At 40.8% G+C, this 144,179-nt stretch overlaps 1 protein-coding gene across 4 annotated transcripts; it reads left to right on the top strand.

Annotated features, from left to right (window-relative positions):
- The first annotated feature begins 48,661 nt into the window (after positions 1-48,661).
- Positions 48,662-143,427, top strand: sgms1b (sphingomyelin synthase 1b). 4 transcript variants are annotated; one of them, XM_072239242.1, is made up of 8 exons: positions 48,662-48,762; positions 62,233-62,289; positions 83,764-83,845; positions 123,534-124,437; positions 125,992-126,109; positions 138,224-138,377; positions 140,549-140,715; positions 141,862-143,427. In XM_072239242.1, exons 4-8 carry the CDS (start codon positions 123,812-123,814, stop codon positions 142,045-142,047), a joined length of 1,251 nt encoding a protein of 416 aa, XP_072095343.1. In that variant the 5' UTR covers positions 48,662-48,762; positions 62,233-62,289; positions 83,764-83,845; positions 123,534-123,811; the 3' UTR covers positions 142,048-143,427. The 4 variants fall into 4 exon arrangements, with proteins under 4 accessions (XP_072095343.1, XP_072095345.1, XP_072095342.1 ...); XM_072239244.1 differs by lacking the exon at positions 48,662-48,762 and adding an exon at positions 48,823-48,851; XM_072239241.1 differs by lacking the exon at positions 48,662-48,762 and adding an exon at positions 49,026-49,117.
- Positions 143,428-144,179: the final 752 nt, after the last annotated feature.

Below are 144,179 nucleotides of genomic sequence, written 5' to 3'. Positions count from 1 at the left end.
AGGTCTGTAAGGAGTTTGTACATTCTCCCCATGACCACACAGGTTTCCTCCTACATTACAAAGACGTATGTTTAGGGTTACTGAATAATGGGCATGTAATGTTGGTGCCAGAAGTGGGGTGACACTTGCGGGCTGTTTAGCAGAAACCTTGCTGATTTGATTTGATTTGACACAAACAATGCATTTCACTGTTTATTTTGATGTACATGTGGCAAATAAAGTTCAAAGTTCAAAGTAAATTTATTATCAAAGTACATACGTCACCATATGCTGTACAACCCTAAGATTCATTTTCTTGTGGGCATACTGTAGAGTAATAACCACAACAACCACAACCAACTTGGGTGTTCAATCAGAGTGCAAAAGACAACAAAGTGCACAAATAGAAAAAGAAAGAAAGAATAATAAATAAATAAGCAATAAATATTGAGTCCTTGAAATTCAGTCCTTTTGTTGTGGGAACATTTCAATGATGAGGCAATGAACTTAAGTGAAGTTATCAACAATTGGGCTCTTGAACCAAAGTGGAAGGGTAGAAACTGTTTCTGAACCTGGTGGTGTGAATCCTGAGGCTCCTGTACCTTCTTCCTGATGGCAGCAGTGAGAAGAGAGCATGGCCTGGGTGGTGGGGGTTACTGATGATGGATGCTGCTTTCTTGCAACAGTGTTTCACGTCGATGTGCACAACTTATAGGAGGAGGATTGAAAATCTAGCTGAATGGTGCCATAACAACTAATCTTTAAAGCTAATCTTTACAAAGGTAGTCTTTTAATACTTTGATCCCCAATATTTTTCAAGCATATTCTGAAACGATTTTCTGTAGCAGAGTATACCAGGTTGTTTAACACAAGTATCGACCTCACACACTTGACAGGCAAGTCAATGTCAATAGATTCACCTTTCGCCTTAATGCCCTGATTCTAGTTTACTGCTATTTCTCCAGACTCTGTTTTCAAATTCAGTCTGTATCCGGCCTTCTGTCCTGAAACATCATAAAAGATAGGAATTCTGATTCTAATGGCATCTTTGAACATTGTTTAGAGACCACTCTGCATTAACCTGTTTGGAACATTCATGACAAGCAATTTTCCATTATCCCATTTGTGCTCTGATTAAGTTATGTGGTCCAAACCTACAGAGACATTTCCAGATGAATTTTGACTTTTCTAGCTCTGGAAATGTTTCAGCATTGCTTTTACCTGTTGCCACCTATAATATTGTTTACAAAGAAGAAGATTCATATCTTTCTAGTCAGGACCAAATGATTCCCACGTACTCTCAGAGCCTGGTGTTCGCCATGACATTTTACACGAGCTTCTCTGTGCGGGCCTCGCCACACTGACTTACAATGTATCAAACTCGCCCATTACCACATTATACAGTCCAACCTCCCACATACTTCCACCCTTGTTGCTAGCGTCGGAGTAGTTGTATAGTCTTGCAGGTAAACACAGCTCTTAGTACTGCTTGATGGTTTATTCAAAAAATTCTCCAGAGTGGTTCAGCAAGAAACCACAGACCAGAAAAATATATAACCAGAAAAAAGTTCTTCTTAGGTGGAGAGATGTTGCCCCACCTACTCATGCTGAATGGCTCAGAGACATTATGTCGTGCTTAGACCTTGAAAAGATTCGTTATTCACTTCTTAATTCGGACATAAAGTTCCAAAAGGTGTGGGGACCCTTTCTTGAATATTTTCATAATTCCCGTTTAGATTAAGGGTTCATCCCTTTTTTCTTCTTTTGCATTTTAATCCCTTACTTCCAGCTTCTTTCGGTTAAGACTTACAGGTTTTTTTTTAATGTGTAAACATATTATAGATCAGGTAGTAGGCAATATACCCTCTTTTTATAAATACAGCTCTGTGGTGATAAAAGTTCTGATTAACTTTTCTATATATCGTAATGGTTGGCTTGGAATTGGGTAGTGGGAGGGTGGGGTGGTTAACTAACTTTATATTATTCTACTATGGGTGCTTTTCCTTAACTGTTATGAATTGTACATTTGATATGTTTGTTTTGCACTGTATAAACCGTTTTTTACCTTTTTTTGTTGTTGCATTGTAGAAACTTATAAAAAATTAATTTTAAAAAATTAGTCATGTAACCGCATAAATGAGTTAGTTAAAATGACAGCTACATTTTTGGTAGCCAGTACCAAATGCAGTACAAAGGGCGATGTCGGCTTATTGCCTTCATTGAGTTTAATGTTGGTGAGCGTCTAACTGTGAATTTGACATGTGGCCGTCAGTGTGAAGAAGGATGTGAGCTGATCTGTGAGCGTGGAAAGGAGGAGTCAAGTCACATCTATTGTTTAACTATACACCTGTACATATATAATATATATAATCATTTAATGTATATAGAAACGAGACATTTCTTCAAACAAGGATGTAAAGCACAGCAATATATATAACACACATAGTCGTCGTCGTCGTCTGAACCCTGAGTGCCTAGGTGGCACATGGGGCCTCCACAAGGGTACACACATAGTACACATCAACTTATGAAGGTTAGGATAAAATCTACAGGTGAATCACATATAAATAACAAACCAAAGTGCATTAATGTTAAATATTGTAAGGTACGGAACAGATTAACCAGTGACACTTGGAATACAATACGGCAGGGAGTTCAGAAGCCTAATGGCCTGGGGAAAGAAACTGATCTCCCCCTCCCCCTCCAACTTTCAAATCCCTTACTCACTCTTCCTTCAGTTAGTCCTGACGAAGGGTCTCGGCCTGAAACGTCGACTGCACCTCTTCCTAGAGATGCTGCCTGGCCTGCTGCGTTCACCAGCAACTTTTATGTGTGTTGTTTCTCATCCTGACTGTTCTTGTTTTCACACATCATAGTCTCCTGGCTGATTGTAGAAAGTCAAAGAGGATGCTGGATGGATGGGATCTTTAATAATACTGAGGGCCCTCCGTACTCAACGCTTCTGAGAAATGTCGCAGATTGATGGTAGGGAGACCCCTATGAACCTCTCAGCTATTCTCAGCGTCCTTTGTAGGATCCACTGGTCTGATACTCGACTGCTGCCGATGGAAATGCAACTTCTCAGGACGCTCCCAACGGTGCTCCTGTAAAACGCAGTTAAGATGGGGGGAGCCTTGCATGCTTCAATCTTCTTAAGAAGTGGAAGCACTGTTGTGCCTTCTTGTTCAGAGAAGTAATATTAAGGGACCAGGTGAGATCATCCGTGATGTGAATTCCCAAGAAATTGCTGCACTTCATTCTCTCTACACAGGAACCATGTATTCTCAGAAGGGGATGGTTTGTCTGCACCTTCCTGAAGTCCACAATGATCTCCTTGGTCTTCGCCATGTTCAGGCTTAGTCTGTTCTTCTCACACCAATCCACCAGCCACTCCACTTCCTCTCTATACTCCATCTCGTCGTCACTTTTGATAAGGCCAATCACTGTTGTGTCATCCGCAAATTTGCTGACATGGTTTGAGCTGGATCCTGCAACACAATCATCCGTCAGCAGTGTGGGCAGCAGTGGGCTGAGCACACAGCCTTGTGTAAGGGATAGCTGATCACTTGACAGAATAATTGACATATCATCTTGTTATATCTTGTGAGGGCAAGATATACTCATTTCATTATTGGTTAAAGTTCCAAGTAAAAGCATGTCTATAGTCTGAAACATGCTCTGCTCACTCTTTCATTCATTTGATGTTTAACACTCTCAGACCACTGGAGCACAAGACTTCCTTACAGTGGTGAGACTTTGCGGTTAGGATCTCCATATCCCCTGTGGTGAACCTGCGCTGTTCTCCCTGGCTTCACCACCCCATCCTCAGCCATATCAGGGCAGAGCAACTACCAGAAGTTCAAGAAATCGATGTCAATGCCATCAGTTTGGAAGCTACCCAGACAGAATATAAGGTGTTGCTCCTCCGACCTGAGTGTGGCCTCATTACGGCAGTAGAGGAGGCCATGGACTGACATGTCGGAATGGGAATGGGAAGTAGAATCAAAATGGGTGGCTATCAGAAGATCCCACTTTTCCTGGCAGACAGAGCACAGGTGCTCTGCGAAGCTGTCTCCCAATCTACGTTGAGTCCAACCTGATGGCATGAATGGGTCGCCTTCAACATGAACATTAATTTCCTGAGCTTCCAGTAATCGCCTCCCACTTTCCTTTGCCATTCCCCATTCCCATTTCCCTCTCTCACCTTGTCTCCTTAACTGCTCGTCACCTCCCTCTGGTTCTCCTCCCCCTTCCCTTTCTTCCATGGTCTTCTACCCTCTCCTATCAGACTCCCCCTTCTCCAGCCCTTCATCTCTTTCACCAATCGACCTCCCAGTTCTTTGCTCCACCCCGCCCCCCTATCCCAGCTTCGCCCATCACCTGCCACCTTGTACTTCTTCGTCCCCTCCCCCCACCTTAATTATTACTGGTTGCAACAATGTGATTAAAGTGCAATTATATTAATTTAGCAACTTAGTAATTATAAAACTAATCAAGGTATAAACAATCCCTATTCCTGAGCTAAGATCAAGTTGGGCAGAACAGAATATAATATTTGTTGGGTTTGTAATAAATTGTAAGTGTTCCATTTCTAGTTCTTTGTGTAAACCAGTATTTTCCCATTACACCATCGATGGCTTTGGCAGGCAGTCTAACAATGATGCCCATTAGTTTGATTACCCTCTGTACCTTTCTTTATTTTAAATGGATGTCAGTTTACTGCAGGTGTGAACTGATGGTGAGTGTGGAAAATGGGCACTGAGTGAAAAGTTTGCAAAATGAACAATGCCAGGAGTAAGAAGGGAATATAAGTTACGGAGGGTGAATCCACCACCAAACTATAGTCAGAGAAATAAATAGAGGGAAAGCATGTTCAGAACTTTAAAAATTGAAACTTTTTAAACATCCAAAAACAAACTGAAATTAAAAGAAATGGTTGGTTAGCAGTAATTATTATCACTTTGTTCTAAGGATGCTTAGGAGGCTCTTTGGGAGAACAGGATGGTGATTGAGAGATAGGGGGTATGAAATGGAATCAGATAAACTTCCATATCTCAAGTGCTTATATCTCCACATTCTATTATGAACACTTACCTTACACTGAGGTGCAATGAGATTGACAAAGAATCAAATCTGTTAAAAGTGATAAGATCAGCTAGTGTATTGAATTACTATGTATTCATTCGTATGGTGAGTCTGTGAAGCTTGTGGTTAACTGAGGCAAGTCTGATTTACAAAAATGAGCATGAAGCAAGAAGAAAACGCAATAGATGCAAAACTGAGTGCTGATGAAAAGTCTAGTACTTGTTGAAATGGTCTTTTTCTCAGGATTGGGAAATCAAGAACTGGAGGGTTTAGGTGTAAAATGAGGAAAGAGATTTTATAGGAAAATAAGGGACAATGTTTACACACGGGGTGGTCCAAATATGGAAATGAGCTCCAGGAGGAAGTGGAGGCAATTTTATTTAGAAATACAGCATAGTAACAGGACCTTCCAATCCAATGAGCACACGATGTCTAGTTACACCCCTGAGAACAATTAACCTACTAACCAGTGTGTCTTGCTAAGAACTGGTCTTAGGAACAACATACAAACTCCTTACAGAGGGTGGTGGCATTGAACCCGGGTCATGAACACTGTAATAGCATTACACTAACCGCCGTGCTACAGTGCCACCCCTTTTAATGCAATGTACGTTAAAATAATTTAAAAAGGACTTGGACAGGCGCATGAATAAGAATGGTTAGTGCAGGGTCCTTCAGTTAGTGGTAGGGGTCTATGGCATAAAAAAGGTTGGGAATCCCTGGGTTGGAGTGATATGGGCCAAACGTGGGCAAATGAGACCAGCTCAGATGGGCATCTTGGTTGGCATTGACCGGATGGGCCGAATTGCTTGATTCCATGCTATATGACTCTATGACTCTTGTTGACAAATAATAAGTTAGATTCAGACCAGTTTTATTGGAAACCTTGACTTCTTACAAACATGTAAAACTCTAAGTGAGTTAATAGGTGTGTTAACAGTTGTGATGTTATCCCTAGGGGGTGAGTCTCGATCAAGGGGATATATTGGATCCCACCACCTCCTCTGGGTGCATATTCCAGAAATCAACAATTCTCTGTGTTTGAAAACATACACCTCAACTTCAGATAATTGCCAAAAATTAAGATGATGTCAGACCAATTACTTCAAGACAATCAGTATTCATCAATGGTAAGGTAGTCTGTGAAATGCCTACTTAATGCAGCTAACAATGAAACAACACAACTCAGATAGGGCTATTAGACTTCGAGCTTAATGATAAATATGCCCCCTCACCTATACTTCACTACCAGTTAATCATAAATTTCAGCTATACCATGTTAAACATTCTGAATGTTTTGCAATTATGCAGAAGTTACTTTACCAGAAGTTACTATTCATTGAGGATCTCCCACAGGCTATATGTTTCAATTCTACTTCTCATTCCCATTCTGACATATCTGTCCGTGGTTTTTTTCTAATGTCATGATGAGGTCAAACTCAGGTTAGAGTAGCAACACTTCACTTTCCATTAGGGTAGCCACCAAACTGATGTCATGAACGTTGATTTCTCTAACTTCTGGAAATTTCTCCCCCTCCTTCCTTCTCTCGTTTTCTACTCCTATTTCTGGTCACCCCCTTACCCCTTCTCTTCTCCTCACCTGATGCCCCTTGTCTTTCCCTCTCTTCCGTGGTCCACTCTCCTCTCCTATCAGATTCCTTCTTCTTTAGCCCTTCCACCTATCACCTCCTTGCTTCTTACTTTATCCCCCCCTCACCGATGTTTCTCCTCACCTGGTCTCACTTATCACCTGCCAGCTTGTACTCCTTCTTATTCTGACTTCCTTCTTTCCAGTCCTGATGTCTTAGCCCAAAACACTGACTCTTTATTCCCATCCATAGACGCCGCCTGACTTGCTGAATTCCTCCAGCATTGTGTGTGTGTTATTCTGGACCATATTTGCTTTACTGTTACTGTTACCATTTTGACAGCAAATATTGGCCCAATGTGCAGATTTGCACGAGGTAGACAAACAAATATAGATAAAGTGGACCAAAAAGCATGGTTTTGCTAAGCTGATGACTGATTCAATATTAGAAACATGAAATAAGAGCAATAGGGATTACATTAACTATTTAAAATACTCTCTCCTTTTTGTTATCAGTTATCAACTGCACTTCAGATAATTTCAAATAGCACTAAGTGATTTATCGTAGAATACCAGGGTCACTGATTCTGGAGGAAAATTATATATTCACAAGCATCTGGCACATGCCTTTTGTTTTCTTGTGTCTTTTATCTTTCAAGAACATGTCTTTAGGGCATTAATTTATCAAAGGTGACTATGACCAGGTTTGTAACATAATGAACTGATTGTTGATGATCTTTGCATTTACATGGTTGAGGACCATGTATGGAGTGGCAGTGTAGCATAGTGGTTATACAATGTTTTAAAGTGCTAGCAACCTGGATTCAATTCCCACCACTGCCTGTAAGGAGCTTATATATTCTCCCCATGACCTTGTGGGTTTCTTCCAGGTGCTCCAATTTCCTCCCACAGTCCAAAGACCTACAGGCTAACATGGTGCAGTGCCGATAAAAAGTATTTACCCCCTCCCCCCCGGAAGTTTTCATATTTTATTGTTTTACAACATTGAATCACAGTGGATTTAATCTGGCTTTTTTGACACTGATCAACAGAAAGACTCTTTCGCATCAAAGTGAAAACAGATCTCTACAAAGTGATCTACATTAATTACAATTATAAAACACAAAATAATTGATTGCGTAAGTATTCACCCTCTTTAATAGGACAGACCAAATCACCACTGGTTGGGAAGTCACATAATTAGCTAAATGGACATCACCTGTGTGCAGTCAAGGTGTTTCACTTGATTGTGGTAAAAATACACCTGGAAGGTCCAACTGCAGGTGAGTCAATATCCTGTAATAATTTTAGACCAATTTGTAGAAATTTGTTTTCACTTTGACACAAAAGAGTCTTTTCCATTGATCAGTGTCAAAAAGGCCAAATTAAATCCACTGTGATTCAATGTTGTAAAACTATAAACATGAAAACTTCTGGGGGAGGGTTGAATACTTTCTATCGGCACTGTACGTTGGATCCGGAGACGTGGCACCATTTGTGGGCAACTAGCACAAAAGTTCGTGATTTGACGTGAAGCAAACTACACTGTATTGCTTCAAAGTTTCATTGTACACGTGACGAAAGAAGTTAATATTTAAAATCTTTCTTTAAATCTTTAGGCTTTCCAACAGCAAACAGCGAACTGAAATCAAAACCTGCAGTTGAATGTTAACTTCCTGAAAAATAACATCTGCATGATTACAAAACTCTCTGCACCTTAAAGTAGCAAAACACCAGAAAAAAAATGCCTGCGTTCCAACCTGATCCAAAAAACGACTAGGACCTCAACAGAACTTTGAGCAGTATAATGAAAACATGTGAAGTAAATTAGAAGGCAGTGAACATGAAGAAATGTGACAGCGAAACAAAATTGCACAACTAACGACAACTGTCGTAGTATTATGATGGTGAATCATTGGGTATATTTAAAGTGGACATTGACATGTTCTTGATTAGGAAGGGCATCAAAGGTTACAGGGAGAAGGCTGGAGAATGTGGCTGAGAAGGGATAATAAAACAACCGTGATGGAATGGTGGAGCAGACTGGATGGACTGAATGGCCTAATTATGGTACTTTGTCTTATGGTCTTATAGTCTAATTATATACACAGAAACAGGCCCTTCACCCCATATCAAATACCCATTTATACTGAGCCTATTTTAATCTCCTAGCGTTCTATTAATTCTTCCCAGATTCCACCACTCACCTTACATGCTAGGGGCAATTGACATTTCAGGGATGTTGCAGCTGGCAGAAACCCATGTATCCATGGGGAAGACATGCAAACTCCACACGGACAGCACTAGTTGTTAGGATAGAATCGGGGTCAGTGAATTGTGTCTTCTTCAAATCATGTCATTGCTGGTAGAAGGTGAATTAACAAGGCATTGTAGTTACTGTTGTCTTAGAGAGATTTCCTCTGTTTGCTGTGAAATTGCAACAATAGCACAACTGGGAGACTTGGTGAGTATCGTTCCTGAAATTATGTTTTAAAAGTTAGAAATGGCGATCAACATAAAGGGGTCTCATTCTGCTAAAGCAAAGACCATTAAAATTAACACATATGGATACCAATAGTCATCAATGTGCCAATCCATTTTAATATTTTTCAAGCTGGCATCAAGATGGTAGAGTAGCAGTTAGCGCAATGCTATTACAGGCCGGGATGTTTCAGAGTTTGGAGTTCCAGTGCCATCTGAAGGGGGTTTGTATGTTCTACCAATAACATGTACAAGTTTCCTCTGGGTGCTCCAGTTTCCTCCCACGGTCCAAAGACGTACCAGCTAGTAGGTCAACTGGTCAATGTAAATTGTCTTGTGATTAGGCTAGTGTTGAATCAATGGGTTGCTGGGCAGTGTGGCTCGCTGGGCTGTAAGGGTCTGATCCGTGCAATATCTCTAAATAAAATAAAATACATGGACGTGTTCAGGGTGAAAACAGCAGCAAGTACTACAGTGACATGTGAAGTTACAATGAAATATTGATTGAATTATAGCAAGTACAAAACAAATGATTATAGAATTTCAAACATTAGTTCAACTAATTTTCATCTCTGAATTTTAGGTTGATAATTAAGACCTAAGCTCAAGAGATTCTGCAGATCCTAGAAATCCAGAGTAGTACCCACAACATACTGGAGGAACTCAGCAGGTCAGGCAGCATCTATGGAGAGAAATAAACTGTTGACATTTTGGGCCAAAACCCTTTTTAGGACTAATATTTATGAAGCTGGAGGTACTCAGTGGTTTAAACTGCATGATGGCAATGAAAAGAAAAGTTTCCTCACCAGCATTTCCACTTTGGAGCTGACCCCAAATCTGGTTAACACTGCTCTTTCCATTCTGTCCTTTGTTGACTTAAATAGAAAACAAAATTAAGAATTACCAGCTCATGATGAACCAGTTCTGCTAATGGGGATGATTTTACCACAAACTCACAGGCAAATTAAACTACATATGCACCTATCTCATCCTGGAATCTGATGCTTACTGAACAGTACTAGAGATAGTTATCTATGGTGAAAACATAGCAGAGAACAGTTTCCAAATTGGGTGCAATTGGTAATTCTAGTGCAAATTTCAACCAAGTTTAATCTCACTCTGTTGCACATTGCCACAGAAAAAAATCTGGTATGGAGCAGCACAATGCCACAGTTTTTATGGGCTCCCTCAAGAAATATATTCTTTTAAAAATAATATTTAAGATATATCCAAGATTTGAAATTTCCTAAATTTTGATTAATACATTGGAGGTAGATTCATCATAATAAAATTGGAAGATCTCCATCAAATGTTATTAACCACTAAGTAACAATTCATTGTCACTTTCTTTGAAAATGGGTTTTCAAGGGAACTCAAAGAAACTTGAGTTAAATTGAATACAGATCTCAGCAACTTATGATGTTTCAAAGACTTTTAGAATGTATAAACACTAAACATTCAGTTTAATATCTAGGCCTAGCCCAAAGTTTTGGAAGTAAAAAGATTCAGCCAAAATCTCACCAGACATTGCTTTTAAAAGTCAGCACAAATTAATAACAAGCTTGATTTGTGGCAAATGGAATTTCCTCCGAAAAAGAACATGAATTTTTGCGGCTATTATCAGTTAATTGTACAGCACCAAAATCGGCTATTACTTTTTGACCCAGTTATTTATTTTACTTATATTTTGGTCATTATTGTGTGTACTTTCTTCCCTTGTTGCTGGTTACTAGTGTCTTAATACAAATGACAACATTATTATGGGAAACCAAGCAAAATTGTAGAGAATTAAATGTTGAAGATGGTAAATTCTATCAGTCTCAGCAACCTCTTCAGGTTAAGAGGGTAGACAAGCCATTCGTGGATGGGTCTAAAAAAGGATAAGAGAAAATGCAAGCAGCTACTTGGAAGGATACTACAGCTGAATTAGTCTGTCTTTTGGTGTGAATCAACATTCATGAAGTCAAAGAGTTATTCTGTGCGGAACCCAACTGCTGAAAAATGTATTCAAATTTCCATCTGCACCTAATGCATTCAATACAATTCCTCATTTAAATAACGCAATGGTAATTTGCCTAAACAAACGGTATCTGTATGAAAGCATGCATCTTTTATTCTCTTCCGCACTAAATTTAAAATTTAATTTCAATTGTTTAAATTGCTTTTTTCAGTAACAGATAGGATGCCCATAAAATCGCTAGCTGTTTAGGCTATGGAAAATATCATGTTAGTGTAATTTATAATCCATGGTTCAGCATTTCTATGAATAAACTAACTCTCAGAAGTTATTGATTATTCAGAATGCTGCACCATTTATCTGGTGATGTACATTGTGTGTGAATTTATGTATACATTTGCATTTCTTCAGGTATAGCCAGGCTGCTTTATTGAATGTCATAAGGCAGGGTTTCTCAACCCGGGTTCTGCGAGAGATTGTGATTTAAAAAAAAATAAACATTGTTTTTTGAACTTGGCACAACGCGCAATGCTTGCGCTCGCAGTGATGGGCAGTGACCAAACAGACCCAATAGCAATCTTTTTAGAGGTCCCTCAGCCATAAGACATAGGAGCAGAATTAGGCCATTCAGCCCATCAAGTCTGCTCTGCCATTCCATCACGTCTGATCCCAGATCCCACTCAACCCTATACACCTACCATCTCGCCATCTCCTTTGATGCCCTGACCGATCAGGAAACTATCAACTTCCACCTTAAATATACCCATGGACTTGACATCCACTGCAGTCTGTGGCAGAACTTTCCACAGATTCACTACTCTCTGGTGAAAAAATTCCTCCTTACCTCTGTTCTAAAAGTTCACCCCTCAACTTTGAGGCTGTGCCCTCTAGTTCTGGATACCTTCATCATGGGAAACATCCTCTCCACATCCCCCCTATCTAGTCCTTTCAAACTTCGGTAGGTTTTAATGAGATCTCCCCGCATTCTTCAAAATTCCAGTGAGTACAGGGCCAAAGCTGCCAAACAGTCTTCATATGTTAACCGCTTCATTCGTGGAATCATCTTCGTGAACCTCCTCTGACTCTCTCCAATGACAACACATCCTTGCTGAGATATGGGGCCCAAAACTGGTGACAATACTCCAAGTCTGGTCTGACTAGTGTTTTATAAAGGCTCAGCATTATCTCTGCTTTTATATTCTATTCCCCTTGAAATAAATGCTAACATTGCATTTGCCTTCTTTACCACAGACTCAACCTGTAAATTAACCTTCTGGGAGTCTTGCATGAGGACTCTCAAGTCCTTCTGTACCCCTAATGTTTGAAGCTTCTCCACATTTAGATAATAGTCCACATTATTGTTCCTTTTACCAAAATGCATTATCGTACATTTCCCAACACTGTATTCTATCTGCCACTTTTTTGCTCTTTCTTCCAATTTGTCAAAGTCCTGCTGCAATTTCATTACTTCCTCAGCACTACCTACCTTTCCACCTATCTTTGTATCATCCACAAACTTTGCCACACAGCCATCAATTCCATTATCTAAATCATCGACAAACAATGTGAAAAGTAGTGGTCCCAATACTGACCCCTGAGGAACACTACTAGTCACTGGCAGCCAACCAGAAAAGGCCCCCTTTATTCTCACTCACTGCCTCCTGCCTGTCAGCCATTCCTCTATCCATGCAAGTATCTTTCCAGTAACACCATAGGATGTTATCTTGTTAAGCAGCTCATGTGTGGTACCTTATCAAATGCCTTCTGAAAATCCAAGTAGTGACATCCACTGCCTCTCCTTTCTCCATCCTGCTTGCTACTTCCTCGAAGTACTCTAACAGGTTTGTCAAGCAATATTTCCCTTTACCGAAACCATGCTGACTTTGACCTATTCTATCATTAGTCTCCTAGCACCTCATCCTTAATAATAGACTCCAACACATTCCCAACCACTGAGGTTAGGCTAACTGGCCTATAATTTCCTTTCTTTTGCCTTCCTCTCTTCTTAAAGAGTGTAGTGACACTTGTAATCTTCCATTCCTCCAGGACCATGCTAGACTCAAGTGGTTCTTGAAAAATCATGACCAATGCATCCGTTATCTCTTCAGCAACCTCTCTCAGGACTCTGGGATGTAGTTCACCTTGTTGAGGTGACTTATCCACCTTAAGACCTTTGAGATGGTCTAGCACTTTTTCCTTTGTAATAGCAATGGCACTCACTCCTGCTCCCTGACACTCACGGACCTCTGGCACACAGATGCAAAGTACCCATTAAGTTCATCTGCCATTTCTTTGCCCCCATTACTACCTCACCAGCATCATTTTCCAGTGGTTCAATATCAACTCTCATCTCGCTTTTACTCTTTACATACCTGAAAAAACTTGTAGTATCCTGCTTTATATTATTGACTAGTTTTCCCTCATTTTTAATCTTCTTATAGCTTTTTAGTTGCCTTTTGTTGACTTTAAAAGCTTCCCAATCATCCTACTTGTGTGACCTTATATGCCTTTTCCTTGGCTTTTATGCCGTCCTTAACTTCCCTTGTCAGCCACGGTTGCCCTAGCTGTGCCATTTGAGGACTACTCCTTCTGTAGGATATATCTATCCTGTGCCTTGTGAACTAATCCTAGAAACTTCAGCCATCTCTTTTCTGCCATCATCCCCACTCATATCCTCCCCCAATCCACCTGGACAAGTTCCTCTCTCATGCCTCCGTAATTCTCTTTATTCCATTGTGATGCTGATACATGTGACTTGTGCTTCTGCCTCTCAAATTGCAGTATGAATTCAATCATATCATGACCACTACCTCCTCAAGGTTTCTGTACATTAAGCTCCCTCATAAGATCTGGGTTATTACACAGCATCTAATCTATGATAGCCTTTCTCCGAGTAGGCTCAAGTACAAGGTGCTCTAAAACATAATTTCATAGGCGTTCAACAAATTCCCTCTCTTGCGATTCAATATCAACCTGATTTTCCCAAACCCCTTGCATATTGAAGTCCCCATTACAATTGTGACTTGACCTTTATTACATGCCTTTTCCAACTCCCTTTGCAATCTCAACCCTACTATTTGGAGGCCTACATACGTATGTCTCCCATACTGGTTTTTTAACCCTTGCAGTTTCTTAACTCCACCCACAAAGATTCAACAGTCTCTGGCCCTGTGTCAGCTCCTTCTAAAGACGTAATTTCATCTCTTACCAATAGACCCACACCACCACCTATGGCTTCCTGCCTGTCCCTTTGATACAAAATTTATCCTTTGATGTTAAGCTCCCAACTATGGCCTTCTTTCAGCCACAACTCAGTGATGCCCGCACTGTCATACTGACCAAAGTCTAATTGCGCCATGGGTGTATCCACCTTATTCTAAATGCTACACCCATTTAAATGCAACACTTTCAGTCCTGCATTCTTCATCCTTTTGAATTTTGCCTCTGTGGTACAATTTCACTCTTTGTTCTGTCTGTATTTGTACCCAATCATTGGCTTATCCTTCCTACGTTCATGTTACATCCATCATCTATGTGTAAACCTACTGCTCATCCGCAGCTCTATCATACTGGTTCTCATTCCCCTGCCATATTAATTTAAACCACTCCCAACAGCTCAAGTAATCCTGCCTAAAAGAATATTCGTCCCCTTTGGATTCAAGTGCAACCCTTCCCTTTTGTTCAGATCACACCTGCCCCAGAAGAAGTCCCAGTTATCCAGAAATCTGAATCCCTGTCCTCTGCTCCAATTCTTCAGCCAAGCATTTATCTGTCACCTCATTCTATTCCTATGCTCACTGTCGCATGGCACAAGAGGCAATCCCGAGATTACTACCCTTGAGGTCCTGCTGCTCAGCTTCCTTCCTAACTCCCTGTATTTTGTTTTCAGGATCTCCTCCCTTTTTCTACCTGTGTCTTTGGTACCAATATATACCATGACTTCTGTTTGCTCATCCTCCCTTTTCAGGATATTGTGGACGTGTTCAGAATCATTGCAGACCCTGGCACCAGGGAGGCAAACTACCATCTATATCTCTTTTTCGCATCCACAGAATTGCCTATCTGTCCCCCTGACTATAGAGTTCCCTATTACTGCTGCCAACCTCTTCAGTTCCCTACCCTTCTGAGCCACAGGGCCAGAGGCACAGCCAATGTTGCTTCCCACAGGTAGGTCATCCATCCCAACAATACTCAAAATGGAGTACTTATTGTTGAGTGATCAGTCACGGGGTGCTCTCCACTGTTGGACGTTCTCCCTTCCCTCTCCTGACAGTCACCCATTTATCTGCCTCCTGTAGCTTTGGAGTGACTATCTCCCTGTAGCTCCTGTCTATCACTTTTCATTTTCCCTAGCAATCTGAAGGTCATCGGGCTGCAGCTCTAGTTTCTTAACACGATGTCTAAGGAGCTGCATCTCAATGCATCTGATGCAGATGTGGCCATTGGGAAAGCTGGTAGTCTCCCGGAAATCCCACATCTGACACCCAGAGCAGAATACTGGCTCTGTAGAAATACCCCCTATACTCTCAAGAGTTAAATAAGAAAAAAGAAATAATAAATAAGGAGTAAACTTACCTACTTACCCCGTCTATGCCTGTTTTCATCGAAACCCTGTTGATCCAAATCCTTACCACTCTGACACAGACCACTCCCACAATGACTGCTCTGCTAGATGGTACCCCTCTTTTATGGAGACTGGGTTTTTAAAGCTCTGTGCCGGACCTGTGCAGGAACTCTTCTGCACTGTCTATGTAGTGCTCCAATCAGCCCTGTATGGCAATGTGCAGTAGGATCATGCTTATTTGGTTGAGTCCATTCTCAGTTTTTGACGCGAGTTAGGGGAGGCCATTGATAATCGCTGAGCGCTGTATTGCATGGAGGGGAGGATGGTAGGCTGATTAGGAATGTGAAGTGTGTTTTCCAAGCATTGAATAGACTTGCCCATTCTTATATTTTATTAACCCTGTGTTTTACAGACACATCTGAAGGTCCAATGTGGCAATTTTTGAATTACAATCTTCTGAGTCATTTCACTGCACTAGTGCAACAACAGAAACAAAAAAGTTCGTCTTTACAATGAAAGGTACTTATCAATGGGTTTTACATGGACTGGTGATCCAAGTTGTCCGATTCCATTGTGCCTAGTTTGTGGCAAACAACATACAAATGCAACAATGGCTCCATCAAAATTGAAAAGACACTTAAATCACAGCCATATGACTCATAAAAGTGCTGATTACTTTAAACAGTTAGTGGAATCTCAAAACAGAGTATAAAGCTTTTGTTAATAAAGTCACAGTCAGTAAAAGGCTACAGGAAGCAAGTTATTTAGTAGCAGAACTTATTACCCAGAAAAGAAAAGTCATACAGTTGGTGAGAACCCAATAATGCCAGCATGTAAAATTATGGTGGGTAAGATGCTTGGACAAGATGTAGTACGAGAAATTGAAAAGGTTTCATGCTCAATGATGATGATAACTGGTTTTCCACTTGCAAAGATCAGGAGCGACAGCACAATCATTGGTAACCGTAGAGTCCAATTCTGGATCTGGAGACTCTGGAGTGGTAGGGACACGGGAATAGCTGGGATGTGGGCACTTGGGTAGTAGGATCCTTCCTGCATCTCTTCTTCTGTTTAGTCACTCTTCTGGATGCCTCAAAATTCTTGTTTGCTCCATGGATCAGCGTTCTCCAATGGTCTCTGTCACAGGTCTGCTAATGCCACTCGTTGACCTTGATATTTGCCTGAGGAAGTTGCTGCTTAAGTTGGTCTTTGTACCTCTTGCGCAGGGCACCATGATCTCTCTTTCCCTGAGAGAATTCTCCGTAGAGCACTGCTTTCGGTAACCTGGAGTTGTCCATGCCAACCACATGGCTTGACCAGCGAAGCTGCCTGAGCAGCAAAGTGGCTTCAATGCTTGGAAGTTTGGCCTTCTCCAGGACCTTGTAGATGGAGCCACAATCCTGCCAGCTGATACCCATGACGGAGCAGAGGCAGCGCTGATGGAATCACTCAAGCAACTGGGTTTGCGTGTAAGACCTAGGCTTCAGAGCTGTATAGCAGTGCTATGACAACAACAGCTCTGTACACCTGGATTTTTGTTCACAGATGCAGTCAGTGGTTCTTCCGCACGCGTTTCTAGAGGGAACCAAAGTCCCTACGAGTCGATTGTCCATGTCCCTTACTATCAGAGTGCCATTGCCCAGGTAGGTGAACTGCTCAACTGTGGTGAGAGAGTGATCATCAATGGTGATCTGAGGTGGGTTGTAAATACCATGAGGGGGCTTCTGAGGGAGGATCATTGTTTTTTTTCAGACTGACCGTTGACCTAAAAGCCCTTGCAGCTTTGGCAAACTGTGACTACAGCCGGTAGTGCATCCCCTGTGTGCTTGAGAAGAGCACAGTCGTCCGTATATAGTAACTTGAGAATGGGCTCTTGCATGGATTTTGTTCAGGCGAGAAAGTGGCCACTCTCAAACAGTACAGTAAGTCAATGTATTGATGAGATGTCACATGATGCTGAAGAGGCTTTGTGTGATAAACTAAAAAGCAACAGCTTCTCTATCCAGGTTGATGAGTCAATGCATTTCACCAATAAATATCACGTTGTAGCATTTATAAGATTTGTAAATGATGGTGAAATTCAAGGAAACCTTTTCTGTTGTGAAGAGCTGTCAATAACAAGCAAAGACCAGGATATATTTAATGTTTTGTCTTCATACCTGGAAACAAAGGTCTGTCTTGAAGGAACTGTGTTGGTATCTGTACTGTTGGTGGGTTGGCTCCATGACAGGTTTTGTTTCTCTTGTAAAAAACAAAAATCCTGCTGTTGTCACAACACACTGCTTTCTTCACAGAGAGGTGCTGATGTCAAAAACTCTTGGAAATGAAATGAAAAAAGTTCAGGATGATGCTCCAAAAATGGTTCACTTGAGAATGTTTAAAAAACTCTGTAAGAACCTGGACAAAGAGCACACCAATCTCCTGCTACACAAAGCAATCCAGTGGCTTAGCAGACGAAGAGTTCTCAACAAGGTGTTTCAGCTGAAAGGGGAATTGCAGGGGTACTTTCAACAAAATATAAGCCCAGATTTTGCTAAGTGCTTTGAAGATGAAGAATGGCTGCAGAAACTAGTCTACTTAGCAGAGATTTTTCATCATACGAACCAGTTGAACAAGTCTCTGCAAGGCCCTGGAGAAAATGTTTTGACTTCAAGTGACAAAATCTTGGATTTAAAAGGGAAAGTCATTAAGCAAAAGGAAATCTTGAAATGTTTCCACTGCTGCTTGGGCTTGAGAGTGAAAAAGGGTCAGAAAGTCTCCAGTCTTATTGAAAGCCACCTGGAAGAACTGCAGAACAAAATGAAACAGTACTTTTTTCTCCCTTTCAACACAAGTGTATGACTGGGTGAGGGACCCTTTCTCTGAATCTTCTATCCAGCCTGCGAACTTGACTTTGAGACAAGAGGAAGAACTTTGTGAGCTGCAGACTGATTGTGCATGCAAGATGAGATATACTTGCCCGTGGACAAGTTCTGGATTTCTGTGAAAGAAGAGTATCCTACCACTCATAGGAAAACAATGAATATTTTGCTGCAGTTTTCAACTTCTTACATGTGTGAGCAAGCTTTTTCTTGTTCAACAAGCATCAAGAGCAAGAATAGAGATCATCTCATTTCAGTTGATGGTGAAATCCGTGTGTGCTTATCTCCAGTTTGACCCAGAATTGAGTATTTGTGCAGCAAAAAACAAGCACAGGTTTCACATGCTAGGCCTATATTTGAGCCTGATCATGTCATTTAATAAGAAAATGTTTTTTTTTCAAAGTCTTGTTTAAAATTGTGTCTTAGGCTATATTTTCATTCATATTGCTTTGGCTTATGGTTTTTAGTAATTTTACTATTCAACATTGTCAATACATTTTCATGTTGTAAATAGCATTAATTAAAATCAATTTACATTTATTTAAATTAAATCTACAAAGCCTACATTTAGAACAATTAAATCCCATTTTGGCTTAAACCAGTTATTTAACAGAAATTTATTATGTTTGCCTTATGAGTTTTTAAAATTTATGAAAGGGAAAGAAAGAGATCTTAACTACTGGCAACACACATCAAAGTTGCTGGTGAATGCAGCAGGCCAGGTAGCATCTCTAGGCAGAGGTATAATCAACGTTTCAGGCCGAGACCCTTCGTCCTGATGAATCAGGTTAACATGCATTAAGTTGACCATCTGGTGGTAATGTACAGAACAATCAGATCATTACTAAAGATCTTAGATATCTATTCTCTGGAATTTAGGACAACAAAGGGTGATTTGATTGAAACATATGAGATTTTGTGGGGTAGATTAGATTATGCGAACACTCAGTCCTCTTTTATTGTCATTTAGAAATGCATACATGCATTAAGAAATGATACAATGTTTCTCCAGAGTGATATCACAGAAAAGTACAGACCAAAGACTAACACTGACAGAACCACATAATTATAATATATAGTTACAGCAGTGCAATAATACCATAATTTGATAAAGAACAGACCATGGGCACAGTAAAAAAAAGTCTCAAAGTCCCGAGTCCCTGATAGCAGGCAACAAACGGGAGAAACTCCCTGCCATAAACCTCCAGGCACCATCAACTTGCCGATACCTTGGAAGCAGCTGACCCCAGCCGATACTGAGTCCATCCATCTGAAAATTTCGAGCTTCCGACCAGCCTCTCCGATACAGCCTCCCAAGCGCCATCCTCTGCGGAGTGCCTTCAACCTCTCCCCGGCCACTGAAACACGCAAAGCCAAGGATTTTGGGGCCTTCAGCTCCGGAGATTCTGGTTACCACACAGTAGCAGCAGCAATGAAGCAGGTGTTTCAGAAGTTTTCCAGATGTTCCTCTGTGCTCTCACATCTGTCTCCATCAAATCAGAATTGTGCACGGTCCCCTACTTGACAGATAATAGACATCATCACCGAAGTGGCTGTGCGCGCTGCCATCATGCCGCCATCTTCTCCCCCACCTCCCGGGGGGATATTCGGGAGGGTAAATGTCAAGATGTTTCTTGACATTCGGGGTATGAGGGTAAATGTCAAGATGTTTCTACTGGTGGGAGAATTTCAAATAAGCAGACATAATTATAGGGCAAGAGGGCAATCATTTAATACTGAGGCATACAGAAAATTCTCACAAAGGATGGTGAATCTCTGGGATTCTCTGCTTCAGAGTGTTGCTGATTGGTGATCAAGGAACTGAGACTTTGGAGAAGACGTAGAGAAGGGGGAAATGAGGCCTAGGCAGATTAGTTTTGATCATGTTGGTATTGGTTTATTATTATCACAGATACTGAGATACCAAACAACTTTGTGTTTAATGTAGCATCCAGAAACACCATTGCCATACATAACCACATTGAGGTGGTAAAATGAAAACAGTTACAGAGAAAGTGCACTGAAATAGACAAAAAAAAGTGCAAGTGTTCAGCAAGGCAGACTGGATGATGAAGAGTTTGAGACTTCCTCCTTTAGCATTTGAGAGGTCCATTGAAGAATCTGATAACAGTAGGATAGAAGCCGCCCTTGAGCCTGGTGGTTTGTGCTCTCAGACTTTTCTATCTTCCGCCCAACTTGCATGAGAAGAAGAGAAAGCAATGGTTGGGTTGAGTTGTTCTCTGATCTTGGCAATTTACTTGCAAACATTTTGTGACCATGTAAGGAGACATTGTCAGTGCACTTTTGATAGTGATGTGTCCTCTGAATGCCTGGACATCACATGATATACTACAATCAACAGCGCACTGACAATGTCTCCTTGAATGGTGATGAAATATTTGCAAGTAAATTGCCAAGATCGGAGAACAATTCAACCCAACCATCAACCACCCAACCTACACACCTTCTGAATTATTTCCAAGAGAAAGCAATGTTGAATCACAGACAGGCCTCAGCACGGATCATCTAACAGGACCAGTTCTGTACCTTCAAACACAGCTTTGTTTGTATTCCAGACCCAAAAGAACCTTATTTTTCTGCATTATAAGATGGTTCTCTGGATACATATTCACCCAAATATCAATTGACAAAATTGACTATGATCATGCGTTAAATGGCAAAATAACCAGTCTAGACCCTTCCCTGACTTCATATTGGTGGTATAATTAACACAGCTTTTTAATTGTTATGTTCCCAAGTGATTTGCAATGATTTAAAGGCCAGGACATGCCATGCCAAGTGGCTGATATCAATGCCCTTACAGTATCAAAGAGTATGTCTTTGCAAGTTTCAGTTAGAAGAGATTATCTTACTATCAGTTTGCAAATCATCCCAGTTGGGTGACTTCCACTGTGAGTTGCTAGCCTGCAGTCTTCACAGACACTGGTATTTTGTACAAGTTACAGTTGAAAAGGCTTGAAGGTTGGTTCTCACTTTTATTCATTGTTGCTGTCCCATAAGTTAATATCAAAGCTGCTTTATCCCCAACAACGACGAGCACCTCCTTGAGGGATAAACAAGTCAAGTTTAGTACTGCTGCCTTGCATAATTCCTGATACCGCTGGATGTGTTACCACCTAATCCTTCAAGAGAGAAGGAAGCACTGCACTGAATGTTCTGGAATCTGAATGTTATATAGCTCATTGTAGAAATAGCTGGCTGTGGGTGTGGATGTTACAGCTGTGCCAAGTGTACTTAAGATGTGGTAGACCGAGTTAATTTTAATTAAGATGTGGGTAATGGAGGTATGGTGCAGAGACACAGGATGATGCAGGAAATGTGTCCTGAAAATGTATTCCTTAATTTTAGCCTCCAGTGGCAATGTATCCAGAACCTCAAGGTTTGATTCCCAACATTGAGATCCACATTTATCCGTTTCTGCCACTTCCTATGATGCCCACCTGGCCCTGTGTGGTTGCAGGGCTCCTCTCCTTTGTTGGTCGTGCTTTACTAAAGCCTGCTGTGTAGCATCCAATAAACCTGCAGTTTATTGGATGCTACATCTTGAATTATTCTTCAATGCTGCCAAGTTCAAATTGATTTCCAATTCTGATGAAAGGTCTTCAACCTGAAATGATAACTGTTTTCTCTTTCTATGGATGTTGATTGACTGGTGGACTTCTTCCAGCATCTATATTTGTTTCAGATTCCAGCATCAGCAGCTTTTTTAAAAAAAGATATCTCTAGTCCCTCTTAAGAATTGAAGATGAGCTTCATGCAATGCACGCTACTTTTAACTTTTGAAATATTGCCCACTTGCTGAGACACGAGAAAACAAACCTCATGGTGGTATATTGTGACATATACACACTTTGATAATAAAATTTACTTTAAACTTTGAGACACCTAACCAATAAATGGAATGGTTATTGCTGGTTTGACATAGGAAACAAGCAGCCAAAATACTGCAACATCATTATTGTATTGCAATCAAAAAGGGCGATTGCATGGTATGGGAGTGCAGCTGTTGTTGCCTCACTGTTCCAGTAATCTGAGTTTGAACCCGATCTTGCATGTTTTCTGCATAAAGTTTGCACATTTGTACCGTGGTTAGATGGGTTTGTGTGTTGTACTGCCACAACTCTAAAATGTGCTGGTAGGTTAAATGTCTACGGTAAACTGCCATTAGTGTAGGTAAGTAGCAAAAGACTGAAAGAGGAGTTTATAGGCATTTGGGAGGGAATAAATTGTAGAACAATAAGGAATTAAGGGCAGGGATTAAAATGAGTTATTTTTGGGTGACTAGTCTCCTTCTAGACATTGTAAATAAATTGCCTTTGCCTTTGAAAGTAATAATTTCAAACCTGACAGTTATGTATCGGATGACCTTGCTATAGAAGCAACTACATTGAAGGTCATCTTTAGCAAACACTACCTGAGCAGACTAATAGCTTCTTAAACAATGGATACCTGCCATATATCTTCTTTGTGCCAGTCACATTTCAACTTGTTTGTTTCAAAAGTGACAATGGATGGAAATCAGATTCCTAGACAGATAAACTCACATAAAATAGCCCTATTGAGGCTTCAGTGGAAGCAAACAATATGTTAGATTTTGGCAGCCAGGCACAGATATAGCAAAGAATGCACATATGATTATATATTCACACTGACTCCATTGAGAAGTGATTTGAAATTAATTACAAGTTTCTCTGATGGCTTCTTAATCAGAAAACAGTAGCAAGATTATTCATATAGCCATCATGGACAACTCTACAACAGAAACAATAATCATATAGACCTATGTGGCAGTTTCAAATTTTAACATAGATTAAATCTTACTATTTAGAACAGGGGTAAACTAAAGAAAGAATTCTTACTTTAACACAATACCTCATCAGTCACTTTAAGACAGAATGGATTATCAGTTTGGATCCAATCTGAAGTCTTGTTTAACTCTCAGCTTCAAAGTATCAAGAAATAGACAGTTTTACCATTTATTTTATTGCAAACAATGATAATTTGCTTTTCAAAATAACCATTACAAACAAGTGAATAATTTGGCTTCAGCAATAATTGGGTTTGACTTTATTCTTTAACAACTTTGTTCAAGATTGTTATGTAATGGCAATATCAAAGTTACAGGACAGTTACATTTATTGCACGTTTCTCAATTTTACCCTTTAGTTTGCATTGTCAGGAAACAACCAGCAAAAGTTAAAAAGAATAAAATAATACTTGCACTTTCAAATATATAGCATCAGTCACATAGGCAAATATTCAAGAACAATCTGATGCCATTTAGCTGCTACACTGAAACAATTCTGCTCCTCTGCAGGGAACACTTCACCATCATGGTAGATCTCCATAAGATCACCTGGAGAGAGCCTTTCCTGCGTTAGCAGTAATCTGCTTTTTCCCAGTGCTATCTATCATCCTTGATAGATGTTGTGGTGCCAAAGATAAAATCTCATTGGGTAAACACTTTCCACATTCTCTTATAATTAGCTACCGCAATAGAAATATTAAAGATATTAACCATTCAAATTTAAACGTTTTAAAGCCTGCATGAACACAGAAAACAGAGGGATACAGAACAAAGTACTCATACAATATTCAGATTTATGTTTGACTCACACTGTTCCACCATCTTTGTCTTACTCAAATTCTCTTCACACATTAATGATGAAGTAAAATCTTTGCCAGTGTGTTTGGAATATAAACATTCCTTCATGCAATCTATCCAGTCAATCTCTTTCTGATAACATTAGAATTTTAATGTGGACATTTTAACTGATTTTACATGGATCAACCTACTAACCAACATAATGTCCTATACCTCGGAATCAGAATCAGGTTTCATACCACTCGAATATTTCATGAAATCTGTTGTTTAGTGGCAGCAGTACTCCACAGTACATAACAATAATAAATATCATAAATTAAAATAAAAAAGAGAATATTAATTTAAGTGACTAGTGCAGAAGAGAGAAGAAAATACTGAGGGTAGCCTTCACGGGTTCATTGTCCATTCAGAAATCTGTTGCCAGAGGGGAAGAATCTGTTCCTGAAACGTTGAGTGTGTGTCCTCAAGCTCCTGTATCTCCTCCTTGATGGAAGCAATGAGGAAAGGACATATCCTGTGTGATGACTACCACCTTTTTGAGGCATTGCCTTTTTAAGGTGTCCTGGATGCTGAGAAAGCTAGCGCCCATGATGGAGTTGGCTGAGTTTACAACTTTCTGCAGCTTTTTCTGATCCCGTGCAGTGGCCCCTCCATATCAGATGGTAATGCAACCAGTTAGAATGCTCTACACGGTACATCTGTAGAAATTTGTGAGAACTATCAATTCTCCCCAAACTCCTAATGACGTATAGCTGATGTCATGCCTTCTTTGTAATGCATTAATATGTTGAGCCCAGGATAGATTCTCAGAGACATTGACACCCAGGAACACATGCTCATATAAATAAAGGCATCCGTTAGTCCTGCGAGACCATGGATCTGCGCCTGGAATCTCTTCACTCTCCAGGGTGCGGGCCTGGGCAAGGTTGTATGGAAGACCAGCAGTTGCCCATGCTGCAAGTCTCCCCTCTCCACAACACCAATGTTGTTCAAGGGAAGGGCACTAGGACCCATACAACTTGGCACCAGTGTCATCGCAGAGCAATGTGTGATTAAGTGCCTTGTTCATGGACACAACGCGTTCCCTCGGTTGGGGCTCGAACTCATGACCTTCAGTTCGCTAGTCCAATGCCTTAACCACTTGGCCACGTGCCCACACTATGCTGTATAAAGCAATCATATATTTGTTTTATTTTTTAAATTTTAGAAGTCACCTTTATTTCCTCTATTTCCGTGAGACATGACTGTCAAAGAGTGGAGGAATGAGGGCTGAAATTCCACCAGCTGCTCCAGATTGGTGGCCCAGGTTCCTAAACCCTTATCTTTATGATCTATAGCAATCCACAAATGAAAATAGAAAAATATTTATCACTTCAGTGCTGATCTTTGCATAAAATAAGTAAATATTAGAACTAAAACATGATACTGAGGCATCAGATGTGCAGTACATGTGATTTATCATTATTTAAAACTAATGATTTTGTAACATGTGATTTCTTAAGGCATAAATCCTGCAAGTCCATGTAAGAAAAGTGAAATCTCTTTTCATGAAATTTAAATTCTAGATGCCTTCGCTGCCAAAGTAGCAGCTGTTTAAAGATTCTGAGAACAAGTTAGTGAAAATACAATAGCTAGTAATGTTATATTCACAATGTTCCATTCACTGGTGGTTGTAAAAAGGGACTCTGTGTTCAGTTTTGGGAAATGAAGCTCAAGAATTAGGCTTGGCATTGGTGCATTGCAGATTCTCTGGAATAATTGACATAAAAATTAGTTAATAATCTACTAGCTATAGGGTGTGCTGTGAGCAAGATATATTCGATGGTATAATTTTGGAGAATGGATATATTCTAACAGATGATCAATTAGAGACTAAAAATGAGAGAGAATCCATTTATTGTGAGTTCAAGAGTACCATTTCAAAGAAAAATGGCAGAAATTAGAAAAGGCACCAGGGAAATATCGGAACTTTCAAAAAATGGGATTGACAGAATTTTGTTAGCAAGGGAATTAAAAGGCACAGAACAAAGACAGTAAATGTAGTTGTGAAACATATCAAGCATGATCTAACTGAAAAGTGGAACAGAGGGATCAACATTCAAATTAAATGCCAATGTTGCATGGTTAGTGCATGAGGATACAATTTTTTAAAATTGTAAATTAGATTGGTCTATTATTGTCACATGTATCAAGGTACAGCAAATCCATACCATTGATACAGTTCATTTAATCAAATCAGTGTATTGAGGTGGTCCTCGGGAAAGCAATAACTGAATGCAGAGTGAAGCATTAAAGTCACAGAGAAAGTTCAGTGCAACAAGACAATAAAGTGCAAGACTATAACAAAATAGATTGTGAGGTCAAGAAGTCCTCTTACTTAACTAAAAACCATTCAATAGCCTTATAACTGTGGGATAGAAGCTGCCTTTGAGCCTGGTGTTACATGCTTTTGGGCTTTTTTACCTTCTGCTCAATGTGAGGGGTGAGAAGAGAGAATGTCTGAAGTGGGGTTCTTTGATTACATTTCCTGATCTATCAAGGCAGAAGTGTACGAACAATCCATGGAAGGGAGGCTGGTTTCCACGATGTGCTGAGATGTGTCCATAACTCTGCAGTTTTGTGTAGTCTTGAGCATAGCAGCTGCTATACCAAGCCATGATGCACCTGATGCTATGGTGCATCAATAATAACTGGTGAAAGTCAAAGGAGACATGCCAGATTTCTTCAGCCTCTCGAGGAAGTAGAAATGTTGGCAAGTTTTCTCGGCAGTGGCATCTAACAAGGCAAGTTATTAGTGACCATAAGACATAGCAGCAGAATTAGGCCATTCAGCCCTTCAAGTCTGCTGCACCATTCCATCTTGGCTTATCCCAGATCCCACTCAACCCCATACACCTGCCTTTTCGCGGTACCCTTTGATACTCTGACCAGTCAGGAAACGACCAACTTCTGCCTTAAATATACGCTTGGACTTGGCCTCCACTGCAGTCTGTGGGAGCATTCCACAGATTTACTACTCTCTGGCTAAAAAGATTCCTCCCTGCCTCTTTTCTAAAGGGTCGCCCCTCAATTTTGAGGCTGTGCCCTCTTGTTCTGGATACCCCCACCATAGAACACATCCTCTCCACATCCACCCTATCTAGTCCTTTCAACATTCGGTATGTTTAAATGAGATTTCCCACCTCCACCCCGATTCTTCTAAATTCAAGCAAGTACGAGCCCAAAGCGCTCAAACCCTCAAACCCTCCTCATATGTTAACCTCTTAATTCCTGGAATCATCCTCATGACCCTCCTCTGAACTCTCTTCAATGACAGCACGTTTTCTGAGATATGGGGCCCAAAACTGTTGACAGTATTCTACCTTATCCACCTTAAGACTTTTCAGTTTACCTAGCACTTTTTCCTTTGTAATAGTAATAGCACTCAGTGCCATTGACCTTGACCTCAGTGCTCTTAATGCAATACTTAGTGTGCGCACAACCTCCCTGCCAAAAGTCAATGATCTGCTGTTTTGTTTCTGCTGATATTGATGGAAAAGAGGAGAGAGAAGCAGCGCGCCGCACGTGCGCAGCCCTCCCATGAAAAATGATATATCTGTTAAATAGGGGCCGTGGACAATTCTGATTTGATGGAGATGGATGTGAAAACACAGAGGAACATTTGGAAAAATTTCTGAAATGCTCGTTCACTGCTGTCATTACTGCGCCGTCAGGAATCTTTTGGAGGAAAGGCCTCAAAATCCTCGGCTTTGCCTGCTGTTGGTGACCGAGAAGGAGGTCAAATCGTTCAGATAGGGATGCCGCTCAGTACTCGGTGTCAGAGAGCTGATCAGAGCTCGAAGTTTTCGGATGACTCAGAGTCAGACCGTGGTCGGGTATGGCAGGGAGAGTTTTTCTTCCTTCTCTCCGTCTGCATGAGATGTGGGACATTTGAGAGGCTTTGAACTTTTACTGTGCTCGTGGACTTCATCAAGTTATGGTATTGTTGCACTGTTGTAACTATATGTTATAATTATGTGGTTTTGTTAGTTTTTTTTCAATCTTGGTCTGTCTTGTGTTTTGTGATATCACACCGGAGGAAATAGTGTATCATTTCTTAATGCATGCATTACTAAATGACAATAAAAGAGGACTGTGTGTCTTCATAATCTAAAGATTGCTATTGTGACATCATGCCACTGGTCCCTCACCTCCTTTTTGCATTCCAATTCATCGTCATTTGATATTCAGCTTACTATGATGTTGCCAAGCTTGTAGATAGAGTAGAGCGAAATCTGTCCACATTTTGAAAACGTAAGGAGTAAAATATGGGGAAGGGCTGAGGATAGAGCCTTGAGGAGTTTAGTGTCGAGGACAATCGTTGTGGATGTACTACTACCCATCCTTACTGATTGTGATCTGTTGGTCAAGAAGTCAAGGATCAATCTGCAAAGGGGAGGGTTGAGTCACAGGCCTAGGAGCATGGAAATTAGTTTGCTTGGAATTATTGAATTGAATTGACTTTATTTCTTACATCCTTCACATATGTGAGGAGTAAAAATCTTTATGTTATGTCTCCATCTGAATGTGGAATGTGCAAATGATCATAATTTGTAATAAATAATATGTACAGTGAGATATACAACAGGACAGTCAATATGGCTTAGAAATACAATTGTGTCAGAGTGAATTAATCAGTCTGATGGCCTGGTGGAAGAAGCTGTCACGGAGCCTGTTGGTCCTGGCTTTAATGTTGTGGTACTGTTTCCCGGATGGTAGCAGCTGGACAGTTTGTGGTTGGGGTGACTCGGGTCCCTAATGATCCTTCGGGCCCTTTTTACGCACTTGTCACTGTAAATGTCCTGAATAGTGGGAAGTTCACATCCACAGATGTGCCAGGCTGTCTGCACCACTCTCTGCAGAGCCCTACGATTGAGGGAAGTACAGTTCCCATACCAGGCATGTATTATTTTGATCTTGTGTTTTTTAAATGGAATGATAAATCTGCATTTTAATTTATTTTGAATTTGGTCAAAGCTTTTAAACCTATACCATACTCAGTATTCAAGTTTCACCTGATGGTGCCCGGGTAAGTCACACACAAAAAGCATACAGTAGATTAAGAATAATAATCATAACTTGAAATAATTAAACATGTGTTTTTTGGCAATATGCCCTACAGTGCTATGTTAACAACACCTTTATGATGTTCCTGTGTTAATAACAGCATTTACAACAAAAGTTTGTGCCTGGGGCTAGCCTAAAACATATTACAGTTCAGAGTTTGCCATGGGGTCACAAAGCATTATTTCATTCAGCACTGATTCCCTTTTACTGTCTTTGCAACCCACTGGTCACTCCATCTAATGCAGACACAACAATTTTCTCAGAAAATCTGTAGTCTTTATCTCATATATGGTTAAAAAAAAACCTAATTCCTATTCAAAAGTTAAAGAAATTATCAGATGAGACTTCCTTAAGGCTTTCACTTAAGAATACAGAGGCTGATCAATGTAGGCAGCAGATGCACTAGCATAGTTTGAAAGTGCTGAGCAATGTGACATTAAACGATACACTTGGGATTTTAGGTTAAACTCAGTTAACATCTTGGATCTTCCAAATAAACAACGGATAAAACAAAGTTATTGTCTTTGATTTCTATCACAAACTCCATTCCCTAGCCAAGCATTCTCTCTCTCTCTCGCGGGCCGATATCTTCGGCCAATCTGAAAAATCCTGGGTGGCATAGTGCACGGGCACAAGAGTGGCTGTCACATAGTCTACTGAACCAGATTCAGTACTGTCCTTGGAGTGTCTGTGTGGAGTCTACGTGTCATCCCTAATAAAGCATGGATTTCCTTCAGGTATTGTATTGCTCTCACAAATCTCAAAAACACACCAATTGGTACATGAACTAGTGTCTGTATATTCCTCATGGTGGGCAGGTGTGCAGTAGAATTTTGGGGAGTTTTGTGGGGATATGAGGAGAATAAAATGGGAAATTTATAGTTGGTGTTTACCCGCGGGGTGTGCTGTTTGACTTAATATTACACGCATAATAATTAGCAAAACACAGAAAGTATACTGTCAGATAGTTAATGAGGCAGATTCTAAATTGGTAGTTAACTGAATATATTGTTAAATGATACTAGACAATGGGGTGACCCATTGGGGCACCCTTTGAGAGAAGGGTAGTGCAGTCTAATGTGACCAAAATGAACATTAAATTTTCCTGAATGCTTTGCTTTGGAAACTGAAGTAGAAAACCTCAGTTTATTAAAGAAGAATGAGGTGTAGCAAAGCAAATATAGCTGCTCCTCATTTAACAAAGGACACTTTTGATGCATCATTTCTGGTTTATCTGCCACCCTTGTGCCTCTCATTGTCATTCTGGAGACGTGCAGCCCTTTCATCGCCTATCTCTTCAGCTCTTCTGCTGTTTTTGTTTGTCTCTGATCCTGGAGACGTGCATGTCTCTCCTCCTCTGTCTCTTCTTCTCTCACCTTTTTTTGTCCTGACTCTTTGATCCTGGAGTCATGCGGCCCTGGCCTCATCCGATTCTTGTTCTCTCTCTCTCCTTGCCGCTTCCTGATGACGTTTGGCATCATCTCTTGACCATAATGTCCCCCTTCCCTTTCCACGCGCATAATTAGGCTGACCATTTTTTTTTACCCTAATGCTGGATAGAAGATACGAAGCACTAACATCAAAGGATGCTGATTATTCTTGATGATGTGGTTGGCGCTCTCCTAAATGGATATGTTATAGTTACCGCTGTCCTTTGACTGCAGCAAAGGGTTTTATGGGTGTCTCGGAGTACATCATTACAATAAGATTTAATTATCTCTTATTGATGGGTGGCAGTTAGATCTGTCCCACTTCTGCACATGCTGATGGTGCTTAGCAGAAGGTAACCCCTCGAAATAGAGCTGCCCTGCCCTTTTGCTCCGGTAGGTGTTGCTGCTGAGGCTGACCGTGCGCATGCATCGGGCTGTCGCGTCCCGATTTCCATGATGGCCGATCAGGTCTCGGGTGAAAGCCAGCCTATTGATTTTTGGCAAATGAGCAATTTTATATGGATATATAACCCTGAACTTTGCCTGCATTCTGTAAGTTAGCGCATCTTAATTCGATTGAGCCAAAAAAAGTGCCGCTGTAATGCACCGTTTGCGCTAATTGGAGGTCACAAACAGACAGGCAGAGCATGAGTTTTAATATTATATAGATTAATAAATGGTAATATTAAATCAAAAATTACAAAATTATATTCAACAGCTTGAAGAACTGGATTATCCTAGCCAGAGACACTGGTACCTCTACTTTCATCTGCTAGCTGCCAAAATGGTCAGAAAGAAGAACCTGGCTGTTTTCTAGTAAAGCATGCACCCTGGAAGACATCTGATAACACACACAGGTAACTCAGACTTTCAGCATATATTAAGCATAAGAACCATCACTGACTACAATTATGCATATATATATATTTCAGCAATATCACATGTTATGCTGTTGACAACCTATTATGTTCCTGTGTTAACAAACAGTTGAAACCTTCTAATGGTGAATCAAAAACACATTACAGTTCAGAATAATCAACTGATGTTAATTTTTTCATCACTAATTTAATTGTCTCGACTTTGCAGCACACAACTATACTTTCTGTTGGTAGGGTTGAGTTGTTATCCAGTCTTGGGAATTTACTTGTAAATGTTTAATCAGCATGCAGGGAGGACTCTGATAATGTCTCTTTGCATGGTGATGAAACATTTGCAGGTAAATTCCCAAGACTGGAGAAGAACTCAGTCCAACCGTCAACCACCTGAGCTACACATCTTTCAAATTATTTCCATACTCTCTGTTCTCTCCATTTAACCCATAGTCTCATATTTTGAGTCTTTTTTTTCTTTTTCCTCGACAGCTGGATAAACCTAGTCATGTTCTGCTGGGACATCCCTCTGGTAGCCTCCACCATAATGCATTTCTTCAAACTTGGTCTCATGTCCCCAGGAAGGCTGCTAAAGGGAGATCAGAGCAAAACAGCACAAGCCTCACCTCTCAATAGGAATCACTTCTTGTTAGTTTTAGCAGCTCTGTGATCTTTGAAAGACGCTCAAGCATTGTTCAAATTCAAGATTGTTTAACGTCATTTCCAGTAAACATGTGTAAAGAAGAATTAGATGATTGTTACTCCGGATCCAATGCAGCACAAAAAAAACACACTGAGAAAAAGAATCTAATAATAAAAAACACACTGCATATGTAAATACATAAGATAGCTGATATAAATAGATTGATTGTATGTCCATAAACTGATGCTATGCACATGAGTGTCTGTACATAACCTGACTGAAAGCAAATGATAATGTAATGGTGGTTGGTGTCGTGGAGGGGTGAATTAATGGTGGAGGTGTTGATCAACCTTACTACTTGGAGAAAGTAACTGTTTTTGAGTCTGGTTGCTATGTAGCCAACCTTGATGGGAGTGAGATAAACAATCCCTGAGCAGGGAGAAAGCGATCCTTTGAGATGTTACACAAGTATAGATGTGTATAGTATAGTGGTCTTCAGCCTCCTCAGAAAGTAGAGGTGCTTGTGAGCTTTCCTGATCGTGTAGAATGTATTCTGGGAGCATGAGAGGTTGTGTGAGATGTGCACTCCTAGGAGTTTGAAACTACTCGCAATTTCCACTGCTGTGCTGTCGATGTAAAGAGGGGTGTGAGTGGTGTAAGTTCTCCTCTAGCCGATAACCATCTCCTTTGTCTTGTTGACATTGAAGAAGAGGTTACTTCACAGTCGTGTCATCAGCAGACTTGCCAATGTAATCACCTGTGTGTAGACATACATTCAAGTGTGAGCAGAGAGTACAGCAATGGGCTCAGCACACAGCCCTGGGAGCACCCACATTGAAGATGATTGGGAGGGAGGTGTGGTTGTGCAGCCTGACTGTATGAGGACTGTCAGTTAGGAAATCCAACACGCAGTGGTGTATCTAGCCTGAGAAGTAAGGGTTTGATCTCTGAAGACAATAGCGTTGAGTGCCAACACTTCGAATCCCATCCCACTCCTGCGTACAATAAAACTAACAGTTCGCTCCACATGGAAAACAAGGACATCAGACCCCAAAACCAAATCCCCAACCTGCCAATCGGGTACAAGAAAAACATAGAAGACTGAAAGAGACCGATATAACTACAGTTATTTTGAACTGCAGTCCATAGTCCAATCCATAAATCTCAGAATTTTGAAAATAAATGGTTGTGAAATTGGCATGGTCTGCTTCTACCTAAATGCTGTAAGGCAACGTCAGAATAAAAATGTCTGTGAAATTGGGTTTAGTGGAGCTGCAGCCTGAATGCCGGTTGAAAGCCGTGATAGTACCTGATGCTGATATACATACAAAATGTTTTGAAGGGTGCCAGCTGCCATTTTGGTGAAAGCTTCCGCATATGGGTGCAACTGATGTATTCTGAAATACATAAAGAAGGCAGAACATAACATCATTCATAGTGAAACATCAATTCTATTTAAAAAGCCCAAGTTTAGTTGCTGGCTGTTTGTTTGATTCTTAGAATTTTTGGTGGTTTTTATGGTTGATTTATGTTGCAGAGAATTACTAGGAATGCTGAGATGATAAATGAAAGCTTCTGCACAAACTATTTGCTGCTAAATATTGTGCAATTGGAACAAAGCATTTCCGTATGGGGGAAAACAGTGCTATAGTTGAGAAGAGGAGAATGTAAATTCAGATTCTTAACAGTTCAGGGAGCAATGCTCAGATGTGAACATTGATGCTGCCTTAGTAAGAACAATGCAGAGCAATATTGAAGAGCAGCAAAGAAGTCCTTGATGGAAAGTATCACAACAGTAAAGTCAGTAAATGAAATGGACTACATTGCAGGTTGCATGCTAATGAGCATTTATGTGTCAGGCTCCCTCTGGGTTGGGAGTAGGAAATATTTGCAATACGTTGCAGTTCGTCATACAGTATTGTAGAAGGGATTTTTTTGAGCTCCCTAATCATATACCAGCAGATGGAGGGAGCACATGAATTTGCAGGATTCCTTATAGTGTAGGTTGTCAACACCACATGTACATAAGACTGTGGACCATAAGACACAGGAGCAGATTTAGGCCATTTGGCCCATTGCATCTGCTTCACCATTTAATCATGATTGATTTATTATCCCTCTCAACCACATTCTCCTGCCTTCTCCACATAATCTTTGACACCCTTACTAATCAACAACCTATCAGCCTCTACTTTAAATATATGAAATAATACAGTCTGATAGAGCAATTAACAGTATAATAACCTCTTCAGGAAGTTTAACAGTAGACCCATTAGAAATTAATAACAGCTTTAGAGAATTTTATGAACATTTATATAGATCAGAAAGCCCCAAGCCTCAGAAGAACGGGACACATTTCTTGAGCAGTTTCAATTCCAGACACTGACCGAAGATGCAAAAAAGGAGTTAAATAGAGCTATAATAGTTGAAGAGATACCACAGGCTATCCAAAATATTAACAGTGGTTAAGTGCCAGGGCCTGACGGCCTACCAATTGAGTTCTACCGAACATTTCAAGAAAAATTACAAATCCCACCCTTAAATATGTATGACAAATCTTATTGGAATAGAACTCTCCCACCCTCTTTAAGGTTGGCAATGATAACGCCGATCTTGAAACCAGGAAACCGCCTACAGAGTGTTCCTCATTTAGACCGATAAGTCTAATTGGATCGGTCACAAAAGTACTTTGTAAAGCTTAAGCAAGAAGATTAGATCCTTATATCCCACATGTAGTTCATAATGATCACAATAGTTTTGTGCAATAATGCCAAGGATTTCATAATATTAGAAGAGTTCTTAACATAATTCATGAAAAATTTGACACTAAAGATACAGCAATATTATCACTGGATACTCGGCAGGCCTTTGATAGAATAGAATGGCCATATTTATTTAAAGTATTGCCTAGATTTGGATTTGGAAAGAACTTTCTTAAATGGATTCAGATTTTATATACAAATCCAATAGCCAGTGTCATAACAAATAGTATAGTTTCTAAACCAGTCATCTTGGAACGATCTACTCGCCAGGGATGTCCTTTGCCACCGATGTTGTTTATACTAGCCACAGAACCCCTGGCTATGGCGATAAGAACGCAGACAGGCATGTCGGGCATCCAGTTAGGAGAACAGGAACATAGAATATCCTTGTATGTTGACGACGTGATTCTTTTTTTAAACAAATTTATCCGTCAGTATTCCAAACTTAATGCAACAGATTGAATTGTTCGGGCAGTTCTCTGGTTACAGAGTCCGGCCCTGTAGCTCAGAAGGGTAGGGCAAGGAAGAGGAGGGCAGTTGTGATAGGGGACTCAATAGTAAGGGGGTCAGATTGGCGATTCTGTGGACGCAGTCCAGAGACCCGGATGGTAGTTTGCCTCCCTGGTGCCAGGGTCCGGGATATTTCTGATCGTGTCCAAGATATCCTGAAGTGGGAGGGTGAGGAGCCAGAGGTCGTGGTACATATAGGTACCAATGACATAGGTAGGAAAAGGGATGAGGTCCTGAAAGAAGAATATAGGGAGCTAGGAAGGGAGTTGAGAAAAAGGACCGCAAAGGTAGTAATCTCGGGATTACTGCCTGTGCCACGCGACAGTGAGAGTAGGAATGCGATGAGGTGGAGGATAAATGCGTGGCTGAGGAATTGGAGCAGGGGGCAGGGATTCAAGTTTTTGGATCATTGGGACCTCTTTTGGCGCAGGCGTGACCTGTACAAAAAGGACGGGTTGCACTTGAATCCTAGGGGGACCAATATCCTGGCAGGGAGATTAGCGGGGGCTACTGAGGTGACTTTAAACTAGAATGGTTGGGGGGTGGGAATCAAATTAAAGAGGCTAGGCGTGAGGAGGTTAGTTCACTACAGGGGGATGGGAACCAGTGCAGACAGGCAGAGGGGTGTAAAGTGAGGGTAGAAACAAAAAGTACTATGGAGAAAAGTAAAAGTGGCAGGCCGACAAATCCAGGGCAAGCATTAAAAAGGGCCACTTTTCAGCATAATTGTATAAGGGCTAAGAGAGTTGTAAAAGAGCGCCTGAAGGCTTTGTGTGTCAATGCAAGGAGCATTCGTAATAAGGTGGATGAATTGAAAGTGCAGATTGTTATTAATGATTATGATATAGTTGGGATCACAGAGACATGGCTCCAGGGTGACCAGGGATGGGAGCTCAACGTTCAGGGATATTCAATATTCAGGAGGGATAGACATGAAGGAAGGGGAGGTGGGGTGGCGTTGCTGGTTAAAGAAGAGATTAACGCAATAGAAAGGAAGGACATAAGCTGGGAAGATGTGGAATCGATATGGGTAGAGCTGCGTAACACTAAGGGGCAGAAGACGCTGGTGGGAGTTGTGTACAGGCCACCTGACAGTAGTAGTGAGGTCGGAGATGGTATTAAACAGGAAATTAGAAATGTGTGCAATAAAGGAACAGCAGTTATAATGGGTGACTTCAATCTATATGTAGATTGGGTGAACCAAATTGGTAAAGGTGCTGAGGAAGAGGATTTCTTGGAATGTATGCGGGATGGTTTTTTGAACCAACATGTCGAGGAACCGACTAGAGAGCAGGCTATTCTGGACTGGGTTTTGAGCAATGAGGAAGGGTTAATTAGCAATCTTGTCGTGAGAGGCCCCTTGGGTAAGAGTGACCATAATATGGTGGAATTCTTCATTAAGATGGACAGTGACATAGTTAATTCAGAAACAAAGGTTCTGAACTTAAAGAGGGGTAACTTTGAAGGTATGAGACATGAATTAGCTAAGATAGACTGGCAAATGACACTTAAAGGATTGACGGTGGATATGCAATGGCAAGCATTTAAAGGTTGCATGGATGAACTGCAACAAATGTTCATCCCAGTTTGGCAAAAGAATAAATCAAGGAAGGTAGTGCACCCGTGGCTGACAAGAGAAATTAGGGATAGTATCAATTCCAAAGAAGCAGCATACGTAAAAAGGAAAAGACTGGTAAAGACAAATGTAGGTCCCCTGCAGGCAGAAACAGGTAAATTGATTATGGGGAGCAAGGACATGGCAGACCAATTGAATAATTACTTTGGTTCTGTCTTCACTAAGGAGGACATAAATAATCTTCCAGAAATAGTAGGGGACAGAGGGTCCAGTGAGATGGAGGAACTGAGCGAAATACATGTTAGTAGGGAAGTGGTGTTAGGTAAATTGAAGGGATTGAAGGCAGATAAATCCCCAGGGCCACGTGGTCTGCATCCCAGGGTGCTTAAGGAAGTAGCCCAAGAAATAGTGGATGCATTAGTGATAATTTTTCAAAACTCGTTAGATTCTGGACTAGTTCCTGAGGATTGGAGGGTGGCTAATGTAACTCCACTTTTTAAAAAAGGAGGGAGAGAGAAACCGGGGAATTATAGACCGGTTAGCCTAACGTCGGTGGTGGGGAAACTGCTGGAGTCAGTTACCAAGGATGTGATAACAGCACATTTGGAAAGCGGTGAAATGATCGGACAAAGTCAGCATGGATTTGTGAAAGGAAAATCATGTCTGACGAATCTCATAGAATTTTTTGAGGATGTAACTAGTAGAGTGGATAGGGGAGAACCAGTGGATGTGGTATATTTGGATTTTCAGAAGGCTTTTGACAAGGTCCCACACAGGAGATTAGTGTGCAAACTTAAAGCACACGGTATTGGGGGTAAGGTATTGGTGTGGGTGGAGAGTTGGTTAGCAGACAGGAAGCAAAGAGTGGGAATAAACGGGACCTTTTCAGAATGGCAGGCGGTGACTAGTGGGGTACCGCAAGGCTCAGTGCTGGGACCCCAGTTGTTTACAATATATATTAATGACTTGGATGAGGGAATTAAATGCAGCATCTCCAAGTTTGCGGATGACACGAAGCTGGGTGGCAGTGTTAGCTGTGAGGAGGATGCTAAGAGGATGCAGGGTGACTTGGATAGGTTGGGTGAGTGGGCAAATTCATGGCAGATGCAATTTAATGTGGATAAATGTGAAGTTATCCACTTTGGTGGCAAAAATAGGAAAACAGATTATTATCTGACTGGTGGCCAATTAGGAAAAGGGGAGGTGCAACGTGACCTGGGTGTCATTATACACCAGTCATTGAAAGTGGGCATGCAGGTACAGCAGGCGGTGAAAAAGGCGAATGGTATGCTGGCACTTATAGCGAGAGGATTTGAGTACAGGAGCAGGGAGGTACTACTGCAGTTGTACAAGGCCTTGGTGAGACCACACCTGGAGTATTGTGTGCAGTTTTGGTCCCCTAATCTGAGGAAAGACATCCTTGCCATAGAGGGAGTACAGAGAAGGTTCACCAGATTGATTCCTGGGATGGCAGGACTTTCATATGAAGAAAGAATGGATGAACTGGGCTTGTACTCGTTGGAATTTAGAAGATTGAGGGGGGATCTGATTGAAACGTATAAGATCCTAAAGGGATTGGACAGGCTAGATGCAGGAGGATTGTTCCCGATGTTGGGGAAGTCCAGAACGAGGGGTCACAGTTTGAGGATAGAGGGGAAGCCTTTTAGGACCGAGATTAGGAAAAACTTCTTCACACAGAGAGTGGTGAATCTGTGGAATTCTCTGCCACAGGAAACAGTTGAGGCCAGTTCATTGGCTATATTTAAGAGGGAGTTAGATATGGCCCTTGTGGCTATGGGGGTCAGGGGGTATGGAGGGAAGGCTGGGGCAGTGTTCTGAGTTGGATGATCAGCCATGATCATAATAAATGGCGGTGCAGGCTCGAAGGGCCGAATGGCCTGCTCCTGCACCTATTTTCTATGTTTCTATGTTATAACATTAACAATTCAAAATCATCAATACTATTTTTGAACAAAGAAGAAAGATTGAAACTAGTCATAAAAACCTCATTTATAAATGCAAAGGAAGGATTTACCTACCTTGGTGTCAAACTTACCCCTGAAATTAAAACGATCGTCCCAACAACCTATGACCCATTAGTGGGCGAGGTGAAGGAGACGTTAGATCAATGGATAACAATGCTCATATCAATGATTGGCCATATAAACATGATCAAAATGAATATATTACCAAAGCTTCTATACCTTTTTCAATCACTTCCTCTCCCACTACCAAAATATTTTTTTGATAAGCTTACTAATATCTTTAGTAAATTCATTTGGAATAATAAAAAATCTAGACTGAGACTTAGGCTGTTATACCTGCCTTATGAAAGAGGAGGGCTACGGCTCCGGAACCTGAAATGGTATTATTGGTCTGCTCAGTTATGTTCTGCAATGTTTTATCTCTCAATGGACGCCCTTCCAGCCTGGGTGAATATTGAACAGGCGTCAGTACCAAACCTCCCATTAAAGATCTATACTCTGCAGACCCAAGAGATCTGAAAAGAACAACCAAGAACCCTTTCCTCAAAAATACTGTTGACATCTGGTATAAAGCACATCAGCATATTAAAGATACACCTCCCATTTCTCGCTTCTCCCCAATATGGGGCAATACATACTTCAGGGCAGGAAGAGCAGATGGTGGTTTCAGAATCTGGGCAGACAAAGGTGTGCAGAAAATAGAGGACCTTTATATGAATGGTGATCTTATTACATTTGATCAATTGTGTCAGATATACCATATTCCTAAAAAACATTTTTTTAAAATATTTGCAACTGAAACATTTCATACTATCAAAATATAAGCATTTAATATCTGAACCACCACTATCACATCTTGAAAATCTCACACTTCTAAACCCAAAGGGGAGGAGTCAGATTTCTTTATTCTATACAGCTTTGATGTCATATGATAAGGAGTCCGCCATTGACAGGCTAGAGGCATGGAGGTTGGATGTTCAAGAGGACAATAAGAAACTGAGTGGGAAATGGCATGCTCAAAAGCCCAAAAACAATCAATTAATATGAGAATGAAGCTATTACAACACAAATAGTTAATGAGAACTTATATTACCCTGGTCAAACTGAACTGTTGGTCCCCTGACATCCTGGACACTTGAGTTAAGTGTTTAGAAGAAAAAGGTACTCTGTTTCACTGGTATGGGACTGTCCAAAATTTTAAAAAAAATACTGGAAAACAGTTGTTCAGACTATATCTGAGATTGTTGGAGTAAATGTGCCTCACCAAGCAAAAATGTGTGTACCAGGTATATTTCCAAAGAACTTTACTGTTAGTTCAAAACAGTCAATTTTAATTGACTTTGGACTCCTGCAGGCCAGGAGTAAAGTGGATATACCTTTGATACATGTATGGGTGAAGGAGATGGCATTTTGTAAGGTATTGGAGAGACTGACTTCCATAACCAGAGGAAGGGCAGGAGAATTTGAAAATGTGTGGAAACCTTTATTGGAGTTTCTTGGATGTCAAGATGCACAGTCATTTTGAAATAGCTGTGTGATGTTGAGTGCTTCTGCGGTTTTTTAATGTGTCTTTATTTTATTTCTTTGTTAAATATGTGAAGTATGTGAAATGTTATTTTTTTCCTTTGATGATTGTGAAAAACATGAGGACATTTTCCACTATTTAGTTTAATTATTATTATTGTTTATTTGTATTTGTGAAATATATGTAAAATTCAATAAAAATATTGTTTTAAAAATATGAAATAAAATGGCCTACAAAGCTATCTCTGGCAATGCATTCCACAGATTCACCTCCATCAGGCTAAAGAAATTACTCATCTCTTTTCTAAAAGGGTGCCCTTGTATTCTGAACCTAGTCCTAGACTCCCCCGCTATTGGAAACATCATATCCACATCCACTCTATCTAGGCCTTTCAATACTCATAAGTTTCCATGAGATTCTTCCCTCATTCTTCTAAACGCCAGCGAGTACAAGCCCAGAGCCATCAAACATTCCTTATATGTTAAGGGTCTCGGCCAGAAATGTCGACGTTTATTCATTTCCATAGATGCTCTCTGACCTGCTGAGTTCCTCCTGCATTTTGTCTGTGTTGCTCTGGATTAGTGTCTGCAGAACCTTTTGTGTCATAGATTATCCTTTTCATTCCCAGGATCGTTCTCGTGAACCTCCCCTGACCCGCTGCAATGGCAGCACATCTCTTCTTAGATAAGGGGCCCCAAAGTGCTCGTAATACTCCAAGTGTAATCTGATCAATGCCTTATAAAGCCTCAACATTACATCCTGCCTGTTGTATTTTAGTTTATAGCAACCATATCATTCCTATAATCGAGAAATGCACACTGAACTCCAACTGATGCTTCAACGATGTTTTAAAAATGGTTCAAAATATGGTACCTCCCTATTCTTGTAATCTATGTCCTGACTAATGACAGCAGCTTCCTGTATGCCTTCTTAGCTTTCTTGTGCTGCTGCTTTCAACAATCCTTGGACTTGTACACCAAGATCTTTCTGTTACTTATTTTCCTAGGGTACGACCATTCATTGTGTATAACTTAGTTCATTGTCTTCCCAAAAAGTTCTATCTTGGATTAAATCCTATCTGCCATTTCTCTATCTGTCATTCCAACTGTACCATCAATAACCATCTGTAGACAAAGACCACTCTCCTCGCTATCTACAAACTATCATTCTTCATCATTTATGCCTTATTAATATACTTTCTACATCATGTTCATTTCATTAGTACAGCAAACAGCAAGGGTTTCACCACTGATCTTTATAATGCACCAATAAGAGTGAGGCTTAAAAATACAAAAACAATCCTGAACATTACCCACTACATCTTATCACCAAGTCAGCTTTGTATTAATTTTGTTAAGTTGTCCTGGATTCTTTCGGCTCTTACCTTTCTGACTGGACTCCCATGTGTGATCTTGTCAAACACCTTCTTGCAGTTTCCTAACTTTACTAAAGCCTCCAGTGCAGCACTTTAAATACACGCATCTTCCTCTTTCACTTATATTGTTCTATTCTTCACTACATCCCAGACCAGATTTTTTCATGGATGCCAGCACTTTCATCACTGCGAGGTCTAAATTCTAGGACTCATTTCTCAACAGTACTGTGAGATTAATTTCAACAGATGCAGTTCAGGAAGTTTGCCTTTCACCTTCTTCTCAAGAACTATTGGAGATGGGTAATAATTTTTTCCTACTGCAGTGCCACCTATTTCTAAAGTGGAGTGAATATAAGAAGTCTAAAAGTCTGTCAATACATCTACATCACACTTCCCCTTTTTTGATTAGTTTCAAGCAGTACAGGAATGCAGAGCAAATTTAATTGATGTTAACAAGTATGATTTGAAGCTGTCTGCTGATGCAGTCAATTAATTAACTGCACTGGTAGTACCGATTTCACTAAAAATAGTAATTATGAGCAGAAATTGGCATGATGCTTGCAATCACTGTGCTTGGGTTGGGTTAACTGTGCATCATGAACTGAGCACCAGTTTACAGGCCCTATCCATGTCAGCTCCCTTGTTTTTTTCTGACCTCAGCCAGAAATGTGACTCTAACCACAGAATGATTGTTGGTGTCAGATGGCTGGTTTGAATATGTCAGAAACTGCTGATCTCCTGGGATTTTCACACAAAATAGTCTCTAGAGTTTATGTAGAATGATGCAAGAAACAAAATAAGAACATTCAATGAGCAGCAGTTCTGTGGGCAAGAATGAGTTCAAAGGAGAATAGTCAGACTGGTTCAAGCTGACAGGAAGGTGACAAAAACTCAAATAACCACATATTACAACAGCTGAATGCATTGATTTGAATTGACTTTATTATTTTCCACTGCTCAAAGCTCAAGATGTACAGACAGCAGGTTACAGTGAGATTACTGTACTTGGTTTTGAATTGAATTGACTTTTATTACTTACTTCCTTAATATGCATGGAGTAAATATTTTTTACACTACGTCTCCGTCTAAATGTGCAATATGCAATTTATAATAAATATTATGTACAACAGAAGTCAATATAGCATAGAAATACAATTGTGTCAGCATGAATTAATCAGTCTGATGGTCTCGTGGAAGAAGCTGTCCCGGAGCCTGTTGGTCCTGACTTTTATGCTGTGATACCATTCCTGGATGGTAGCAGCTGGAACAGTTTGTGCTTGAGGTGACTTGGTCCCCAAAGATCCTTCGGGCCCTTTTTACACATCTGTCTTTGTAAATATCCTGAATAATGGGAAGTTCACATCAACTGATGCGTTGGGCTATCAGCACCACTCTCTGCAGAATCCTGCAATTGAGGGAAGTACAGTTACCATACCAGGCAGTGATGCAGCCAGTCAGGATGCTCTCAATTGTGCCACTGTAGAAAGTTCTTAGGATTTGGGGGCCCATACCAAACTTCTTCAACCGTCTAAAGTAGAAGAGGTGCTGTTGTACCTTTTTCACCACATAGCCGGAATGTACAGACCATGTGAAATCCTCGGTGATGTTTATGCTGAGGAACTTAAAGCTGTTCACCCTCTCAACCCCAGATCCATTGATGTCTATAGGGGTTAGCCTGACTCCATTCCTACTGTAGTCCACAACCAGCTCCTTTGTTTTTGTGACAACAAGGGAGAGGTTGTTTTCTTGACACCACTGTGTCAGGGTGATGACTTCCTCTCTGTAGGCTGTTTTATTATTATTTGAGATCAGGCCAGTCAGTGTAGTATCGTCAGCAAATTTAATTAGCAGATTGGAGCTGTGGGTGGCAGCACTGTCATGGGTATACAGAGTAAAGGAGGGGGCTTAAGACACAGGTCTGGGGGGTTCCTGTGTTGAGGGACAGAGGGGCAGAGGCGAGGGAGCCCACTCTTACCACCTGTCGGTGATCTGACAGGAAGTCCAGTATCCAGCTGCACAAGGTAGGATGAAGGCCCTGGACTCTGAGCTTCTTGTTGAGCCTGGAGGGAATTATGGTGTTGAATGCTGAACTGTAGTCCAAGAACAGCATTCTCACATAAGAATCCTTCTTCTCCAGATTTGTAAGGACGATGTGTACAGCTGTGGCTATTGCATCATCTGTCAATTGACTGTCGGTAGACGAATTTTAGGGGTTCTATTGTGGGTGGTAACATGCCACTCACCTCAAGGGTGCACATGCCAAATCCTGAGGTGAATGGACTACAGCAGCAGAAGATCACAAACATACACTGAATGGCCACTGTATATGTACAGGAGCCACCTAATAGAGTGGCCACCGAGTGTAGTTTGCACTAATCCTACACTATTCCTCTGTTTTATTTTCTCCACACAAAGTCATAGAGTTATAGAAAACTACAGCACAGAAACAGGCCGTTTGGCTTATTCAATCTATGCTGAACCATTTAAACTGCCTAGACCAATACCCTCCCATCCATGTACCCATCCAAACTTCTCTTAAACATTGAAATCAAAATCGCACCCATCACTTGTGCTGGCAGTTTGATCCACTCTCATCACCCTCTGAGTTGAAAGGTGAAATGTTTAAGGGGAACCTAAGGGAAACTTCTTTTCACCCTTAAACCATGACATCTAGTTGTAGATTCTTAAATATCTCTTGAAAACCAAGGTCCGTAAACCTGTTATCCTTACCTCTTATTCTGACAGGCACATACACACTTTGTACCCTCAGAATTTCACTTTTGCAGTCCTCCCACTCGTCAAGTACACCTGTGCCAGAAAACAGCCTGTTCCAGTCCACAGTTACCAGATACCATCAAGATTGGCCTTTCTCCAATTTAGGATCGCAACCTGAGGACCAGAATTATCCTTTTCCATAATTACCTTGAAACCACTAGTATTATGATCACTAGATACAAAGTGTTCCCCCACACAAACTTCTGTCTCCTGCCCTGTCTCATTCCCTAATAATATTTAAATATTGCACACTCTCTCTTTGGGACTTCCATATACCTATTAAGGAAATTTTTCTGAACACACTTGACAAACCGTATCCCATCCTTTACAGAACGGCAGTCCTAGTTAACATATGGAGTTAGAATCACCTACTATCACAACCTCATGTTTCATCTTCAATGCCTTCCAAATTCTACCAGTCACACACACATTGCACTATGCACTAGGGTCAATTTACAGTGAGCAATTAACCACCAATATGCAGACCTTTGGGCTGTGGGAGGAAACCAGGGAATCCAGAGGAAACACATGCAGCCACTGGGAAAGCATGCAAATTCCATAGAGAGATAAGGATCTCTGGTACTAGCTACACCATAGTGCCACTCTTCGATGCTAAACTAAAAAAAAATACAAAAGCAGTATCTTACTTAAAGGATAAATACAGTACACGATTGCACAAAGACATGAGACAGGCCAGCCCGTAATATTAAACGAACTATAGAATAGCATTTACAAAATTTTTAAGTTTTCAGGCAAAGTTGATCAGTTTCAGTTATTTGAAGATTTAATGTGTTACAGATAAGTGGAAACTAGTGAATAACCTAATACAAATTTCTGGAAGACATTTTCTAAGTTACTGCATTAAAAATAGCTTGAGGTGTAGGAAATAACATATTGATGTAGATCAAAGATTAACGCACTGGAGGAAAGTCGTATAATGTTACGGGTGGTTTGCTAAAGGGATTGAATTTATATAAATAACGTGGATGAAGACACCAAAGATGTGCTTACTACATTTATTTGTAGCATAAAGATTGTTAAGAAACTAATGAGACAAAAGGTTGCAGATGATAGAATCTGGAGCAAAAAAATACATGGCTGGAAGAATGGAGTGAATCAGCTAGCATCTGTGGAGGCAAAGTGATGGTCAATGTTTCCACATCGAGACCGTGCATCATGATTGAGAGTGTAGAGGGAAGATAGCCAGTACATAGAACTGTCAGGGATGGGTGAGACAGTAGATAGCAGGTGATAGGTGAAATTGGATAAGGAAAGGATGATGGGCAGGTGACAGCGTCGGGATGAAGGAAGTTAGGAATGGCAAACCAAGAGAAGTTAAACACACATGGGTAGGTATGTGGGTGATGGGCACAATAAGTTGTGAAGAGGACACAGGAGGATCCAAGTTAAATGTGTGATAAAGATCTGGCAATTGGAGCATAAATGGAAAATGTGAAATTGTCCATTCTGGCAGGAAAACTAAAATAAAGCGATTGCAGATTGCCAAGAAATAGGAGCTCTGAGGTGTAGAGATCTAGTGCATAACTTACAAAGGGCTGATATGCTGATATAGCAAGTAATTAGGAAAACTAACAGAATGCTGTTGTTCATGCAAATAGAATTTAATACAAAAGTAGGGAAGTTATGTTTCAGATATATTAAGCATTGGTGTGACCATATTTGGATACGATATACAGCACACTGGTTTCCTTATTTTAAGGATGTTAATGAATTGGAAAGAGTTCAAATAATGTTTACTCATCTAATATTTGGATTGGACAGGCCAGGGTTGAAGAGAAAGAAGAGACTTCTCAACATATTTAAGATTCTGAGAGATCTTGACTAGGTGGATGTGGAAAGGATTTTTACCCTTAAGCACAAAAGATTCTGCAGATGCTGGAAATCCAGAGCAACATACACAAAATACAGAGGAGGTCAGCAGTTCAGGCAGCATCTATGGAAGGAAATAAACAGTTGATGTTTCAGGCTGAGACCCTTCACTGGGATCTGGCCCTAACATTGATTGCTTATTCCCTTCCATTGATGCTCCCTGACTTGCTGAGCTCCAAGAATTTGTGCATGTTACTCAGGATATTTACCTCATGGTTACCATAATTAGGAGTCACTATTCAAGAACTAGGGCTTCCTAATAACACAGAGATTTTAATCTCTATCAGACTGGAGGAACTCTATTCTTCAAGACAACAGAAGCAAACTCTTTAAATGTCTTTAAGGAAGAGGTAGATAGAAGCCACCAACAGCCAGCTCTGGGAAATCTTCATAGCAGTTACAGAGTTCATTCTCACGTACGAATGCGAGACGTGGACACTCACCAAGACGATGCAAAAGTCTCTAGATGATTGCTATACACAAATGCTCCGGATGGCTCTTGACGTGAGTTGGCAATAGCACATGACGAACGTCGAGCTCTATGACGACCTGCCGATGCTCACCACTGAAATCGAGGCGAGAAGACTGCAACTAGCCGGGCACGGTCTACACCACGCCGAGCGACCTGCCAGCCTAGTCATCATATGGGAGCCCAGGTATGGGAGGATTAACCCTGGATGCCCGCCCAAGATTATGGTCAACACGCTCCTAGAAGACAGCGGCGCGGCTAATGTAGGTGAACTGAACACACTGATGAGGGAGAGGGAGAAGTGGAGAGTCCGCCATCGTGCCCGACGCTGGCCCCCTAGGCCTGAGTCGACATAGTAGTAGTAGATAGAATCATTAACAACTTGTTGAAAGGTTACTGTAGATAGAATAGAATGCAGAGTTGAAAGTGCAATTGCATTAGCAGGCTTGAGGGGATGAGCGGCCTGCTGCTGCTCCAAATCTATGTGCATCAATCAGTTTGCATTTTTGAAGAGAGAAAATGAGTCAATGTTTCAAACGAAAGACAAAACATATTTTCTTCACTTCATGTACTAATGTGATAAGTCAATGGCTAATCACATCCTGTTTAGGAATTATCATGAGTGTTGACACGAAGATTGTCCTAAGGTGGCATCCTGCTTACTTAGATTCCTTAGGATATAGCAAATATTGGTCAATTCTTGAGGAGGAAACAACAGAAATAGCCATATACAGTACCTGAAACTGAACCCATCCACTTTCTCCTCTATTAAAGAAAGACCCAAGTACAGTACTTTGGGCATGTTCATGCAGGGGTCTTCAAGATATCTGTCCAGACTTAATGGGACATTTACCAGGACCTGTAGATGTTAGTGTGAATAACCTATTGCAATATCCTTTCCACCAAACGATAACTTTGAGGCACAAGTAATTCTGCAGATGATAGAAATCTTGAACAACACACACAAAATGCTAGAGGAAGTCAGGTCATGAAGCATCTATGGAGGGAAATAAACAAGATTCATGAAGGGTTTCAGCCCAGAATGTTGACTTGTTTATTTCCCTCCATAGATACTGCCTGATCTGCTGAGTTACTCCCAGCATTTTGTGTGTTGCTCGATAATTATGAAGCCTGGCTTTGATTTATGTTTTTGCCCGCAGTGGTACTCATACCCTGGAGCTACTGCTGCATGTCAACTTTATCCTTTACTACCTCTCATGCAACTTATTCCTGGAGAAAGCCACCACCATTTAGAGTATCAGTACTACAGGTGTGACCTTAGTGCCCCAACATAACACAGGTCAGGCCAGTTAGGGCCCGGCTACAAATAAGTTTTCTTTGACATCATAAATACCAATACTGCCCATCTTCACATTGCTTTTTAAATTGCCTGGCAATTTGATTGTCCTAAAAGTTAAAGACCGTGTGACATTTACCCAGAACCATTCAGACAATGCTCAGAGAATCAGGTAGCCAGGTACGTCTGTGTAAGCGCAGGGGGAGATGGTGGGACTGGAGACGCGGCTGCTCAGTGCGTCGGTTCCCGTAAGCCGCCTAGAGGGAGAAACAGCTGTTGCACGTGTAAATATTGCACCCTCTCCAGACCCCGATTAAGGCGCCATCTGTCCCCAGACTTGGAGAGCAACTGACGTGTGCACGTCGTCCAGCTGAGACTCAACCCCTCCAACTCAGCGCGTCGGCGGCAGGTAATCAGAAACACATTCCCCAAGGGGCTGGGCAGTACGTGTTGCCGTTGAGGGGAACCAGCGGCGTTTCCTCCTCTCGCCCCGTGCAGGTAATCCTGTCAGCAGGCGGCGGCCCCGGCACAGGTGGCTGCGTCGCCCCTGCCAGCCCGGTGGATTGTGGGCCAGAGGAATTCCCTTCAGAGCGGCTGGGAAAGGGAGGGGGGAAAATGGCAGCGGGGGGGGCGGTGCGCGAGGAGTACGAGGGCGCGCGGGGAGGGCGGGGAGAGCCAGGGCGGGCGGGCGCGCGCGCGCGCAGCCGGAGAATCCGGCCCGCCGAACATTCGCGACCGACACGGCGTTCCACACCAGCGGCCGGGTGAGTGGCAGCGAAAGCTCCCGTCTTACCGACAAACCGGAGGCGGAGGGAGGGGGGGCGGCAGTCGCTCGTCGTCCGCCCTCGCTTCAGCCTCGGCCACGGTTGCCGGCAAATGCGTGTGTTTCCCCCTGCCAAGGAGGCTGCGCAACAGGGGAGAGATGGTGTGGGGACGAGGGGTTACATGGTCACTCACCACCCCCACCCCCGGTACCTGCGTAGTTCCCCACTCAAGAGCCCGGGCCGCCTGACCCACCGCAAAGTGAAGACAGGCCTGGCCCTCGGTAGGGAGACTTACCGCCCCCTCCCTCCAACCCGGTGACTCTGGCTGTGCCGTGGCCTTGACAGTAAAAGTTTCAGTTCCTCCCGGGTGAAGTAGGCCGGTAGGTACAGATTTTCCACACTCCCCGCCCCCAACTATCGGAATGTGTGGCGCCGAGCGGGGGGTGACAGCAGACCGATGGGCTGCAGTCCGCGCCAAGTTTCTGCAGGAGCCTTTAACTTGAAAGAGGATTCTTTCCCCGCTCTTCACTTCTTTAAACCCACCTCTCCTGTCTCTGGGATCTAGACAGGGAGCCCAGGGAAGACACCTTTTCAGAGCCCGCACGCGTAAAATAAACCTGGAGTGGGGCCGTGAACTGAGTAGTGCCAGTCCTGTCTGCCCGCATAGAAATATTGCAGGATCCCATCCCACAAATATTTACTCATCAGATTTTTCTGTAAAAGTGCGTCTCTATCCGTGATGAGTGCAACTGCGCCACGGTCACCGGTTGCGTTCACTGAGAAAGTCGCTCACTGTATGTGTAATTTCAAGACCTTTCAATGGGGAGGGATGAGTTTAAATTATTTCCAGATCTTGTCATTCAGGTAAATCGGCAAGCATGTTAACTTGTGGACACGGGAGTCAATGTTCTTAGATCTGGTGCCGATCTATTTGATAGTTTGACAAAATAGAGGAAATTTCCTTCTAATAAAGTAAATGGTTTAATGAAAGCAAGCCCAAATACCCGAGGGATTTCTTCTGAATACTAAAAACTGGTAAAGTCGGAAGATCCAGTGCTAGCGCTTGTCTCGTGTTGTTATTCTAGCCGAAGTGCGTTTTATGGAATTTGCTGGAGTTTTGGTTAGTAGTAAATTTTAAACTTTGTGAGTAGGATGTTCGACGGAAACTAGGGTAGTGCCGCTATCGTTTGACCCGTGGTGTGGGTGTGGTTAAATGTGTGTTTCCTGGCCGAGTAGCTGCTACTTACGAACCAAACAGATGCTTCAGGTTTTACTTTTCTTCGTGTTACTTTAGTAGTAATGTGATGGTTCTGAACAATTAAATTAGCTTTATTACAACGGAAACTTCAGCTGTTTTAATTACTGGTTAGTTTATAGTGACAGCTACCTTGTATTACATGGTTATTTGAGTTTGAGGAATTTTTAAAGTAAATAGATTAAACAATGATGCTGTATTATTGACTGATGTATGCTTTGAGGGTTCCAGTTATCAAAAATAAATTGAAAGTTAGTATTATGAATCTTCTGGCAATAAAAATCTAAGGTGAGTTGCTTTATGTTGAAGTACAATTGACAAAAATGGAGAAAATCAGTTTTTGAGCAAACTACCATAATCTTAAGGCAGAATGTGACTTTGACTGTGAGGCATGGAGGGAATTGTTTAATGTTATGATTGCATTTGTGACATTTTATCATTGCACCCAGGTAGGGAGCACTTAGGATTTGGTTTGAGGTCCTAATCTTCCAACACTTTTTCTTAGTCTGCACGGGCAGGAAACTGGAGGACTTGGAAGGAATGTGTGTCGTCATGGAGAATGCGCAAAGTCCACATAAACGGCCCTGGAAGTCAGCATTGAACTTGGGTCACTGGAGCACTTATTCATTCCACCGCTGAGTCACCCCATAGTGGAAGTCATCCTGATCCTGTGGGGATAGGGAGGAGAGAAATTGCATAAGAGTTAATAGTCCTGAGTAATTTGGGCCAGTAATGGATACCAGAGGAGAGAAGGGGGGCGACGATGAGGAAGGAAAGGATGCTTGAAGTACAGAAGACCCCAGGGGATGTACCTCTCGTAAACAGGATCAGCCTCTTGGAAGCTGTCGGGACAGAAGACACTGCCGGCCTGAGAGGCGGTCAGGTCTGTGAGTCGAAAATTGGCGATGAAGCAAAGCGGAGGAGACAGACGTCAAGCAGAGCCGTGGTAGTAGGGGACTAGTGAGAGGTACAGAAAGGGGTTTCTGCAGCAACAGGTGAGATTTAAGAATGGTGTGTTGCCTCCCTGGTGCCACGATCCAGGATGTCGCGGACCGATTGCAGGGAATCCTCAAGGGTGAAGGTGAACATCTGGAAGTGGTGGTGCATGTCGGCACAAATGACATGGGGAAGTAGAGGAAAGACATTCTACAGCGTGACTTTAGAGAACTCGAAAGAAGGCTGAAAAGCAGGACTTCCAGGGTGGTTATCTCCGGTTTGTTTCCAGTTACTCGTGCTGGAGAGGGCAGGAACAGGGAGATAATGGATCTGAATGTGTGGCTGAGTTGCTGGTGCAGGAAGCAAGGATTTACATTCTTGGACCACTGGGGTATGTTTTGGGGTAAGGATGAATTGTACAAAAGGGACGGGTTGCACCTTAATAGGCGGGGGACCAGCATTCTGGCAGGCAGGTTTGCCACTGCAACACGGGGGTGTTTAAACTAAATAGTGGTGGGGAGGGGATGAACTGGAAATACAAGGATGGAATTAAATGGAAAGTGAGAATAAGAAAAGTTAAGAAAGTCAACAGAATTAACGGAGCAGAAAGCTCAAGAAGGGATTGTACAGTATGGCCAAGTGAAGGTGAGGGGAGCAATGAATTAACAGTATTATATATTAATGCACGAAGCATAAGAAATAAAGTAGATGAGCTTGAGGCGTAGTTGGAAATTGGCAAATGTGACGTGGGAATAACAGAGACATGGCTTCAAGTGGACAGGGCCTGGGAAATGAATATTCAAGGCTATAAGTCCTATCGAAAGGACAGACTGATGGGCAGAGGGGGTGGGGTGGCTCTGTTGGTGAGGAATGATATGCAGTCCCTTGCGAGGGGGGACAGAATCAGGAGACGTAGAGTCAGTATGGATAGAACTGAGAAATTCTAAGAGTAGAAAGACCCTAATGGGAGTTATCTACAGACCCCCAAACAGTAGTCTGGATGTAGGGTGTAAGTTGAATCAAGGGTAAAAATTGGCATGTAGCAAAGGTAATGCTGCAGTTGTTATGGGGGATTTCAACATGCAGGTAGACTGGAAGAATCAGGTTGGTACTGGACCCCAAGAAAAGGAGTTTGTGGAGTCCCTCCGAGATGGACTCTTAGAACAGCTTGTACTGGAGCCTACCAGAGAGAATGCAATTCTAGATTTAGTGTTGTGCAATGAACCGGATTTGATCAGGGACCTTGAGGTAAAGGAGCCAAGAGGAGGTAGTGACCATAATATGATGTTTTAATCTACAAATTGAGAGGGAGAAGGGAAACTCAGAAGTGTCAGTATTACAGTTGAACAAAGGGAACTATGGTGCTATGAGGGAGGAGCTGGCCAAAGTTCAATGGATCAATACCCTAGCAGGGATGACAGTGGAACAACAATGGCAGGTACTTCTGGGAATAATGCAGAAAGTGCAGGATCAGTTCATTCCAAAGAGGAAGAAAGATCCTAAGGGGAGTAAGGGGAGGCCATGGCTAACAAGGGAAGTAAAGGACAATATAAAAATAAAAGAGAAGTATAACATAGCAAAGGTGAGTGGGAAGCCAGAGGATTGGGAAACTTTTAAAGAGCAACAGAAGATAACTAAAAAGGCAATATGCGGAGGAAAAAATGAAGTACGAAGGTAAACTAGCCAAGAATATAAAGGAGGACAGTAAAAGCTTCTTTAGGTATGTGAAAAGGGAAAAAATAGTTAAGACCAAAATTAGGCCCTTGAAGACAGAAACAGGTGAATTTATTATGGGGAACAAGGAAATGACAGACGAGTTGAACAGGTACTTTGGATCTGTCTTCACTAGGGAAGATACAACCAATCTCCCAGATATAGTAGTGGCCAAAGGACCTAGGATAATGGATGAACAGAAGGCAATTTATATTAGGTAGGAAATGGTGTTGGATAGACTGTTGAGTCTGAAGGCTAATAAGTCCCCAGGACCTGATGGTCTGCATCCCAGGGTACTTAAGGACGTGGCTTTAGAAATTGTGGACGCATTGGTAATCATTTTCCAATGTTCTATAGATTCAGGATCAGTCCCTGTGGATTGAAGGGTGGCTAATGTTGTCCCACTTTTCAAGAAAGGAGGGAGAGAGAAAACAGGGAATTATAGACCGGAGAAAGAGGAGGAGGAGGGGACCCAGGGTGAGGTGATAGACAGGTGAGAAGAGGTAAGAGGCCAGAGTGGAGAATAGAACAATATTCCCCAAAGGCAAGGGAGGGGGAGGAGAGAAAATTGATATGCTGCCTTGTTGGAGGCTATCCAGAGGGAATATAAGGTGTTGTTCCTCCACCCTGAGGATAGCCTCACCGTGACTTGTCAGAATGGGAATCAGAATTAAAATGTTTAGTAGCTGGGAAGTTCCTCTTTTGGCAGATGGAGCAATGGTGGTCGATGAAGTGGTCCCCAAATTTATGATGGGTCTCCCCAACGTAGAGAAGGCCACACCAGGAGCACCAGACGCAATAGATGACCCCAACAGATTTTCAGGTGAAGTGTTGCCTCACCTGGAAGGACTGTTTGGTGCTCTGAATTGAGGTAAAGTAGGAGGTGAATGGGCGGATGTAGTACTTTAGCTGCTTCCACGGACAAGTGCAGAGTGTTGGAGGGGGGAATAAGCATGGATAAGGCAATCATAGAGGGAGTGATCTCTGCAGAAAGTGGAGGGGGGTAAAAATTTGTTGGTAGAATCCCTTTGGAAATGGCAGTAATTTTGGAGGAGGATGTGTTGATGCGGAAGCTCAGGTGGTTCAAAAGGACAAAATGAACTATTACTATTAAGGCAGTGGAAAGATGGGGTGAGCAGAGATGTTCAGGAAATGGAGCAGATGCATGTGAGGGCAGCATCAGTGATGGAAGAGAACCCTGTTCTTAGAAGGAGGACATCTCTGTACTGGAAAAGAAAGCCACATCCTGGGAACAAGTGCGGTAGAGATAAAAGAACTAAGAAAAGAGAACAGCATTTTACTGGAGACAGGATAGGAAGAAGTATAGTCAAGATAACCATGGGAATCAGTATGTTTATAAAAGATGTTGGTTGACAGTTTGTCTCCAGAGATGGAGACAGATCAAGAAAAGGGAGATGAGAAATGGACCAAGTGAATTTAAGGGCAGGGTGAAAATTAGAGGCAATGCTGATGAAATAGACCAGCTCAGCATGGGTGCATGAAGCAGCCTCAATGCAGTTGACAATGTAGCAGAGGAAGAGTTTGAGAGGATATTCTGTTAATCTTGCCACAAACTTTATTGAGAACTTCTAGAGTCAAAATTTGGCCTTAAAATATGGTTTATCCACCAATATATGCAAGGAAGTACCTTGAGATTAAAGTTGTCTACTTGAAAATTTGTGTACATTTTTTGTGTATGCGAACTGTGATACAAATATTCTCAATGTTAGAACTGCATTGAGCTCCTTGTCCTAAATTAATCTATTAACTATAAATAGAGATGCTTAGCTCTTCAGTCTGCATTTTTTGACATCTACAATGTGCAGATTTGATTTTAATATTGTGAAATAAATAATGGAATCACAAGAGCAGACCACTTCACATTCTGCATGCATTCAACTGTAGAATTTCTGCTAGTAAATTTATGAAAGTTTTGGTTCTTGAAATGTTTGAGTTTTGTTTTCTGCAGTACCTGTTACTGTTGGAGTGAAATGTATATATGACCTGTAGTCTAACATATTTTCTTTCCTGTTTATATTTCTCATACCTTTAGCTCATAAGTTGTTTCTTCAAAGTTCAAAGTATGTGTATGTCATATACATTACTATAAACAAATCTGTGACCTTTTTTTGTGGGCTTACTCAAATCCAATAGCCATAATAGAATCAATGGAAAACCGCACCAACAAGGCAAACAATGAGTGGGCAAAAGGCTACAAACAGTGCAAATACGAAAGGAAATTTAAATAAATAAATAAAACAATAAATACTGAGAACATGAGATGCAGAGTCCTTGAAAGTGAATCCAAATACTGTGGGAATATTTCAGTGATGAGTTGAGTGAAGTTATCTCCTCTGGTTTTGGAGCTCAACAGTTGAGGAGTAATAACTCTTCCTGAACCTGGTGGTGTGAATCCTGAGGCTCCTGTACCACCTTGCTGATTGCAGTAGTGACAAGAGAGCATGACCTGGGTGGTGGGGGTCTTAAATGATGAATATTGCTCTCTTGTGACAATTTTTCACATAGATATATTCAATAATGGAGAGGACTTTTACCTGTGATGGACTGGGCTGTATCATCTACTTTTTGTCGAATTTTCTGTGGAAAGGTATTGGTGTTTCCTTACCAGGCTGTGATGTAGCCAGTCAATACAGTCTTCATGGCACATCTGATGAAGTTTATCGAAGTTTGTAGATGTCATGCCAAATCTTCAAACTCTTAAATTCTTGGCATAATAACTAGGGTGCAGTCTACTACATTGCTATACCGTTTGGTTCATTTGATAAAAATAAGTCATTGAAATTACGAGGGGTTTCAAATCTATAATGGGGGAGAAAAGCCTGTAATTTGAAACGAAATGTGCAACTTCACTTGATCTTGTACCGTCACTTCTGCTTGATAGTCTACTTGCTCCTAGTTCCAATTTTTTGTGCTTTTATTTCTTGATCCTACTACTTCCTTCCACCAATTAATTTTTTAAAATCCCTTCCTCTTCTCAAGAGAAGACCATAACACTATGCCTTTTTCTTTGCCTCACATTGGTAACAGTCCTTTAAGTTTTGAAATTCTTTCTTTTAAATTTTCCAGAAAGCCTGTTTTTGAACATGTACTTGGTCCCTTCTAGTATCTCTTTTTATTTGTGTAGTTTTGTTGATTAGATATGTGAAAAGTTTTGGGATATTCTGCTTTTATAGATGTATGTTAAAGGCATTATGTTGTACTGAGAAATTCTTAAAAAATATATTTTGTAGGGGTGTGGGGTGCTATTTACATCTTGAATTAATATGGCAAATTTCAGTGTCTTGCTCCTGTGTTTGCCATGAATTAGATCCCCATTCAATACACAATTGTTTAAGGGACTCAGAAAACTTAATGCTCAGGTGGGTAGAAGGGGTCATTGCTGGCAATTTTGCTGATGTATAAAGGCTTTTCTATGCATCTTTTAATTGTGCTTTGTTTTGTACTCCTTTTCCCAATAATCCACCTTGCATCCTTAAAAATGAGTTCATTTGGAATTTTGACTTTATGCAAAGAGGATGTTAAGCAATTTATTATTTCAGTGCTATGGTCTTTTTGATGCATTGGCAGAATAGTAGTCAATACAAAAAAGAGTCCCTATCCTTAAGATTCCTTGTGCTTTTGTCCTTCACCTTGTGTTTGTAGCCTCCTCCAACCCAATGACTTGCTGGGAACTCTGTCCCTTCTATTGTCACTTCTTTCTCTTTTCTGATTCTCGTAGTTCTTCTATTGCTCACTATGCCTTGAGCTGTTATGGCCCTTGACGTTCCCTCAAGATCCTCTGCCCTATCCTGCTTTTATGGCATTGCTTAGCATCTAATTAATTGCTTTTGCCCTGACTTATGTGTTGCAATTTACAATTACGCTGTAAAGAGATTAGGAATGCTAAAGGACCCTATAAAAATGCAGGTTGCTATAATGTCTTAGATTCTAGCAAGTATCTCTGAGTAGATATTTCATTGAGAAAGCTTCAGCATATAATAAGTTGTAATTACTAGTGTCTGCTGTGTACATACACTATTGATGCTTCTGGACACATCTTCAGTGATGTTCCTGGAAACATCGGGTGTTTTGGGTCTTTCAACATCATACAACCTCCTCCAGGTGACCCAGCCGGGGCTGATCAGACCCCAGCTTGTGTCCAGATGGCTAGCTACTTATGACTCCATGGCTCTCCTCTTTTGAGCCACAGCCATCTTGAGGCCCTCTCTGCCGCATTGGTGGTACTGTGGATGGCTCTCCTCTTCCTCTCTCCCTCGATGCCCAAAATGCTGAAGGCTCTAACTAAAGAATGGGCTACGAATCCCCTACAACCAACCTCCACTGGAAGACACCTTGCTGTCCATCCAGCCTGCTGACATTTGTTGACCAGTCCTGCGTACTTGGAGAGCTTCCTTTCAAAAGCCTCTTCCAAGCTATCTTCCCATGGGACTGTCAGCTCCAGCAGCACCACTTGCTTAGTCGACTCAGACACTAGGACAATGTTTGGTCGCAGGGTGGTGGCTGCGATATGGTTGGGGAACTTCAGCTGTCCTTCGAGGTCCACCAACAGCTGCCAGTCCCTTGCAGAGGTCAGAATGCCTGCAGATGTCGTTTTGGCAGGTATTGGCTGCTCCCCAGCTCTGACAAAGGCAATGGTCTGCTTGGAGGGTCGGGACCGCTTCGCCCACTCAACTCCTGCGCTGACTGCTTCAGCGATGGTCTTCAGAACCTGATCATGCCTCCACCTGTAGCGTCCCTCACCAAGTGCTCTTGCGCAGCCGCTGAGGATGTGCTCCAGGGTTCCTCGCTTGGAGCACAGTGAGCACGCAGATGACTCTGCCTTGCCCCATGTGTGCAGGTTTGATGGGCTTGGAAGCATATCGTACACTACCTGGATGAGAAATTGAATGCGGTGTGGTTCGGCTTTCCAAAGATCAGCCCAGGTCACTTTCCTCTCAACCACATTCTCCCATCTTGTCCAAGCTCCCTGTTGCTTCATTCCCACCACCTTGCAAGCTCTCATCTCCTCCACTACTGCTCTCACCTCCTCCTGAACTAGATGACGCCTTTACTTCCCTCTGGTGTCCATTTAGGGAGTTGGAAAGGATCCTAGCCCAGCTCGGCCTCGTGTGACCACTCCCACCAGCCTCCTGTGACACAGCCTCGCCTCTGCCTTCTGAACAGCTTCCTCTGCCCTCCACTTCCTGCCAGTACTTACTTGGATCCCTGCTCTAGCCACCTTCGGGTCACTTGAGTCCCTATACTGTAGCACTTCTCTGGCTCTTGTTACTTTGAATTCTTCCTCCAAGGATTTGAACGGCAGTTGCAGTTTGTTGTGGTGTCCATAGAGTGTGATGGTGCTCAGGCTCTTTGGCAGCCCCAGCCATCTCCTGAGGTGGTTGCTAACCCTCCTCTCTAAGTGTAATGTATTGGTAGTTGTAACTGTGCACTGCTTAATGAAGATAAACTTATTTGATTGTACAATCATTTTTTCTACACGAAGGATTGTGAATTTGAAACTCTTACTATGGAGGTTAAATTGCTATAGAAATACTTAGGAACAGTTGGACTTGATATCTGCAGAGGAGAAATAAGTGATGGAGGATGTTTCAAGAAGATAGGTTAAAAATTGATGGAAATCATGCATCTGCCTGGATGTGGGTCATTTGACTTGTTTTGTCCTTGAGACAGAACATTTTCCCAAGATGTGTCTTGAAAATGTAAAACAGTTCACAGGAATTGAATCTGCATGCCCAATAACCTTCTCTTTCTATAGTGTTGGTAGTTATACTGCAAATGTTCAGCCACAAAAGAGCAAACTCTGATGCCTGATGCATTATGGAAGGATATCAACCAGACCAGCTTGAATCTCTGAACAACTACCACCAACATTTCCTCTGTGAAGCTAGCAGAGCTAACACACTTGACCACTGCTATGCCACCATCAAGACCACACCTGCATTTTTTTTAAAAAGTCCAATCATCTGGCTGTAGTTCTACTCCTGGCATATAGGCAGAGACTAAAAATTACAGTACCAGTGGTGTGGGCCAAGAAGATATGGTCAAGAGAGTTTGAGTGCTGTAAGCCTGTGGACTGGATGATATTCAGGGATTCATCTTTGGATCTGAATGAATACACCACAGTTGTCTCTGACTTCATCAAGATCTGTGTGGATGAGTGTGCACCTTCGAGAATATACTGAACAAGCCCAAACCAAAAGCAGCGGATGAAGAAGCAGATTTGTAATATGCTGATGGCTAAATCTGTGGCATTCAAGACCGGTAATCCAGAACTTTACAAGAGCCCAGATGCGACCTATGGAAGGCTATTTCAAGAGCAGTAAAACAATTCCAGTTGAAGTTAAAGGTGGAATTGGGTGCACATCAGCTCTGGCTGGGTGGTAGGACAATACAAGGCGAAACCTAACATTGTGAATGGCTGTGATGCTTCACTCCCAGATGAGCTAAATGTCTTTCATACATGCTTTTAAAGGAAGCATAAAACTGTACGTGTGCAAGTCCTTGCAGCATCTAATGACCTTGTGGTCTCTGTCTAGTGGGTCAACATCAGAACAGTTTTCATGAGCATGAACCCTTGTAAGGTGTCAGGCCCTGATGGTGTACCTGGTAGGGCACTGAAAATCTGTGCTGACCAACTGGAGGAGTGCTCAATGAAATGTTCAGTCTCACTGTTGCAATCAGAGGTTCCCACGTGCTTAAAAGGGGCAACAATAATATCAGTACCCAAAAAGAACAGGGTGAGCTGCTTCATGAACTGTTGCTCAGTGAACTCTTATCTACTGTGATGAGGTGCTTTGAGAGGTTAGTCATAGCAAGAATTAACTCCTGCCAAATCAGGAACTTGGACTCTGCAATTTACCTTTCACAACAATAGGTCTACAGCAGATGTGATCTCACTGACTTTCCACTTGGCCTTGGATCACCTGGACGATATCAATACCTACGTCAGGCTGCTGTTTATTGACTTCAGGTCAACATTCAACACCATCATACCCTCAGTACCAATCAACAAGTTCCAAAACCTGGGCCCCTATACCTCCCTCTACACCTGGATCCTTGACTTCCTTACCAGGGACCACAGTCAGTGTGGATTGGAAATGACATCACCTCGCTGACAGACAATACTGGTGCACTTCAAGAATACATGCTTAGCCCACTGGTCTACTCTCTCTAAATCCAAGAATGTGTACCTAAGCACATATCCAATTCCATCTGTAAATTTGCCGATGAATCAATTATTGGCAGAATTTCAGATGGTAACAAGGAGGCATACAGGAGTGATATAGATAGCTGGTTGAGTGGTGTCAATATCACAATGTTGCACTCAACATCAGTAAGACCAAGATATTGATTGTTGACTTCAAGAAGAGAAAGTTGAGGGAACAGTCCTCATAGAGGGATCAGCAGTGGAAAGGGTGAGCAATTTTAAATTTGTAGGTGTCAACCTCTCTGAAGATCTGTCCTGGGTCCAGCATATTGGTGCTCTTACAAAAAAGGCACCTCGGCAGTTATCTTTGATTTGGAGATTGGGGGGACTTGGTATGTCACCAAAGACACTCGCAATTTTCTATATGTATTGACAGCATGCTAACCAATTGCATCATCGTATGATGGAGGGGCCACTGCACAGGATCAGAAAATGTTCCAAACTCAGTCAGTTCCAACATGGGCTCTAGCCTTCCCAGCATTGAGGCCACCTTCAGAAAGCGATGCCTCATAAAGCCAGTATCTGTCATTAAGGACACCCATCAGCCAGGACATGCTGTCTTTTATTGCTGCCATCAAGGAGGAGATACAAGAGCATGAAGGCATATACACTGAGTGTTTTAGGAATAGCCTCTTCTCCACCATCAGATTTCTGAATAGATAATTGACCTATTTACACTACCTAACTTTTCCTATTTTTTGCTCTCTTTTTGCATTACTTAATTTAATTTTTTATTGCTTCCTGTTATGCTGCTGGTGTTTAGGGTGGCAATGAAGATGCACCATCTCGGGTGGCGTTCACGGCTTCCATCATTGTGACAGTAGTATCCTCTCTGTTTTCACTACTGTCAGTCATGCAGGTCCTGGGTGGAGACTGAGAAATACAGTTGCACTTAGATGTGGAAAGATTCTTCATTGCTGTTTCCGTAACAATTTTGTTTTACCTGTCGGGGTTGTTAGCCCTGAGCTGAGACCCTGAACCTGGAGGACTGGTGGACCACTCTTAGTCTATCCTCTATCTTTTGACCTGTTTGGCATGGATTATGCTAGCAGTTGCTAAAGCATAAAGCCAATGTAACTCTCTGGTTGATTAAGGCACGCAAACCTCCAAACCAAGACAAGGTGTGGTCCTCTTGGAGGTTAGTGTTTTTATATTCTGTGTCTATTTCTTTTTGTAATTTATAGTTTATTATCTTCTGCCACAAAACAACATATTTCATGACAAATGCTAGGTATAGTAAATCTGATTCTGAAATTAGGCTTTCACTTAACATCTTTAAATAATCACTTTATATGCAAGTAAAGTGATAATCCAGATTGACACCTTAAGCAAAGATTGAGTGGCTGTAGCTGTGGAAGAGCAGAGGGTGAATGAGTTGAATCAATGGGCTTGGACTTGATTGCTTTGGCATATTACTAGGGTGTTATTTGTGATATCTAAAGTAACTTTCCTTGTGCTGTTACTTTTTATACTGGATTAGAACTGCCACTTGTATTGGTTGCCTTTCCAGGTTAACCTATCCAGACTTGGAATGCAACTGAGCTTGCCCTCTGTATTTAAGACTTATGCAGTGAAGAAAAGTAAGCTATGCTGCGTCTCTGGCCTGAGCATCTGAAGCTCTGATCCTGGAATGCTCCAGAACTTTTGACAACTCATTGCTGTCAGAAGCTTTTGGATTGTTCTTGCATGTATTCCAGTCAGAGTAATTCACAAATTTCAAATTGCCTTAGGTAATTTAAATTAGAAATTAATGTTAATAAAATGAAGAAAAATAAACTAGCCATTTGCTGTTTTATGTAAGGCTACTGGTCTTTCAATTGAATGGGTTGCTACTTGTGTGCTGGTCATGACTGGTCTGAAGTTGAGAGACCAGATACAAAATACAAAGGACTCCTGAGCATGTCTTCAGATTCTGTAATAAATTTAACTTTGAACTGTGAGGTCAGATGTATCATTATCTGAATTGTGATTTTTATTATGCAGGTGTAGATGTTTGCTGAGGAACATATCGTTGGTTTCTCTACCTACTACTAGCTGTAGGTGAGTATGATCTGGTACATTATTTGAATTAGACTACATGTTTGGAGTATTATATTCTCTTCGTTAATAAATAGTCATAGTCATGCTTAGTCATACCTTATTAATCCCGGGGGAAGTTGGTTTTCGTTACAGTTGCTCCATAAATAATAAATAGTAATAGAACCATAAATAGTTAAATAGTAATATGTAAATTATGCTAGTAAATTATGAAATAAGTCCAGGACCAGCCTATTGGCTCAGGATGTCTGACCCTCCAAGGGAGGAGTTGTAAAGTTTGATGGCCACAGGCAGGAGTGACTTCTTATGACGCTCAGTGCTGCATCTCGGTGGAATGAATCTCTGGCTGAATGTACTCCTGTGCCCACCCAGTACATTATGTAGTGGATGGGAGACATTGACCAAGATGGCATGCAACTTAGACAGCATTCTCTTTTCAGACACCACCGTGAGAGAGTCCAGTTCCATCCCCACAACATCACTGGCCTTACGAATGAGTTTGTTGATTCTGTTGGTGTCTGCTATCCTCAGCCTGCTGCCCCAGCACACAACAGCAAACATGATAGCACTGGCCACCACAGACTCGTAGAACATCCTCAGCATCTTCCGGCAGATGTTAAAGGACCTCAGTCTCCTCAGGAAATAGAGACGGCTCTGACCCTTCTTGTAGACAGCCTCAGTGTTCTTTGACCAGTCCAGTTTACTGTCAATTCGTATCCCCAGGTATTTGTAATCCTCCACCATGTCCACACTGACCCCCTGGATGGAAACAGGGGTCACCGGTACCTTAGCTCTCCTCAGGTCTACCACCAGCTCCTTAGTCTTTTTCACATAAGCTGCAGATAATTCTGCTCACACCATGTGACAAAGTTTCCTACCGTAGCCCTGTACTCAGCTTCATCTCCCTTGCTGATGCATCCAACTATAGAAGAGTCATCCGAAAACTTCTGAAGATGACAAGACTCTATGCGGTAGTTGAAGTCGGAGGTGTAAATGGTGAAGAGAAAGGGAGACAAGACAGTCCCCTGTGGAGCCCCAGTGCTGCTGATCACTGTGTCGGACACACAGTGTTGCAAGCACACCTACTGTGGTCTGCCAGTCAGGTAATCAAGAATCCATGATACCAGGGAAGCATCCACCTGCATCGCTGTCAGCTTCTCCCCCAGCAGAGCAGGGCGGGTGTTGTTGAACGCACTGGAGAAGTCAAAAAACATGACCCTCACAGTGCTCGCTGGCTTGTCCAGGTGGGCGTAGACACGGTTCAGCAGGTAGACGATGGCATCCTCGACTCCTAGTCGGGGCTGGTAGGCGAACTGGAGGGGATCTAAGTGTGGCCTGACCATAGGCCGGAGCAGCTCCAGAACAAGTCTCTCCGGGGTCTTCATGATGTGGGAGGTCAATGCCACTGGTCTGTAGTCATTGAGGCCGCTGGGGTGCGGCGTCTTCAGCACAGGGACGAGACAGGACGTCTTCCACAATACAGGAACCCTCCGGAGCCTCAGGCTCAGGTTGAATACATGGTGAAGTACTCCACATAGCTGAGGGGCACAAGCTTTGAGCACCCTGGTACTGACACCATCCGGTCCTGCAGCCTTGCTTGGGTTGAGACGTTTCAGCTGTCTTCTCACCTGTAGAGCTGTGAAGCCCACTGTGGTGGTTTCGTGTGGGGAAGGGGTATAGTCATGAGAGCAGGGTGGGGGACTGTGAGGAGGGGTAGGAGGGGAGAGTGGAATATGTGTTGGTTGGGGGCCGACAACAGATGGCTCATGTGTAGGATGGACAGGGGCCACACTCAAATCTGTTAAAGAACAGGTTAAGTTCATTGGCCCTGTCCATACTGCCTTCCGCTCCTCTGTTGCTAGTTTGCCGGAACCCAGTGATGGTCCTCATCCCCCTCCAGACCCCTCTCATATTGTTCTGCTGGAGTTTCCACTCAAGCTTCCTCCTGTACCTGTCTTTAGCCTCCCTGATCCTGGCTTTCAGGTCACTCTGTATTGCCCTCAGCTCCTCCCTATTTCCATCTCTAAACGCCCTCTTTTTAGCGTTCAGGATGTCCTTAATGTCCTTTGTCACCCATGGCTTGTTATTTGAATAACAAAGTACAGTTCTTGTCAGAACATTGCAGTCCACACAGAAGTGTGGAATCTTTGTGATAGTCACTTGCTCACTTTTCCTCAATGGAAGTTCCTTAAATTAATTTGTGACCCACTTGGAACATTTTCTATCTCATCTATTTTGGTTCTGTGCCATTCAGATGCCAATGAAATATTCATAGAACTATCATAGACTGTAAATGCTAATCATATGGAGAAATTGATCTTGCTATTATTTCTGTGACCTCTCTAGATACGAGCAGTGTTGCTGTGTTCTGTTCTTTTACAATGTTCTTTTGAATTGGATGTGTATAGAACTTCATTGTTTTACCAGCTAGGAAACACAGTTCAGATTGCTCAGATATTGTTGTAAGGTTTCCTTGTATATACTCAAGCATAATATTTTTGAGACACTAGCCCTTGATTCTAGACACTCCAATCAGAGATCACCACTAATTATGCCATTCCTGTACAGACAGTCTGTTTAATTTCTCCTCTTTGGACAGTTGTCCCCATTGCATGGTTCACTCTGCAGAAGCTTCATTACATTCTCTCTTAACATTAGTATCTCAATAAATGAGGCAATCAGACCAGTTGCCTTCCATGAGTTGTCACATTAGAATTGTTTCTGTATGTTTTCTTTACTCTTTCATTCAAATGCTTTTTGGGAACGAATAATATACCATTTACCTTGCTGATTATTTTCTATATATGTTAACTTCAAATGATCAAAGTACAGGCAGTGCTGAGGCCCATCTGAATGCCAATACTCTTCAAACTTATCACTACTTACAAATTGCTCTGATTTTATTAAAACGTTTTGTCCAGCCATAGATGTAATATTTTGGGATGTTTGATTTCACTCCCACTTTGAGTTGTGCTGCCACTTTTGCATTGCACTTACCATTCTTTGATAATGAAAATGGTGCAAATTAACAAGGTCTTTTTTTTTATTAGGCCTGCAGGATTGTAAACAGACAGCTAACCTGGGAGTTTAAGTTAATTTTGAATTTACGTCCTCAGTCCCAGAATTAGGTTTTAAGAAATCCAAAGTTCACAGTTGGGGCATAAATTACAAATTATTTGAAGCTGGGTTGACACGTATTGGTCAGCATTTCAATGTTAACATCTTGTAATTGATTTTGAGCTATAAAATGATTTGACATTTTTGAAAATATATTCAAGTCCTTGTTAAATCTGTAATTAAGTACCTTAAATTCCAAAGGAATTTGAGTTTTTTCATGAATGCTGTTTGAGATCATGGGCTTTTGTAAAATTGTATGACAGATTCTCAAGATGGCATCAAGCTGTGCCCTCTGAGGTTGCAGTTCAGTTTTGGTTGATTTTAGTGTCCTTTTTTTTAAGTAGTTTTTGGGGACTGGAGGGGTGACTTTGTTTTAGCCACAGGGACATGGGGGGAATATTAGAGGACAGGCTGGAGTCTTAAATCTCACTTTGCATTTGAAGGACAGTGATGTGGATGTAGTGTCCAGCTGACGTACCAGCGTGGATGAATATTGGTGGCTTTCCTAGGATCAGAGATGTTGGAAGGTTGTGGAGTTGGAGTTTCCTGTGGGCAGGAAAGTCTGATGACCTTGGGTTTGGGAATCGTTGAGTCCGAAGTTTGAGGGGTCCCATTATCAGGGAGTCTGGCTTTGGAGGCTAGTAATCAGTGATTGGCGGGTCCTGTGGTCAATGTTGAGGATTGAATCGGACGTCCAGAAATTGAGGCCTATTGACTGGAGACCCGCTTCTGCACGTCCGGTGGGGTAGCTAAACGCCCAATGTCTGCATGTCCATATCGGAATCTGAGTACCAATTGGAGATCACTGGAAGCTAAAGAAGATGGACTGTTTTGGGGTTAGAGGACTATGAAGGTGGGTGGGTCGAAGGGCGGAATGCAGCTTGTTTTGCTGTTGTTTTGTTGCTGCTTGTGTTCTGTGATGTTCTGCTGAGCATTGTAGGAATGCTATGTGGACGCCAGAATGTGTGGGAACACTTGCGAGTTACCCATCCTCAGATGTGTTGGTGTTAATGCAAATGGCATATTTCGCTGTATGTTTCAATGTATATGTGATGAAGTGTCATTAATGGATCTGGAACACTTTTATTTCATTCCTAGTCTTCCTTGCTCATCACATCTGGGGCAACAATAGGGTCATTGGGGTTTGCTTCAGATAAATCTAAGAGGAGAAAACTTATCAGAATTACTTCCCCTTTATATAAATAACTTGTGATTAGTACTCTAACAGTTGGTAATTAAATAAATAGGACAGATCAGCATTATTTTGTAACAAGCTTTGAAAACTTTGACAGTTTATTACATTCATTTTTTGTGCACTTACCTTGTTTATTTCAGAATCTTAGTTAAAATACAATAATGTCGACCTTCATTCCATAAATTTTTCAAGGTCTCCATTTCTTTATTTTTAGGCAAGAACTTTATTAGCATATTCAGATTTCTTAAGATTGGAGTGTTGATGCTTTTTGCTCCCTGCTTTTCACTCTTAGCAGAAACTAGATTTTTTTCCCCCCACCATGGCTTTTGAGCAGTCATTACAAACTAGTGATTTCATGGTCTTCTGAAGGACTTGACAGACTAAACTCTCAACAATGCAGGTATGGCACCCTTAAGCAGAGGAAAGTACATGGCCAAAAAAAAGAGGAGCAGGGAGACTGAATCAATGGGGTAAAAACCTTCCTCTACTGAGTATTTTCTTAGTAAATGTGCAGACACTGAAGAACAAACTTGATGGCTTAAGGTCAGCATTGTTATATTGTATATGAGGGATTGCTGCATTCTGTGTTTCACAGAGACATGGCTAACTGAAGGCACACTGGATTCAGTGACCAGATCCAAGGGCTTCTTGATACACTGAATGGACTGGACTGCAGGGTGGGGGGGGGGGCACGGATGGGGTCTGTGCTTCATGATAAACACTTTGTGATGCATGGACGCAACAGTCTTGTCACTCTTGTTTCTCCAACCTGAAGTGCCTAATGATTAAATGCTAAGCATTCTACATACTGAGAGGGTTCTCCGTGATCCTGACTACAGTTTACATACCACCAAAGGTTGATGTAAGCAGGCACTGAAGATACTGAGTGCTGCCGTTAGCTAACAAGAAACATCTTACACCTTTCAAATCATTGTCAGGGCTTTCAGTCAGCTTGTTTGAAGAAATCTCTGCCTAATTATCATCAGCATGTGACCTGCAGCACCAGGGATCCCAACACTGTTTGACCACTGGTATACTACCATTCGGAATGCCTACTATTTGATCCCCAGACCACACCTTGGGAGATCTTGTATGCTGCCCTCGTACTCTTGCCTGCATACAGACAGAGACTGAAAAATCAAGGCTGTAAAGTAAGGACAACAAAGAGGTCTCGCTGGACGCTGTGGAGCAGCTATGGGATTGCTTTGAGTCGGTGGACTGGATCGTGCTCAAGGACTCATCAGAGGATCTGAATGTGTATATCACGGTTGTCACCACTTTATGAGAACAGTTAGCGAGGAGTGTGTCCAAACAAATTATATTGACTGGTTGCATCACGGCCATGTATGAAAGCACCAGTGCCCTTGAACAGAAAAACCTACAAAAAGTAGTGGATATAGCCTGGTCCATCATGGGTAAACACTTCCCCACCATTGAGCACATATGCATGGAGCCCTTTCGCAAGAGAGCAGCCTCCCATCATCGAGGAACCCCACCTTCCAGATCATGCTATCTTCTCGCTGCTGCCATTGGGAAGGAGGTACAGGAGCCTCAGAACCCACACCACCACCAAGTTCCTGATGAAGGGTTTCAGTCCACAATGTTGACTGTTTATTCACTTACATAGATTCTGCCTGACCTGCTGAGTTACTCCAGCATTTTCTATGACAGGTTCATGGACAATTTTTTACTCCTCACCCATCAGATTCTTGAACCAGAGGGGGATAATTTCACTCAACTTCACTCACCCCCATCACTAAACTGCTCCCACAACCTATCAACTCACTTTCAAGGAATCTTCATCTCTTGTCCTTGATATTGCTTGTTTATATAGAAACATAGAAAATAGGTGCAGGAGTAGGTCATTCGGCCCTTCGAGCCTGCACCGCCATTTATTATGATCATGGCTGATCATCCAACTCAGAACACTGCCCCAGCCTTCCCTCCATACCCCCTGATCCCCATAGCCACAAGGGCCATATCTAACTCCCTCTTAAGTATAGCCAATGAACCGGCCTCAACTGTTTCCTGTGGCAGAGAATTCCACAGATTCACCACTCTCTGTGTGAAGAAGTTTTTCCTAATCTCAGTCCTAAAAGGCTTCCCCTTTATCCTCAAACTGTGACCCCTCGTTCTGGACTTCCCCAACGTCGAGAACAATCTTCCTGCATCTAGCCTGTCCAATCCCTTTAGGATTTTATACGTTTCAATCAGATCCCCCCCTCAATCTTCTAAATTCCAACGAGTACAAGCCTAGTTCATCCAGTCTTTCTTCATATGAAAGTCCTGCTATCCCAGGGATCAATCTGGTGAACCTTCTTTGTACTCCCTCTATGGCAAGGATGTCTTTCCTCAGATTAGGGGACCAAAACTGCACACAATACTCCAGGTGTGGTCTTACCAAGGCCTTGTACAACTGCATATTTAATAATAATCATTACTTTTTTCTTTGTATTTGCATAGTTTGTTGGCTTTTGCATATACAACCATGAGACATAGAAGCAGAAGTAAGGCATTCTGCCCATTGACTCAACTCTGCTCTGTCACTCTATCATGGCTGATTAACCCTCTCAACCCTATTCTCCCTTCTCTCTGTAACCTTTGATGCCCTGACTAATCAAGAACATTTAAACCTCTGCTTTAAATGTACTCAATGACTTGCCCTCCACGGCTGTCAGTGACATTGAATTTTGCAGATTCATCATTACCAGTCAAAGGAAATTCCTCCTCATTTCTATTCTAAATGGATGCCCCTCTATTATGAGGTGTTTCCCTCTGGTCTTAGATTCACCTACTCTCGGAAACATCAGCCTCTCCACATCCACTCTATCCACACCTTTCAATATCCAATTGGTTTCCTTGAGATTATCCCTCCCCCGCCCCCATTCTTCAAAACTCCAGCCAGTACGGGCCCAGAGCCCTTAAATGCTCCTCATACATTAACCTTTTCATTCCAAGTGCATTAGAATAGAATTCACTTTATTTCTTACATCCTTCAGATACATCAGAAGTAAAAATCTCCATCTGAGTGTGCAATGTAGTAATTTGTAATAAATAGTATGTACAACAGGACAGTCGATATAGCATAGAAATAGAATTGTATCAGCGTAAATTAATCAGTCTGATGGCCTGGTGGAAAAAGCTGTCCTGAAGACTGTTGGTCCTGTCTTTTATGCTGCGGTACCACTTCCCAGATGGTAGCAGCTGGAACAGTTTGTGGTTGGGGTGACTCGGGTCCCCAGTGATCCTTTGGGCCTTTTTTACACACCTTTCTTTGTAAATGTCCTGAATAGTGGGAAGTTCACATCTACAGATGTGCTGGGCTGTCTACAGACTCCTGCAATTGAGGAAAATACAGTTCCCATACTGGGCAGTGATGTAGCCAATTAGGATGCTCTCAATTGCGCCTCTGTAGAAAGTCCTTGGCATTTGGGGACCCATACCAAACTACTTCAAACATCTGGCATGAAAGAGGTGCTGACGTGCTTTTTCACCACACAGCCGGTATGTACAGACCACATGAGATCCTTGGTGATGTGTATGCCGAAGAACTTAAAGTTGTTCACCCTCTCAACCCCGGATACATTGATGTCAACAGGATTAGCCTGTCTCCATTCCTCCTGTAGTCCACACCCAGCTCCTTTGTTTTTGCAACATTGAGGAAGAGGTTATTTTGTTGATACCACTGTGTCAGTGTGATGACTTTTTCTCTGTAGGCTGCCGCATTATTTGAGATAAGGCCAATCAATGTAGTATCATTAACAGATTGAAGCTGTGGGTGGCGACACAGTTATTGGTATACAGAGAGTAAAGGAGGGGGCTTAGGATACAGCCCTGAGGGGCATGTGTTGAGGTTCAGAGGGGCAGAGGTGAGGGAGTCCATTCTTACCACCTGCTGGCAATTTGATAGGAAATCCAGGATCCAGCAACACAAGGCACGGTGAAGGCCGAGGTCTCTGATGTTCTTGTCAAGCCTGGAGAGAATTATGGTGTTGAATGCTGAACTGTAGTCCAAGAACAGCATTCTCACATAAGCAGCCTCCTTCTCCAGATGTGTGAGGAGGGTGTGTAGAGCTGTGGCTATTGCATCATCTGTCAATCAGTTGTGTTGGTAGCCAAAATGGGGTGGGGGGCGGGGTCCAGTGTGGGTGGTAGCATGTTGCAGTTGTAGTCCTTAACCAGCCTCTCAAAGCATTTGCTTATTATTCAGGTGTGTGTGACAGGACACCAGTTGTGCAGACATGTTACCTTGGTCTTTTTAGGTGCAGGGACAAGGGTGGATGTTTGAAGCACGAGGGCACTCTTCACTGGGAGAGGGAGAAATTAAAAATGTTCTGCGCTCATCCTGAATACCCACACTAGGATGCCATTCGGTCCCGCAGCCTTGTGACTGTCTGTTCATTGGAAAATCTGCATACTTCAGCCTCAGAGATGACCAAGGTGCTGATCACTTCAGCAGCTTTCCTTGGGGACTCGGTGTTGGCGATCTCAATCCGAGCATTAAAAAAAGATTTAGCTCATCTGGGAGAGAGGCAGCAATGTTGGCAGCACCACTATGCTTAGCTTCGAAGTCTGTGATGGTGTGCAGACCTTGCCATAAGCTGCATGTGTTGTTGGCGAAGAGTTGTATCTGGATCTTCTGCTTGTATTGTCATTTCGTTGCCTTGATGACTTCGGGCAGATCATAGCTGCATTTCTTACTTACATCATCTGCCCCGTGGAATACTACTGGTCACTGACAGCCTACCAGAAGTCGTCACCTTTATTTCCACTCTTTCCCTCCTGCCAGTCAGCCAGTTGTCTATCCATGCTAATATTTTTCCTGTAATGCCATAGCTCTTATGTTAAGCAGTTTTGTTTGCAGCACCTTTTCAAAGGCCTTCTGAAAATCCAAGCAAGCAACATTCCCTGACTTTACTTTGTCTTGCCCATCACTTTCTCAAAGAATTCCAACAGATTTCTCAGGCAAGATTTCCCCATGTTGACTTTAGCATATTTTATCATGTGCCTCTAAGTACCCCAAAACCTCATCTTTAATCTTGGACTCCCAACATCTTCCCATCCACTAAAATCAGTTTAACTTGTCTGTAATTTCCTCTCCTTTGCCTCCTTTCCTTAGAGTGGAGTGACATTTGCAGTTTTCTAGACATTCAGAATCTAATGATTCTTCAAAGATCATTACTCATGCCTCCGCAATCTCTTCAGCTTTCAGAAGTCTGGGGTGTAGTCTATCTGGTCCAAGTGACTTGTCTACATGCATATCTTTTCAGCTTCCCAAGCAACTCCTTAGAAATAGCAACTGCATTCACTTTTGCCTCCCGACACTCTGGAATTTTTGGCATGCTGCTACTGATTTCCACAGTGAAAACTGATGCAAAATGCTTTTAAGTTCATCCGCTATTATTTTGTCCCCCATTACTACCCTCCAGCATTATTTTCCAGCAGTCCAATACCCACTGCCATCCTTCTTTTAGTTTTTATACAGAATATCTGGAAAAATTACCTTTATATTTTGCCTTTTCTGTCCTTGTGTCTTTTTTTGTTGCCTTTTGTTGGGTTTTAAAAGCTTCCCAACCCTATGACTTCCCACTTTTTTTCCCTCTTTTCCTTTTATGCTGTATTTGACTTCCCTTGTCATTCACTGTTGCCTCATTCTCCCTTAAGATTACTACTTCATCTTTAAGATGTATCTATTCTGCACCTTTTGAATTGTTCCCAGAAACTCCAGCCATTGCTTTTCTGCTATCATCCCTGCTAGTGCCCCTTCCAAACAACTTCGACAGCTCCTCTTTTATGCTTCTGTAATTCCTTTTACTGCACTGTAATGCTGATTCATCTGACTTTAGATTTTCCCCCTCAAACTGTGGGGTGAATTTTTATCATGATCGCTACAATGATCACTGCTTCCTAAGGGCTCAGTTACCTTAAGCTTCCTAATCAAATCTGGTTCATTACAGAACATCCAATGTAGAATTGTCTTTCCTCTAGTGAGGTCCACCACAAGTTGCTCGGAAAAGCCATCTCGTAGCATTCCACAAATTCCCTCTCTTGGGATCCAGTGTCTATCTGATTTCCCCAGTCTACCTACATATTGAAATATCCCATGATAATCATAGCACTACCCTTTTAATATGCCTTTTTCTATCTCCTGTTATAATTTATACCACATCCTGGCTACTGTTCGGAGACCTGTGTATAATTCCCACCAACTGAACTTCAAACCCTCATCAATACATAACATTGTTTGCTTTTATGTTCAGAGTGTACACTTTATGTCTAGATCTGAACAATATTTGTTCAGCTTCCAAGTTTCTCTTGGTGTGTTGTCCTCTAATCAATAAAGCATGTAATCATATATAAATTGTTCAGATTAAATTTTATTAATAACTGTTCCTGAACTGGTGGTGTGGAAACCAAGGCTTCTGTATCTCCTGCCTGATAGTAGTACCAAGAAGAACACATGACCTGGTTGGTGGGGATAGTTTGTTCTGTTTTCCATCAATCATTTCCTGATTACCATTAGTTCTTTATCAATTCAGAATCCTCAGTTTCTGTGCCATGTGTGGATTCCTAGTACTGCTCCATGGAAGCAAAGAAGAATGCAACTGGACAGTCGACTTGGCATCTATCTAGGCACTTTATTTGGCAGTGTCAGTCAATCTCAGCTTAATCTTCTTCAAAGCCTAAATTGGGATAGATGTTCTTCAGAGTGGTCCAGCAACAGTCTGATGTGGGCATAATAACAGCATTATATTTAGGATGCAATGTGTTGCACTCTGCTGTGGTAATTCCTGGGTGCATCTTGTCACTGTAACAGCATAGATCCACCAGAGCTGCCAATGCTATGGTAGGCAGGAGCAGCCTCAAATCACGTGCAGATGGCATATGAGCCAACATGAGGTGTAAAATGGAATGGTGGAGCAGACTTGATGGGCCAGATGCCTTTATTTTCCTTCAGTGTCATATGATCTTAAAACTACTACTTCCTTGCCATTTTCTATCAGATGGATTTTTCCGTGATCCCACAGTCCTGTGGAGCTGAAACCCCTTGACGCCAAAGCACATTCTTTTGTGTTTTATGGCACTAAAAAGGTGCTAAATGGGGTTGACAGGGATAGATCTGGAGGCTGAAAACTGGAGATCCCTGAGATGGGTGATCAACACTTTGGTGGCAAAAACAGGAAAATAAATTATTATCTGAATGGTGACCGATTAGGAAAAGGGGAGGTGCAACGAGACCTGGGTGTCATTATACACCAGTCATTAAAAGTGGGCATGCAGGTACAGCAAGCGGTGAAAAAGGCAAATGGTACGCTGGCATTCATAGCAAGAGGTTTCGAGTACAGGAGCAGGGCGGTGCTACTGCAGTTGTACAAGGCCTTGGTGAGACCACACCTGGAGTATTGTGTGCAGTTTTGGTCCCCTAATCTGAGGAAAGACATCCTTGCCATAGAGGGAGTACAAAGAAGGTTCACCAGATTGATTCCTGGGATGGCAGGACTTTCATATGATGAAAGACTGGATCGACTAGGCTTATACTCGTTGGAATTTAGAAGATTAGACAATAGGTGCAGAAGTACACCATTCGGCCCTTGGAGCCTGCACCGCCATTCTGAGATCATGGCTGATCTTCTACTATCAATACCCAGTTCCTGCCTTGTCCCCATAACCCTTGATTCCTCTATCCATAAGATACCTATCTAACTCCTTCTTGAAAGCATCCAGAGAATTGGCCTCCACTGCCTTCTGAGGCAGCGTGTTCCACACCTCCACAACTCTGTGGGAGAAGAAGTTCCTCCTCAACTCTGTCCTAAATGACCCACCCCTTATTCTTAAACCATGCCCTCTGGTACTGGACTCTCCCAGCATCTGGAACATATTTCCTGCCTCTATCTTGTCCAATCCCTTAATAATCTTATATGTCTCAATCAGATCCCCCCTCAATCTCCTTAATTTCACTGTGTACAAGCCCAGTCTCTCTCACCTCTCTGCGTAAGACAGTCCGGACATCCCAGGAATTAACCTAGTGAACCTACACTGCACCTCCTCCACAGCCAGGATGTCCTTCCTTAACCCTGGAGACCAAAACTGCACACAATACTCCAGGTGTGGTCTCACCAGGGCCCTGTACAAATGCAAAAGGATTTCCTTGCTCTTGTTTGAGGGGGAATCTTATTGAAACGTATAAAATCCTAAAGGGGTTGGGCAGGCTAGATGCAGGAAGATTGTTCCCGATGTTGGGGAAGTCCAGAACGAGGGGTCACAGTTTGAGGATAAAGGGGAAGCCTTTTAGGATGGAGATTAGGAAAAACTTCTTAACACAGAGAGTAGTGAATCTGTGGAATTCTCTGCCACAGGAAACAGTTGAGGCCAGTTCATTGACTATATTTAAGAGGGAGTTAGATATGGCCCTTGTGGCTAAAGGGATCAGGGGGTATGGAGAGAAGGCTGGTACAGGGTTCTGCGTTGGATGATCAGCCATGATCATACTGAATGGTGGTGCAGGCTCGAAGGGCCGAATGGCCTACTGCACCTATTTTCTATGTTTCTAACAGCAACAGATATATCAGCACAACCTGTAACCCTGTGGTGTACTATGTTTAGTACTCTACCATTGCTATCAAGCTGGCAGATGTAGCCATCTCATTGAGGAATGTAGGGAGCAGGATCAGGAATGATTTAAGGATTCCAATAATATGAAGCAGTAGCACAAGACAAGATAAATAAGATGCAAGCTTTGAAGTTAAGTTATCCCAGACACTGGATCAGATCCAAGCTCTACAGTCGTACCACAACTAGTTATAGTAGGTAGTCAAACAACTAATCAGGAGTTACAACGGTATGGAGTACATTCGTGTGAAAGACCACAGCAGTTCAGGAGTATGGTGAATTACCACATTGAAGGCAGTTAAAGGTAGGCAATAAAGACTGTGCTTACCAACAGCAACAAATACACTCCAGAAAGTGTTGAGAGAAGCAGCTTGTTAATTGAGTTAATCAAATATTTAATATCTATTCATTGATGAGGTTAGACCTGTAATATCTACTAGCTTGCATGCTTGATGAAGACATTAAATCACCAATAGACCATTGGTCTCACATAGAGCAGGGGTTCCTAACCTGGAGTCCGTAGAACCCTTGCTTAATTTATTGGTCCATGGTATAAAAAAAATTGGAAACTCCAGCAGAGGGATTAGAACAAAAAGTTGTGCAATGAGTTGTGGCTTTTGAATAGTCCACCCTGCTGAACAGAATGATATTAGTCCATATTGTGTTCCTATTTCTTGGCTACAGCTGAAGGAGGTTTCTTCACACTGAAACAGGGAAACAAGAAATAAAATCAGAATGCTAAAAATGAAAATTTGACTTTGCAATTTTGCCACTAGCCTATTTAAACAACTTCAGGTTAAAGGGTAGTTGAATATCTTTTGCAATCTACTTGCAAAATAGCTTTCCTTCATTTATAAGCAAGGATTTACTTTGCATCTTCATTTGTTTATAGGGAAACATTTAAAGCAGTTCTGAAGGTACTAAAGCCTTTTGCATTTGGTAGTAAATTTTGTTGGAGCTGCAATAAAAAATTATTGTAGTGAATCAGGTAGACACATTTAGTTAAAAAGCAAAAGAAGTTATCTTGGACTAATCTGAATCATTTAAGCAGAAAGTTCATTAAATCTGCAATATTCCACTTTTGAATACATTTATTCCTAATATACTTCAGAAACATTAAAAAAAATGAAATTTATTGATACATATAACAGGAAGATTGTCAAGCTCTGCACTTTTGCCAGCAGGAAGAGAAAGTTATTCTGCCAGCTGCATTCATGAGGTTAATTTTGAGGACAGTTACAAGCTGTTTCACTCTCATCCTGTGGGAGCTGTCAGTTGACTGTAATGTAAATCAAGTGGCTCTGTAGTTCAAATTTGGAAGTGTACTTGTGTTGATATTCATGTATTCAAATATACATGAGGTTAGGAGGGCTGAGAGGATTGGATTGATAAGTGAACAATATGCTATCATTAGTTTGAGAATACTAAGAAGTTAGATTGACCAAATGTATAGTAAAGAGTATTTTGAGTTCTTTAAAGATGAGGCCGAATAGACAATAGACGCAGGAGTAGGCCATTTGGCCCTTTGAGCCAGCACCACCATTCACTGTGATCATGGTTGATCATCCACAATCAGTATCCAGTTCCTGCCTTATCCCCATAACCTTTGATTCCGCTATCTTTAAGAGCTCTATCCATCTCTTTCTTGAAAGCATCCAGAGACTTGGCCTCCACTGCCTTCTGGGGCAGAGCATGCCACATATCCACAACTCTCTGGGTGAAAAAGTTTTTCCTCAACTCCGTTCTAAATGGCCTACCCCTTTTTCTTAAACTGTGGCCTCTGGTTGTGGACTCACCTATCAGCAGGAACATGCTTCCTGCTTCAGCGTGTCCAATTTCTTAATAATCTTGTATGTTTCAATAAGATCCCCTTTCATCCTTCTAAATTCTAGTGTATACAAGCCCAGTCGTTCCAATCTTTCAACATATGACAGTCCCGCCATCCCGGGAATTAACCGCGTGAACCTACGCTGCACTCCCTCAATAGCAAGAATGTCCTTCCTCAAATTTGGAGACCAAAACTGCACACAATACTCCAGGTGTGGTCTCACCAGGGCCCTGTACAGCTGCAGAAGGACCTCTTTGCTCCTATACTCAATTCCCCTTGTTATGAAGGCCAGCATGCCATTAGCTTTCTTCACTGCCTGCTGTACCTGCATGCTTGCTTTCAGTGACTGATGTACAAGAGCACCTAGATCTCGTTGTACCTCCCCTTTTCCTAACTTGACTCCATTTAGATAATAGTCTGCCTCCCTGTTCTTGCCACCAAAGTGGATAACCTCACAGTTATCCACATTAAACTGCATCTGCCATGCATCTGCCCACTCACGCAGCCTGTCCAAGTCACCCTGCATTCTCATAACATCCTCCTCACATTTCACATTGCCACCCAGCTTTGTGTCATCTGCAAATTTGCTAATGTTACTTTTAATCCCTTCATCTAAATCATTAATGTATATTGTAAACAGCTGCAGTACCCCACTGGTCACCACCTGCCATTCTGAAAGGGATTTCTTAATTGCTACTTTGTTTCCTGTCAGCCAGCCATAGAATAGAAATATTAAGTTGTCTCAAGGCAATAAATTTAATTTCAAAAGGCATTTAGTCCAAAAATTATTTTGACATGGAAAAAACTGCCCTTTAAGGATAATGCTTAACAAAGATAAAGCTATCATTTATGTATATGATTTTTTTTTTGTTAATACTGTAGCAAAAGTGGTTTTAATTCTGTCTAGGCAGTATGAAGTGAAGCTCCAGACAGCATGCTCTACTAAAAGATGTAAATTACTAAGAATAACAGTGATTTTTCCAACAACTTTGCTTCTAAGTAGATTTATGCCTCTCAGAGACATGAAAATAAGACATGTTACAATAAAGGAATGCTGGGATTGTCCAAATTGTTTGCTTTGCCAAAATAGAAAGCCTGCCCAAGCTACTTAAAAATGAAGTATTAACGGGCTGTTCACTCTAAAATACAAAATGTTTTGATATAGCTAGACAATAAAAGATGCTAATTTATTGGTATATTGATCTAGCGGATGTTAGATGCAAGCAAAAATGTAATTATAGAGCATTCTGTTGACAGAGAAGTGGACAGTTGGTGCTAGATGTTATCTAGTCGCTGCTGGATGTTATGCTATCCTTCCCAAGGTTAAGGATATAATTGAGTAGCTGCATAAACCTGAAGGGGAAAGAATCAGAATTGGACTTAAGATTACTATCACTGATTTGGATAATGTGAAATTTGTTTTGTGCAATACATAGACAGTTGCTAAAAATTAAAACAGTTCAGAAAATAATGAGCTAGTGATCATGGACTGTTCAGCAACCTGATGGCAGAGAGGAAGAAGCTGGTCCTGTGTTGTTGCATGAGCCTTTAGTCTCCTTCCTCTTGAATAGTAGTTAATGAAAAGGGGACATCTGGGGGATGAGGATTTTTGGTGATGGGTGCCACCTTGGTGAGACATTGTCTCTTGAAGATATCCTCTGGTGGACAACAAGGTTTGGTCTGTTAAAGAACCATAAGTAGAGAAATGGAATGAGTTATGCAGTGCTATGTGTAGTGCACATTTCCTACTCTGATAAGCATTTGGCTGGAGATGGTGTAGGAGATCTTAGATTCTTGGGCCATCAATGGTTTTGTTGAAAGTGAAATCTATTCAGCAGAGCTGGGACCAACACTGTTGCAGGTTGTTTTTACTTTTGTTGGAGAGGGTTTTAGCAGTTTGACAGCAAGATGGGGAGTTTTGTACAAAATGAAAAGGGAGCAAAACAGACCTGAAAATAGTCATAGTCATACTTTATTGATCCCAGGGGAAATTGGTTTTTCGTTACAGTTGCACCATAAATAATAGGTGGTAATAAAACCTTAAATAGTAATATGTAAATTATGCCAGGAAATAAGTTCAGGACCAACCTATTGGCTCAGGGTGTCTGACCCTCCAAGGGAGGAGTTGTAAAGTTTGATGGCCACAGGCAGGAATGACTTCCTGTGACGCTCTGTGTTGCATCTCGGTGGAATGAGTCTCTGGCTGAATGTACTCCTGTGCCCAACCAGTACATTATGTAGTGGATGGGAGACATTGTCCAAGATGGCATGCAACTTGGACAGCATCCTCTTTTCAGACACCACTGTCAGAGAGTCTAGTTCCATCCCCACAACAACACTGGCCTTACGAATGAGTTTGTTGATTCTGTTGGTGTCTGCTACCCTCAGCCTGCTGCCCCAGCATACAGCAGCAAACATGATAGCACTGGCCACCACAGACTCACAGATCATCCTCAGTATCGTACGGCAGATGTTAAAGGACCTCAGTCTCCTCAGGAAATAGAGACGGCTCTGACCCTGCTTGTAGACAGCCTCCGTGTTCTTTGACCAGTCCAGTTTATTGTCAATTTGTATCACCAGGTATTTGTAATCCTCCACCATGTCCACACTGACCCCCTGGATGGAAACAGGGGTCATCGGTACCTTAGCTCTCCTCAGGTCTACCACCAGCTCCTTAGTCTTTTTCACATTAAACTGCAGATAATTCTGCTCACACCATGTGACAAAGTTTCCTACCGTAGCCCTGTACTCAGCCTCATCTCCCTTGCTGATGCATCCAACTATGGCAGAGTCATCCAAAAACTTCTGAAGATGACAAGACTATGTGCAGTAGTTGAAGTCCGAGGTGTAAATAGTGAAGAGAAAGGGAGATAAGACAGTCCCCTGTGGAGCCCCAGTGCTGCTGATCACTCTGTTGGACACACAGTGTTGCAAGCACATGTACTGTGGTCTGCCAGTCAGGTAATCAAGAATCCATGATACCAGGGAAGCATCCACCTGCATCGCTGTCAGCTTCTCCCCCAGCAGAGCAGGGCGGGTGTTGTTGAACGCACTGGAGAAGTCAAAAAACATGACCCTCACAGTGCTCGCAAAGCAAAATAAAAATTAGTGTTTGTATAATCTTTCCGTATCAACCATTCTCAAATGAGATTTTTCTGATGAGTTGATCTAGGTTGAAACAAGGAAATGAGTAGTAATCTCACAGTTGGAAATGCCTCACAGACCAAGGGAAAGTTAAAGAGCAGATTTGCAAGGTTGTGTCTGATGAGTATTGGAAAAACAGTAAAATGGATAGTGGGTTAATTAAACAGATATTAACTGAGGTGCTGTAAGTGTAAAAGAGATGGAGGGCACTAGGTTACTCAGATACACAAGGTGTATTTAGGAAACCCATCATGGAAAGGGAGATACAAATCTGGATTTGATCCATTAGATTTTGCATCACTATGGAAATAGAAAAAGGTAAGGGTACTGATTACAAACTGGGATGCAATTTTAGTATACTGATGTGATTCTACAGAAGTAGAACCAAGTTGACCCCAAAGTAGTCTCAGTCAGGAAAGTCATATAGGAAGGAAATCAAAGGTTTGGAGTAAATCTTTCATAAAAGAAAAATGAAGCATCTGCCAAATAACTCCTTGGGCAAAAAAAAATAAATAAATAGAATTAAATAGGCAAAGGACTGTGTGTATAAACTTTATATTGCAGAATGCCCAGAAGAATATTGAAAATAAGTAAAAGTTATGAAAGCAAAGAGGAATGAAAAAATACTGGCAGATAAAATCAAAGAAAATCCAATTTTTTTTAATGAACACAAAAAGCAAAGTTAAGTGGGGAATGAACAGTGCCTGTTACTTGTAGAATTGATTGATCTTAGTGTCATTAAGTACTTCTGTAACTGGTATTCTAAAGGAGAGGGTGAATGTTGACAAAGTTAAGGAAGAAGTGGATGGGATGAGCATTGTAAAATGCTAGGGTAGAGAAAAAAGTAAAGGGTTCAGCATTTTGGAAAGAAGCAGTGACTGGGCCCAACTGGTTTTTTACGTTCATTAAACTTCTCAGAAAGATGGTTAGATGAGGTGATTTAAAGCATGCAGGGTCAGCTGAATCAGAAGGTTAGATCTGGGAGGTTATGCTGCAACACCTGTTCAATTGCAAAGCTTGTTTGAGAATTCTGTTTGTCACAAATGGAAAATGTAATGGTATTGGAGAGATTTGTCAGCAAGTTGTTGGAACTGGGAAACTTTAACCAATAAAATATTTGGATAATATTGGATGCTTCCTTTGAATCTGGAGACAGAAGGGAGATCTAATTGGCTGCATATTGTTATCAGGGATTAAGCAGTCTCATCATTCTTAGGTGTTAATGTCAAGTTTTGTTGCAAGTGATGCCTTAAGGCATCTAAGGTGCAGTTCAAGTATAATATTGTTAATAATTTCTAGAGCATCATAACAATACTTTGACCTCTACTTGACCACTAATCCACAAGTGGGTTCTGTCCCTCAGTATGGCAGTATTGAAGGAACTACATTATGGATGACTTGCTGCAGTAATACCCTCTGGGCCAATGCACAAGATCTGTAAATGCAATTTGAAAACAGTTTGGCAAATTCTCCTGGTGCCCTGGCTAATTGTCTCAGTCATCATCCTAGATTATCTGGTCATTAATCTAATTATTTTTCATACATATTAGTGTACCAATTAGTTGCCATCTCCTTAGTGATTCCATTTCAAACGCAGTTCATTGGCTGCAACATGTTTTGTGGAATCCTGACTTTGTGAGAAAATTGTGCCAAATTTGTTTGCATTTTGAGCATGCAAGTAAACTTTAGGTTGTGGCTACTTAAAACACATCAAGTAGAAGAATACTTTGATGAGATTCCTGTGCTGTGATATTTTTCTACTCATTTCGTGCAGCCATTTAACCCAGTCTGAGGTGAGGACTTGTTTCATCCTGGGATAGAAATAGTCAGGGTATTGAAACTGGCTAATGTATTAGGTCCTACCTGTATATACAGGATGAACTATAAACCAAAAAATTGTGGCTTACTTGCAGATAAGATAATAATCTTTTAGAGTAATACTGATATCTATCAATAGAGGAGATTTGTAAAACACTATAGAGTCTCCATTCTAGGTGGGAAGGTGTGGGTGAGAACTGTTTAAATTGCTTCACCCTCTTTAATTTTTGGAGCAAATGCCTACTGATATTTTCTTTTCCCTCTATAAGATCAGCTGCTGTCCTGATTCACCCATCTGTTCTTCAGAGAAGACGAAGGTTTGTCACTTAGTGGTTCAGATGGGGGCAGACAGCTTCATTCCCAGTGCAACATGATTCAGCCCCAGAAACGAATCCATCTTCTGGCAATCCTTTACCAAACGGCAAGACAGACTCCCTGAAATCATCACACCCATTGACCCACCACTTTCCTTGCTCCCTGGCATTCCATCATTTAACCAGTGTTGGCTCGCACAAATCCAAAGGGAGTACTGAGATATTGAGTACACAAGAACCTTTTTGTGCTTTTGGTGGAATTCAGCTATGTCAGTGATGTCAGAATTGCACTGAATTAATTTTTTACTTTGTATTTGGCTGAGTATTTTTTGCCAGCATAGTTTTCCAGAGCATAAAATTCCTGAATTCTAGCCAGCATCTGCAAAATTTTTCATGTCAGTATTGTTGACCCTATGAGTTAATGGTTGAGATTGTATCTGGCTATAAATAGCCTTTACCTTATGATTCCCCTCTCTGACACCACACCCTTCCATTCTCTTTGGTTCAATGTCTTGCCACTTTTTGAGGGTTTTTTGCAGTAATAGTTTATCATGTTCCAAGGCAATAGAAGTAAATTAAAATTTTTATGACAACGTTGGTACTATATAATGTGAGATTCTTGATGTGGTTATCTAAATCAAGGTGGTCCTTAAATATATTTTGTTCTTATGCTTGAAATTAAAAAAAAAAATTTGAAAAGTCACAAGTACTGCAAAGTCCTTGATGTGTAAATTATAAACAGGAGATTCTGCAGATGCTGGAAATCGATATATGCATCACCCTGTGAAGTATGTCACTCTGGTTGGATTTTAACTGTCGAGTAGCTATTGCAGTTTTGAAATTGAGGAAGAATGATGTTTGAAATATATGCAGGAGTTTGTTCTGGTTAAATTTGATTTGTCTGATTATCTGTATTGAACATTTTTGTTTAGAATTGTTAACAGAGGAAACCTCAAATGCTGCATTGACCTTATGGAATCATTTCATACTATTGCAAGTTAGTAAACAATAAAAGAAAAATCAGAAATGAGAAAATCTGCAGATGCTGGAAATCCAAGCAACACTCAAAATGCTAGAGGAACTCAAAAGGTCAGGCAGGACCTTTGGAAAAGAGTACAAGTGATGTTTTGGGCTGAGACCCTTCATCAAGACTGGAAAAACCAGATTCACGTTGGGAATTTAAATCAGCTTTCATTTTTCTTTAATTGATCGGCTCTGTAATGTAACAAGATTAAAGCTTTATAATGTATGAAAAATGGGAAAGCTTTACACTCGAGTGTTCCATTTTGATTCTGGAATTTTCTATAGGTGGAAGAAAAGCCAATGGTTAGGAATACTTACAGAAATCAGGGAACCTTTTTTTTTGACCATGGAGGTGCAGTGATCTGAAAGAATAAATAGCAAGCATGTTACTGAAATTCTTATGAACTTTCTATTTCATTCCATTTCAGGTTTGCCATTTGCTGGATTCAAGGTGCACTTTAGTAAAAGTTTATCCAAAAGTACCAAATTGTAACAGCATACATTCTTCAGGTATGAATGTCATTTTTTTAAAAATTTAAATGTTGGGCTTTTCAGTTCCAAATGTGTGCATGCCGTTGGTCAGTGTTTCTCAGCAACACAATTCAAATGAGTAAGACTTCAGGAGAGGGAAAATCAGAGGTCCATGAGCCAGTACTCATTGGAGGGTCAGAGGTGGAGAGGATCAGTAACTTTGAATTCCTGGGTATGGCTATCTCAGCGGATCTCTTCACGACCCATCGTATAAATATAATTGCAAATAAAGTACAATAGCACTTCTATTTCCTCAGGAGTCCGCAGAGATTCAGCATGTCATCAAAAACCTTAGCAAACTTCGATAGCTGTGTGGTGGAAAGTGTGTTGATTGGCTGCATTATGGCCTGTTTCAGGAACACCAATTCCTTGGAGTGGAAAATCCTACAAAAGATAATGGATTTGGTCCAGTATATCAGGGGTAATGCCCTTCCAACCATTGAACACCTCTACATGAAATGTTGCAGTAGAAAAGCAGCATCTATCATCACAGATCCTTGCCACTGAGGCCATGCCCTTTTCTCACTACTGCCAACAGGTAGAAGGAACAAGTGCCTCAGGACCCCTAGCTTCAAGAACAGTTATTATTCCTCAACCATCAGGCTCTTGAGGAAAAAGGGGATAAATACACTCATTATGTTTCTGGTGTTCTCACAACCAATGGTCTCACCTTAAGGATTCTTTACCTTGTTATTTCATGTTCTAGTTAGTTATTGCTATTTATTTGCATTGGCACAGTTTGTTGTTCATTGATCCTGTTTACAATTACTGTTCTAGAGATTTGTTCAGAATGCCCGCAGGAAGAAGAATCTCAGTTGTATGTAGTGACATGTATGTACTTTGATAATTTTACTTTGACATTTCTCTGGAGGTGAGCTTCCAGTGAAATCTAAAAGATCTTGTGTTTTGCTTGTAGGCTGAAGTACAGGAGATGGGATGTTATGTTGAAGTTGTAGAAGACATTGGTGGGGCTTAATTTGGAATATTGTGTGCAGTTTTGATTACGTACATACAAGAAAGATGTAAACAAGATTGATAGAGCACAGAGAAAATTTGCAAACATTTTGCCGAGTTTGGAGGACCTGAGTTATAAGGAAAGATCGGCTAGGTTAGGACTTCATTCCTTGGAACATGAAAGATTGAGAGAATATTTGATAAGAGGTATACAAAATACTGAGGGGTATAGATAAGGTAATGCAAGCAGGCTTTTTCCACTGAGGTTAGGTGGGACTACAATCAGAGGTCATGGGTTAAGGGTGAAAGGTGGGAAGTTTAAGGGGGACATGAGGGGAAACCTCTTCACTCAGAGGGTTGTGAGTGTGGAATAAGCTGCCAGCATGTGATGCTTGAAGCTCAATTTAAAAGTTTAAGAGAAGTTTGGATAGGTACATGGATGGTAGGGGATATGGAGGATTGTGGTTCTAGTGCAGGTCAATGGGTGTAAGCAGTTTAAATGTTTTTTGTCATTGACTAGGTGGGTTGAAGGTCCTGTTTTTGTGCTGTACTACTTCTGACCCTGACCCCTGTCTTGCTTCTGAGAGATTCACAATCTACATTCTGGTATTTTATTAACTTCTGGGCCAAGTTAATTTCATGAGCTAAATTCTGTACATTGGGCTGATAACCTCTAGAAATTGGCATCCTTCTGTTTTTCAAGCTAACTCTTGTTAATCCCTTCAATTTGGAATTGTTATATGTTACTTATACCCTAGGACCTTTGAAGTTCTTACCTTTGATTTTTACCATTTTCCTATCACATGCTCTTTATTTTCAACCCTCCATAAATTGTTTTCCAAAATTCATCAGATAATTTTAGAGATGATTAAGTGAGCCTGCTCAGGTTTGCCATTAGATTTTTCAACCATACCTTGTCAGTCTTGATTAATCCAGCATCTCATTTTCCATCTAAGATAAATTTGAGTTCACACAAATCCTGAATGTTGTCCAGTGTACTATTTCTTATTTTACTGTCCTCTGGCAAAACCTGACTGTGAATGCCTGTGTTGCTGAAGTTTTCCAGCACATTCCAGAATCTCTTTTGCTTATGATTTGGTATTGAGATAATGGATCTGCCACGATTATATGATTGATAAAACAATCAATCAAACTTAAAGGGTGGAATGCCAACTTTGTTTTCATAATTTGGGCAAGACAAAACTCTATTTCCTTATCATATCTCAACATATCTTTTTGAATTCTAAATATAAAATTCAAGTGGCAGTATATGAATATTGAAAACTTTAAGCCTTCCTATTTACATGGCCTGTAAATTGCCCTTGGTTCCAGTCATAACTTTGTAACTACAAATCTCTAATTTACAATGAAAGAGCTTGCTATGTTATGAGAAAGCTTGTAAGGTCTCCTATTGCTTCGAGGAGTCTTTTCTAGTCCATATTAGTCAAATTTCTTTTAAGCCTCATAGGTATTGGAATTTAATTATCTCTGTGTCATCTCACTATACTTCTTCCAGCTTCACTAAATCTAGAAATTTAACTATACCCCAGCAACTCCATATGCTGTCTATGATATGTATCTCCTGAATGCTATGCTCTCTGACATGCTTTGACTGTTTTCTTATTACTATTAGAGTAATTGAAATATTTAACTATATTGTCCTAGTATTTTTATAGTTTTCAAATACACCTGATCATTTTCCTTGGATTATTTGATGCTCTGTAGCACACTCTGAGCAGTGTGACTTAATTATTTCGATCACCTCATTTGGTGATCTTTTGTATTATATATTTCCTTCTCTCTTGATTGTTCCCAATGCAATTTTTTTAAACCCCTGTTTCATCAAAAATTAACAGTACTACAGTAGCTGAAATATATATTTCCACATCTATCAAAGGCTCATATGATTAGTTTTGTATATTAAATTAACACAACTGAGCACCAATTTCATTTTGCATTTGATAATTCAAATTCCTAACGCCCTTTTCTTTAGTGGAAGTGCTCTTTAATTTTGCTTCTGACAACCTGATTTTATTTTGTTTTGGTTGTCCTTTGGTTGCTTAATAAAACAGAAATATTTTATTAATAAATTTAATGGAGTACTTTAAGGGTGCCTGTCATTATCTTATAAATTCCATCAAGTTATTCCTTGAACTAAATTCTTGAGAGATGCAAGCCTGGTTTGTATTATTTCCTTGTTAATTTAACTTTGAGTTCTGGTGTCTTTCAGCCAAATCCATGTGGCCTTCCTTACAATTCCAAAAAGTCTTTCCTGAGATGTAGTGGTCATCATGGTATTTCAGTTGTGATGTAACCTCCTTGGGCAGTCCATTCCTTCTGCAGTTTCTGACATGGCTGATGGAGTCATAATTATACCTGTGGACTCTGCCACAAGCAGTGCAGGAGAGACTTGATGCAGTTTTAGCTGGATTGCTGGCTGAGCTGAATAAGCTTGACATTCTCAACACTTTCTCCAGTGTTGCTCTATTTTAAGTAGTCAGGAACAGAACTTCCTAAAAAGTTGTTTGTGGTGTACTTTTTCCAAGTAGTTTCTGAAAACACTTTTCCTTGGCCAAAGATTGTCGCATTGAATGTGATGGTGAATACCGCTCAGTATGGAGTGGCCATTTCACACCCTCTGATATAGAGGGGTCACTGCATAGGATCCGAAAAAGCTGCAGGAAGTTGCAAACTCAGCCAGCTGTTTCATGGGCACTGGCCTCTACAGCATCGAGGATATCCTCAAAAGGCAATGCCTCAGAAAGGTGGCATCCAACATTAAGGAGCCCTATCATCCATGACATGTCCTCTTCTCATTGCTGCCATTAAGAGGGTGGTACAGGAGACCAAAGACACATGTTCAACATTTTAAGGAAAGGTTCTTCCCCAGTACCATTGTACACTACCTCTCACTATCTTTCTTTGTTTTGCTTTTTTTGCACTAATTTAATTTTTATGCATATTGATTTATTGTAATTTATAGTTTTTTATTATGTATTACAATATGCTGCTGCTGCAAAACAACAAATTTCATTACATATGCCAATGATCTTAAACCTGATTCTGATAAAGATATCTTCTAAGATGTGGGAGCTGTTCACGTTTTCTGGAGTCTCTATTGTAGACCTTTGTCAGGATAACAGTGTTTGCAGGAGTTAATTGGGGAGATGATCTTTGTTTTGCCAATATTAACATGTCATACACCGTCATTTTTCAATGAGCATGTCGTTGAAGTCTTGGATTTTAGCCTTTGAATGTAACCCTGTGTGTTGTCTCCATGCTGCAGCTTGATAGCTGAAGTTGAAGTGAACTTGGTAGGGGTGACATATGTTGAGCAGTTCCTGATTTGTCCTGTAAATCTGTTTCATATCAATGGGAGAGATTCTAGAGGAGAAAGGACAGTATTGTGGCAAGAAAAGTTGAGAAACGTTGGCCTAATGACGTAACCTTGTTTGACCTTGGTCTGCACTGATATACTAGTTAACCCATTCAGACTGCCATTTAAATTGCTATCCTTGACTTATGGGGTGTGAATTGTTGAGGAAGACCCAAGATCTTCTGTGTCCATAGACCTTGCATGAAATAAGGTTAAGAATATACAGGGTCTGCCAGTTAGCATAACTGAAATCTGACCCTTGAATTCTAAAGTTAGGGCCGTTCTGAAAATGTACAAAAGGCTCTTTGTAAAGCAGTTCACTGAGGCCAGATATTTCAGGTCAGGAATCTGGGCACATCTAATCCTTGTCAAATACCTCCAAAAATCTGTTTTACAGTTTCAAGAGCTCATACTTTTTTAAAAGAAGTAAGGGATTCTGGGGCAGGGATGGTAATCCAGTCCATCCATTCTGCCTGCAACAATTCTTTTAAAGAGCTCTTTAAAATTGCAGATAGCGCTAGTGACAAACTTTTCCAAGTTCAGGATAGCTTGTGAAATCACAGGCTTAGAACCAGGGATGGGAAGCTTTTTAATGTCTGCTATAACTCTCCCAATGAACATGTAAAACAGATATCAGGTCATCATAAGTTACTCCTTTTTATTTATTTGTCGTGGCTGAGCTGAACATCCTGTCTTTACTCCTTACTGCCTCTGTGTTTCTCATGAAAATTAGAATCCCAAATCAATGTCACAAATTGACATAGAGCTCCAAGGAATAATTTTGTAAAATATCTTGCCTTTACATCTCAAGATCGGCAACCATACCAATGTGTTGTACTCCCATTGTGGCCTAATCAGTGTTTTCAAAGGTTAATTTATTATCAAAGTATACAACTCTGAAATTCTTCTCCGGATAGCCATGAAACCAAGAAAGAAAAGAAAAAGCAGCACAATCATCAACCGCCAAATCTCCACCACACACACAGACACAGACACACAAACTGGAAGACTGGGGGGCGGGGTGGGGAGTACAAATCCAAAACGCAGAAAACATGGGTAACATTTTCTGAGCACAGTGGCAGTCCTTCCCCTCTAGCTGTGAGTAGCGATCCCACCAGAGATCAAAATGCAGTCTCCCCTCTCGGGTTGTAGAGCAATCCCCCAGCAATTTAAAAATAAAAGGCAGGCACTGGCACTCACCTTCCATATTTGCTTTGCTGTTTTAATCTCTTTCGTCACTTTAATTGGCAAACAATGGACGCTTCAATCTGGGAGATTGCCTCTGCCTCCCAGAATCCTCTCGGAAACTGCAGAGCACTGGAACAACAGAAGTTTTATAAAGTTTATCATGACAACTTGTTCTTGTACACTCTGCACCAGTATCTTTGAATCTTATTAATCACTTTCTCAGCCTGCCTTGCAATGTCAATGAATTGCATATACAGTTGCAAGAAAAAGTTTGTGAACCATTTGCAATTACCTGGTTTTCTGCATTAAAATATGGTTTGATGGCCCTGCAGCGGATAGTGAGGTCAGCTGAGAAGATCATCGAGGTCTCTCTTCCCGCTATCACAGACATTTACACCACACGCTGCATCAGCAAAGCAAACAGCATTATGAAGGAACCCACGCACCCCTCATATAAATTCTTCTCCCTCCTGCCATCTGGAAAAAGGCACCGAAGCATTCGGGCTCTCACTACCAGACTGTGTGACAGTTTCTTCCCCCAAGCCATCAGACTCTTCAATACCCAGAGCCTGGCTTGACAGGCTATACCCTCTACTGTGCCTACTGTCTTGTTTATTATTTACTGTAGTGCCTGCACTGTTTTGTGCGCTTTATGCAGTCCTGGATAGGTCTGTAGTCTAGCGTAGTTTTTGTGTTTTTCCTTACGTAGTTCAGTGTAGTTTTTGTATTGTTTCATGTAGCACCTGGAAAACGTTGTCTCATTTTTACTGTGTTCTGTACCAGCAGTTATGGTTGAAATGACAATAAAAAGTGACTTGACTTGACTAAGTCACAAAAGACAAACACAATCTGCCTAAACTAGTAACACACAAATAATTGTACTTTTCATGTCTTTATTGAACATATTGTTTAATCATTCACAGGCCAGGCTGGAAAAATTATGTGAAACCTTGTATTTAATAATGTAGAACCTCCTTTAGCAGCAATAATTTCCAACAAATGTTTCCTGTAGCTGCTGATCAGACTTGTACAATGGCAAGGAGGAAATTTAGACCATTCCTCCATACAAAACTCTTTCAGTTCATCAATATTTCTGGGATACCTCACATGAACAGCACTCTTCAGTTAGGCCACAACATCTCATTTGGGCTAAAGTCTGGACTTTAACTTGGCCATTTCAAAACACAAATTTTCTTCTTTTTAAAGGATTCTGTTAATTTGCTCTTGTGTCATTGCTCCTTCAAAGATTGCAAGCTATTGAGGCCCTGAGGCAGCAAAGTAACCCCAAGCCATGATTGGGGCTTCGCAGCTGAGATGAGGTGTTGGTGTGTAGTGCCATTTTCCTCCAAACATAGCAGTGTGCATATCTGCCAAAAGTTCAACTTCTGTCTCATCTGTCCACTGAACGTTGGCCCAGAAGTGTTGTGGCACATCAGAAGGTCATTTGCAAGGTTGAGACGTGCAGCAATGTTTTTTTTGGAGGACAGTGCTTTCCTCTTTTGTGCCCTTCCATGAACACCATTTTTCTTATTGTGGACATGTGAATGGAGACTTCAGAAAGTTCATGATATTTATACAGGTCTTTTGTTGTTACGCTTGGGTTCCTTTTCACCTTCTTCAGCATTGCATGTTGTGTTCTTGGTGTGATCTTTGCAGGATGCCTACTCCTGGGGAGAATAGCAACAGTATTGAATTTCTTCCATTTGTAGACCGTTTCTCTTACTGTGGACTGATGAACACTCAGATCTTTTGTAGCCTCTTCTAGCCGCATGTATCTCTACAATTCTTCGTTTAAGGTCCTCTGAAAGTTGCTCTGATCAAGGCATAGTGCACATAATAATAATAAATACTTTGATCTCAAGTGGGAAATTCTTTCATTACAGCAGCAACATCTAAAAATACTCTTGGTGGGCAGACTAAATGAAGTACAGAATAATAATATAGTAATTTACCAATGTGCAATAATGTACAAAATAATAAAACCGAGACTATTGTACTATGATGTGTGTTTCCCTGTCATACAGAGATGAACTGCTATATATGATTATTGCATTTGGTAGGAATGATCCTGTTCAAAATGGTGCTCTGCCGCTGATTCAGTTGGTCATGGAGAGGATGTGCCAGATTGCCCATAATGGATAACAGTTTGTTTAGTGACCTGACCTCCACCACTAACTATGTCTGGGTTGAATCCAAGGACGGATCTCGGCCTCCTTAGAAAATAGTCTGCTCACCTCCTTCTTGTAAGCAGCTTGGTGTTGGTTTTGCAGTCAAGTCTGTTGTTGAGGTGAACAGCCAAGTATTTGTACTCCATCACCACCACAACTTCTCCCAGAATGTATACAGGACTCTTTACAGTCCTTGTCCTCCTAAAATCAATCACCTTCTTCCAGGTATTGACCACATTCAGGAGCAGGTGATTCCTGTCCCACCGCTTCACAAACTTGTCCACCAGTCCTCTGTACTCTGACTCTTGCCCATCTCTGATATACCTAACGTCATCAGAGAACTTCTGCAAGTGACAAGAGGTAGTACAGTTGTTAGTGTGTTATTAGTTTAGGCAGATTGTGTTTGTCTATTATTGTAATTTAGATGAAGATCAGACTCATTTTATGAGTAATTAATGCAGAAAACCAGGTAATTGCAAAGTACTTAAAACCTTCTTGCGACTGTATATGCCTCCTTGGAATTGTTGTCTAGCTTATATTCTGTTGTTGTCTTTTCCTACGAAATGCAGCTCTTCACCTTTGTGTAAAATTTCATTAGCCACCCTCCCATTCCACAAGCCTTTTACTATCCTTTTGAAGACCTTTTGTCCTTCTGACAGCTCACTGTGCCTCCCAAGTTTTGTCATCTGCAAAGTTGAGAATTGTTCTCAGTATACTCAAATCCAATTCATAAAATGTGTTCAGAAAAGCCTTGGCTTGATCCCTGGTCAAAGGATCCTCTACTGTTCCTCTACAGTTTACTGTAGTCCAAGAAACAAATCATTCACAATCTCTTATTAATTTTGAACTGTGGGTGGGGGAAATAAGGCAGAATGGGGAAAAGCTTATACATCTTAGATGAAGTAATTCCTGGGCTTGGGAAATTAAAGGAGGACAGGGCAGTGGATCAACTTTGGTTATTTATGGAAGTGACTAGTGAAATCTGTAATGTTTCTTATCAGATAACTACTGCATCAAGTGAATTATGTAGCCAATTTTTGAGGAATATTAAATTTTGTTGTTCTGTGGAAGCAACCTGTTTAATAAGGTTTAAACACACTGAATATAGTTAGCAGCAAGTTAGATTCAGAATAGAATTAACAGATAGATTGAAATGCAAGTCCACCAGACAAAAAAAACTTGAAGGGAGGTAGATCAAATATGTGAAGTGTCATTAGTAGATTGTCCAAGGCATCAGTGCTTGGAGCTATTAATGCTTGTAGTGTACAGTAGCAGTTTGTGGCTAGGAACCAAAGCATATGTTTGTGAAATAAGGATAGAACAAATCAAAGAATATTATTCAATCTTTTTCTTCATTAAAAGGATCTGGATATTTTGGAAGATCAATTGGTGTAGATCAGGATTACAAGTGTGTTTAAGGAAACTGGGTTTCCTCCCTATACCGATTATCTTGCTGGCGAGTTTGCAGTCTCTGTGAATAGAATCGATGATCTCAGAGCCAGGGTGCTGAACCAGAGGGAAATTAGGACCTCTTGTGTCCCTTGTTTCACAAAATCCTGGTTAACCCCTTCCACACCGGATGCAGCGATCCAGATCGACGGGTTTACTATTCACCATCAGGATAGGTCTATAGAGTCTCTCAGTAGCAGCGGTGGACAAGTATGCCTCCTGATCAATTCTTCTTGGTGCACAAATATATCAGTGCTGTCCAATTCTGCTCACCAGACCTGGAACATCTAGCAGTAAAGTGCCGTCCTTTTTACCTACCACGGAGTTCTCTGGAGTCATTTTGGCAGCAGTTTACATTCCACCTCAGGCCAATGTGAAGCAGGCTTTGGATGATCTGAATAAAGTGATCAACATGCACGAAACAGCGCACCCTAATGCCTTCACCATCCTTTTTGGAGATTTTAACCAGGCCAGTCTGAAAAACTCACTAAGCAACTACCATCAATAGATCACTTGTAATACCAGAGGAAACAACACACTGGACCTTTGCTACACCACTATCAAGAATGCCTTCTGTGCTATTCCACGCTCTCACTTCGCTAAGTCTGATCACCTAGCTGTACTTCTACTCCTGAGAATGGGCAGAGACTGAAGATTGCAGCACCACCAGTGAGGACAAAGAAGGTATGGCCAAGGGAAGCACAAGAGCGCCTACAGGACTCTTTGAATCGGTGGACTGGATTGTATTCAAGGATTCATCTTCGAACCTGGATGAGTATGCTGCAGTTGTATGGACTTCATTAAAACCTGTGTGGATAAGTGTGTGCTGACAAAGACTTACTGTACATTCCCAAGCCAAAATCTTTGGATGAACCAGGAGTTACGTCATCTGCTGAAGGCTTGATCTGTAGCATTCAAATCTGGCAACGCAGGCCTGTACCAGAAAACCAAGTATGATTTGCAGAGGGCTATTTCAAGGGCATGGAGGCAATTTCGAACGAGGTTGGAGGCGACATCAGATGCATGGCAACTCTGGCAGGGTCTGCAAGATATTACTTCCTACAAAGTGAAACCCAATAGCATGAGTGGCAGCGATGCTTTACTTCCAGATGAAGTCAATGCCTTCTATGCACACTTTGAAAGGGAGAACACAACTACAGCTGTGAAGATCCCTGCTGCACCTGATGACCCTGTGATCTCCGCCTCAGGGGCCAGTGTTAGACTGTCTTTAAAGAGAGAGAACCCTCGCAAGACGGAAGGTCCCAATGGAGTACCTGGTGAGGCTCTGAAAACCTGTGCCAACCAACTAGCAGGAGTATTCAAGGACATTTTCAACCTCTCACTGTTACAGGCGGAAGTTCCCACTTGCTTCAAAAAGGCAACAATTATACCAGTGCCTAAGAAGAATAATGTGAGCTGCCTTAATGACTATTGCCCAGTAGCACTCACATTGACAGTGATGAAATGCTTTGAGAGGTTGGTCATGACTAGACTGAACTCCTGCCTTAGCAAGGACCTGGACCCATTGCAATTTGCCTATTGCCACAATAGGTCAATATTCGATGCAATCTCAATGGCTCTCCACAGGGTTTTAGACCACCTGGACAGCACAAACACCTAAGTCAGGATGCTGTTCATCGACTGTTGCTCAGCATTTAATGCCATCATTCCGACAATTCTGATTGAGAAGTTGCAGAACTTGGGTTCCTGTACCTCCCTCTGCAATTGGATCCTCAACTTCCGGACCGGAAGACCTCAATCTGTGCAGATTGGTGATTACATATCCTCCTCGCTGACGATCAACACTGGCACACCTCAGGGGTGTATGCTTAGCCCACTGCTCTTCTCTCTATATACAGGTTTCCCCCACCATCCGAAGGTAGAGCGTTCCTATTAAACAGTTCGTAAGCCAAAATGTCGTAAAGCAAAAGAAGCAATTACCATTTATTTATATTGGAAAATTTTGTGAGCGTTTGCAGACCCAAAAATAACCTACCAAATCATGCCAAATAACACATAAAACCTAAAATAACCATAACATATAGTAAAAGCAGGAATGATATGATAAATACACAGCCTATATAAAGTAGAAATACTTTTCCACAGTCATTGCTAGCACTGTTCTCCGAAGCGAAAATCTCACGCAAGCGCTCTCAGCAGAAAATCTCACACAAGTGCTGTTGGCAAAAATGCTCTCTCCAGTAACCTTTAGGCTATGAAACTGCCAAATCATACCAAATAACATGTAAAAATACACAGCCTATATAAAGTAGAAATAATGTATGTACAGTGTAGTATCACTTACCGGAATTGGGAAAACAGCGCCGAGCACACTGATGATGGGGTGCTAGGCTGAGTCGTCGCAGGCTGGGGTGGTGCAGTGGCCCCCACTCTCCAGGCCGCCGACCGATACATTGCCGCGAAGCACGCAGGGGTCCAGCGGTAGCCAGAAGGCACACAGCACATCTTTTAAGAAAAAAGCCGAAATAAACATGCTAATTAATTAGGTACCACGTGACACATAATTGTCAGCCCAGATCAGTGCCGATTGCATCGCTTCTGATCTGGGCCGACAATTACATGTCAGGCAGCACCTAATTAATTAGCATGTTTATTTTGGCTTTTTTCTGAAAGATGTGCTGTGTGCCTCCCGACTACCGCTGCATTCTCTGCGAATCGGTATCTGTCCATGGCCCAGGGGTTGGGGTAGTGGGACATTGGGGTGTCATCTCGTCGTCTGTTTCCATTAGGGCAGGCAGCTCATCTTCTCCTATGTCTGACTGCCTTGATGTTGAAGGTCGAGGTTCGTCGTCTGCTGTGGCTGATGTGGAAGGCTTGTTTGACTGCTGAGCCTTGCACGTTTTTCTATCATACAGTTCTTTGTAAGCAGTCAAACCATCCTGCAAATATTCTCTAAACCTACATACCCTTTCAAAATTAAAGTCGTACTTTATCATTGCAGCGAAAATCTCATGCAGTTGCTTCATGTTCATTTTGCTACTGCATTCAGTTTTGATTGTTATCCTTTCTTCTTCCAATTGCATCAGCTTTTAATCTATCAGTTCTTGGTCATGGGATGCCAAAACCTCTTCAACATCATTTTCGTCAACTTCCACAAGCCAAACTCACTTTGTCCTTGCTTCATTCGCCACGATCAAAACACTTAATTATGTCTAGTTTTACGCTAAGTGTAGCACCCTTACGAGCTCTTTCAGGCTTTTCTAATATCTCAGGACTCATCTTGCAAACGGCTGCTCACAGGCATGTGTTAAAGCAATGCCGTTCCGAATCCGGGGGAGAATGGCTGCTCGGGGCGCGCGCTGATTTTTTTTGTAACAGTGAAAACACCTTCTGTTAGCGAAAACGGGGTACTAATGTAGGTCTTTTGTAACGGTGAGGTTTTGTAAAATGAACATTTGAAAAGTGGGGGACACCTGTACACGTGACTGTGTGGCTAGGCATAGCTCAAATACCATCTATAAATTTGCTGACGATACAACCGTTGTTGATAGAATCTCAGATGGTGATGAGAGGGCATACAGGAGAGAGATGCTAACTAATGGAGTGGTGCCACAGCAACAACCTGGCATTCAATGTCAGTAAGACGAAAGAGCTGATTGTGGACTTCAGGAAGTGTAAGATGAAGGAACACATACCAATCATCAGAGGGATCAGAAGTAGAGAGAGTGAGCAGCTTCAAGTTCCTGGATGTCAAGATCTCTGAGGATCTAACCTGGTCCCAACATATTGATGTAGTTATAAAGGATGTAAGACAGCAGCTATACTTTATTAGGAGCTTGAAGAGATTTGGCATGTCAACAAATACACTCAAAAACTTCTGTAGTTGTACTGTGGAGAGCATTCTGACAGGCTGCATCACTGTCTGCTATGAAGGGGCTGCTGCAGAAGGTTGTAAATCTAGTCAGCTCCATCTTGGGTACTAGCCTACAAAGTACCCAGGACATCGTCAAGGACCGGTGTCTCAGAAAGGCAGCGTTCATTATTAAGGACCTCCAGCACTCAGGGCATGCCCTTTCCTCACTGTTACCATCAGGTAGGAGGTACAGAAGCCTGAATGCGCACAATCAGCTATTCAGGAACAGCTTTTTAATATACAGTATTTCTGTTTTTGCATGTTTTTTAATCTATTTAATACATGTAATTGATTTTCTTGTTTATTTTTTTTCTCTCTGCTAGATGATGTATTGCATTCAACTGCTGCTGCTAAGTTAACAAATTTCATATGGGCCTGTGAAAAGTATGACTAAATGAAATTAATAGCCGCCAAGCTATAACTGATTTTGGTGGTGATCTTTTGTAAATGTATGTAAATTGGAGTAAAGCACTAAGGGAAGCTAATTTGAGTTTTAAAAAATGTGTAGTAAGAAAAGGGCACAGAAGCTAAGTCTTGAGTGTGCAAGTGACAGCAAGATCCAGAATATAGTCCTTCATTTTATTCAACCATATTGTAAAGAAGAAAATTTGGGTGTCATGTGGAAATTGGCTTTCAAACTGATAATTTGATTAAAATCTTTGAACCATGAAAATTGAATAGCCATAGAATACTAATTTAGTAGCTATTGGGTGACAGTTGTATAGAATCGTGAGGTTTAATATACAAGACTTTCAGAGTTCTTAGTGTATGAATACACAGGCTCAAGTAGAAGGAACTTTAACACCAGTTTGGATATCATGCTATGCTTGGCACAGTACTGTAATTCTTTACAGCACTTAGAGATATTGGAGGGTTTAATCTCCTTCATGGTATGTAAGGAGTTTGCATGTTCACCCCTTTTTCTCCAACATTCCAGAGGCATATTAAAGATTAGTAAGTTGTGGGTATGCTATGTTGGCGCTGAAAGCATGATGAGATTAGACAATAGGTGCAGGAGTAGGCCATTCGGCCCTTTAAGCCAGCACCGCCATTTACTGTGATCATGGCTGATCATCCACAATCAGTACCCCGTTCCTGCCTTCTCCCCATATCCCTTGACTCCACTATCTTTAAGAGCTCTATCTAACTCTTTCTTGAAAGCATCCAGAGAATTGGCCTCCACTGCCTTCTGAGGCTGAGCATCCCACAGATCCACAACTCTCTGGGTGAAAAAGTTTTCCTCAACTCCGTTCTAAATGGCCTACCCCTTATTCTTAAACTGTGGCCTCTGGTTCTGGACTCCACCAACATCGGGAACATGTTTCCTGCCTCTAGCATGTCCAATCCCTTAATAATCTTATATTTCAATCAGATCCCCTCTCATCCTTCTAAATTTCAGTGTATACAAGCCCAGTCGCTCTAATCTTTCAACATATGACAGTCCCGCCATCCCGGGAATTAACCGCGTGAACCTACCCCCTCAACAGCAAGAATGTCCTTCCTCAAATTTGGAGACCAAAACTGCACACAGGTACTCCAGGTGTGGTCTCACCAGGGCCCTGTACAACTGCAGAAGGACCTCTTTGCTCCTATACTCAACTCCCTTTGTTAGGAAGGCCAACATGCCATTAGCTTTCTTCACTGCCTGCTGTACCTACATGCTTACTTTCAGTGACTGATGAACAAGGACACCTAGATCTCGTTGTACTTCCCCTTTTCCTAACTTGACTCCATTTAGATAATAACCTGCCTTCCCGTTCTTGCCACCAAAGTGGATAACCTCACATTTATCCACATTCAATTGCATCTGCCCACTCACCCAACCTGTCCAAGTTACCCTGCATTCTCACAGCATCCTCCTCACATTTCACACTGCCACCCAGCTTTGTGTCATCTGCAAATTTGCTAGTGTTACTTTTAATCCCTTCATCTAAATCATTAATGTATATTGTAAATAGCTGCGGTCCCAGCACCGAGCCTTGCGGTACCCCACTGATCATCGCCTGCCATTCTGAAAAGGATCCATTAATCCCTACTCTTTGTTTCCTGTCTGCCAACCAATTTTCTATCCATGTCAGTACCCTGCCCCCAATACCATGTGCTCCAATTTTGCCCACTAATCTCCTATGTGGGATCTTATCAAAGGCTTTCTGAATATGCAGGTACACTACACCTACTGGCTCTCCCTTGTCCATTTTCATAGTTACATCCTCGAAAAATTCCAGAAGATTAGTCAAGCATGATTTCCCCTTCGTAACTCCATGCTGACTCAGACCGATCCTGTTACTGCTATCCAAATGTGCCGCTATTTCATCTTTTATAATTGACTCCAGCATCTTCCCCACCACTGATGTCAGGCTAACTGGTTTATAATTCCCTGTTTTCTCTACCTCCTTTCTTAAAAAATGGGATAACATTAGCTATCCTCCAATCCACAGGAACTGATCCTGAATCTATAGAACATTGGAAAATGATTACCAATGCGTCCACGATTTCTATAGCCACCTCCTTAAGTACCCTGGGATGCAGACCATCAGGCCCTGGGGATTTATCAGCCTTCAGTCCCATCAGTCTATCCAACACCATTTTCTGCCTAACGTTAATTTCCTTCAGTTCCTTCCTTACCCCAGGTCCTCCAGCCACTATTATATCTGGGAGATTGTTTGTGTCTTCCCTAGTGAAGACAGATCCAAAGTACCTGTTCAATTGGTCTGCTATTTCTTTGTTCCCCAAAATAAATTCAGCAGCTTCAAGGGCCCAACTTTGGTCTTAACTAATTTTTTCCTCTTCACATATCTAAAGAAGCTTTTACTATCCTCCTTTATATTCTTGGCTAGCTTACCTTCGTACCTCATCTTTTCTCCCCATATTGCCTTTTCAGTTATCTTCTGTTCCTCATTAAAAGTTTCCCAGTCCTCTGTGGGCACCCTCCCCTCCCCCCAGTGCATCCTCAGATTGTGTTGAACATTGATGCAAATGTCTCATTTCACAATGTTTTGATGTACCTATGACAAATAAAACTAATCTTTGGACTAAGCTTTCTTATTGTATTGCTGATGGAAGGCCTGTTTTATCAATTTATCATTAATAAGAATGAAAATGCAGGGTGATGGCTTTCAAACTGAGTGATCTGCATGTAGAGACCATGAAGACTTGTAGTGAATGTATATTTATTGTTTGCGAGGTGGAGTTCTGAACTGAGCAGAACTGTACCTTCCTCATGGCAGCAGCAAGAAGAGTGCATGACCTAGGTGGTGGTAGACCCTGATGACAGATGCTGCTTTCCAGTGATAAAGCTTTGTGTAGAAGTGCTCAGTGGTGGGGAGGGCTTTGCCTGTAATAGACTAGATTGTATCCACTACATTTTGTAGGATTTTCTGTTCAAGGGCATTGGTGTATCCATCCCAGGCTGCCAGTCAATATGCTCTCCACTATACCTACACAGATTGTCAATTTTTTGGATGTCATGTTGAATCTTTGCAGACTCCTGAGAAAGTAGAGGCGTTGCCGTGCTTTCTTCATAATTGCACATGTGCTGGGCTCAGGACAGGTCCTCTGAAATGATAACAGTGAGGAATTTAATGTTGCTAACCCTCTGTACCTCTGAGCCTCCAATGAGGATTGTCTCATGGACCTCTCGTTGTCTCCTCTTGAAGTCATAATCAGCTTCTTGGTCTTGCTGACATCCAATAAGAGGTCGTTGTTGTTGTGGCGCCACGCAGCCCGATTTTCAATCTCCTTCCTTTATGCTGATTCGTCGACACCTTTGATTTGGCTTATGACAGTAGTGTTGTCAGCAAACTTGGATATGGCATTGGAGTGGTGCTTGGTACACAATCATAAGCATAAAGTGAGTAGAGCAGGGGGCTAAGCACACAGTCTTGTGGTGTACCTCTGCTGATGGAGATTGTGGAGGAGCAGCTGTTGCCAATTCAAACTGACTGGTGGCTGCAAGTGACAAAATCAAGGATCCCATTGCACAAGTAGTTATTGAGGCAAAGGTCTTGGAGTTTATTAATTGATTTTGAGGGGATGATGGTATAGCATGCTGAGGTGTAGTTGATAAAAGAGCATCCTGATGTATGCACCTTTGCTGTCCAGATGTTCCAGGATTGAGTGAAGAGCCAATAAGATGGCATCTGCTTTGGACCTGTTGCTCCCGTAGCAACTGGAGTGGATCCAAGTTGCTTCTCAGACAGGAGTTGATATGCTTCACCACCAAACTCTCAAAATGCTTGTGAATGTGTGATATGGCCTCACTGTCGCAGCTGTAATGTAACCTTGTACTCCACAAATCAATGCTAGGTAGGGCGTTCATTGTCCTAGCCTTTTAGACATCAACTTCATACATTCTGGCCACTTTATTTGGTATAACTTTATACCTACTTGTTAATACAAATATCTAATTAGCCAATCGCCTGGCAGCAACTCAGTGCCTATAAGCATGCAGACCTGGGCAAGAGGTACCATTGTTGTTCAGCCCAAACATCAAAATAGGGTGTAAGTGTGATCTAAATGCCATTGACTATGGAATGATTGTTGGTGGCTTGAGTATCTCAGAAACTGCTTGTCTTGGGATTTTCACATATTGCAGTATCTAAAGTTTACAGTCAAGGGAACAAAAACAACAAACACCTAGTGAGTAGCAGTTTTGTGGACAATAATGTCTTGTTAATTCGAGCGATCAGAGTAGAATAGCCCGACTGGTTCAGGGTGGTGGGAATTCAACCATGCATTCAACATTAATGTGCAGAAGAGCATCTCTGAATGTACAACATGTCAAACCTTGAAGTGGATGGGCTACAGCAGCAAAAAACCATGAACATATTGTGTCCACTTATTTGGTACAAGAGGTACCTAATATAGTGGCCACTGAATGTATTTCCTTGGTGACCTCTTCATGCTGAGACATGTGGCAACAAGAACACTATTTCTTGCTGCAGAAGTGCCATCAGAGGGCAGAGGGCACTAGATTCCTGGCACAGTAGTGCACTACCTGAGAGAAGTGGTTTTTTTAAAAGTCCCTCGGGGGACATAACCACTAATGTATCAGAACTATTTTAGGTACTAATGTATTTGAAGTAATGGTTACCTTGGTGAATATCATTTGCATTTTATTAGAAACATTCATTTTGTTCTCTGCCTCCCTCTCCAAATCACAACTTAAATCAAACTCATTTACCCTTTGTGATCTGAGGTGCTGTTACCTGAAAAGTTGATGCTGCCTAACCCGAATATTTCCAGCATTTTTGGATTTTAAGGACTGCTCATGCTGGCAATTTTTCATTCTTTCTGGTTGACTTGTATTCGTCCTTATTGGTATTTCTATTGCATACAATCTTGACCACTTTCTCATTGTATAATCTATTCACACTTCTGTTTGTTCTTAATCATTGGAGCTGCTTAATTATTTAGTGATTGTTTTTACTGAACATGATTAAACAAGAATCTCGTGTTTATGATTAAACAGTATGTACCTTTTAAACGCTTTGGTATTGGTACAAGTTAGATGCATGTGAATATGAGGCATATATTGCTTCTAGCCTCAAACCAGAAGATACAGAATAAAAATCTGGCACTACATCAAAAGGGAATTTTTCCTGATGTGCATGAGGAAGTGGGTGAAACCTTAGTTGCAGCTGTGTAAACTCTGAGGTTTGGTTTACGCCCACTACCCAAATCAATTAATGTTATTTAGCCATTATCTTGAAATGCAACAAGTTTCAAGTAGATTAAACACCATATAAAATGTGTCTTCTTTCAATTTCATTATGACTTTACATAACATTCAGCAGAATTCACTTAATGGAATTTCAGAAAGAAAATCTGGAAATGATCATTGTAAAGTCACTGTCATAACCAAGATTCTCATTAAGTTGGTACTGAGCACAAACCCATGCTGAAGCGTAATTACTATCAAAATCATCCACTTAGGGCAAAGGATTTTCAGATTATTTTGACTTGCATTTGGTCTTGATCCATAACCTTTACAATGCATATTATATTTAATTTTAATGGGGTAAATCTTCTATCTTGGGGGGGGGGGGGGGGCGGAGTGTAATACTGATTTTGGACTTGACATTGTACTCTTAAAGTCCAGCACAGGCAATAGTCTTAAGTCAGCAGCACCCTGTTTTTACCAACTGCCCTTCCACTGCAGCAGTGGATTCCTCAAGGAGTCCAATGCAGCAGGGTGAACTTCTGTAGCCATCTAATTCTTGGATCGGGAAGTCAGTCTGCTGCGTCTACAGTATGTTAAAGACTTGCACAAACAAGTACGTAGACACCTTGAAGTCAATGGGAGGAAATAGTTGTTAGGAGAATGGAAAGATTATCTTTGGCAGTTTAAGTGCATGTATTTATAACAAGTGGTTTGGGGGTTTAAAATTAAATTTGTTTTGTTACTGTTTATGAGTGGTTTGAATGACTGTGCATGTCAAACACAAACACTAAATTTCAATGGAAACTTTGGCAGCTTGTTGGACATGTGGCCAAGTGGTTAAGGCATTTGTCTAGTGATCTGAAGGTTGCTAGTTTGAGCCTAAGCTATGGCAGCGTGTTTGGGTCCTTGAGCAAGGCACTTAACCACACATTGCTCTAGTGTCTGTGTGAGGACTGGCGCCCCACACAGACTTCCGATCTGCGCCTTGTAAGGCAGGAAAATGCCCGACGCAGGCCTCTCATAGTCTGAGTTGACATTCCCTCGACGTTCCCCTTTGGTGGCTGGTGAATTTGCATATGTGATGGGGTCTCACTGACAAAGTAGTCTATTCTTGCTTGGCCATCTTTCTTGACCAATTCCTGCACTGTTTTTAAAATATCTCCCTGAGCTTTATTGAGATTCCTTGGGAACTCCTAACCTTCACAACCGTTATTATATATTTTTTTCCTCAAATAGCTAAAGGGAGCAGCTCTCTACTGCAATGTGCTATGCTGGGAGCTGACCTTACAGTAAACAATCACATCTGGGGTTACATTTAAAAAGCAGTAAATTCTAATGTTGGATCTCCCCCTCCCCCTCCAACTTTCAAATCCCTTACTCACTCTTCCTTCAGTTAGTCCTGACGAAGGGTCTCGGCCTGAAATGTCGACTGCATCTCTTCCTACAGATGCTGCCTGGCCTGCTGCGTTCACCAGCAACTTTGATGTGTGTTGTTTGAATTTCCAGCATCTGCAGAATTCCTGTTGTTTGCGTTTAAATTCTAATGTTTGTATTTTTGAAATGCATAAGTATTTAGATCACCTATGAATTATAGTCTAAAATAGGTCACAGATGATCTAGCAGCAGAGGAACATCTCCATCATTGTAGTTCCTATTATTGATGGACCTATTCTAATAGTGGGAGTGAGCTCAGAATTTTGTCCTTTTGAGTGATTCTTCAAAATGTTTCTTTCAATTTAATTTGAAAAAGAGAGGTCAGAAGGACTTTTTCATAATTTTTTTTCCTGTCAAGGTAAATGGATTGGTGTATTTCCTGAAAGATTTTCCTCTCAAGATGTTGGTATAGCATTTGAAGGACTTACTTCCTCAATGATTTTTTTGACTAACAGATTGTTTTAGAAATGAGTTGGAAAAATAGGGCTTATGTATTCTAGAATTTGGGCAAATTGAGGTCATTGCATTGAAGTTAAAGCATTTTGTGGAGATTCCCAAACTGATGTTGGTGTTTCTGGTAGTGTTCACCAGAACTGAGTAGTACGGCTGTGGAATAAAGGATTTGCTCATTTTGGAATGAATTGAGAAATTTCTTGATTGTGAATTACATGGTTTTCATTTAAATAAATTAAAGGTTTAGGTAAATTTTGGACTGTACAGGAATTGATGTTTGCAGGATATGGAGACACTAATATTCCTGAACAGCCAGGATTAGACAAATTGCACTAAAACAATTGTAATTTTTTTAAAAATAAATGCAGAGAACTTTGAGTGTGCCCCTCAGAAATTATTGAAATGGACAAATGGTGTCACTTAAATGTGATTTCACATGAAGTATTAGGGGTTGGTGGTGTTTGGAATTGGATCTGTAATATTGACATTTCAGTTTCCAAAGATTAACCAAATGCAAGCAATGTTAACTTTCAAAGTTGAAAGTGCATTTATTATCAAACTATTTATACTATATACAAACTTGAAATTTGTCTCCTTGAGATTCTGGCTGCCACAAAACAAAGAAACCCAGTAGAACCCATTTTAAGAAAAAAGACCATCAACACCAAATATGCAGAAGAGAAAAACAAATTGTGCAAACAATAGAAGTAAGCAAATAACATTCAAAATTGAAGGTTCTGTAAGTGAGTCAATGGCCGCAAAGACATTCATCACTGCAGCCAATTCAGGGGCCCAACAGTTGCAGGCCACAGCCTCAGTTTGGCAGAGAGATGCATAATCCTCGTGGAGCAGTGACCCTTGCTTCCAGCCCCGACACCCCGACCTTCTCAATCTGGCCCGGTGCTTAAATTGTCCAAATCTTGGGTTGTTCCTCGCTCTCAGACCAGGGCCCTGCCACTTTGATACGCTCTTGAGACCAGGCCCTGCCACTTCGATTTGGCCCGTACCTGACCTTTCCAATTCAGCCTGATGCTTAAATCAATCAAACCTTGGATCCTTCGTCACTCTTGGGCTCAGGCCCGGAGCTGGACCCCGCTGTCTTGACATTGTATTGCCTCAGTTTGCCGCATTGTATCACCTCTAAATCTGCTCCAGCAATGGACAAACATTGGCTCATTCCCCACTCTCGTGCCCTGCTAAGCCGCCTCAATTTGGACTGTACATGCCATGCTGCACCTTTGAAACTTCAGTTTACACCACAAAAGTACCAGGACCTATGGGTGTACAGGCAGTTTAATAGCTCGATTCTGAGAGGGAAGTTATAAGCTATTGATTGCAGTAATTGTATTTGAGGAAAAAGTGTGATTAATAAAGTAATTTTTTGTTTTATTTACTATCCGCCAGCCGTTGCTGTGTTTCATCTACACCATCTTAAATTGGTTTGGTTGACTGATCTTAGAAATCTTTGGAAAAAATGAATAGCGACAAATAATTCTGGTTAGATGACAGTCAAGCTGCTTGTAAATTCAGTGTTGCTTCCATTTATGGAAGAGACACTTATGGGGAAGCATCAAAGCACTGTGACAAGATCAGCTTTCTGAAGGGAGAGGGTGAGCAGTAGAGGTTTTGGTATATAGTGGAACAATGACGTGGGTAGGAATGGTGAGGAGGTCCTGAAGAGAGTTTATAGGGAACTAGGAAGAAAACTGAAAAGCAGGACCTTCAGGATAGTAATACACACAATCTCTGGATTGCTGCTTGTGCCACGCTTCAGTGAGGATAAGAATAGGAGCATTTGGCAGATAAATGCGTGGCTAGAAACTGGTGCAGGAGGCAGGGATTCACATTTCTGGATCATTGAGACCTCTTCTGGGGTAAGTATGACCTGTGCAAAAGGGACAGGTTACACCTGAACCCAAAGGGGACCAATACCCTGCAGGCAAGTTTGCTACAGATGTTCGGGAGGATCTAAACTAACTTGGGAGGGGGATGGAAACTGGAGTGAGAGGGCTGAAGATGGGGTAATTGATTTACAAACAGGCAATGTGTGGTGAAACTTCTAGCAAAGACAGGGTGATGATAAGGCAAAATTGTTGTCAACAGGATGAGTTACAATGTAATAGGGGGACAGAATCAAAAAAGATGATAAGTATATGACTGAAGGTGTTTAAATGTGCACAGTATACAGCACAGGGTAGATGAACTTGGAGCGCAGTTGCAGGTTGGCATGTATGACGTAGGTATTACTGAATCGTGCAGGAAAGAAGATTATAGCTGGGAGATTAACATCCAAGAATAAACGTTGTATCAAAAAGACAGGCAGGTAGGCAGAAGGGGTGGTGTAGCTCTGATGGTAAAAAATGAAATCAAATCCTTAGAAAGAAATGACAGAGGATTGGCAGGTGTAGAATCGTTGTGGTAGAGCTAAGAAACTGCAATGGTCGAAAAACTGATGGGAGTTGGATAGAGACAGTATCAAAGAGGTGGACAACAAATTACAATGGGAGATAGAAAATGCATGTCAAAAGGACGATGTTACGATAGTCTAGATGGTTTTCAGTATGCAGGTAGATTGGGGAAAATTAAGTTGGTGCTGGGTCCCAAGAGAGGGAATTTTTTGAATGCCGACTAGATGGCTTTTTAGAGCAGATTGTGGTTGAGCTCCCTAGGGGATCAGCTATTCTGGATTGGATGTTGTGCAATGAACGAGAATTGATTAGAGAGCTTTAAGGTAAAGGAACCCTTAAGAGAGGTGATCATAGTATGATCAAATTTACACATGAATTTGAAAAGGAAAAGCTAAGTCAGATGTGTCAGTATTACAGTGGAGTAAAGGAAATTACAGAAGCATGAGAGAGGAGCTGGCCAAAATTGATTGGAAGGGGACACCGGCAGGGATGACCAGAGAGCAGTAATGTCAGGAGTTTCTGGGAGCAATTCAGAAGGCATTGGATAGATGTATCGTAAAGAAGATGTTTTCTAAAGGCAGAATCACACAACCATGGCTGACAAGGGAAGACAAAGTCAACATAAAAGCCAAAGAGAGGGCAAATAATAGAGCAGAAATTAGTGAGAATTCAGTGGATTGGGAAGCTTTTAAAAACAAACAGAAGACAACTAACAACATCATAAAAGAAGGAAAAGATGGAATACGAGGGTTAGCTAGCCAATATTATCAAAGAGGATACCAAAGAAAGGTGAGAGTTGATATTGGACCACTGGAAAATGATAGTGGCGAGGTAGTAATGGGTGGCGAGAAAATGGCAGACTAACTGAATAAGTATTTTGCATCGGCCCTCCCTGTGGGAAGTTCGAGTGTGTCTTGGGGCAGAAGTGTGTCAAGTTGCCATTATTAGGGAGAAAGTGCTTGGGAAGCAGAAAGGTCTGAAGTTGGATAAATCACCTGGAACCTGGACCAGATAGTCTACACCATAGGTTTCTGAAAGAGGTGGCTGAAGGGAATGTGGAGGCATTAGTAGTAATCTTTCAAGAATCAATAGATTCTGGTATGGCTCTAAAGGACTGAAAAATTGCAAACGCCACTCCACCCTTCAAAAAGGGAGAGAGGCAGAAGAAAGGAAATTATAGACTAGTTGGTCTGTTCTCAGTTGTTGGGAAGATGTTGGATTTGATTGTTATGGATGTGGTTTTGGGGTACTTGGAGGCACATGATAAAATAGGCTGAAGTCAGCATGGTTTTCTTGAGGGAAATTTGCCTGACAAATCTGTTGGAATTGCAGGATAGACAAAGGAGAATCGGTGGGTGTTGTGTGCTTGGATTTTCAGAAGGCCTGTGGTATTACAGGAGAGATACTAGCATGGATAGAGCATTGACTAAGTGGCAGGATGCAAAGAGTGGGAATAAAGGGAGCTTTTTCTGGTTGGCTGCCGGTGACTAGTGGTGTTCCACTAGTCTTGGGGACAGTTATATGTCAGTGATTTGGATGGCAGTATTGATGGCTTTGTCGCAGAGTTTGCAGGTGACACAAAGATGGGTGGAGGGGCAGGTAGTGTTAAGGAAGCAGAGGCTACAGAAGGGCTTAGACAGATTAGGATAATGGGTAAAGAAGTGGCAGATGGAATACAGTGTCAGGAAGTGTATGATCATGCACTTTGAAGAAATAAAAATGTAGGCTATTTTCTAAATGGAGAAAGAATTCAAATGATGTGCAGCAGAGCTTGTGAGTCCTCATGCAGGATTCCTCAAAGGTTAATTTGCAGGTTGTCAGTGGTGTGAAAGGCACATGCAATATTAGCATTCATGTCAAGAGAACTAGAATATAAAAGCAAGGATTTAATGTTAAGGTTTTATAAGGCACTGGTGGGACCTGACTTGGAATATTGTGGGCAGTTTTGAGCCCCTTGTCTAAGAAAGGATATGCTAACACTGAAGAGGGTTCAAGGGAGGGTTCACAAAAATGATTTTGGTATTGAAAAGCTTATCATATGAGGAGTGGTTGATGGTTCTGGAATTCAGAAGAATGAGGGTGACCTAGTTGAAACCTATCAAATGTTGAAAGGCCTTGATAGTGTGGATGTTGAGAGGATGTTTCCTATGCTGTTCCCCATAGGAAACCACAGGACGCAGCCTCAGAATAGAAAGATGTCCATTTAGAATGGAGATGAGGAATTTCTTTAGCCAGTGGTGAATTTGTGAAATTCGTTGCCACTGGTGACAGTGGAGGCCAAGTCATGGGTATATTTAAGGCAGGGGTTGATAAGTTCTTGATTAGTCAGGATGTGAAGGGATACAGGGAGAAGGCAGGAGATTGGGGCTGAGAGAAAAAATGGATGACCCAGGAAAAAAACGGTGGAACATATTTGATGGACCAACTGTTTAGAAGTTAAATGATTGGAAATTGTAAAGTTATCTCATATTTCAAGAAGGCACTGAATACAAAATTAAATGATACAGCTATCTACTATTAAATTTCATTAATCTCTTGCTAAATCTCTGTGGTTCACGTCCTGATCTGAAGTTGTAAAAGCTTCAGTTTTGTTGATGTCATCTTTACAATAGAGCAGATACAGGAAGATTTGTTTACTATGCAGACTGACAGTGTGACTGTATGATGCACTATAAATATACTTTTAACAGGGAACATTTTTACACATGGAAAATATTACTAATGTCCTGGGCAAAAGCATGTGACTGTTAAGCAATGGCTGTAGTTGGAACTTGAAAGTATGTTACTCATTCTATTTTTAAAAAAAAGTCAGCAATATATCCAGTATTAAGTTTATACAGACTGGCAGTACTTGCTGCAGTTGATTACTTTTAACTTTTTTGGGTATAGATCGTGCGTGAGTGAGGCATTTATCATTAACTCTTTGAGCATTTACTATCTTCACCATTAAGCTGAATATGAAAACTATACTATCCACAAAACAAACTTCAACATGGGTCTACTTTGTAAGTGGTTCCTAAATGTGAAGTCTCTTCTTCCTAGAAGGAAAGAGTAGCAGAGTTGTTGTATTACAGGTTAAGCACCCCTTATCCAAAAACCTCCAAAATCCAAAATTTTTTTGAGTGCTGACATGAGACCACAAATCCAAAATTCCACAAGGCGCGCAGAAGATTCCAGGTGATGCACGGTCTCTGTGCACCACAGAAAGTTCTGAGAAGTGAACTTGTATGCCATGAGAGTGGCACCAGTTTGGTTTCAGCTGTCATCATAGCTAGACCTTCATGCATTGCTCACAGTAATTACCATGTATTTTGTGCTTATTCTCTGCTGTGAAGACACTATTAAAAATGGCAAAAGGCCTGCAGTTACCCCTATGGGTAATTGTGAAAAGGAGAAGAGGAAGCATGTATGTTCGTCTACAGTAAAACAAAGTTAAGTGATTTTTAACAGCTCATCTGCACATTACCAATTAATTACATTGTCACTGTGTACAATTCAAAATTTTGGATTTTTACCACTTGTTCAGGTATAAAGACAAATAACATTAGACTTTTTGTATCAATAAAACTGGTGCAAAAGAATCATAGATCCCCTGAATGTGGAAAAGTTATCAATCACTTCAGTCAGGTACTTGAATTGACAGATAGAGCTTTATTTAAAGGGAGCTATGGAATGAAATCTATCAATGTTCATTGGTGATTTGTTTAAATGGTTGATAATGGCTTTGAATTCAGACATTTTTCAGAGCTGTATATTAGCCATTTTAACAAAACTATATCCATAAACTGGTAAATTTTGTTTTGTTTTTACTGAACTAAACTTGCTATTTTCATATTTTTTATGGAAGAAAAGTTACTTTCTTGACAAATAATAGTGATGTTGTATTTTGTCACTTTTTTCCCATTAAACTAATAGATATCTTCTTGAATATTTTGGTATTTTTTCTTGAATACTAAATGAGCTTATGTGTTCAGTGTTGAAATTTTCTATGCATTTTACCAAAATGTTTCAATTATACTTATTTTTTTGTATTGAAGCAAGTACTGTAGCTTGAATTTCATAATCTTGAGATTACTCACTTTTTAACCCTAGGTTTGAAAAAATATTCCATTGCTACATCGAACATGAAAGCTTACTATATTGGCAATGGAATTCTCTCTAATCCTCTTACTCAAGTCTCTCTTAAATGCTTTGTTTGTAAGATGAGTATTGTGCAAACCAACATTTAATTATACCATGTTTCTTTATAAGGAAATGCTAACGCACATCTTGTCAAAGACTGACTAATTCTGCCAAAGCCCACAGAAAATGATGTTGGCATGCTTATATAAAATTCCTGATTATGACATCATCTAAATCTTTTGATTAGATGAACAACTATAGAGCAAAGCAGTTTTGAGATCAGAAGAGGTGCCCATCCGTAGGGTTTGCATCTTGATATCTGTAGTTTTGTCTTTTACACGGTGCTAAAGCAAAGTAAATGCTTTTTTTTGGTTTTGTCAGTGGTGAATTTATAACACCAATTTTCATGCTTTTGAATGTTACAAATAAACAAGAGATCTCGACCAAGTATTTATTTTTGTTAATGGATGGGAATTTGTCTGATTTTTCTTACTTTAGTGTAACCTGATGGATTCAGCCTATGTTCAAAACAAACAGATATCAAACAGATAGTTAAAGGCACCTGAGGTTTACTTTATAGCTTGCTTTGACATATTTATTTTTCAGGCTTTTCATCCCATTGCCTAATTTGAGAATTGATTTTAGCTGTGGTGAATTTAAGGCTTGGTTTGCTTGCTCAGTATTAGGATACATGTGAAAAGTTTGATTTAAAGAGCCTCTGTTGTGAAATGATCTTTACAAACTAGATTTTGTTTGTGGGAAGGCAATCGAAGAAAAGCTATTGGTTAATCCTGTTTTCTTTTCAGCAAAACATTCAGTTTTATCCGTTCTGGTAAGGAACACAGCAGTTAAAAATGAAGAAGTTGTTGCATTATCCATAAACTGTGCAATGACATTTTACGCAAAGGGCTATAAGCATTGTATTTGTGCTGTCAAGATATTGCATAATACTGCTGCAAGGCAGATATTAGTGCCTTGTTGGATGACAGTTTAAGATGCTAGCAAAGGAAACTCAGTTTGCATATTATGTTTTAGATTAATTTGCTTCATTTCCACTGAAACCCATGAAGTAACAGAAATTCTTCAGTTGCTGAAGCTAGAATTAATGTGTCAAGTCACTTTTTATTGTCATTCTGACCATAACTGCTGGTACAGTACACAGTAAAAACGAGACTTTTTCAGGACCATGGTGCTACGTGAAACAATACAAAAACTACATGGAGCTACATAAAAACAACACAAAAACTACACTAGACTACAGGCCTACCCAGGACTGCGTAAAGCGCACAAAACAGTGCAGGCATTACAATAAATAATAAACAAGACAATAGGCACAGTAGAGGGCAGTAGGTTGGTGTCAGTCCAGGCTGTGGGTATTGAGGAGTCTGCTGGCTTGGAGGAAGAAACTGTTGCGTAGTCTGGTCGTGAGAGGCCAAATGCTTCAGTGCCTTTTGCTAGATGACAGGAGGGAGAAGAGTTTGTATGAGGGGTGCATGGGGTCCTTCATAATGCTGTTTGCTTTACGGATGCAACGTGTGGTGTAACTGTCTGTGATGGCGGGAAGAAAGACCCCAATGATCTTCTCAGCTGACCTCACTATCCCCTGTAGGGTCTTGCGATCCGAGATGGTGTAATTTCTGAACCAGGCAGTGATGCAGCTGCTCAGGATGCTCTCAATACAACCTCTGTAGAATGTGGTGAGGATGCAGGGTGGGAGATGGACTTTTCTCAGCCTTCGCAGAAAGTAGAGACGGTGCTGGGCTTTCTTTGCTATGGAGCTGGTGTTGAGGGACCAGGTAAGATTCTCCGCCAGGTGAACACCAAGAAATTTGGTGCTCTTAACAATCTCTATGGAGGAGTCGTCGATGTTCGGTGGAGAGTGGTCGCTCCGTGTCCCGAAGTCAACAACTATCTCTTTTGTTTTGTTCACCTTCAGAGACAGGTTGTTGGCTCTGCACCAGTCTGTTAGTCGCTGCACCTCCTCTCTGTATGCTGACTCATCGTTCTTGCTGATGAGACCCACCACGGTCATGTCATCGGCGAACGTGATGATGTGGTTCGAGTTGTGTGTTGCAGCACAGTCGTGGGTCAGCAGAGTGAACAGCAGTGGACTGAGCACACAGCCCTAGGGGGCCCCTGTGCTCAGTGTGGTGGTGTTGGAGATGCTGCTTCCAATCCGGACTGACTGAGGTCTCCCAGTCAGGAAGTCTAAGATCCAGTTGCAGAGGGAGGTGTTCAGGCCCAGTAGGCTCAGCTTTCCAATCAGTTTCTGAGAAATGATTGTGTTGAATGCTGAACTATAATTGCTATTCGATTATTTGGTACAGTAGGTATTACATGTGCGCTCTAGTTGTCTTTTAATGTGGATATGCTGAACTGCAGAAAGATCCTAGCTGACTTGTGAAATGAGTAGCTTTGAAGCTGATTTTTTTTCCTGTACACACTGCCAGAATTATGTAGAAATCTGTTTTCATAAAATCAGATTGCTATTTCTTGGTGTGACTGAAGTGACTGAATATTTTTAAAATTAATTACTTTTGTTTCAACATGGTTTGAAATGTGTTTGCAGTAAGGAAAGTTTAAACATGGCACAATGATCTGCTTTGCTGGAGCTTAGGGATGTATTTAAATTTCACATCTTCGCATCGCAGCTCTAACGAAGGTTTCACTCTCTCCAGTGCTCTTTATCATTAGATATTTACTTTCTATATCGGAATCTGGTTTATATATCACTGGCATGTGTTGTGAAATTTGCTACATGGCAGCAGTACATTACAATGCATATAAAAAAACAAATATACAGTATAAAAAGTTACATTAAATAGTGCAAAAGGAGAAACAAAGTAGTGAGGTGGTGATGCTCATGGCTTCAATATCTATTCAGAAATCTGATGGCAGAATAGAAGAAGCTATCCTTGAATTGCTGAGTGTGTGCCTTTAGGCTCCTGTTCCTCCTCCCAATTGGTAGCAATGAGAAGTGGGCATGTCCAGGGTGATATCCACCTACTTGAGGCATCGCTGCTTGAAGATGTCCTGGATGCTGGGGAGGCTAGTGCCTATGATGGAGCTGACTGAGTTCACAATCTTCTGCAGCTTATTTCAATCCTGTGCAGTTCACCACCCCCCCCCACCCCCAACACAAACCCAACCAGTTAGAATGCTCTCCATGGTACATAGTCATAGAAAAGTACAGCACAGAAGCAACCCATTCAGCCCACCTAGTCCGTGCCGAACTATTTAAATTGCCTATTCCCATTGGTTTGCTGTGGGACCATAGCCCCCCCCACCCCATGCCCCTACCATCCATGTGCCTAACCAAGTTTCTCTTAAATGTTGAGATCAAGCTCGCATGCACCACTTACGCTGGCAGCTTGTTCCACATTCTCACAACCCTCTGAGTGAAGATGTTTCTCCTCAGGTTCCCCTAAACTTTTCACCTTTCACCCTTAACCCATGGCCTCTAGTTGTAGCCTCACCCAACCTTAGTGGAAAAAATATGCTTGCATTCCCCTGTCTTTACTCCTCATGATTTTGTATACCTCTATAAAATCTCCTCTCAATCTTCTGTGTTCCAAAGAATAAAGTCCTAACCTATTCATTCTTTCCTCCAGCCCTGGCAACTTCCTTGTAAATTTTCTCTGTATCCTTTCAAACTTGTTTGCACCTTTCCTGTAGGTGGGTAATCAAATCTGCACATAATGCTCCAAATTGGGCTTCACCAATGTCTTACGCAACTTCAGCATAACACCCCATATCATATATGCAATACATTGATTTATGAAGACCAATGTGCCAAAAGCTTTACTTATCACCCTCCCACTGACACCACTTTTGATGAATTATGGGCCTGTATTCCCAAATCCCTTTGTTCTGCACTACAGGTTTCCCCCACCATTTGAAGGTAGAGCATTCCTATGAAACAGCTCGTAAGCCGGAATGTCGTAAAGCGAAGAAGCAATTACCATTTATATGGGAAAAATATGTGAGCGTTCGCAGACCCAAAAATAACCTACCAAATCATGCCAAATAACACACAAAACCTAAAATAACCATAACATATAGTAAAAGCAGGAATGATATGATATATACACAGCCTATATAAAGTAGAAATACTTCTCTACAATCATTGCCTGCACTGTTCTCCGTAGCAAAAATCTCACACAAGCGCTCTCGGCAAAAACTTTCTCCAGTAACCTTTAAGCTATGAAGCTGCCAAATCATACCAAATAATGCATAAAACACAGCTGATATAAAGTAGAAATAATGTATGTGCAGTATAGTATCACTTACCAGAATTGGGAAGACAGCGCCGAGCACACTGATGATGGTGTGTTAGGCTGAGTCGTCGGAGTTTGGGGTGGTGCAGTGGTCCCTAACCGCCAGGCAGCGAACAGATACCGATCCTCGAAGCATGCAGGGATACAGCGGTAGCCAGGACACACCCAGCACATCTTTAAGAAAAAAGCAGAAATAAACAATCTAGTTAATTAGGTGCCGCCCGGCATGTAAATGTCGGCCCAGATCAGAGGCGACGTAATCGGCACTCGCCTGTAATCTGGGCTGACAATTATGTGCCAGGCGGCACCTAATTAATTAGCTTGTTTATTTCGACTTTTTTTTCCTTAAAGATTTGCTGGGTGCGTCCCAGCTACCGCTGCATTCTTCACGAATCGGTATCTGTCTGCGGCCCGGGGGTTGGGGTGGTGGGACACTGAGGTGTCGTCTGTTTCCATCAGGGCAGGCAGGTCATCTTCTATGTCTGCCTGCCTCTATGTCAAAGGTCGAGGTTCGTCGGCTAATGTGGAAGGCTTGAAAAACGACAGTATGCTTGACTGCTAGCCTCGCGCATTTTTCTATCATACAGTTCTTTGTAAGCACTCGAACTGTCTTGCAAATATGCCCTAAACCGACGTACCCTTTCAAAATTAAAGTTGTACTTTTCTGCAATCATTGCAGTGAAAATCTCACGCAGTTGCTTCACGTTCAGTTCCTAGATGACTTCACCTTCAGTCCGTACGCTACTGTATTCGGTTTCGATTGTTATCCTTTCCTCTTCCAATTGCATCAGCTCTTCATCTATCAGTTCTTGATCATGGGATGCCAAAACCTCTTCAACATCATCTTTTGTCAACTTTCACAAGCCAAACTCACTTTGTCCTTACTTCGCTCACCACGATCGAAACGCTTAATTATGTCTAGTTTTACGTTAAGTTTAATACCCTTACGAGCTCTTTCAGGCTTTTCCAATACCTTAGAACTCATCTTGCTAACGGCTGCTCAATGCAACGTGTTTAAGCAATGCCGGCGAGAATGCAGTTCCGAATCCGGGGGAGGAGTGGCTGCTCGGGGTGCGCACTGCTTTTGTTAGCGAAAACAGGTAACTAATATAGGTCTGTTAGCGAAAACAGGTAACTAATATAGGTCTTTCGTAACAGTGAGGTTTCGTAAAGCGAACGTTGGAAAAGCAGGAGACACCTGTACTGTGTTCTTCCATTCACTGTGTAAGGCTTACCATGCTTGGTCCTACTTAAGTGCAACACCCCGGACTTGTTTACATTAAATCTGTCTGCCTTTTTTTTTTTTTTAAGCCCTTTTTTCCAGCTGGTCCAGGTCCTGCTGCAAGCCATGATGATCTTCCTCACTGTCCACTACACCCACAATCTTGGTATCATCCATAAATTTGCGGAACCAGTTATCCACATTGTCATCTCGATTATTGATATAGATGACAAACAACAGAACAGCACTGATCCATGTGGCACTCCACTAGTTACAGGCTTCCGGTCAGAGAGGCAAGCATCTACTACCACTCCTTTTGCTTTAACGTATTGTTTGAATCCCTGAGGATTCTCCTTCACCTTGTGTGCTGGGGCAACCTCATGCCGCCTTTTAGCCCTCCTGATTTATTTTGTATGTGTTCTCTTGCATTTCTTCTAATCCACAGGTACCTCATTTGTTCCTACCTGCCTATACCTGCTATGCACCTTTTTTTTTAAACTCAGGCTTCAATGTCTCATGTAAGCCAAGTGTCCTTAAACTTTATCTTTATTCTGACGTTATTAAAGAAATTTGACATTGAAGTTATGTTAATCCATGATCTTGTTGAATAATGAAATGGGGAATTCAGTAATGAGTATTTATTTACTAAAATTAAGAAACATGCTTCAAATACCTACATTGGTATTGTGCTTGGTGCTACTTTGTAGAGTGCTAACTTGTAATGGTATTTCAAGTTCTCCAGTCTGAATACTCATCAGGTCATTTTCCACCGAACCTAATCCAGTATTTTACAAAAGGCATCTGTTCAAGCTGTATGGTGCTGTGCTGGTAACTGCACAGATTTGGCAATCTCTAGTGCTGCTTTGCCAGGAACCTGCTGTGAGAAACCCTTTTCTCTTAGCTGTGAGTTTCTGGATTTGGAACCTGTCACAAACCTTTGATTCTCTGGGAATTGTCATTGGTTTGATCTACAGGGGCTTTTTGAAGGTTGGCGTTTGTGAAGCCGGGGTATAAGCTTGTGGCCACAGTGAGATCTCTTGGTTAGAGGGAGATGTTCAATCATGTAATAAAGGAAAGAAAACAACGGTTTCATTTATCTATTTTCAGGTAATGAGAGAGACTGTGGGATCTAGGTAGTCTGTTGACATAAGGAGCATCTACTGCTGATCCCCAGCATTGCAATCAGGTGTATAGCCCTGAGATTTGCAGGCTTTCGAGTGAATTGAATTTCTTACATTCTTCACATACATGAGGACTAAAACTCTTTACGTTACGTCTCCATCTAAATGTGCAATGTGCAATCATAGTAATTTATAATAAATAGAACAGTCAATATAATATAGCGTATATTCAAATCAGTGTGAGTTCATCAGTCTGATGGCCTGGTGGAAGAAGCTGTCCCGGAGCCTGTTGGTCCTGGCTTTTATGCTGCGGTACTGCTTCCTGGATAGTAGCAGCTGGAATAGATTGTGATTGGGATGGCTTGGGTCCCCAGTGATCCTACGGGCCCTTTTTACACACCTGTCCTTGTAAATGTCCTGAATCATGGGAAGTTCACAACTACAGATGCGTTGGGCTGTCCGCACCACTCTCTGCAAAATCCTGCGATTAAGGGAGGTACAGTTTCCATACCAGGTCAGGATGCTCTCAGTTGTGCCCCTGTAGAAATTTCTTAGGATTTGGGGGCCCATACCAAACTTCCTCAACCATCTGAGGTGAAAGAAGCGCTGTTGTGCCTTTTTCACCACACAGCTGGTGTGCACAGACCAAGTGAGGTACTTGGTGATGTGGATGCCGAGGAACTTGAAGCTGTTTATCCTCTCAGCCTCCAATCCATTGATGTCAATAGGGGTTAGCCCGTCTCCATTCCCCTTGTAATCCACACCAGCTGCTTTGTTTTTGCAACATTGAGGCAGAGGTTGTTTTCTTGACACCACTGTGTCAGAGGGATGACTTCTTCCCTGTAGGCCACCTTGTTACTGTTTGAGATGAGGCCAATCAATATAGTGCTGTCGGCAAATTTAATTAGCAGATTTTCAGGAAGTGAATTGATTGCTATAAGATGAACAATTTCTGATATGGAGCCACAATTTATTTGTTTGTAATTGGCAGAATGTTAATGGTGGGGAATCATGGTCATAATGGCATTAGATATCAAAGGAAGGTGGTTAGACTTTGATGGTAATGAGTATTAGTACCTTAGTGATGCACATGTCTCGCAACATCAATTCACGCCCAGATTCTAATGTCTTCTTGCATAAAGGTATTGATGGCTTCAGTTGCTGAGGAGCTACATATTTCATTCACCTTGGTGATCATTAATGAGTGATCACCAGTTTTTTTAAAAACGCAAACACGAGGAATTCTGCAGATGCTGGAAATTCAAGCAACACACATCAAAGTTGCTGGTGAACGCAGCAGGCCAGGCAGCATCTCTAGGAAGAGGTACAGTCGACATTTCAGGATGAGACCCGAATTTCAGTCCTGACGAAGGGTCTCAGCCTGAAATGTCGACTGTACCTCTTCCTAGAGATGCTGCCTGGCCTGCTGCGTTCACCAGCAACTTTGATGTGTGTTGATCACCAGTTTTGATTTTTTTTCTGGAAAGAAGAGATTGGCAGCTGAGATGGCTGCCCAAGGACTCTGAGGAACATTTCTAGTCTCTGGGCCAGAATGATTGACCCTCGGCAATAGCCATTTTTCTTTAAAAGTCTTGTTCCAATCATTGAAATGTGTTTGCCATGCTAGTGTTATCAAGCCTCTTCATGGCTACGCTCAGCCAGCTGCCACTTCAATGTTATGAGCAATCCAATCACTTAATCTCTTCAGCTATTGTTTGTACCAGCACTGTGGGGTGTGGAGCTAATAGTTCTGTAAAATCCTGACAGGATATTGTGAACAATTTATTGGAGCGCTTAATAGCACTTTTGGTGCTAACTTCCACGTTTGAGGGTAGACTGGTTAATAATTAGTTGGATTGAATTTGTTTTTGAGAAATGTTTGTAATTTGGGTAGATGTATAATATTGTAACTAGAAAGGTCCAACTATAAAAACATGGTTTTTCTAGGGAATACACTCTCAGTATTACATCTAGGATGTTGTCTCAAGCCTTTGTAATATCTTTGTTCTTTGCTTTTAATATAGAATGAAGTAAATCACATTGGTCCTCCATGTGAAAATAGAGTTCTGTTTCTGTAACCTGGGCAGTTTGCAAGTCTGAAATGTGGCTGAACAGAGTATCCACACAAAATAAGATGCCTGTGGCCCTGCAGATGATGGCAAGTCCATACTCTGGGATTTGCACAAAATGGGTATTAGCTGGGGCAGACCTATAGGTTGTATACTGACTTCCCAGGGGAAATATCTGCTGAGCGTTTTTGGCAAAACATCACAATTGCTTCAAACTTCACCCTTGTACTTTGGTCTTCACTGTCACTGGTATGTACTTGGCACCACCATGTCTACCTACTTAATTGTCTGTCATACTTGGATGTTTTAACACTTCAGAATTTTATTCCCACCATTCGGTTGTCAGTTATGTAGTTTTGGTCATGTTGATTTTGCTGTGTACCATGTATGTGACTCATGTGACACCTGTTAAATGTTCTTAGTTCTCCTTGTGGTATGCCCTACTGCAATCTTTGAGCCACAGTTAACCATCTAGATTGAGTTTAACGTGCTGTGTTATTTCAGCCACAAGATTGTGGTGATGTATATTTCTGATTAGTCTACAGCACCTCACAACTGCCCTACTGTTTTCTGCTGTGTCTGTTCTAAGTTCATGCCAGTGACCATGATTAAAGTAACACAGCATCTTTGTACATAGCAATAATTTCCAGCAAATGTCTTAGACAGATAGAACTTCATCAGCGAAGTTGATGTGGGCAAGGTGATGCAATTTTATCTATGTTGGTTCACATACTACCTGCTGTGGATAATTTCTCATCCGTGTATTTGGCTGTGCTGAGGACATCAATCCTATTTTTCAATATTCTGCTTGTTACCTTCTATGCCATGCTACTTTAGAAGCTCAGTTAAACATGGTAATGTCTTGATTTACACTGTCCTTTCCAGATTTCAGCTGCCTTTTGGGTAAACAATTATTTTCAAATCCTTTATAAACTTCTAACCCTAAGTCTGTTCTTTCTTATTTATCTATCTCTCTATCCGTCTCTCTATCCAATGTGGACTAGGCCTTTTTAGCCCTTCCAGCCTCGCAACCCAGCAATTGCTGACAAACCCAATTAACTAAACTAATTATAGATGCCTCTCATTACAGAAGAAGGTTCTTTCTGTTTACTCCAAAGCTGGGTCAAAGTTCTGTGACTCCCTGTACATGAAAGTGTGGTGGGTATACCCACACTGTTAAATCTGTAGTCGTCAGGAAGGCAGCTCACCGCTCAAAAGACTATTGGGGGTGAGCATTTAAGTATTGGCTTAACCTGCAAAATCTACATCCCTTGAGTGAATAAAACAAAAATTTCAATGCCTATAATTTTGTATACTCCTATTAGGTCACCACTCATTTTTCTCTGCTCCTAAGAGGATTAACAATTAGCTTTATTTGCCTCATGTACATCATATACATCGAAACGTACAATGAAATGTGTTTTTGTCAATGATCAACACAATCAGATGTTTTTGGACAGCTGGCAGGTGTCACCATGCTTCTGTTGTCAACATAACATGGCCACAACTTCCTAATCCTAACTTGTACATCTTTGGAGTATGGGAGGAATGCTGAGCATCCGGGAAAACATGCGGTCATGTGAAAACCATACAAACTCTTTACAGTGGTGGGAATTGAACCCCGATCTTATAGCTGACGCTAAAAAGTGTTACACTAACCACTAAGCTATCGTGCCTCCCATATCCAACCTTTTGAATTTGTTTAAAATTTTTCATTTACTGTAACATTCAGTGTTGCAGTGTTGGGATATGTATGATAATACATTTTGGTATAAGGAACAGTAGTGCAGACTGTTAGCCATATGGGGAGAAGGTTCAAACATCAGAGGTGCACTGGTCCTAGGAGTCCTTGTGCAAGATTTTCAGAAGGTTAATTTACAGGTTGAATCTATGGTAAAGAAGGCAAATGCAATGTTGGCATTTATTTCAAGGGGAATTAAACATAAAAGCAAGGAGGTAATGCTGAGCCTTTATAAGACACCATCAGGCCACACTTGGAGCATAAGTTTTGGGCCCCATATCTCAGAAACGATGTGCTCTCATTGGAGAGAGTCTAGAGAAGGTTCATGAGGATGCTTTGGGAATGAAGGTTTAACATATGAGGACCATTTGGCAACTTTGGGCCTGTGCTCACTGGAATTTAGAAGAATGTGTGAGGATCTCTTTGAAACCTACCGAACGTTGAAAGGACTGGATAGGGTGCATGTGGAGAGAATGTTTTCTATGGTGGGGGTATCTAGAACTAGAGGGCATAGCCTCAAAATGAGGGGTGACTCTTTAGAAGAAAGGTAGGAAGATTTTCTTTTTAGCCAGAGGGTAGTAAATCTTTGGAATGCTCTGCCATAGATTGTGGTGGAGGCCAAGTCCATGGGTATATTTAAGGCGGAAGTTGATCGTTTCCTGATCGATCAGGGCATCAAAGGATATGACAAGAAGGCAGGTGTATGGGGTTGAGTGGGATCTGGGATCAGCCATGATGGAATGGCGAGCAGACTCAATGGGCTGAATGGCCTAATTCTGCCTCTATATCTTATAGTTTATTCTAATTGACTACATCTTCCAGTCATTCACTTGCTTGTGGGTAGGGGTCTCGTAGCTGAAACATGTCATTCATGCAACTGTTTGATGTCCTCTGCATTTCCTGTCCCCATCCTCAGTGCCTCACCACATTCTTCCTATAGAACTGAAAATGGTGATCCAGCTGTGACCTAACTAATATTTTGTGTAATTGTGCAATGACCTCCTAATCTGTCCTGGCCTTTGAAATATGCTGTCTGCCTATCAAACCCTTGTGCTCTCAGGGGCTCCTTGAACATGTGCACTAATATCCCTAAGCTCCTCAGTACTTCAGAGGTTCCTGTCATTCATTTGTGCATCATATTGTCAATAGATCTCCCAAAATATATCTCTTCAGGTTTGAATTCCATCTCTTCCCATTTTACCCACCCAAAAAATTTTGTTCTGTAGCTGAAGGCTGTTACACTTAATCAGCAACACCAGCTGGTCTTTGTCATCTGCAAACTTGCTAATTGTTTCCTATGCTCGCATCCAGATTGGTTTCTTAATACAGTGTTCATAATGCACTCAAATGGCTCACTGTCATTTTAGGACAGAAATTAAGGATTAGCCATGTTACTGTGAAGTGTACAAGGCCAGACTAGACAAGCATATTTGGTTTCTTCCCTTGAAGGGCATTAGTGAACTAGAAGAGATTTGCAATTTAGTATCTTTATGGTTATCGTTGCTAAGAAGTTTTAAAATCCACCATATTAACTTGATTGAAATTCCACATCAATTGATGTAGGATTTGAACTCTTATCTGCGGGTCATTAATCTAATCCATTACATTACTAGTCTGGCAGTTTAACTATAGCACCACCTTCCAGTAATGAATTCACACATGTTAACTGCATTTTGTGATCAAGTGGCAGGCGATATTTTACAGGTAGTACAGCTAGTGACCTGTTTTCTTCTGTTGGGAAACTTAAAAGAACAAAAAGGCAATACCTAAATGGTGTAAGCAAAGTGAGCCACATCATGTGTAACACAAGTAGGATTCTGCAGGCTTTGAGTTTTACTTTAGATGCTTAATGACTTCTGTTCTTATTCAGTTTAAACTTGGATCAAAATTTGGATGGACAAATATTTGCTCTTGTATCTGAGCAATTTGAAAGTGAAATTTCTTTACAGATCTTGAGAGTAATTCCCATACTTCCTGTTCTTATCCACGCAGATTTACATAAGTATTCCAATCACATTGTTAAGTTTTAAAACTGGAGTTATTGGGGTATGAAATTAATCTACCAAATTAATGCTAATGTTATACTTTGTCATTTTTGGAGATGTTATGCTCTTCTAATCTTCTTAATCTCCTCCCTCCAACCAACCAGGTTTACATTTCACCTCACAGAGTAAAGATTATTGCACCTGAAAATGCAAGCGATTTGTGGATCTGCTAGCTGAGAGAAATCTTGAAACCAAATCACCAGATAAACTTTATGTGCCAAACAAGATTCTGAAAAGAGATTTCTGTTAAATTGTTGGAGACAATGAACAAGCCATGGGAAGAACTGTTTTTTTTAAACCTGGGAAGGATAATAAAATTGTTTTTGAAGACGCTGCTGCCAGTTAGTTGTCATTTTTAGTTCATCTGATCTTTGTTACTGAAATGAAGGAGGTGGTGGAATGGTCATCCAAAGATGTGCTAGACTGGCTGACAGAGCATGGCATGCAAGAGTACACTGATGCATTTCAAAATAAGCTTGATGGCCCAGGCTTATTAAAACTGTCTAAGGAGGATTTCCGTAGGCCACCTTTGTCACTTGTTGCTTCAGACAATGGCCAACAACTGCTGGAAAAAATAGAAACACTAAAGATGGAGCATCACATAGAAGTGCACAAGAATGGTCATGCCAATGGTCACCTTAACATGAGTTCCCTGAATGCCGACAGCGCGAATGATATGCATAATAAAACCAAAAGAACTGGGTTGGCAAATGGTTACCGAAAAGAAATGGTTCAAATCTCTATGCCAGAACAAGAGTGGCTTCCATCCTCTCTGGAATGGTGGAAGACTGGTGTGGCTTTCCTTTATGCACTTTCCTGTTTTCTACTTACAACAGTGATGATCTCAGTTGTCCATGAACGTGTGCCTCCCAAGGAGGAACAGCCACCTCTACCAGACAAATTTTTTGACTATTTTGACAGGGTGGAGTGGGCCTTCTCCATCTGTGAGATTAATGGCATGATACTTGTAGGATTATGGCTGGTTCAGTGGGTGCTAATGGAGTACAAGTAAGTAAAATGATTAATGTAGCCTTCAAATGTAACTCATTCGATTTGTTTTATAAAGATGATTTTTTAATAACTTAATAAGCCGGCAGTTAAGTTTTATTTTATCCTTGAATTCAAAATCCTGTGATTAATAAAATGTAAATTTTTTCTTTAAAGGCACAGCTGCATTCTAATGGAGTAATGTAATTGAATTTTTCTTTTGGAGAGAATAGCGTTAAAATTTGTAGTAACTATAAATATTGATTTCATTTTAAATGTAATTGTTAGTTTCAATGGAAAGTATTATGTAACTTGTATACTGGAGTGAAACTTTAACAAGTAGTTAATAATCAGATTGGTTTGATGTATCATAATTGCCGATGTGGTGAAGAGTCTGCTGGACTTGTGGTTGCACTGCAAACTTCGAATATTATTTCGAAAAAGCCAGCATTTTCAACGACTGCCCTTCATAATAGACTGAGCATATACTGTATATTTATACATATCACTTGGTTGTATGAATATGGAGGTTATTATGTGCTTGGACAAAATTAGGATTGTATTTGATTACATCTTGCAGGTGGCGGAATAAGCGTGCAGAATTTGCATAACATGCAGTGGAATAGGTGGGGAAAAAGGGAATTCTGAAAATGACATCTTGTTTTGACAAAGAAGCTTAAAACTGTTTGGGAGAGGTGAGGGCGTGAGGAAGTGCAGATTTTGATGTGTTAATCTTAAAAGATCTAGAATTGAACAAAACTGGATAACTTGTCTTTGGAGTTAACCATAGAGAAAATTATTTTCTTAGATTTATAATCAAGCATTAACCAAAAATAGATTCTTCGCACGTATCTGTATAATTTAACTTATTAATCCTTAAAATATCTTTATAGTTCCATTTGTAGTTTACATATTATGAAGTTGTGGTAATACCGCATTTTCCGAGGGCATGATTGTATTTAGAACTAGAATAGTAGTTTCATGAAGGTTCATTTAGCAAAAAACCGTATTAAATCATGCATTGTATCCCATCCATACTTTTAACTTGGTTTGCTCTGTTTATTACTCAAAGGCAGACAAAACAGGGCTTTGTGGAAATTTTTAGTAAATATAAATTCTGTAGTGTTTTAATATGGCTGTATAGGCCGAGCAATCAGTTCCAATCCTTTATTTGTGTCAGAATGGTCTGATAGCTGCATCATAGCCAGTGAGGAAAGAAGCAATTCAGGTGGTCGTCCTATTTCTTGATTATTCTCAAATGGTGTTTTATCCCTGCAGTTTGAAAAATGGGCACATAACTTCTAAGGAGAGGTTCAACTTGGTTGCAATGCCTGTTAGGATGTTTTGGAAATATGCCCCATTTTAAGCCCCTCTCAAAAGAAGGTATAAAGGTTGAAAATATTGTTTCTGTTTATGGCTTGTGTATATGTGTGTGCATGTGGGGGGTGGGGGATGTGGTGTCTGAAGCAATTCTGCTAGCTTTGAATGCAGCAATAGTATATTGAAATGTTGCTGTTTCTCCCCCCACCCCTTCCCTGTCTTATCCTCTTCCCCTACTCCCACCCCTCTTATCAGATCCATTGTGGGGAGGAGATTCTTCTTCATAGTTGGCACCCTGTATTTGTACAGATGTATTACAATGTATGTGACAACACTCCCAGTGCCTGGCATGCACTTCAACTGTTCTCCAAAGGTGAGTTTTCCACAATAGAATAAAACTTGAGGGAAACTCTAAACTCCCTAAAGATTCAGAATAATTATTTGTTAATTGTAAAACTAACTTTACATGACCAAGTAAAATTTAACAAAGCTTTTTCTGAGTTTCACTTAGTGAAGATATTCTATTTTTGAAACATTTCTGGGAAAAATGCGCATTTTAAAATCTGTTCATCCTAATAATAAACAATATTATTTTAATCTTAAACTTTGACTAGTTTCTACAATAACTTGCAAATTTATGTAGAAATGCCCTGAGGATGTAAATCATTGATATGAATATATCTCATTCTAGTAGAACAAACACAGAGAGAGGTTTTAACTCTTTCACTGTTAAGGAAGAAATGATTACTATAATTTCTTCAAAGCAATTCAACCAGAAAAGCAGTTTCTGGCTCTTCTACTTTAGAATATAATTATTTAAAGATCAATTTTACAAAATGTTCAAACATTTTATACTCTTAATTATAGAATTCTAAGTTTTGAATCTGAGTGGTTTGAAGATCACTTGATTGTTGCGTGAAATAGGGGAAGGAAAAATGCAGATTATCAGCAATGGAATTGATGGTTTAGAATTTTCCAATTTGTGAAAAGGCTATTTTATGGGATTGGTGCTTTTGTTAACCAGGTTGTATGCTGTCCTAGCTCTGTTTTCCAAATAAGTCATTCAAATGTAAAAACTATTGGTCTTGAACATTAACTCAGAAATTAGCATTAACAGGAGTGTTATTCATTCTAAATACAATCAATGTGCTATGTAATCCTAAGAATGATTCAGACTCCTTATTTAAAGAAAAGTTTAATATGGATGAATGTGATCAAATTATAAACCTGTTAATAATCAGAACTGGATTATTTGTAATTTCTCATTATTAATTAACACTATTTTCAACCAGACTTGCACTGTCAAAGCCAATTTAATAATCCAGCAGTACTATATGTGTAGCATTTGATTTTTGCTTTCCATTATGGAGCTTCCAGAATTTTGTTGAAGAAAGAACTATTGCGTTGATTAAATGTTTACTTGTTAATACGATAATGTATAAATAATTATGACCTAAATCAATTAATCTCTAGAAAGTCTTGTGATCATTTGAAGCTCTATAGAATGTATAGGAGTTTGTACTTTGGAATATTGCTTTGGAAAATCTTCAACTAATCCCAAAAGCTACAAATAATCCCTTATCGCAAAGAAGGCAATCCCTATTTCATTAGGAGTTTGAGAAGATTTGGATGTCACCAAAGGCTCTAGCAAATGTCTACAAATGTACGACGGTGAGTATTCTGACTGTTTGCACTACTGTCTGGTATGGAGAGCGCACTGCACAGGACTGGAAAATGCGGAAAATTGCAAGTTCAGCCAGCTCCATCATGGGCACTAAACTCCCCAGCATCAAGAACATCTGCAAAAGACGATGCCTCAAAAAGATGGCATCCATTTTTGAGAGCTGCCATCATCCAGAACATGCTGTCTTTTCATTGTCATTAATGAAGTAGTACAGGAACCTAAAACTAACTCAATATTTTAGGAACAACTTCCCCTCTGCTGTCATATTTCTAAATGGGCAATGAGCCCAAGTACATTACCGTGCTATTTTTCTCTTTTTGCACTAATTTAATTCTTTTTAAGTATATATATTTCTTAATGTAATTTATTTTTGAAAAATGATATATTGCACTGTACCACTTTTGCAAAGCAACAAATTCCCTGACGTGTGCCAGTGATATTAAGCCAGATTCTGATATTGTATTTGGGATTAATTATGGTTATTCACCAAAATCCTGAGGGGGAAGGAGTAGTACCAGGCTGTTATAAATTCTTGTGATTCAATCCATTATCTTAAAAAGTATCAATGTTGGTAGGAATTACAATTTACATAAAGTTTTTTTAATTGATAGTGAGGGTAAATGTTATTCAGTAAATTTAAAACTTGGTCACTGTTGGAGAAATTGATAAATGTAATTTGATATACCCATGAGAAAAGGTGTTAGATGATAAGTATGGTTAAGACTAAGGATCGGTGAGTTTTTACTCGGCTTCTTTAGATCTTGTGTTAATGAAAGGAGGTGGTCAAAGTCTGACAATGTAGTCGAATGTGGCTGTCATATTTCAGAGGATTAGATTTGAAAAGGAACCACTGGAAGGAAAAACAGGAAACCTGAGAATATTGATGAAGAATTGAATGGTATTTGAACCAATCATCGAAGAACTTCTGAAGCGACTATTGAGCCTCCACTGCATTAATACAAATGGACTATGGTTGGATTTATGATAAAGATTCTTTCCTTAAAAATTGAAGGTTGGTGATATCATTTTGAGGAGTACTTGAAGAGGAGGCTTCAAGAATTCCTTTCCATTCCCACTTCCTGTAGTTTACAAAAGGCTGCTTAAAATATAGTGTAGTTGTACAGTGATCTATCTTTTGGAATTATCTTCAATTCCATTTCTGGGAAAAATGGTAAAAAGGATTTAATTTATTACTTTGTTACATGGGGGGGTGGTAGAGAAGAAATCACTTTCTGATTTATTGCTCTTCCGTTGACCAGAGAATCGATATCTTCGGAGTTGTTACACGTCATATTGTCACTTGGAGGGTCAGGGTACGGAAGCATTTTTCACAGGGCTAAGTGGATAGTGTGGTGTCAAATATTATCTGTACTAGATATAGAATTGAAAGGACAGGAATTAACTAACTTTATGTAAGACTTCCAGTCTAATGTTATCTATTGTAACTGGGGTGTGCATTTCATTACATTTAGGCATTTGATTTACTTTTGGCCGTGTGTTTATGCTGACATTTTTCTCTTAAAATATAATAATCACAACACATGTGTATAGTCATTTGTCTTTTTAGATGGTCTCAAATTTTTAGCTATCTTTCTAAACTTGGTCACCATTGTATTTTGAAAATCATTGGCCTTGGCCAGCATATTTAAATTGTTCTATCATGAATTATTAAATATGTAATATTTGACAGAGGAATTGTATGGTCAGAGCTTAATTGCTGGTCGGATTAGAAGGTAAAACTTGGGTTGAAATGGGTTACCTTTGATTTTTTTTTTGAACAGTTCAGTGGTTTTAATTGTGTCTTCTAATGTTCAACAATTCTATTGATGGGAATGAACAGGAGATTCTGCAGATTCTGGAAGTTAAGAAAAATGCAAGAAGATCCTTGCATGTCAGGGGGCATCTATGGAGAAAAAATTCGAAGCTTCGGGCCGAACACTTCATCAGGACTCAAAAAGAAGGGGGAAGAAGCCAGAATAAAATGATGTGGAGAGGGGAGGATACAAACTGGTAGGAGATGGGTGAAACCAGATGAGAAGGAATATGGGTGGGAGGGAGAGGGGTAGTAAAGTAAGGAACTGGGAAGTGATAGGAGAGTGGACTATGGGAGAAAGGGAAGGGAGGGTACCAGAGGGAGGGATAAGTAGGTGACGATAAGAGAAGAGGTAAGAGTGAAGCCAAAATGGGGAATAGAAAATGAGACGGGAATGAGAAGGAATTGCCAAATATTATAGAAATCAATGTTTCTGCCTTCAGATTGGAAGCTACCCAGATGGAATATAAGGAAGGTAATGTCCATGGACCTGAGTGTTCCCTCATTATGCCCATGGATCGACATATTAGGGTGGGAATGGGAAGTTGAATTGAAATGGGTGGCATCAGAAAACCTTGCCTTTTGTGGTAGATGGAGCAAAGTTGCTCAATGATGTGGTCCTCCAGTCTACGTCGGGTCTCACCAATGTAGAGGAGGCTGCACTGGGAGCACTGGATATATTATATGGCCACAACAGGCTCACAGGTGAAGTGTTGCCTCATCTGGAAGAACTGTTTTGGGTGGTGAGGCAGTATGTGTAGGGGCAGCTGTAGTGCCTGTTCTGCTTGCAGTGTTAAGTATCAAAAAGGAGATCAGTGGGGAGAGATGAGTGGATAAGGGAGTCGTAGAGTGATCCTATGAAAAGCAGAGAGAGGGGTGGGCGGAAGGAAAGATGTGCTTTCTTAAAGGATCCTGTCGTATATGACGGAAGTTACGGAGAATTATGTACTAAATATGGACGTTCATGGGATGTTAGGTAATGAGCAAGGGCACCCTATCTGGGTGACAGGAGGATGGGGTGAGGGCAAATGTGCAGGAAATGGAGGAGATGCGGGTGAGGGGCAGATTGAGATGGTGGAAGAGAAACCACATTTTTTGAAAAAGGAAGACATCTCAGATGTTCTAGGATGGAAAGCCTCATCCTGAGAACAGATGAGACAGAGAAACTGGGAAAAGGGAATAACATTTTTAAAAGAGACAGGGTGGAATGAGCTTTGAGACTAGGAATACCCTTTCCTATTCCAACATGTCAGTTCATAGACTCTTCTACGTTTGCAATGAGGCCACTCTCAGCTTGGAGGAGCAACATCTCATGTAGCTGTGAGAGTAGGTTTGTAAAAGGTGTCAGTAGAAAGGCGGTCTCCAGAGAAGGAGACAGAGATCCAGAAAGGAGAGGGAGATTTCAGAGATTGACCAAGCAAATTTGAGTGGAAGTTGGAGACAAAGTGCAGGAAGCACATCACTCCAGATATCAATGTAGCGTGCAAAGATTTGGGAAGCAATACCAATGTAGCTTGGAACGTTTCATATTTCCAACGAAAAGACAAGCATAGCTGGAGCCCGTGAGACGTACATGGCTACACCTCGGGTTTGGCAAAAGTTGGAGAAGTAGAAGAGAACTTGTTGATAGTGAGAGCCAGTTTCCCCCATATGAAGAAGGGTTGCAGTGGAGGGGAAATGGTTAGGTCTGTTATCCAGGAAGAAGCAGAGAGCTTTAAGATCTTGATAAGAATTAATGGGAATTTTCTATTCCAGATTGGGTTTCTGCTCTGTGGAAAAGGGCTAGCCAATTCATCGTGTTGGTAATTAGTAAACATAGAAGGCCTACAGCACAATTCAGGCCCTTTGGACCGCAAAGCTGTGCCGAACATGTCCTTACTATAGAAATTACCTAGGGTTACCCATAGCCCTCTACTTTTCTAAGCTCCATGTGCCTATCCAGGAGTCTCTTAAAAGACCCTATCGTATCTGCCTCCATCACCATTGCCAGCAGCCCATTCCACGCACTCACCACTCTCTGCGTTTAAAAAAAACACTTAACCCTGACATCTCCTCTATACCTACTTCAAAGCACCTTAAAACTGTGCCCTAGTAGAAAGAGCAACCCATTTCTGTAATATATCTCTGTTTTTGTGCTATTTGATATTTAAGGTTGCATATCTCTAATAATTAAGCACTGTTATGGGCCATCAACCCATAACTAATTTTATATTTTGCTGCTGGAGAGATCACATACTTGTTTGGCTTTACTTTCTAAAGAAGGCAGAGTTTGAAGATTTATTTCCAACGTATATTCTATTTTCTTTTGAAATTATTGGTCTCCATTCATATGGTGCTTAATGACATTAAGTTTCAAAGCATAACCAGATGATTTTTAAAAAATATTATTCCTCCCTGCACCCTGCATTTCTTGTCTAAACTCTCAAATCTGTGCTCTTCAAGTCCTTATCTGATGAAGCTTTTTGTCTGTTTCATTATCTGAATATGTTGCAACCTTATGAATATCAATTAAATCTCTCGAATTCTTTTGATTCAAAGAAAACTTTAATTTTGTAGCTATAAACAGTTGCCCTAAGCATCCTCTGTGTCCTCAAAGGATCTTCACATGTTGACTAGAACTCTGCATAGTGCTCAGGTTGTGACCTAACCAAAACTTTTATAAAAACTGGGAAGCCAAGCCAAACCCTTTCTTTATACCTCTATATGAATTGTGAGAGCTTGTGCTCCGTTATTTGCCAGGAATGTCCAGTCACCTTCAAACGTCATGTACTTGTATCACCTGCATAGTCTTTAAACTGCAGCAGTGATTGTTGTTCCTTTCCACCTCTGCAAAATGCATTACCTCATACTTCCTCAATTGTTTTCTATCTCTTTGCCTTTCTGCAAGCCCATCTGGCCTGTTTGTAGCTCTTGACTTGCATTGTTTGCCATACACGTTTGACATCATCAGTATTTATGTTTTACTGTTCCAATGTCCAGCGTGCTTATAATGTTCCTGGCATTGACCTTTTGGAGTGTTGTATAATACTTGCTGGTCTGAAAAGCAGCTATTATCACAGCTTGGTTTCCTTGCCCTTAATCTACATTATTCAAAATGCTATGCCCATCTCCCACAGTTCTAGAAACATTTTTACAAAGTACTTGGCCAAATATTTTCTAAAAAAAAAATATGCTGACAAACGTTGTACATTCCATTCAATTTTTCCCTATCTCTATTTAAAAATATTTGGTTAATTGAACTTAAGGTTTGGCATATTGATACTGGGTCCTGTATTTAACTCTAGCTCTGCAACAAATAGTTTCTGTGATCATAGTTTTTAAATACCAATGGTAAACTGACCAGCTTGTAGTTTCCTGCATTCTTTGTTTCCCAATTCGCTGACATATTTCATACATCAGGGGAACATAGAATTATGGTAAGCCATGACTAAACTTTCCTTATTCTGTCTTTTTGATTTTCACCTTGTTCTGTACCTCTTTAATGCTGCTTCGGATAATTTAGCAGCATCCTCTTGATAAATTTGTGTATACAGTGGTTATTCAAGCTTTGCTCTGACCTTTAAGCTTGGAATGCGCTCATACCTAATAGGTATCACCTTCTGTCATGCTGTTTGCTTACTGTTTACAGGTCAGCTAAGAATTTTGGATTCATCTTGGAGTTAACTGTTGTGTTCTTGCCCTTTCTCCTTGCTCATCTTATTTTCTTTGTGCCTTACACATTCTTGTTCTTTTTTATAATAATCTCCATCATAGAAGAGGTTGTGGCTTAGGTTTCTCCTTTATAGTCTTCTAATAGGAATCTACATGGTCTGTATTGGGCAAAAAAAAAGCCCCTTTAAGATAGTGCAGTATGTTGCTCCATTTCAGTTTCTCTTGACTGTGATTTCATTTAACCTGCTTCAATAACCTTTCACCAAAGTTTAGCAGTGCTATAAGAAATTGTTCCTTGTTTTTCCTCCGTTACTTATATAATGTCTGTTTTTCATTAGTGTTCTCATCACAGTATTTTCTCACTGGTACTAGGTCACTTCATAGCACCGGTTCTGGCAATGTCTTGCTTGGACCAAGAATATAATGGTCAAGGAAGTTTCTCTGTTCTAACACTTCAAAAGTCATATGCATCAAGTTGGGCAGAGATGCAAGCAAAGTAATTGGGGGCTAGCTTGGTCTATACTCTAAATATTTGTGCACTTCTGTAATTTTCCCCCATATATTTGTACTTTATATCTGGAAACTGAGGAAGCAATCTTTACTAGCCTCTGATCTGAGTTTTTCTACATACTGTCTTGAACATCTTTCTTTCTTAATACATTTTGTCTAATCAACAATTGTATCTTGCCTCCGTTTATTCCTTATACCATCTTTTGTTTAGTTTGTGTCTACGTCAATATTAAGTGCACAGAACAGACTATTTTAAACCACATTTGTGTAATTAGCGCTACATCATACTCCCATGTAGCTATTTGTTTTTGTCTCATCAACATTATTCACCACACACTTCATCCATTTTACTGTTGCTTTCTTTCTGTTCCTTGTCTACTTTCACCTATATTTTACTAATGTCTCGTTTAGTAGAACACAGCTTTCGCTTCCATAATCCTTTTTTGTTAACTGTCCTATGCTCAACCATCAGCCAATGTAGCTTAAACCCTCTCCGTTCTTGCTGGTGAGCCTTCCTGTGGGACAGTTGAGGTAGAACCTGTCCTTTTGGAATAGGTACGTATTATCCAAGACTGTTCTCAATTCCCAAAGAATTTGAATGTCCTTTATCTTGCCACTGGGGAGGCAATGTATTACACAGGATTTGAGGGTGGTTGCAGAAGTAATAATGTGTATCTAACTATAGAATTTGCCTTGATTATAACATTACTATACTTGGCTCCTTTCGTGCGGTCACTTGTTCACTGGTTCCATGGTCTGACCAGGATTCCAACGTGTCATCGCTTCAATTTAGCACTCAAGTAGAAGAGCCCTGCACTTCCTGCTTTTCCATTTGGTATCTAAACATTCTATCTCTATTGCATAGTCACATTATACTATTCAGAGGCCTGAAATCCCTATGTGGTACAGGACCTGTAAGTGATGATCCTCATTTGCCACCACAGTCTAAACCAGCACTTCTGTTCCTAGAATCTAGCTAATATTTTGTTTAAATTATGAATTTTAATTAATGCCTCTGGACCTTTACTATAATTTAACTTGGATTTAGGTTATAATCTTTTCCAGCTAATCACTTTGCGCCTGTGTGTTTCTTGTGTTATTACTCCATTTCAAAGGTCCTTTTGCAGCCTCAATGCAATAAAAATTCCTGGCTTTTAATCTCCATTCTCATTTGCTCAGTTTTTCAATATTTTGCCTGTCATAGTTACTAAGTTTTTACTTTTACTTAAGAGCTATAAGTTTTATCTGTACACTTTTATCACAGGGAGGTATTTTAAGCCAAGCCCCTAACTGTAAAGAGAAGAATGAAGGCTGTTGTACTTGCTAGCCAGTCGTCTCACAGCCTTTCTATAATGTCACACTGTTTGTCTTTTTCCCTCCTCCCAACTTCAAGCACCTGGGCCTCAATTTATCTCTCCCTGCTGTTCTAGTTTCCTCTTGGTCCACTCCTGCTGCTGAATCTCTCGTTCCAGGTAATTGGTTGGTAGCTTGTTAAGCTATAGTTCGGATATCTATCTTGTACATTCCCAGTTACATTTTTTACTTGCTGACCAGTTTTTTTTTAAAAGAATACATGAGTTATCATCGCAAACACGAGGAAATCTGCAGATGCTGGAATTTCAAGCAACACACATAAAAGTTGCTGGTGAACGCAGCAGGCCAGACAGCATCTCTAGGAAGAGGTGCAGTCGACATTTTGGGCCGAGACCCTTCGTCAGGACTAACTGAAAGAAGAGCTAGTAAGAGATTTGAAAATGCAGACAACAGATTTGAAAGTGGGAGGGGGAGATCCGAAATGATAGGAGATGGCAGGAAAGGGAGGGATGGAGCCAAGAGCTGGACAGTTGATTGACAAAAGGGATATGAGGGGATCATGGGACAGGAGGCCTAGGGAGAAAGAAAAGGGGGAGGGGGGGAAAAAAGCCCAGAGGATGGGCAAGGGGTATAGTGAGAGGGACAGAGGGAGAAAAAGGAGAGAGAGAAAAAGAATGTGTGTATATAAATAACGGATAGGTTACGAGGGGGAGGTGGGGGCATTAGTGGAAGTTTGAGAGGTCAATGTTCATGCCATCAGGTTGGAGACTACCCAGACGAAATATAAGGTATTGTTCCTCCAACCTGAGTGTGGCCTCATCTTTACAGTAGAGGAGGCCGTGTCCGGTGCTCCCGGTGTGGCCTTCTATATATTGGCGAGACCCGACGCAGACTGGGAGATCATTTCGCTGAACACGTACGTACGCTCTGTCCGCCAGGGAAAGCAGGATCTCCCAGTGGCCACACATTTTAATTCCACATCCCATTCCCATTCTGATATGTCTATCCACGGCCTCCTCTACTGTAAAGATGAAGCCACACTCAGGTTGGAGGAACAACACCTTATATTCTGTCTGGGTAGCCTCAACCTGATGACATGAACATTGACTTCTCAAACTTCCGCTAATGCCCCACCTCCCCCTTGTACCCCATCTGTTATTTATATATACACATTCTTTTTCTCCCTCTGTCCCTCTCACTATACCCCTTGCCCATCCTCTGGGCTTCCCCCCCCCCCTTTTCTTTCTCCCTAGGCCTCCTGTCCCATGATCTTCTCATATCCCTTTTGCCAATCAACTGTCCAGGTCTTGGCTCCATCCCTCCCCCTCCTGTCTTCTCCTATCATTTTGGATCTCCCGCTGCCCCTCCCACTTTCAAATCTCTTACTAGCTCTTCTTTCAGTTAGTCCTGACGAAAGGTCTCAGCCCGAAACATCGACTGTACCTTTTTCTAGAGATGCTGCCTGGCCTGCTGCGTTCACCAGCAACTTTTATGTGTGTTACATGATTTATCTTTGAACTTTCAACTGTTGTTGACCTAACATCTACTTACTTTCTCTCTTAATGGATACTGCCTGAGTTCAATATTTCCATCTGTTTCTGTGTATGTTTTAGATTTTGGAATTCAGTATTGTGATTTTCTTTTGACTTAGTGGTAGAATCAGAATTGAAATTTGTTGAATAGTAGCAGCTGTGATTAACTGGCCAGGCATTTGCAACTGTATGGTATCCCATATCAAGCTTGGCTGCCTCATGTTTGTATAGTTGCAAGCACTCTACTTTATTTGCTAACAACCATGGTTATTAATGGTTGCTGCCGTCTAGCTCCCTTGCCCCCTCAGTCCTTATGCAGGGTCTCAACCTGAAATGTCAGCTATTCATTTGCTTCCAGGCAGCTGCAGCTTTTTGTCTCCTTTCTGGAAAATATTTCATTCAACAAAATTCCATAAATTGTAAAGGCTATAATTGTTTGTGGATATTTTGTTATTGTTTATCATTTTGTTAGTCATATTAGTGAATGTAGATCAAATACACTCAGAGACCAAAGCAGGAAAGTGAAAGTTTATAAATAGAGCATGACAGGGTGGGGGCGGTGGGAATAAAATTTAGGCAGCCAGGTTGAAATGTGATGTAAATAATGTAAGTGGTCCAGTTGTATCTTCGTCATTTGCACCATGACGGGATCTGTTAATTTTTCACATCTAACACTGCATAGGGAGTATCATGTTCCATTCTTAAGAATTTCCACAGAATCAGGCCTTTCAGTCCATCTAGTATGTGCCAATGTATTAATCTACCTTCTAAATAGATGGTAACTAGTTATACAGTTTTCAGGGCTATTTTGCTTTGCCACTCAAAGATTACCCAAACAGTTTTTGTTATTTTTTGTCTAGTCTTATTTGAATTCTTGAACTTATTTTCTTGTCCAACACAATAACCCCACAATATATTTTTAGTCCAGGATAATTTAGCTATATAAATATATCATGGGGGTCATTTCCATCAGCATACTTTTGATATCATGCACTGCTTTATTATTCGTGAATAGGTGAGGAATAAAAGTATATAGACTTTGTGCAGGCAACAGAATTCGATTGCTGCTATGGTCAGTGCAAACATGGTGGGTGAAAGGACCCATTCTTCTTTACTGTTATCTACGTCATAATTCAAGCAAAATAAAATTTTGGATATGGATGAAGAATGTTGTCATGTCTGAACAGAATATGGCTGGTACTGTCACAGTGTCTTCCGTCCCATTGGAATGACCTGCCTAAAACTATAAATGCATTTATTTTTGATGAATATTTCCAGAACTCCTTCACGCCTAAATGTTCTGGGCAAACCAGTTACATAATGTTGAGATAAAATAAGCTACTATGGTACCAAGGGCATATGTTTCATTATGCAGTAAGATCTAGCCTTATTGAATTTCATGATGCGTAATTAAATGTATGGCAAACAAAAAGTTGATTGACTTAGTAGTATATGTTGTGTTTATATAAAAATATTTCAATGATGTTTGGTAGTGTTTAAATTGTTGTCCAGAAACTTGTATTCTAAAAAGTTTCAAAATACATTTAAGTTCCATATCAGTGTAATAACTTGCTGGATATCTAAATGTATTTCAGAAGTTCATACGTGAGAATGGTTTGTCAAAATTGCTTAAAAAGGAAATCTGCCGTTTTAAAAAAAAATGATTTGGAACACCTGCCTGTTTTGTAAAGTTGATTGACTTGTATCATCAAAACCTCATTGAAACTGATGCCAGAAAAGGGGATAAAGCACCTGAAGAAGCAAGGTGTCACATGAGAATCTATTACACATTTATGGCCAGATAGTGAGAAAAAAATATTTTTGTTAGAGCAATTTTTCCATATAAAACAGTGAAAATAATTACTACAGTTCATTGCAACCTTTTGCATGATATAAATTTAAAATTTCCATATGTAAGCTTTTATTATTCCAAGTAAATTTAATCTGATTCAAGATGTCGATGTCTTTTTTTTTATTTTGCAGCTGTTTGGGGATGTCGAAGCACAGTTTAGGAGAATTATGAAGATGATAGCTGGAGGTGGGCTGTCAATCACAGGAGCGCACACCATGTGTGGAGACTACCTGTACAGTGGGCACACTGTTATGTTAACACTCACCTACTTATTTATCAAAGAATGTAAGTTTTCTCGTGAATATTTTTCTTAAACATTGTTAATCTGTTTGGGTACATCTCGTTGATCCTTCAACAAACCTAAGAGAGAGCAAAGTAAGATTTTTTTTCAAAGACGAAAGTAAATTTATTAATAAAATATATATGTTATAATATATATCCTGAGATTAATTTTCTTGCTGGGAATTACTGGAAAATAAAGAAATATAATATAATTTATGTGGAACAGTACATAAAGATGGACAAAACCGAAGTGCAGAAGAATTTGAATGGTTCAAATAAAAAAAATTGATACAAAGAACACGAGTTTTAGAGTCCTCAAATGAGTTTGTATGTTTTGGATTTTTGGATGATAGATAAACAGTCCTTCTGGCATATTTGCTTCAAGTTTCAATTGTAGATGCACTAGAATACAGATACGTTGCATTCAGTGACAATGTGGACAGATGTTGCATATCTAACGTAGTGGAAACTTCCCAAAGATTTCAGAAAAATTGTGATGGAATGATATTGGTAACAGCATTTTGCCACTTGTAGTTTAACTATATGTGGTACTGAAACAGTGTGCAAACTCTGCAGCCAGCATGCAAAAAATGTATTGTACCTGGGACGCTCTAGCTATGCAATTACAGTGCTAACTAAAGTATCACAATACCTCATTGCTCTTAAACTTTAATTGATTCATGTACAAGATTATTCAAGTCACTCTGAATACTAATATCCTTGAATTCTTATGTTAAAGAAAGTGAATGACTTTTTACATTGTAGAACATCCACCATATGTACAGCCATTTAACAAGCCTATGTATATTTCCATGGAGTCACTACATTCTCCTCAGAGCCCAAATTGTATCCATTCAATAGTTCATCCACCAATATCCTGTGATGTTAAAAATGATTCCATCGTCCAACATTTCTTTGTCGGTATGCTGAAGACACGGTTTCCTTTGCAACCCCTTGAGATTTGTTCATTCACTGCCCTTTTCATAACTCTTTCAGCAATTCGCTTGCAGTTGCATGCCAGTGTGTTGCCTTCAAGGTGCTCATCACGTGGTGTTCTTTACACTGGATGAACCAAATGCAGATTGAGTGGTTGTCTTGCATGACCTTCCATTTTCCTGTTCTTTAATTCTACACCTCACTGTCATTTGGTCTTGTTTGATGAGGCTGATCCATTGAGGCATGTATAGATTTAAATTCAACAGTTTCAGGTAACCAATCTTGCTAATTTTTTTTCCAGAACTGGCCATTTTTGTTACACATTCTTGTACCTCGAAACCTTAATTCTGCTTTGCTCCACAAAATCAGCCTACTCAGCCTGCTATTTCTGGCATTATCTTTTGTATGTTTTCCAGTCATTGCTCTATTTTGCATCCTCTTTCCATCACATTTTTAATCTACTAATTCAACAGTAGCACAATATTGTCACCTGGACAACCTTGGTCTTGATCCAATCACTGATATTTCCCTAGAGGACCCCCACCACCTACTGTAGGTCTTGCTTTCTTCTTGCTGCTGCCATCAGGAAGAAGGTATAGAAATCTTTGGACTCTCACCACCAGGTTCAGGAGCAGTTATTGCCCCTCAGACACCAGGCTCTTGAACCAAAGCGGATAACTTCACTCCATTTGCCCCGTTACTAAACTGTTCCCATTACCCATGTAGGGACTTGCTTTCAAGGACTCTTCATCTCATGTTTTTGATATTTATAGTTTATTATTTCCTTCTGTTTTTTACTTTTTGTATTTACACAATTTGTCTTTTGCACATTGGTTGTCCAGTCTTTCATTGATTCTGTTATAGTTATTGGATGTATTGAGTATGCCCGCAAGAAAACAAATCTCGGGTTGCATATGGTGACACGTACTTGATAATAAATTTAGTTGAACTTTGATATTTTGTTCTTTCTCTCCCTCTCAACTAAAGTAGGTTTTTTTCATTTTTCTGATGAAAGATTCTTTACCTGGAAGTAGGAAAACTGTTGACTTATCTGCATAAATGTTGTCTGGAGTTAATATTGATGACTTCTAATGAATTGTGAAAATATTTCCTCAGATTATTTGAGGTTTTATAAGCTACATTTCTTAATGTATTTTAACTGCTAATAGAACATTCTGATTAACTGCAATGTTCACACTGCAGTTCCCCATTTATTATACTCCCATTTTGTTTCTCAGATTCTCCGAAAGATTGGTGGTGGTATCACTGGTCCTGCTGGGTTCTCAGTATTGTTGGGGTTTTCTGTATTCTTCTGGCACATGATCACTATACCGTAGATGTAGTGGTGGCATATTATATCACTACACGTCTTTTTTGGTGGTACCATACTATGGCTACACAGCAAGTAAGTTCCTACTTACAAATCAATGATGGCATTGTTTCTTTCAAAAAAAATTAAATAAAAACTTGAATTTTTAAAAAAAAATATCACTTGTATGTATCTGTGGTCAGTCAAAAGTGGTTTATAGTATTATCCTAATTCTGCTTTAAGGTTAGAAAGATTACAGGGACAGGTTTGTGAAGTGGTCTGCTTTGTTTTTGTGCTGTATTGTAATCTGATATAATCTTGAAATTGGTATGCTCCTGGTTTAGGACTGACCATAAAAATACATGTACGATAGCTAACTTTACAGTCAAAATATTATTTTCAGGTTGATGAGTAAATAAACTAAACAGATTTAAGATGTGCATAAAAAATCCATGATCATTGCCTTGACTCATTCAGTAGAAAGTTTGGATTTTAATGTGTACTGACACACAGTGTGCTACCATTGCTTTGCACAGTAAGGGGAAGTGGGAGAGTAAACGAAAAAGAAGTGTGTATGACCTGGAGGGATGTGAATAACAATAGAATAGAGCAGTATCCAATCCAGGAGCACGTCCACCTGTATCATAATGCCACTTGCCTTTCACATGCTAATTCTTAACATAAGCATAATAAAATAGCTATTTAAAAAATGTAAATTTTCCCACCATCCACAGCTGGTATTTGTGTTCAGAAAAAGGTGCAATGTATCAAATTAATCTTGGAATCAGTAAATACAGATTGTCTGCATTTACATTGCATGATGTTGAATTGTTTAATCTTTATCAAATGTTTCTCACAAATGGTTAAGTATTTTGTTTTGTTAAAGAAACCTATCAAGTGCTGCATACTTTTTCCCCTTATCCCTGAGAAATAAATCTCTTAAGGGCTTCCGAAAATGTTAGCCTTGTACTCTGATCCTAGGAATGAAAAGTACTGTGCAGTTTAAGTTAATGCACTACAAATACCTGTCCATTACTTTCACTGGCTAATTTTTGGGATACTTGTTGACTGGAGTTGGTTTAGCTGACATAATAATCCTGACTGAGAAACTTTTCAACTGCTTACCCAAAAGCAAGAAATGTTCTTATTTCATTCTTTGCATGCATTTTACTCTTGTTGCAATGTAATTAGTTTTTGCGATATTTCCATTTAATTAACATTTTTATGTTCCTGTGTTTTAAGGTATTAAAGGAAGCCTCCAAGACTAATTTTCTATCCCAAGTGTGGTGGTATAAATTCTTTCGGTTTTTGGAAAGCAACGTTCAAGGCATTGTACCTCTTACATACCATTTGCCATTTTCCTGGCCATCCATTTCACAGTTCTTCGGGAAAAAAATTAAATACAGCAGATTAGTGACTGATACATAACACTAGGTAACTTAGAGGACTGTGCAAAGTGCTGAAAAATCCCTTTGAGCTGATGCCATTTTGAACTTTCTGCTAATTCATGTATTGCAGCATTTTTACTAAAGTGTTCCAATTTAACTGGTCAGCACTGTGATCTTTCCAAAGGACTATAGAACAAAAGCAGTTGACATGCACTATATAATCTTTTGTTAATTGTCTGTTTGTCTTTGATATTTGCCATAAGCGCAATCACATTCAGTTGTGTTTGATATTAACTGCATCAGTGGCAATTGTCCTGTCTGCTTGTGTTTTATTTAGCCTGTTTGCAAAGGTGTCTGGGATAAATTGTATTTTTTCAATCAAATTTATCTTCTCAATAATTCATGCCCCAAAGACTGGGCTTAAAGCCATTCTCTTGAAACTCTTTAGCTATATAAGCAAAATAGTTGGTAAATAACATGACTGGGTTCTGTATGTATTTTAGAACCAATGTGGCAAAAGAAACTTAAGTGCAAAAACATTTTATAAAAATCATTCTTGTTATGTTAAATGAATGTGGCAGTGCAAAAAAAAATCAAATCTTCACAGGAATTTTCAACTACTAAGATGAAGTCTGCATAGAACACTCATAGCAAGAATGAAATCATCACCGGGTGGAGGTTTTGACTGATAGTTTTCTAGTGCCTTTTCTTGTCCTGATTGTATGGTCAGTAGGTGGTCTCAGATATAGTATATGAAAATTCAAAATCCTATATGTATGTTACCTTGAGTATTGAGTTAATAATTAACTGTTGCAGAATTGCAAAATGTAAGCTCAACAATGAGCATTCAATTTTGTAGTTATTATTTCTGTGATCCATATCTTGAATACTTAGAGATATTGGGTGCAAAATTAAAGATGGTTATATTCAATTCACTAACTGTGGGCATGTCCTGTTAGCTATATTACTGTACAAGTAAATTATTTTATTATATAAATGGGAAGTATGACAGCAGATCCGTTGGTTTTTGACTTCCTTTTTATAGATTTTGCATTTTTCTTAAATATCAAGTCATAACATGAAGGTGAAATAAATGTGTGCAGAGGTTAATGTACTAGCAAAGTATCTATGCTCCTCTGATTTGTTGGTAAAGCAGCTGCAGAGATGCTCTATTTCTATAAATTTTATTATATTTGTGCAAATAATGCATGTAGTCTTTAAATCTCACCCAAATCAGAAGTCGTGAAAATGAAGTCTATACTTGCCAATGTGGGAAATAGTTTTTTATTGCAAAATATGATCTCCATTCTGTATTTTATGTGAAAGGAAATTCTTTTCTGTAGTTTTGTGAATACACAAGGTGATATTTGTATTGTAAAACAATTATGAAGGATGAACAATAAAAAACTTTAAATGTAAACATTTTCCTTTAGCTGTGTTTGTTTTGATACAATTTTAAAATTTAAATGAGAGAATTGTGCTTTAAATTTCCTTGTACTTGCTGTGTGTTGATTAGATTTTTGTCATTTTGAATTTTTATTGAGTAAATGAGAACAGAAGAAAATACATGTATCAGAGAACATGTCCTTTCTCTCCCAGCTGTCTTGTTCTTTCTTTGCCTTTTCATCATCAAACATGTGATAATAAACACTGTCACTCTGTGGCATAGCCGTAAGACATTGGAGCAGAATTAGGCCATTTAGCCCATTGAGTCTGCTCCATCATTTAATCCCTCAACCCTATTTTCCTGCCGCCTTCCCCCATCCATCTCATTTGACGCCCTTATTTATCAAGAATCTATCAGTTTCCACTTTAAATATACCCAATGTCTTGGCTGTTATGGCTGTGGCAATGAATTCCAAAGACTCATTACCCTGTAGCTAAAGAAATTCCACCTCATTTCTGTTCAAAAGGGATCTCCTTGTATTCTGAAGTTACTCCCTCAGGTCCCCCACTTAACGAAAACATCATTTCCATGTCCTCTCTCAACTAGGCCTTTCAATAATTAATAAGTTTCAAAAAGATTTCCCATCCACCCCCATCATACTTTCTAAACTCCAGTGAGTACAGACCCAGAGCCATCAAATGCTCCTCATGCATTAATCCTTTTGAATTCATGGAATCATCCTCATGAACCTCCTCTGGACCCTCTCCAATGCCAGCACGTCCTTT

This window comes from Mobula birostris, chromosome 21 (assembly GCF_030028105.1).
Source record: "Mobula birostris isolate sMobBir1 chromosome 21, sMobBir1.hap1, whole genome shotgun sequence".
In the NCBI taxonomy this organism is placed as follows: domain Eukaryota; kingdom Metazoa; phylum Chordata; class Chondrichthyes; order Myliobatiformes; family Myliobatidae; genus Mobula; species Mobula birostris.
This window is presented reverse-complemented; position numbering and strand designations above follow the sequence as displayed.

Coding starts and splice junctions, on each gene's coding strand:
- sgms1b (XM_072239242.1), top strand. CDS start 123,812: ATGAAGGAGGTGGTGGAATGGTCATCCAAAGATGTGCTAGACTGGCTG. Junction 126,110..138,223: donor ACTTCAACTGTTCTCCAAAG/GTGAGTTTTCCA, acceptor TTTATTTTGCAG/CTGTTTGGGGATGTCGAAGC. Junction 138,378..140,548: donor CTACTTATTTATCAAAGAAT/GTAAGTTTTCTC, acceptor TTTGTTTCTCAG/ATTCTCCGAAAGATTGGTGG.